Here is a 143,763-nt window from a genome sequence, read left to right on the forward strand (position 1 = left end):
AAGCCATGTCAATTATGCCATTATAATTCTCTCCATAATCTCGAAAATAGATTTCAAATAAAAGAATAAACTTAATTTTGCAAGATGATCTTGTTAAGAGTCATGAAGAAATCTAAAATAGTGACACCAAAATGAAACGCAAAATTATGTCATTAATGGCAAAATATCTCTGAAAGATAAAATACAATGCAGATTGCAAAAACATTTAATTTCAACATGATTGAAATTAAACAAAACAAAACATGATTTTTTAAAAAAATATTTTCTGATGTATAAACTTTATTACATTAATATATACAGTAAGTACAAGCAGTGATTAAGGCAGGAGATAATCTACTGATTCTTGGATTTATGGAAAAATAAAAAGCCTCATGGAACATCCGTGGGTATCCGCAGTAATTCTTCAACTTCTTCTCGTAAAGCCTCGGTCTTCTCAGCCAGGAGCATCTGCATTCAAAGACCAAAAAAGTCAAACAACTCTGTATTTACTGTATAACTGAGACTCCATAGCTCCCAAGCTTATACAGCATTCATTGGTCTGTGGAGATTCTTAAGTCATCCAGGTCATGGTTGTCCCAAAGGTGCTTTTTTCAAGAGGCAACTGGACTTTCTGGTTTTTTCTTTGAAGACGTTTTGCTTCTCATCCGAGAAGTTTCTTCAGCTCTGACTGGATGGTGGGGGAATGGAAGGATTTATACTCATTGCAGACAGATGGTCATTTGCATTCTTTGTGTAAATCCTTCCATTCCCCACCATCCAGTCAGAGCTGAAGAGATATCCAGCTCATCACAGATATCAATATCTCTCTCTCAAAAACAGCACTGGACTTCATCCCATCTGCCCCCATCTGTTAAGACTTAGATTAGCTATTTAAACAGCGACAGGATGGCTATTTGCCAAAGATGGAGATTATTTCCATTCTCATTTCTACCGAGGACTATATAAACACCTCTTCCCACTTAAAATAGAAATTGGTCCAGAGCGTCTCACTACTGCTTTACTTACCTTTGCAGATGAAACTATTTTCCTGGCCTGAGTTCTGGACATATGTACAACACTCTTGACTAGAAGTTCTGGATCTGCATTGGCCAAGTGAGCTAAAGTTTTATAGCCTAAGTTGTACAGTTGCTTGGCTCGAGCCTGTGAAGCAGTGGAGAAGCTAATTAAAGGAGAGAGCTAAACAATTGTTCAAGATATTACACATCAGGGAGGGGTGTCCAGGCTTGGAAGCTTTAAGACCTGTGGACTCCAATTCCCAGAATTCCCCAACCACAACAGACCCACAATGATGTGATGAAATCCTGCCGGTTCTGTCCGGCTCGCGCGTGCTGGTAGTGGTGGCGGCGCATAGTTCAGCGAACAGGTAGCGGCGGTAGCGTGAGGCTCCGCCCACCCGCCTGGACGTCGTTACTTCCTCGTTTTTAATCCTCTGCGCATGTGCAAAGCCTTCTGCGCATGCGCAGAGGGTCAAAAATCGGATGTGATGATGGCACTTCCGAACCAGTAGGGAAGGTAAGTGGATTTCACACCTGCCAAAATGTCTCTCTGCTGAAAGATAAATAGCTGCTAGTATTTATCTTCACCCGGTTCTGCAAAGCGGAACTTGGATCTCCAATAGCTAAGGAGGCAAAAGTTGAAGGAAAAGCACCCAATCAAGGTACTTCTGAATTCAGGTGCCAGCTTTACATTGAAGCAGTGCTTCTCAATTATTTTCTGTCATGCCCCCCTAGGAAGAAGAAAACATTTTTCGCGCCCCCCCCCCCCGCGTGACTTTCTTTCAGGCGTTTTTCTCCTTGAAAGGGAGGAGCATGCGCAGTCACGTGTACTGGCAGTCCCACACTAAAGATGGCTCTGATAGGCTCGTGTCACAAGGGTTTTGGACAGCCAATCAGATGCTCCCGTTGTTCTCTGATTGGATACAGAGACATAAACACGGGGCTTAGCTTGTTTGCCGAGGTCAAACGCGCCCCCCTTTACGGAGCCTCGCGCCCCCCCTGGGGGGCGCGCCCCACTATTTGAGAAACGCTGCATTGAAGACACCTGTCAATGTACCATTCCTCTCTGCAACTAGAAAGTTTCAGGCAGTACAGGTGGTCCTCAATTTATGCCCACCATTGAGCCCAAAATTTCTGTCGCAAAGTGAGAGCGGTCATTAACTGAGCTTTGCTTCGTTTTACAACCTTTCTTGCCACAGCTGTTAACCGAATCACTGCAGTTGTGAAATGAATCTGGCTCTCCCGTTGACTTTGCTTGTCAGGAGGTTGCAATGAATCCCGGGATATTGCAACCATCATCAATACGAGCCAGTTGCCAAGCGTCTGAATTATGATCATGTGACCATGGGAATCCTGTAATGGTCCTAAGTGTGAAAAACGATCTTAAGTCACTTTTTTCAGGGCTGTTCAGTCACTAGATCAGTGATGGCTAACCTTTTTGCCATCATGTGCCAAAAGTGGGGATTGCGTGGGGGTGGTGGGGTCGTGCCCCTGTGTGCCCACGCCCATAATTCAATGCTCCACCACACCCACCCTCCCGCGCATGAGCCCCCTGCACTCCGCCTGCTTTTGGCACGTGATGGCCCGGTAGGCCCATTTTTTGACCTCCCCAGGGTCCAGAGGCTTTCTAGGAGTCTGGGGAGGGCAAAAACGGCCTTCCCCATCCCCCTGGAGGCCCTCCGGAGGCCGGAAGCAGCCCGTTTCCTGACTTCTGGTGGGCCCGGAAGGCCCAAAATTCAGCTGGAGCTGAGGTAGGGCAATACTTTCGTGCCCACAGATATGGCTCCGCGTGCCACCTGTGGCACATGTGCAAAGGTTCACCATCACGGCACCAGATGAACTGTTGAAAGTTGAGGACTACCTATAGTGACCAACCAGAAAATCTGTTTATTTATTTATTTATTTATTTAATCACATTTTTATACCGCCCTATCTCCCGAGGGACTCAGGGCGGTTTACAGCCTAATAAAAACACAAATATAAATACAAGATAAAACACCAATTAAAAAACTTATTGAATAAGGCCGGATTTAAAATCATGATTAAAATAATAAAACCCCGTTAAAAACTAAATTTAAAATTAAAATTCTAGTCCAGTCCTGCGCAGATAAATAGATGTGTCTTAAGCTCGCGGCGAAAGGTTCGAAGGTCAGGAAGTTGACGGAGTCCTGGGGGAAGTTCGTTCCAGAGGGTGGGAGCCCCCACAGAGAAGGCCCTTCCCCTGGGTGTCGCCAGTCGGCACTGCCTGGCGGACGGCACCCTAAGGAGTCCCTCCCTGTGAGAGCGCACGGGTCGGTGGGAGGCAATCGGTGGCAGCAGACAGTCCCGTAAGTAACCCGGCCCTAAGCCATGGAGCGCTTTGAAGATAGTTACCAAAACCTTGAAGCGCACCCGAAAGGCCACAGGTAGCCAGTGCAGTCTGCGCAGGAGTGGTGTCACATGGGAGCCACGAGGGGCTCCCTCTATCACCCGCGCAGCCGCATTCTGGACTAAATGGAGCCTCCAGTTAGGCTCCAGTTAGTCCAGAAGTTTAGAAGTTATCCTTACATTCTGCTTGGATTTTTGAAAACCTTCACAGTTAACCTATTTGTAAAAATAATTCATAAATAAACTGTCAAACTAGAGTTTACTAACCTCCAAAACTCCTGCCACCTCCATCAGAGGAATAAGTTCTGCTTTAACACAATAGCTTAGTCTCTTGATAAGTTCTGGCAGGAGAGCTTTATAAACCCAAAACTCATCCAGCTCCTGTAAGAAAACACATCAGCAACATTTATGTTGGTCACTTTTATTTAGAAAGTTATCAATCAAACTCTGATCAATTTCTTCTCTTACTGGGATCCATTAGTCAAATCTAAAGGTTTCCAATGGATAAAAGGATTAAATCGGGACCTACATATTTGGGGCATATTACAATGTTTAATATTACATATTACTATGTGATAACATATGTTTCATGTTGTGATAACGAAAGAAAAACCAGTTGTTGGAGAATGTCAATACATTAGTGCAGGAGTCTGCAAACTTGGCTCTTTTAAGACTTGTGGACTTCAACTCCCAGACTTCAACTCAGGGAGTTGAAGTCCACAAGTCTTAAAAGACCCAAGTTTGCAGACCCTTGCACTAGTGTATTTGCAAAGGGGCAATTTTAGTTTTGCAAGCCACCCAGTCACTGAGAGTGAGTGGGTGACTGCATAAATTTCAATCAATCTATCTATCAATCAAGAGAATGATTTCAAAATGAGATACACAAAATTACAAGAGGTCTGAGTCTTATTTTCAATTTGAAAACTGTTTAGCAGGGGAACAAAGTAAGGCACTGATAACTGGTTCTAAATTTAAGAAGGGAAATTGTATAAGATAATTACCAAAGAAATAACTTTTTCCCCCAAAGAAAAGGAATTATATATTTGCTTTGGAATGAATTATTTAGCTGTTGTACGTTACCTCACAAAAATGCAAAACGGAGGACGAGAATGAAGCTGCTGAATTGAGAAGAGATTGAACAAATCCTCGCGGTATATTAAATTTTTCTGACACGTCCCATATGTTGGTCTCTCTTAACAAGGTATGAAGGATGAGGGACAGGTAAAGTCTATTAACAGTATTACTATCCAGTTCCTAAGAAGATACCAAGTTCATAAAGAAACTGAAAACAACATAAAGAAACTTTTGCAAGCTTCTATTTCTTTAAGTTCCTTAAATAATGACAATATATTTCATAATGTAGAAACAATGAAGTGTATATCTAAGGGACATAGATATAAACTCATTTCCAAAATAGAATTTGCACTATAAATAAGGGAAATGTAACTAGAACTTTTCTGCTGATTCTGAGATTACAGTTAAAAACATTTTCCTGCTAATTCATTCAACATAAACAGTTAATTTAATTCTTTTGTATTTGTACTATTCTTAGATCGTGACTCCAAATTTTGATCATTAGATCATGCATACATAAGATTGAATTTCACCTTTACTTCAATAGCAATAGCACTTAGACTTATATACCGCTTCACAGTCCTTTACAGCCCTCCCTAAGTGCTTTACAGAATCAGCATATTGCCCTCCAACAATCTGGGTCCTCATTTTACCGACCTCGGAAGGATGGAAGGCTGAGTCAACCTGGAGCCGGTCAGGATCAAACTGCCAGCAACCTGCAATCAGCAGAATTAGCTGCAGTACTGCATTCTAACCACTGCGCCACAATGGCAAAGAAATAAAGGCAACATATCTGCTTTTTCTCTCTCCCACAGACTCTGCCAACTGTAGCTAGAGCAATAACGACAATCCCCAATGAATGACACTCAAATGTCTTTTATGATACATCAGCGTGGAGATTTCAACCTGGGATTGTCCAGTATTTCAGTAATCCTTGCAATATTTTCAAAATCCTCTTATTCAGCTGTTGCTAAATTTAACAAGGAGCTTATAAATGGAAAGACAAAGTGGAGAGGAGGAGAAGAAAGAGACACTTAAAATCACTGAAATAAATAATCACAAGTGTATTTTTCTGGCCGGTCATTCAGACGACAATGTTTAATAAACGAATCTTTCTCTTACGTTCTTGATGGCTTGTCCAGATGCCTTTTTGGTAATAAAGCTCTCTGGCACTCCAACAGTGCTGGTTACTTGTTGTTCTATTGGACTTAGTTGATTGAACTAAAACAAACGAATTACAATCAGCTCAGCTTTAATGTTAAGCAAATAGCAATGATAGGACACAATCTATCCCCATGATGGCGAACCTATGGCACGCATGCCGGAAGTGGCAGGCAGAGCCATCTCTCTGGGCACGCGAGCCGTCGCCTAGAGTCGCTCTTCCGGGTTCCAATGTGCTGGCCAGCTGGTCTTCATGCACACCAGATTGCTGGAAATCGGAAGAGCAGCCACCCGGTGTGCATGTGCGTGCCAGGAAGATACACACTGGCCAGCTGGCTTTCGCACGCGTATGTTGTGACCCAGGCCCAAGTAATAAACTTAGTCCGTGGAAAAAACAACCTTTATTCGAACAGCTGGGAATTACTTCATTCCCAGCGTCGTTCAAATCAAAGTAAAACAAATGCCTCCCAATACAAATTCCTCAGTTATCTCACAAACCTTGGTCCAATTAGGCAAACTGCCAAAGGCCCTTCCTGGCAAACGTCCAGAAGCCACAAAAACAAAGACATACACAAAGCAGAAGCTGAAGCAGAAGATGCAGCTACAATGTTCTTTTCCGGCAAAGCTGAAATGCCGGTCTATTTTAATCATCTCTTTTAATTTTATCTATTTTAATCATCTCTTGGCCCGACTCACGAGTTGTCCTCTCTGCTTGAGCTGCTCTTGCCCTCTGGCAGCTCTTCTCATACGTGCATTAGGAACAGGCTCCTCCTGTTCCTCTGCCTCACTATTAACAGTCTCTGGAGGCTCTGAAGTCCGTACCTCACTTCCCGATGGCCCTGGCCTCACCTCAGCCTCATCGCTGTCCGACTCCGTTGCCAGCTCTGTAGGCTGCTGACAAACCACAACAGTGTATGTATGCCAGAAACTGGAAGACCAGGTGGCCGGTGCTGGAAACTGGAAGATTATCTTCCCTGTGTGCACATGCGCACCGGCCGGCTGCTCTTCCAGTTTCCGGCGGCATTCAGTGCCGAAAAGGTTCAGATAACCTTTTCACAGACACACAATTTTTGTATAGACCGAGAAGCTATAAAAAAATAAAACAAGCAAAAATCTCTTCCCAGTGAAATTTAGTACCACAGGAGGCAGGGTTTTAATTATCCTGGTGTTGTTAGGAATACCCCTTTCTATTATTCTAGGCTTAGGGAGAAAATACCCAATGTTGCTTTTTTTGGGGAGCATCTTACCTGTTTAAAATAGACCATCCAATTTGGGCTACACTGGGGAATCATATCATAGGGGGTTATCAGGTAGATCAAATGAAGGTAGCTTTCGAGAATTAATCCCTCAAGTCCTTTCTTCAAGTCTGCGTAGAGGGTGTCGCAGTGTGCCAATTCAACTGAACCTAAGAGAAGATTACAATTCAGGATTACATGCAATCTGCATCCTGAGGCGAGTAGAGGCATCCACAGGATCTGACCCTAAAACAACGAAAGCAGCGTCATGCTGTAAGCTCCACCCTTTCTGTGATGTCCTGGGACAAGGGACGAAGGCCACCCAGCCAGCTAAGAGTTCAAACTCCCCTTTAATGCTCCAACTTTCCCCCAAACCAGGGGTGAAATGCTCCCAGTTCAGACCGGATTGCCCGATCAGGTAGTGATGGCGGCGGGCGATTCAGAGAACCGAAAGCAAAAATCCCTGCCTCCCCCGCCCATCCCCAGCTGAGCCGTGCGATCATCAGAGGTTTTTTTTTTTTTACTTTTAAAAGCATTTTTTCTTCGGCCGAAAAAATGCTTTTAAAAGTAAAAAAAAAAAGCTTCTGATGATCGCGCGGCTTAGTTGGGATTGCCAGAACCCTTTAAAAGCATTTTTTTACAAACTCTTCAGCCGAAGAGGTTGTAGAAAAAATGCTTTTAAAAGGCTCCTCTGGCGATCCCAGCTGAGCTGCCTGATCATCAGAGGCTTTTAAAAGCATTTTTTTACCACCTCTTCGGCTGAAGAGGTTGTAGAAAAAATGCTTTTAAAAGTAAAAAAAAAAAAAGTTGGCCACGCCCACCCAATCACATTACCCCCACCACCACCAAGCCACGCCCACAGTAACAAATTTTACATTTCACCCGTGCCCCAAATGCTCCCGCGTTATGCAAGTCCAGGAGCAAAGCGCACACACAGACAAGGGAGCAGCCCCCAGCTGCGAGTTGTCCAGCAAAATGCTGTTAGCTCAACGGCTTCAAAGCAAGAAGTCCAGCGAGACAAAGGAACAAGGAAATGAATCCACGAAGCAAGGAAGAAGGCAAATACTCCTGCAAATGCTAGATGTCGGCAACGGCACACAAAACTCCACAAACTCAGCATTTGTTCCTGACAAACGCTGCTCCCCATAGCATCTCCTTAAGTCTCAGTCCCCAGGTGTGCTTCGTCCTGCATTCCACCGAAGCAAACGAGGCCGCCCCCTCCATCTCCGTGGGCCCCAGCTCCGGCTCATCCTCCTCCGTGGATTCAGTCTCCAACGGGGGCATGCACAAAAGGGGTGGAGCTTGCACTGCCCTGTCACCTTCATCGTTTCCTCCCTCTACCCCATGACCTTCCCGTGGATACTTCTAGAAGTGACCACTTCATTCTGCTTATTAGTAAGGCCGATTCTGCTTAGCTTCATTTTAACCAGTAACGCAAACACCTTTTACCTTTGTAGGTAGCTCGGCCCAACTGAGTGATACATAGATTATTCTGACCGTTCTTTTCGCCGTCAGAATGTTCTTTCTCTTTTAGCAGCCCGTTTTGTTTCAGCCATTGTAGCGCTTTCATTGTTACGTCCCGCAGGCTCTTGTTGGGCAGCAGCTGCGGCTGTATACTAAGTAAGGTGGCACACATGAATTGGTAAATTTCCTCAGGATTGTTTGCTACCTGTAACAGAATACCAAAGGTCAAATATTAAACTAACTAAAGGCTTAGTTTGAGAGAAAAACGATATACAGCCATGCCAGAAGATAATTTTATGATCAGTTGCTCCACTTAAGAGAATAAAAGGAGCCTTGATGGCACAGTGGTTAGAATGCGGTGTTCCAAGGCAAACTCTGCCCACAGCCTGGAGTTCGATCTTGACAGGGCTCAAGATGGACTCAGCCTTCCATCCTTCCGAGGTCGATAAAATGAGGAACCAGATTGTTGGGGGCAATAGGCCGACTCTGTAAACTGTTTAGAGAGGGCTGTAAAGTGGTGTGTTATTGCTGTTATTTCTAAGTTCTTCCTTATGAGCTGCTCGCTTTGATTTATCATTAAAGCATTGTAGCTGAAAATTTGAGAATTACCAACCTTTAAACCAACCACCGATAAGAGTAAACTTCGGATGCCCTTGTTGGATTCAAGCAGAAGAGTGCTGTAACAGCTTTCTAGGGGACTGGTTATTAAATTTTGAACCTTAAAAACAAATTTATAGCATATATTAATGAAGCATAGTAACTGTGAATGATTCTGACATGTTTATAACATTATGAAATGCCTGCTCCATTATATCCTGAGCATTATTTTAATTATCGCTTGCAATTAAAGCCTTGCTCTGTACTGTCTTACCAATCCAAGTCATTTATCATTAGGAACATTATCTTCTCAAAGGTAGCCCTATGTTTTTGCAGTATCTTTTCTCAAGATATATTACTATGCATTAACACTTGCTTTATAGTGACTGCATTGTAATACCAACCTATTCAAGAAGATTCAGGAGAATAGAAAAAAGACCTGCTTTTAAGTTTTTGTGATGCGGGACCAGGGGTGAAATTCAAATTTTTCCCTTACCAGTTCTGTGGGTATGGCTTGGTGGGTATGGCAGGGGAAGGTAACTGCAAAATCCCCATTTCCTCCCAATCAGCTGGGAGTTGGGAGGCAAGAATAGATGTGGGCGGGGCCAGCCAGAGGTGGTATTTGCCGGTTCTCCAAACTACTCAAAATTTCTGCTACTGGTTCTCCAGAACCTGTTAGAACCTGCTGAATAGCACTCCTGCTCTGGATTACTTAAAATGTTTTAATTAATGAATAAATACAATCAGTGGTGGGATTCAGCCAGTTCACACCACTTCAGGAGAACCGGTTGTTCACTTTCTGAGCAGTTTGACAAACTGGTTGTTGGAAGAAATCATTAGGGGAAAGAACCGGTTGTTAAATTACTTGAATCCCACCAATGAGTATAATTGTCCTTGAATGCCATGATCCTGCCCTAAATTGATGAAAAGAGGGCACGCTTTCTACTAAAGCAAAGAAGCAAACATTTGTAAACTTAGATTATGATATTACTTGGCAGTGACATAATAAGGAATTTACCATGTTTCCCAGAAAATAAGACCCTATCTTATATTTTTTTTGAACCCCGAAATAAGCACTTGGCCTTATTTTTAAGGAGGTCCTATTATTTTGGAGTGCGTGGAGGAAGATGGGACTCCTCTTACCATCTTACCTGATTTCCAGCTCTGCCTCCCTAACCCTAACCAGAGGAAATGGCGGGGACCTGCTGTGCATACAGTTAAATATTTTCAGGGAGGGCTTATTTTCGGGGAGGGCTTATTTTCAGGGAGGGCTTATTTTCAGGGAAACAGGGTACTTGTCCTTCTAAAGCAGGGGTGTCAAAGTGGCGGCCCACAGACTGGATGTGTCATGCACAGGCCACGCCCACCCTGGTTCCACAAAGGCAAAAATGTCGCAATACGTCACGTGACGCGGTTGAGTTTGACACCCGTGTTCTAAAGCAGGGGTCTCCAACCTTGGCAACTTTTAAGACTTGTGGGCTGCAACTCCCAGAGTTCCTCAGCCAGCAAAGCTGTTCTAAACCCCTGTTCTAAAGTGAACTTATCTTTAAATATACTTAGTAAAAGAAGAAATAAATTATTTCAGACTAAGGCCTTATATATTTGAACTCCTCCCACTACTTTTTAATCAATTAATCCTGATGACTTGGAATAATCTCAAATTGGCCATTCTTTTCACTTAAGTTACCAGTTCTTTGTCTTTCTCTTGTACAATCAGAATACTTTCACCAGCCTTGTCAATGCCAGCCCGACCAGCTCGGCCAATCATCTGTTTATACTGGTTCTTCTTCAAGAAATCTGTAGCAATATACGGTGCTCTTAAAATAACCCTGTGGAATCCATGAACACATATTTTCATTACTTCTCACTTATATCCATTTTTTTTCTTTCTTTCCTCATTAAGCAAAAGTGCTTGAAAATACTTTTAACGCAAAAAGATGATTTTACTGAACGTTCTTCAACAACAGACGAATCATACAATATTTGAAATTCTAAACGCTAAAAACTAAAAAAATAACCTCGGTTAGAAAGCAGAACCTTTGTTTCGAATGTTTAAAGTGCACAAAATGAAATAATGGTGACAATGGAATTATTGCTAATAATGGAATACAATGGGATATCTAAGCCACAAGAATATTTAAATCAAACCAGGACTTTACTTCAATATATATCTGTTCTGGAACAAAAGCTGACACAGTTAAGGTATGGAAGTCACTGTTTCAAAATGCCAGCACACGGGTCATCATTTCACTGGCCCAGTTGATTACACGTACAGTAGTGGCCAAAATTGTGGAAACCTTTTGGGAAAAGTGTATTTTTAAGGTTTGATGGCTAATAGCATCACTTTTTTTTTGGCGTTTCAAGATAATCATATTCCACTGCTGGAATGGCCTGGGAATAGCCCAGACCTTAAACCAATTGGAAATCTATGGAGTCGACTAAAGAAACTTGTTAATCAGAAGCCACCCAGCAATAAAACCCAGTTAATAGAAGCCATCATTCAATCTTGGTTTCATGTTATAACAGCTGCAGAACAAAAAGACTTGGTTCACTCCATGGGAAGACGTTGTAAGGCCGTAATTCATGCTAAAGGTTACCCAACTATTAACTTGAGTGGCGCAGGCTGCTAAACAGCCTGTTATTAACAACAGCTGCCTGCAATTATTGCAGGTTCAAGTCCCACCAGGCCCAAGGTTGACTCAGCCTTCCATCCTTTATAAGGTAGGTAAAATGAGGACCCAGATTGTTGGGGGCAATAAGTTGACTTTGTATATAATATACAAATAGGATGAAGACTATTGCTTAACATAGTGTAAGCCGCCCTGAGTCTTCGGAGAAGGGCGGGGTATAAATGTAAATAAAAAAAAAAAATTAACTGACATGGTGATAATTTTTGTATATCTTGTTTTTCCTACGTGTTTCACTATTCTTTTTTATAATGTAACTGCTATTCTAATAGCAAAAAATAGCATAAAAGTTATTGCATTACATTCTTGATTAAATTATCTTTCCATTGATATATAATTTTAGGGCACTCCTCCTCCCCAAAAAAGTGTTCTTATTAGCTTGTTTTAGAAAATACACTTTTCCCAAAAGGTTTCCACAATTTTGGCCACTACTGTATATATGGAAGAAAAGGTACCCAGAGGCGTTGGGCGTTACTGCTTGCATATTACCTCCAATAAAGGGTCTTGAGTGCTTCCTGAACTTGGTTATATATATATATATATATATATATATATATATATATATATATATATATATATATATATATATATATATATTCATTACCCAAACTAAGTAACATCATCACTGCTAGTATATATATATTTGCAGACGTTTCATTACCCAAACTAAGTAACATCATCACTGCTAGTAAGGAATGGTTATTGGCACCTCTACAGTACAGAATACTACTTACTAGAGAAGACAGCAAAAGAGGGATATTGACTTATGCTTTCAACATTATCAGAATACTGAATTAAACATTTTTTAAAAAGCAAGCTATGCTCAAAAAGTGCTTATCACTGTTTAGGTTGCTAACACTCTTCCTAGATCATATTCTTTCAGACTTTGGGTGGGATTTACATGACTGAATGTCTGTTTCTAAATAATTCTTTGGAAAGAGAGAAATAGCATTTAGGGAAAGATTTGGTTCTAAACCAGGGGTCTCCAAGCTTGGCAACTTTAAGCCTGGAGGACTTCAACTCCCAGAATTCCCCAGCCAGAGAAGGTGGCTGGGGAATTCTAGGAGTTGAAGTCCTCTAGGCTTAAAGTTGCTAAGGTTGGAGACCCCTGTTCTAAAAAAGAAGAAATACTGAATCATTAGAATTTCCAGAGCTTCTGTTTGAAACAGCCAATTTGGTTACTTAAGGAGCATCGCTTTGCTCTTGGGTCGTGCCGCAAGATCACTTTTTGTGGATTCAGTGAAAGAAATGTTAGAATTTTCACCACATTTCACGCAACGAACGTTCAAAAGAAAAGCCAGTACGACAACCTTCGGGCAGGCAGGTTCACTCCCGCAGCAAGCGTAGATGTGCAGGTTAGCAGACAGAGGAGGCCTGAGGAATAAGCCGCTTCTATGCATTTCCGCTCATCGCTGGTGAGACCGCTGTGGTGGTAAGCAATTCCAAACGGAATCGTCCGTTTCAAAACCGGGCAAAGTTTTCCACTGCAGATGTTCCTTAACTCTTTTAGAAGACTGCATTTTTCTTTCTCCTTGACCTTTTTAAGGTCTCTATGGAAAGAAAACGTGGTATTAGACAGAAGGGACAGGGGTGCTATTCAGCAGGTTCCGGAGAACCGGTAGCGGAAATTTGGAGTTGTTATTATTATTATTATTATTATTATTATTATTATTATTATTATTATTATTATTATTATTATTATTATTATTATTATTATTAGATTTTTATACCGCTCTTCTCCCGAAGGACTCAGGGCGGTTCACAGCCATAATAAAACAATGACAATATACAGATAAAAACAAAGATTAAAAAAACTTATTATATAATTGGCTAAAATTTAAAACAGTATACCGTTAAAAAACCCCTAAAAATTTATATCAAAATATGAATATTAAAATGACATCCACTAATTCAGAGAATCGGCAAATATCACCCCTGGCTGGCCCCAGGAGTGGGGAGGGAATGGGGATTTTGCAATATCCTTCCCCCAGGAGTGGGGAGGGAATGGGGATTTTGCAATATCCTTCCCTCAGGAGGGGGGTGGGAATGGGGATTTTGCAGTATCCTTCCCCCAGGAATGGGGAGGGAATGGGGATTTTGCAATATCCTTCCCTCAGGAGTGGGGAGGGAATGGGGATTTTGCAGTATCCTTCCCCCAGGAATGGGGAGGGAATGGGGATTTTGCAGTATCCTTCTCCCAGGAGTGGGGAGGGAATGGGGATTTTGCAGTATCCTTCCCCTGGAACGGGGTGGGAATGGAGATTTTGCAGTATACTTCCCCCAGGAGTGGTGAGGGAATGGGAATTTTGCAGTATCCTTCCCCTGCCACGCCCACCAAGCCACGCCCACAGAACCGGTAGTAAAAACATTTCTCCTGAAAATCTAAGTGCATTTTATAGTCCAGTGTGCCTTATAGTCTGAAAAATACGGTAATTCTCCCGCTGTCTCCTTTACAGCCAGATAAATTAAAGAGGGTCTCTTCTGAGCCTCTTGTCCTACCCGTTATCCAGTTGCAGGCTAAGCTGTCTCTTCTCTGACCGTTCCCTAGGCAGCATCTCTTGGTCCAGTCTCTCAAGATCTTTTCCACATTACATTATATCTATACTATTGGGTTCTTTGGATCACTGCAGATTGGTACAAGTCCTCCAGAGTATTAGAATATTTTCCAACCCTATACACCAGAGATCTCCAAACCTGGCAAATTTAAGACTTGGGGGGATTGCAACTCCCAGAATTCTTCAGCCAGCCACTCAATTGTGGTCCCCAATTCCCAGAATTCCTCAGCCAGCCATGCTGGCTGGAGAATTCTTAGGAGTTGGAAGTCCACAAATCTTAAAGCTGCCAAGTTTGGGGACACCTGCTGTATGCCATTGCTGCAGTTCTCGACACACTAAGATAAACATACCCTGCAATGCTTTCATTTGCTTAGGGTGCAAATGCAACATTTCTGCATCAAATTAACACTGACACCAGGAGAGCCATGAACATTGTTCAGTTAGCATAATGTTTTCTCAACCTTGGCTGCTTTAAGCTCTGTGGACTTCAACTCCCAGAATTCTTCAGCTAGCATGGCTGACGGAGGAATTCTGGGATTTGAAGTCCACATAACCTAAACTGGCTAGGGTTGAGAAACACTTGATTTAGTAACTAAAGTGCACGTTAAGAGACATACCTGTTTATGTGTTTGCAGATCATGCCTGCTACATTTTCACAGTTCTTTTTAGTAGGGCAGAAGACAAGGCAGGAGTACTTGGGAATAACCTCTGTGACCAATGCAATAAGATGATCAGGATCTACCTTCTGCAGTTCACTAGAATACTAAAATATTAAGCAGAGTTATTTCTAAATGGAAGCAAATTGCTGTAATCTCAACCTGTCGAAGTATTCATTCTATTCTTTTCCATATCTCTAATTGGATATAAAGAAAGCAAATTACAAAACTATCCCTGCTTCATAACTTGAGTTTTTAATACTTGCTTTTGATGGGCTTAATCTACTAAATAATTTCTAAAAAGAAATACAAGATAAGCATTTAATTTTTTAAAAAAATTTGAATTTATATCCCGCCCTCCTCCGAAGACTCAGGGCGGCTTACACTATGTTAGCAATTCTTCAGTGGGTTACATCTCCCACTTAAGGCAGTAGAATCAAGTTCAGCAAAGCACCCCAATTAAATTACCGTATTTTTTGGAGTATAAGACACACCTTTTTCCCCCCAAAAAGAGGGTGAAAATCTGGGTGCGTCTTATACTTCGAATGTAGCCCCGCCCAGCTTCTCAAATGGAAGTTTCACAAAGCTTCACAAAAAAAGCCTCCAGTGTGTCAGAAAAAAAGCCTTCAAACAAGAGCTTCAGGAAAAAAAGCCTCCAAACAGAGCCTCAGAAAAAAAGCCTCAGAAAGAGAGCTTCCAAAAAAAAAGCCTCAGAAAGGAAGTTTCAGAGGCTTTTTTTCTGAAGCTCTGTTTCGGAGCCTTTCAGAGGCAGAAAAAAAAGTTTTTTCTGAAAAAGAGATTCAGAATTTTCAGAGGCAGAAAAAAGCCAAAAAAAGCAAGACACAGAGCTCACAACTAATGAACCTGTTGCTAAAATTCACCTCTGGGAAGAGCTGATTGGGGGTGATCCGGGAGGCTGACCCACCTGCCAATCAACTTTTTTCTTATTTTCCTCCCCAAAAACTAAGGTGCGTCTTAGACTCCGAAAAATATGCACAAAAAGTGAACAAATAATTTGAAAATTAAGTACAGGTAGTCCTCAATTTATGACCACAATTGAGCCCAAAGTTTATGTTGCTAAGTGAGAAATTTGTTAAATGAGTTTTGCCCCATTTTACGACTTTCCCTGCCACATTTATTAAGTGAATCACTGCAATTCTTAAATTAGTAACACAAATCTGGTTTCCCCATTGACTTTGCTTGTCAGAAGGTCACAAAAGGGGATCACGTGACCCCCGGGACATTGCAACCCTCATAAATGTGAGTCAATTGTCAAGCATCCAAATGTAAATCACGTGACCCATGGGGTTGCTGCAACAGTCATAAGTGTGAAAAATTGGTCTTGGGTCAGTTTTTTCAGTGCTGTTGTAACTTCAAACAGTCACTAAATAAGCTGTTGTAAGTCAAAGTGTCAACGTTCCAGAAAACCCCTTCTGCAGAAAAGACTCCGAAGCCAACATCTTTCAAAGTTCTTTTACACACTGCCACAAGGACTACCTGTATATGTTGTTTATTTATGATATTTTAGAGTAGGGGTTCCTAAACCTTTTGCCATCATACTTTTCTTTGGTGCAGCATTTCCCAATCTTAGCCATTTGAAGATCTGTGGACTTCAATTTCCACAATACCCCAGCCAGCAATGAGTTGAAATCCATACATCTTAAAATTGCTAGGGTTGGAAAATACTGCTTTAGTGTCATCTTAATACACACGCTTCTCCTAAAAACACAAATGTACAATAAAAACAATAAAGTAGAGCTTTATTTTAATAAAGGGGATATATGTATGTATGTATGTATGTATGTATGTATGTATGTATGTATGCAGGTTTTGGTATGTTCGGGTCTTTTCCTGTGTAAGATTGGAAGTATTTAGGCAACGTTTTGATGAGATCTTATGTGAGCACAAAGCCAAAGTCTGAAGATGATGAGTGAGATCTCATCAAAACATTGCCTAAATACTTCCAATCTTACACGGGAAAAGACCCGAACATACCAAAACCTGCATACATATACCCGTGAAAACCTACGAAAATAAATAAATATACACATACATATATACATACATACACGTGTGTGTGTGTGTGTGTGTGTGTGTGTGTGTGTGTGTGTAAGTTTGTGCCTCTTCCAGCACCATGTTACTCATATGAAATATTTGGAGAAAAGTAAATAGATATAGATTAGAATTCTTTATTCTAATCGAATCTATCTATTTACTTTAATCTATCTATTTTCGGAGGCCGAAAACAGACCGTTTGACAACTTCTGCTCCCACTGGAAGTTGACAAACAGGCCGTTTCTGGCATTTGGAGGACCTCCGGGGGGGGGGGGGGGAGGCCATTTTTGCCCTCCCCAGACTCCTAGAGAGGCTCTGGAGGCTGGGAACAGCAAAAAACGGGCCTTCTTGTCCCATTGGAAATGGTCAAATAGACCATTTTTGGCCTCTGGAGAACCTCGGGGGCGGGAGGGGGAGGCCATTTTCGCCCTCCCCAGACTCCTAGAGAGGCCCTGGAGGCAGGTGAGAAAGAAAAATGGGCCTAACAGAAGAGGGTTCGCGCATGCATGCACAGGGGTGGGGTGCATAGAATTATAGGTGTGGGCATGCGAGTGCGTAAGCCTCGCCTCTCTCCTGGCACGCGACGGCAAAAAGGTTAGCCATCACTGCCCTATAGCCATTTACTGTTTACAATAAATTTATTATTTACAATAAATACAATTTATTGTAACAATGTACCGTTAAAAGATGCTTCACGTATCTCCTGGACACTGCCCGCACCTCCTCGAGGAAGGTGTGCTGCACACTTTGGGAAGCCCCGTTTTAGAGACTGTTGTGGTGCTTAGTAATAACAAATGACATGAAAAATGGTTTTGAAAAAGCTACGGTTAAAAGTGAAGCTGCCAAAGGAGAAGGAAAGGTCTGCACATTTAGCCCCATTTACCTTGAAAGCAAGGAGCCGTGAAAACTTAAGTCCGTTTTCCGCTTTGCTATCGGTTTCGTAGATGCTGTCCTGTATTTTCACATATTCTTTCAATTCAACCTGCATTATGGAAAGGTACATAGAATATTCGGATCAGACCATGAATGTACAGGTAAGTCCTCGACTTACAACCACAATTGAGCCCCAAATTTCCATTGTTAAATGAGGCATTTGTGAAGTGAGTTTTGCCCCGTTTTATGATATTTCTTGCCTCCGTTGTTAAACGAATCGCTGCAGTTGGTAAGTTAGTAACCCCGCTGTAAAGTGAATCTGGATTCCCCGTTGATTTTGCTTGTTGGAAGGTCGCAAAAGGGGATCATGTGACCTCGGGACCCTGCAACCTTCGTAAATAGAAGCCAGTGGCCAAGCATTTGAATTCTGATCGTGTGACCACGGGGAGGCTGCAACGGTCATTAAATGCGAAAAATGGTCCTAAGTGTCACTTTTTTCCCCCCAGTGGCGTTGTAACTTTGAATCTGGGTGAAATGCTCCCGGTTCGGACCGGATCGCCTGATCCGGTAGCGATGGCAACGGGTAGTTCGGAGAACCGGTAGCAAAAATCCCTGCACCCCACCATGCCCAGTTGAGCCCCGTGATTATCAGGTTTGGTTTTTTTTACTTTTAAAAGCATTTTTTTTTGCCTTTAAAAGAAAGAAAAGCCTCTAATGATCAGGCAACTTAGCTGGGATTGTCAGAGGAGCCTTTTAAAAGCATTTTTTTATAACCTCTTCGGTTGAAGAGGTTGTAGAAAAAATGCTTTTAAAAGTAAAGAAAAAAGTTGGTCACACACACCCAGTCACATTACTCTCCCCCCACCAAGCCACGCCCACAGAACACATCTATGTGATGTTCTGTTATTTTTATTCTTGTGAGGTGTTTAATATTCAGTGACTGGTTCAAATCACCAATGACCTCCAGGACCGAGGACTTGAATTTAAATCTCCTTTGATTTCAGTCCAACAACTGAACTACTGTACAGATTGTCCTCAATTTATGACCAGATGCTTATTGACTGTTAGAAGTTACAATGGACCCCCCCCTCCCACAAAAAAAAAGTACTTACAACTTGATTTCAAAGTTACAATGGCTGAACTCCTCTCTGCATTTGGGCACTCAGCATGTGACCAAACTTATTTTTTTTGCCTGTTTCTGGCATTTATTTCTGATCTTCTGGCAAAAAACTCCCATTGTTTTTTTTGGATTTGCTTAACGACTGTGGCACTCATTAACAACCGTAGCATTTGCTTAACAACCATTGCAAAAAAATGTAAAATAAGGTCCAGTCATATAGTGACCCATTTAATGACTGCAATGATTTACAACTTTAATTCTGGCGCAATTATGGTCATAAATTGAGGACTACCTATAGTTCCTAGATTTTTCTCCCGAGTAAGCACATCCTTAGTTCTTGTTGGCTTTTTTAAACATAGCAAACTAGATATTTCCTAGTAAAATACAAATTTAATTAAAACGAGCATTTCTCCTACTGTTTTAAGAAAAAAAAACCTTTATTTTTCTTCTTTTACAAACAGTTGTGACAAGAAAGTAAATATATTTTCAGGTCTTTCATAAAATAAATGCAAACATCGAAGTGACTTAACAACAGATCCAACCTACATTTTCAAATCAATTTCTCTATTTTTTGTAAGGTGAACACACACCAAATTTTTTGTAATGTGAACACACCAAAGATGATTAGGGGACTGGAGGCTAATACATATGAAGAACAGTTACAGGAAATTGATATGTCTAGTTTAATGAAAAGAAGGACTAGGGGAGACATGATAGTAGTGTTCCAATATCTCAAGGGCTGCCACAAAGAAGAGAGAGTCTAACTATTCTCAAAAGCACCTGAAGGCAGGACAAGATGCAATGGGTGGAAACTAATCAAGGAGAGAAGCAACTTAAAACTAAGGAGAAATTTCCTGACAGTTAGAACAATTAATAAGTGGAACAACTTGCCTCCAGAAGTTGTGAATGCTCCAACACTGGAATTTTTAAAGAAAATGATGGATAACCATTTGTCTGGTGTAGGGTTTCCTGCCTGGGCAGAGGGTTGGACTAGAAGACCTCCAAGGTCCCTTCCAACTCTGTTATTATTATTAAATTCTCTATAGAATTTATGAATCTCTGTTATTATGTAACAATTACTTTTTAGAAAGTTCAATACATTTTTAAAAATTCAATAACATACAGGTCTGAAATTACTTGTGTAGAATTCTGCTTTCAAGAACTGCTGTAAGTCTTCAACATTTCTTAATGTTGCGCTCATTCCAATGATCTGAGTTGTTCCTATGCAAAAATGAAACAGAATCAGGCTTCAATCCTAAACAAGCCTGCTTAAGAATTTAAATAGGCAAGAATCTATTATTACAAACAAAACTTTTACATAAAAATATAATGCTTTCATCGCAAGATCAGTACATTTTTTTCAACTGTACTGAATACTGTGCCAATACAAAACAGCATGAAATATATTTCTGAAAGCCTCAAAGAGGATATTAAAAATTTGTTATTCTTAAAAGCACATACAGCAATGAAATCTTCAAATAGTAATCAACAATAATTAAGTTTTACTGAAATCAAAGTGATTTAACTTCTGAGTGTAAACTCACAGGAGTATCCATACATTTTTTGCAACTTCTCTCTGCATCTATAGGAAGTGGCAAACAATGGCAAGATGCATAAATATATAGAAGAGGCTGTTTTTTTTAAGAATTGTATTTCCCTGTTCTTGAAAAAAAGGGTAAGCCATGCATAGTTTGCAAGCCAGAATCTGACCAATGCTGTTTATAATGCTTTATAGATAATCCTCAACTTATCACCACATTTGGCACCGCTATTTCAACAAATTTAAGATAACCTTTTCAAGTTATTTGGGGAAGAATCTTTTTTTCAGTGTGTAGCTCTTTTTGCAAGATTTTGAAACTGCCACTCTTCCTTACAATAATTTCAGGAAATTTAACATACCATATTTTTAGGAGTATAAGATGCAGCTTTGTTTTTGGGGAAGAAAATAGGGGGGGGGGAAATACCTGCCAACCAGGTATTCATCTGGCTAGTGTCCTTAGTCTGGTCAGTTTAGCACATTAGTTTGCTGGTTTTTATCCCTTGCTTGGGGATAAAAAACAGCGTCTAAAACACAACTGATCTTTGGAGAGAGAAGCAATGAGAAAAGCAGACAAAGCACAGAGATCACTTCACTCGCTAGCACCTCTTTAGGGCTGAAAAAAAGCTTCATAGGTGAGAGTCGGGCTGAAAAAAAGCTTCACAGCTGAGAGTCGGAGGGAACAGGCAAAGCACAGAAGATGCTTCACTGAAAAAAAGCTTAGCACAGAGATCGCTTCACTCACTAGCGCCTCATATGGGCTGGAAAAAAGCTTCAAAAAAAACACCTATATTTGGAGTATAAGACACACCCAAATTTTCAGACTCTTTTAGGAAGGGAAAAAAGTACGTCTTATACTCTGAAAAATACGGTAATCATTTCATGTTATCTGTTTCCCCCCAAAAAATAAGCCCTAGCATGCTTTTTTACACATGCACCTAATATAAGCCCTACCTCCCCAAATAAGCCCTACTTAAATGCCTGCGCAGCCGCCCGCCCGCTCTGTCTGGTTGCTCGCGGTGCCGACATGAGGTAAGGAGGGATGGAGCTGCCCCATGCGCCCTACACTGGCTTACATCAGGGGCCCCGCAGCCTGGCCACATACGCCCTAACACCTGCCTCATGGCGGCGGCTCTGGCATCCTTACCCAGCGTGGCTGCCAGCTCACTTCTACTGCTCGTGGCTGCAACAGAGCAGGAGGCCAAGCGACACGCCAGTGCCATGGCCACAAGGCAGTTGTCGGAGCGTGGATGGCGTGATTGTGGGGGCCCTGAAGTAACCCAGTGCTGGGCGTAAAAACCATGCTAGGTATTATTTTTTGGGATAGGTCTTATTTTGGGGGAAAGAGATAACATGACAGGATTATCTAAAATTTCCTGAAATTATTGTAAGGGAGAGTGGCCCCTTGCCTCACGGCAGCATCACTGACACACCACGCGGCCTCCTGCCCTGCCATGAGCAAGCAGAAGAAGTGGGCCTCCCGTACATGGAAATAATAAAGACATCCTCCGCAAATAAGCTCTAGTACTTATTTCGGAGGCCAAAATAAAACAAGACTGAGTCTTATTTTTGGGGAACCATGGGTATTTGGGGAAGAGTTTTCTTTTTCAGGTAAATATAGTGCGTGCCTCTTTTATTTTTGAAAGTCATTAACTAACCTATGAGTATACGAATAGGACAGGGATCTCCAACCTTGGCAACTTTTAGACTTGTGGACTTCAACTCCCAGAGTTCCTCAGCCAGCAAAGCTGGCTGAGGAATTCTGGGAGTTGAAGTCCACAAGTCTTAAAGTTGCCAAGGTTGGAGACCCTGGTAAAGGAAGTTCAGAAGATGTCTTTCCGGATATTATACAGAGTTAACTTACTGCTTGCATATAAAATCTTAGAAAGGGTCATTTCTAGTATCCCACCACGGCCACCTTCTCCAAGCATGTGCAACTTTAAATGAGAAAAAAGATATAAAGAAAGAATCACAAGGCTGCAAAACAATTGACGGAGTACAAACGAATTGGAATCACAACGTTTTCATCGTTGTTTAGTAACAAACCTCGTCAACTACTACTAGACCCAGGGAGTCAATTCTTCCTGCTTCTATCAAGGCATTCACCAGGCTGTGTCCCTTCTCAATAGTAGCAATGTACACGGATTTCTTTTGCCTTCTCTTGATTGGAGGAATCCTTCCTTTACTTCCTGCATATTCTTCCACCAAGAAACCGAGTTCCATTCCAAAACCACACAAACTCCCAACCTAGAATAGGAAGACAAAAATAGCAATAGAACTTAAGACTTATATACTGCTGTTCTGACCTAGGCTTCCCCAGCAGCACAAAGCCGAGTCCTCGTTCCGATAAACCCCTTTTATTTAATTTACAGTGAATTCCTCTCCAGCTAAGTCTTTCCTCTCCCACAGTCTTTCAAGATACTTCACACTTACCAGATGCTGCAATACTTAGCAAGAATGCAGGAATGAACTAATTGTCTCCTGCAAATACCTCCTCCCCTTTCACTCCTCTTTTATTCTCTATGGGAGGGGCCACTCATTGTCCACCTGTGGCCTTACTCCCAAGTCGACCCTTGTTCCTTAGCTGTTCCCTTCATCTGGCAAGTCTGCGCATGTGCACACTGGGAACAGGCTCCAGCTGTTCGTCTTACTCATTGATGTCAGCTGAAAGGCAGCTGATACCTCTCATATGGCCCTGGCCCCATCTCTGTCTCCGATGCAGAGCACTCGTCGGAGACTTCCCCAGACTCCAGGACTGGTCCAGGTTCCTCCCCAACTTCCTCACTGTCCGAATCTGCTGCCAGCTCTGTTGGCTGCTGGTGGACCACAACAACTGCTTCAGTGCTTTACAGCCCTATCTAAGCTGTTTACAGAGTCAGCCTGTTGCCCCCAACAATTTGGGTCCTCATTTTACCCACCTCGAAAGGATGGAAAGCTGAGTCAACCTTGAGCCTGGTGGGATTTGAACTGCCAAATTGCAGGCAGCTGGCGATCAGCAGAAGTAGCCTGCAGTACTGCACTCTCACCGATGCGCCACCAAGGTTAATTTTACAATGGTACAATTTCGCAACAGCAAATAAAATATAGGCATTTCCTTGGTCGTCCGCCGCCCGACCTCCAATACAGGTAGTCCTCGACTTACGACCAGAATTCGGCCCCCAAATTTCCATTGCTAAGTGAGACCGTCGCTAAGTGAGTTTTGTCACATTTTACGACCTTTCTTGCCATAGCTGTTAGTGTGAAATCACAGCCGCTGTTGTTAAGTGAATCTGGCTTCCCCAATGACTTTGCTTGTCAGAAGGTTCACAAAAAGGGGATCACGTGACCCCCCCCAGGACACTGCAACCGTCACAAATATGAGCCAGTCACAAATATGAGCCAGTTGCCAAGCATCCGAAGTTTGATCATGTGATCATGGGGATGCTGCAACAGCGTGAAAAATGGCCGTAAGTCAATTTATACAGTGCCACTGTAACTTCTAATGGTCACTAAATGAACAGCTGTAAGTCGAGGACTACCCGTACCGCAGAACTGAAATTTCAGCTGTTCAAACCCAGCGTATTATCCTACCACAACTGGAGCCCTCCTGTGGATGGGAGTTACTCAAATATCATGAGGTGGATGATTATCAAGCTGGCTTTCGCACCTTCTCCTGGACTAAAGCCACGTAAGGCAGGATCATTAAAACATCCATTTGTTTGCAGAGTAGCTCTCGAAGAATTAGAATCTCAGCGACAAGTGTTTTTCCACCACTGGTTGGCAAGGAATAGATTAAGTTCTTTCGCTTTTGCAGGGATTCAAACGTTAAGCAATCATGTTGCCAGTCTGTAAAATGAAAAGGCATTTTTTTTATAGTCTCCCTTTCCAGGGTGAGCATTCACAGCGTTTCATGATGAAAATTAACCTGTTTGGGGATTCTAAGAAAACTTGGCAAACTTACAGGATCTTTAACAAAAACTCAACTTATACAGTAAATGGTACTATTTTATAAGTACCTGGGAAACATTTAAAAAGAACTTGCTACTAAAGCATTACCATAGAGGATACATGGTATCTACTAGAAGAAGTAGAAATTAACATCAGTATTATGAAATTAACGTGGGAGTGGGGCGGTGGTCTAGAGGTGGAGCTCTTGCCTCACAATCAGGAGGTCTGTGAGTTCGATCCTAGGTAGAGGCAGGATATTTCTCTCTCTGGCCACAATGAGAATTTATCTGCTAAACAAAACTCCGCATTGGCAACAGGAAGGGCATCTGGCCATTAAACATTCTGCTAGCTCCATTCAGTTGCCCATGACTCCACGTTAAAAGATGATGATGATGAAATTAATGTCAGTACTATGTTTAAATATAACAACAACAACAACAGAGCTGGACGGGACCTTGATGAACATATCTTTTCTTTTATGTACACTGAGAGCATATGCACCAAGACAAATTCCTTGTGTGTCCAATCACACTTGGCCAATAAAATTCTATTCTATTCTATTCTATTCTTCTGGACGGGACCTTGGAGGTCTTCTAGTCCAACCCCCTGCCCAGGCAGGAAACTTTACACCACTTCAGATAAATGGTTAACCAAACTCTTCTTAAAAATTTCCAGTGTTGGAGCATTCACAACTTCTGCAAGCAAGTTGTTCCACTGATTAATTGTTCTGACTATCAGGAAATTTCTCCTTAGTTCTAAGTTGCTTCTTTCCTTGATCAGTTTCCACCCATTGCTTCTTGTTCTGCCCTCAGGTGCTTTGGAGAATAGCTTGACTCCCTCTTCTTTGTGGCAACCCCTGAGATATTGGAAGACTGCTATCATGTCTCCCCTAGTCCTCCTATTCATTGAACTGGACATACCCAGTTCCTGCAAACCGTTCTTCCTATGTTTTAGCCTCCAGTCCCCTAATCATCTTTGTTGCTCTTCTCTGCCTTCTTTCTAGAGTCTCAACTGACATATGACTGACATTACACTGACAAACCTGTGTAACTGTAATCACAGTTGTGGTTGTAGGTCAAGGACCACGTGTAAAATAATTTGGTTTCAGAAACAGAACAAGCAAAGATTGCATCAAATTTATCATAGCAGCAAAAGTCACAGCAAGCAGAGATTGGTGTTTATTACCATAAAGCTGCTCAATTCCTCTGAGCTGTAGCAATAGCTCCTTGACTTTGGTGGGTAAGCCGTAGAAAGGACCAATGTCTACGAAAGCCAAGCTGTCAGCTGTCTCTGCAATGGCCATTTCTTCGGTTACAATAGCTTCTTTCAGCTGCTTGCTCTTAGAAACCAGCGAAGCAGAGGATCTGGCGTTCCCAGCCATGGCATTTTTGAGATGGTCTTTGAGACTCTTCCGCCTATCTGGTTCAAACAAAGCAGTTCTCACTGACTCACAGTCTTGTCTATCAGTCTCCGTGTCACTGCGAAACGGCAGATCTGAGGAGTCGAGCTGACAAGGTATTTCTTTTATGACCGTTGGTTCCTGAGAACATTCACCTGAATGTTGACGAAACAAAAGCTGGGAGGACGGAAGGCTTTGTAAATCATTATCCTGAGGCTCTGAGCTATGATCCTGTTCCTTCATCCTTTTCCAAGAATCATATTCTCCTAGGTCTCTGGCGCTAATCGCAGTGTTTATCTCCGAAAATACCTGTGCCAGGTTCCTGGCATTTGACATCTGAGTAACACCACCTACAGGCCGCACAGCAATGTCGCGATCTAAATTGTCAGAATCCAGACTATTTTTACTAAAGTGCAGGTGCTTTTGCTCTAAATCATCCATTTCAGTTAAGAAAGAGTCATTGGCAGAAAAGCTGTCATGCTCTGCAAACATATCATCGCTGTCAAAATACTGAAAGGAAAAAGAAAAATCAATGAGACTTCATAATACTAAGCATTTATATCTTGGATGATAAAATGTTCATTCTTTTGGCAAAACATACAACTATGAGGATGAAATAGATTTGTCATTTTAAAATCCACTTATGGAGTCCTTTCCAAGGATCTGGAATAGACAGGTGATGTTTTATGGTGTTAAGAGATGTAAGCTGGTCTGAGCAAAGCAGCCATCTGTAATTGACTGATGGTGAATTTGTCAATGACTATGGCAATGATGGCTAACTTTTTCCGGACCGAGTGACCAAAGCAAATGTGCAAATGCGCATGCCTGAACCCCAAAATGCAATGTGTGGCCCCCAGCATGTGCCCCGCCCCCCCGCCCGTGCATGCACAGCTTCCCACATGCGCCCTGCCCCCCAGGCATGTATGACAGAGACCGGATAACTAGCTGGTCGGCGTGAGGCGCGCATGCATGCGCGGTGAAGCTGAAATGGGGCGACGGCTTGCATGCCCACAGAGAGGATGCTGCATGCCACCTGTGGCACGTGTGCCATAGGCCTATGGTATTCAATCGGTGCTCCAGTTATCCATTATTACTATCATTAATGTTATTATGCAACTAAGCAAATCGTGCAAACTTGAGCCAGGGAAGAGCCTGTGTGCTAGTTGGATTTGCCACACCTGAAGGCCAATTGATGCTCAGTGATGGTAGTGTAAAGTTTTTGAATGCAGCTCAGAGTCTGATAAATCCAATGAAACTCTGAACACGAGGCTACTGATAATCAGTTTTTATTTCTAGGTAGAAAGCAAAACTGGACAACCCTTTTAGTCTCCCACCTTAAACAGCAGGCAGAGAGAAAAGCAGGTGTGCGCAAAACAAAACCCTTTTTCTCAAACTTCTAATAGTTTACACAGCTTGCACTGATCGTCATAGTGTTAGAAATATTATTTCATACCATGCAAACCTCATGATTTTCTCAGCGCTCTGAAAACAATGGACCTTAGAAGGGGAAAGAAAGAAATTTTCTGGCCTGTAACTCAAAGCTTTGTTAGGGAATGCTATCTAACATTAGGTTGCCGAGAATACACATTTTAAGTTACAGCACAGGGGCAGAATCCACATTTTGCATTTCACAAGAAGTTTCTTTAGCTAGGCTAAATCTCTAGGCTTTATCTCTGCAGTTGGCACATTAGGTTACAATGGAGCTCCTCTCAGCAGCAATGAACAAAAGCTGAATTAGGTTATACTCTGTGTATGCTCTAATCCTTTCAGTAGCTTAAGGGGAGATGGGGGGGGGGGGAGAAAAGGCTATTGGAAGGAGCGACTTACTTCAATAAAGTTCCAAATTGGACGGGAGCAAAATTCTGATCTTTCCTATAATTGGGATCATTGGGATTGAAGAGACAGAATACACCCATTAAATTTCCCCTGTCCTCTGTAAAGATAAATTCCTTGAACTCCAAGCATATGGCAACAATAATATTCAGAGTGCCAATCATTCCAAATCTAGGCTAAACTTCTGGCTGAATGTGCAACAGACAATGATGATGATAATAAATAAAATAAAATAAACAAAATAATAATAATAATAATAATAATAATAATAATAATAATAATAATAATAATAATAATAATAATAATACATCACGCAGTCCTAAACGCTTGGGAAGTGTTCGACTAGTGATCTGTGATACGAAATCCAGCATAGTTATCTCGTTTGCTGTGTATACTGTCATAATAATAATAATAAATAAATAAATAAATAAATAAATAAATAATGAGATTGGACAAACATTTGTCTGAAATGGAGTATGGTTTCCTGCTTGAGCAGGGGGTTGGACTAGAGGACCTCTAAGGTCCCAACTCTGTTATAATAGAGCCACCCAGCCTCAGATCTGCTCTGTATGTACCTCCAACTTCGGCTCCTCCAGCTCTTCCTCGCCTTCGTCCGAGGTCAGTTTCTTGCGGGCCGGCGGGGAAGTCGACCGGGACCGGGCTCGGCAGTTTATACCGGGCGAATCCACCCCTTGCCCCGGTCGCTGTCTCCGCCGCCTCCTTCGCTCCTGCGTCCTTCTCCTGACAGCCCCACCGCCCTCCATGGAAAAGCGGTATAGCCCCTGCCGGGCTTAAAGCCCCCCCCCTCCCCCGGTCAGCCGGTGCTGCACCAGACTGGCAGGTGCAAAATTGGGTCGCTTCTTACGAGAGGCAGCGACTCCATTTTCTCCGATTTCCCCCCCTTTTTCGGGAAAGGAACCGTCCGCCTCTGAGTGTGGACTGTACCATCTACTAGAAAAAGGGTGCAGGGTTTCATTAACGCGGGACCCCGAAAAGGCACCTCGCGCCGTATTGAAGGTGAGCTTCCGATGAGCGAACTACAACTCCCGGCAACCTTCGCATTGGGCGGCCATGACGGCCAAGGCTGATGGGATTTGGGTTCGAACAAAAATCACGCGCTTCTATGACGAAAGGCCTCCGGATTGGTTGAGCGGAAGGGAACTTCCTTGAACGGATTGGCTAGTCGCTAGCGAACTCTATTGGCCGTTGGAGCAGCCAACGGCCAATAGAGGCGCGAAAGCTTTTCTTTCCTCAAAGCCGGACGTGTTGTGAGGGGGACTTGATTGCACGTTACTCTCCTATCCGGGCTGTACCGGAAGCTTGCAAAGGGGAAAAAAAAGATGGCTGCTGTGGTAAATTTGGTTTCTTCTCCCAAGATTTCGGGGAGATTTTATTATCTCTTCGCCGCTGTAAGAAACGAAAGCTGTGCGCCTGGCCCGGGTAAGCGAAGACCAACCCTACGGAACCTGCGAGGAAGGTCATGATAATCTTTTTCCATGTGGTTGAGGCTTGAGCCATTAATTTAGGACAGAACAGACAAAACATTTGCCAGACTCCGCCGAGACCTGTGTTTAACACACAAAATCATCTATTGCAATGTCCTTTCTGATAAAGACTACTTCAGCTTCAATCGCAACAATACAAGAGCAAACAATAGATTCAAACTTAATGTCAACCGCTTCAAACTTGATTGCAGAAAATATGACTTTTGTAACAGAGTTGTTAATGCTTGGAACTCATTACCTGACTCCATAGTCTCTACTCAAAACCCCAAAATCTTCAACCAAAAACTGTCTACTATTGACCTTACCCCATTCCTAAGAGGACTATAAGGGGCGTGCATAAGAGCACAAAAGTGCCTACCGTTCCTGTCCTATTGTTCTCTTCATTATAGTAGTATATGCATACTTTTACTTATACATTTACTTATATATACTTTTTCTCTCATGATGGGTTATTTTTATGTTGATGATTGTATATACTGTTGTGGCAAAATAAAAAAAAAAGGATAGGATAGAAGGGGTCTTCAATCTTGGCAACTTGGACTTCAATTCCCAGAATTCCTCAGTCAGCTTTGCTGGCTGAGGAATTCTGGGAATTGAAGTCCACAAGTCCACAAGTCTTAAAGTGGCCAAGATTGGAGACCCCTGGGAGAGAAGAACGAAAGAATTCAGGCATTTGAGGGGAGACGTGGGTTTTTTCACTCGCTCATCCCTTTCTGATGTGGTTTAATGGGCAACCACATCAAAACGTGGCTATGCCCATTAAAACCAGAGAACAACGGAATTATTTCTCCAGAGAAGCATAACTAGCCCTCACATTAGCATGATTTCGGCACCATTTTTCTATTTTTTTCAGGCTTTTTAATTGGCCTTATTATTTTGAATGACCACCTTGCCAAGCTGCCGTTTTCATTTTGAATTGCATTTAATTTTAATGTATATATAGTTAAAGTGTGTCTTTTTATTGCAGACTGCCCAGAGACCTTAGGCTATTGGGCAATTTAAAATTTTTAAAAAATGAAATAGTAATTACAGATACTGTTGAGTAAAAAAGGGACAAATATGAATTTTGGGAATTAATGCATCAAAATGACTCCTGTTACAATTATCTAGTTTGGATGTTATGAGCCTTTGAGGGAGGCATATCTTGCAATAGAATAATGAAACAGCCTTTGTTGTTAATAGGCTTTGTAAATATGGACTACTATGCAGTTTACATTATACTCTTTTGTCTGCCCCTCCCCAGCTTTTTTTTTTTTACATGATTTACCTTGGATTGATCCAGAAGTTTTTATGTTCTTTCACATACTATTATTTTTCAACTATATTGTTTGACTTATCCATTTTTAAATGGCTACTACAACAGTCATTAATTTGTCCATAAAAGCTATTTTGGAAAAACTTTTTTGGAAGCCTAATATGAAGTAAACTGTTTCTGCTGCTATTGCTGGAGAAACAGACACACTTCCCTATGCTTAGTATTGAAATGTAAGCTTTGCAAAATCTTAGGCTAGTTTTTAAAAATTGCCTTCTGACTATCAACTTTACTGAAGAGAATTAGATCACACTCTTATGAGCTTGGTATCTGTAGTGAGGACAGCTATCAAGTCTTCCTCCATCAGTCTGTATCTTTTTAATAATGCTTCTGGAGGGAATTTCTCCCAATATGGCTGGGAGCAAGCAAGCGAGAGTAGCCTACTTCTCTGGTAGGCTTCTTACTTATTTGCAGACTACTCTTCCACTAGCTTGCATGGGGTTGCTTTTTGTTTATGGTAGCTATTCATATGATTAAATGCAAGCCTGAGCTGTCAGCATTTTTGCTAATTTCAAATACATCATTCATGCGTCCATCTCAGGTTTTTTATATTGATGACAAGAAGGTCAAAAAGGAAAAAGATCTTCAGGAAGGCAGCTATTTCTGTTCAGTTCTTTATTTGGCTGGTTAGTATCTTTTAACAAGTTTGTACCTTGTATTACTTTTCAGGTAGATCATGGAAACGAGAAAGTAGTTCATATGAACAGGAATCCAATCAAGATGATATGGTAAGATCCTACTATAACATACTTAAACTCCATGGATTGTTAAATAATTGACACAGAATGTCAGAATATACTGTATTTTCAGAGTATAAGACACACCATTTTTCCCTAAAAAGAGGGTGAAAATCTGAGTGCGTCTTATACTCCAAATGTAGCCCCGCCCAGCTTCTCAAACAGATGTTTCAAAAGCTGTAAAACACCAGAAAAGAAGCTTCAGAAAAGAAGCCCCCAAACAGAACTTCAGAAAAGAAGCCCCCAAACCAGAGCTTCAGAGGCTTTTTTTCTGAAGCTGTTTCGGAGGCTTTCAGAGGCAGAAAAAAGTTTTTTCTGAAACCGAGTTTCAGAGGCAGAAAAAAAAAAGCAAAAAAAAAAGCAAGGCACAGAGCTCACAACCAAGGGACCTGTTACTAAAATTCACCTCTGAAACAGCTGATTAGGGGTATTCTGGGAGGCCAATCCACCAATCAGCTTTTTTATTTTCCTCCCCAAAAACTAAGGTGCATCTTATACTTGGAAAAACACAGTAGTGAATACAGTAAAGTACTTGTAATATAAATTTTTAAAAAAAGAAATCTGGTTGCACTTTCCATAATTCATAGGGACCAATATAAAATAACTACAAATAGAATGGGGATGTTTCTAATTTCTTCCAATAAAATTGTGAAAAGTTGATCCTAAATTTAAAGTGATATTGCAGATAAGGGCATTAAAAAAGAACATATAGGACATTATAGTTACACCAGTTTGCAACCTCATATTGGGTCATTATAGCCAGTCTAAATAAAAGTAGTTTTAGCCCTCTTGTGGAGTTGATTTCCTGTTTTGGACCATCTAGTGTGGTTGACAGTTTGTGCAAAAAGATGCCTTCCTTGCTGAAGGATTTCAGAATAGGAAAAGCTGGAAAAATAATACTAAAATTCCTGTCATTTCAGCCTGTTTCAATGGAAAACCCTTATAAGGAGCCTCCTAAAAAGTGTGTCTTATGCGGTGTAACCGTTGACTACAAGAATATACAGGTAAATTAATAACTTCGAGTTTGATATTGTGTTATAAGAAACAGCAAGAAATTGTTTCAAGCTTCTGTTGGCCTAGATACCAGGAGACTGGGAGTTCTAGACCTCCAGTAGGAATGAAAGCTGGCTGGATGACTTTGGGTCAGTCACTTTCTCTCTTCCGGAACCCACCAACTGAAATGACCTGGCCGACGGGGTCCCTAGTATGCCCCTTCTGCTGGTGTGGGTGGGATGGGCTAATCACATCTGGATGAGTTGGTTTCTCAGGTAACCTGGATCCATACCACGAAGAGCTTTAAAGGTGACAACCAGCACCTTGAATTGAACCCAGAAGCAGATTGGCAACCTGTGCAGCTCGCAAAACAATGGTATAACATGAGCCATTGTAGCCCCCTCCCACCCCTAAAACTGCCCATGCAGCTATGTTCTGCATCAGCTGAAACTTTCTGGATACATTTCATGTTTTATTTTATTCATTTTTTACTCAGGGGGTGCCTTGTTTTCTTTTGTCAGTAATATATTTTGTAAGCAGCCCAGGGTGTGTTGCGGTGGGTATAAGTTACTTATAACCTGTTTTTTGATGTTCTAACAGCTGCACACACTCATGTGTACAAACACCCGAGGCACAATTGCAATTTTCTCAGTTTTTGCCAGTTTCCAGCATTTACTTCCAGTTTCTGGCAAAAATTTCCCACTGGTGAAAAAGAGATTGCTTAAAAACCACAGCATTCACCTAATGACTGCTGCAAAAAAAAAAGGACATAATATTGAGTGCAGTCATATGGTGACCCACTTAATAACTGCCATAGCTCAATTATTGTACGTTTCTTGCTGGCTCGATGTAGCGACTCTTAAGGCTTATAATAACGTGAACCCACTTTCTTACTATTAAGAAATAGCTTGATAATTTTTGCTTAATCACAGAACTATGGTTAAAAAGATGGAATACGTGACCCTGCTCCCAACTCGTGTATCTAGTTTGATAGGGTGCATTTTACCCACAATAAACCTCGACACTACAATCAACCCCAGTGTTCCAAATCAAACTGCCTATTTTAATTACACAGGTAAATAGTTATTGTGTATACCCTGGCAATCCAGAGTAACTAACAGAGATGTTAAATAGTGGTATAAAATCAGATACATCACTAGAAGCTAAAATCATAAGACTACGTCTGATTTACTTTGGCCATGTCATGTATGGAAATTCATTGGAGAAGGGAATGATGCTAGGTATAGTTAGGGCAGGGGTGTCAAACTTAAGGGTCCTTCGGACCTTCCGCCGCGAGCTTAAAACATACCTATTTAACTGCGCAGGACTGAGTTAGTTTTTAGTTTGTGGGTTTTAACTTGGGTTTTAATTTTTTTATATTTTTAATTATTAGGCTTTTGAATAAGTTTTTTAATTGTTTTTAGAATTGTATTTATTGCTTTTAAATGCCTGTAAACCGCCCTGAGTCCTTTGGGAGATAGGGCGGTATATAAATATAAACAATAAACAATAATAATAAGGGTGCTTAGACCTGGCCTGCAGGGCCGCCCTGGAAATAGTGAAGGATTGGCCCACGGTGCCTCTGCCAGCCAAAATGGAGCTCACGAGGGTTCCAGGAGGCCATCCCAGCCGAAAACGTAGCTTGGGAGCCTGTTTTCACTGGCAGAGCGCTCTGGTCACCACAGGCGCCCCTGACACAAGTGATATCATACTGGCCACACTCTGTTGTGACCCAGGTTCCCGGACTCGGACTCCTGGAGGAGGATGATTCAGAGTGAGGAGGAGGAGCTGGCAAGGCCTGCTTTCCCTGGGCCTTCTCCCTCCCTGGCACCCACCCAGGAGGAGGAGGAGGGGCTGGCAAGGCCTGATTCCCTTGGGCCTTCTTCTGATTTGGCAACGCCCTAAGCACAATCTTGGCTTGATGCGAGACTGCGCAGATGTGACCGGCGCGCACAGCAGGAGGCTTTGGGACAAGGTCAGAGAATGATGAGTCACGGAGCGACACCTTCAGGGGCTATAAAGCAGGAGGCGGAGCTTCCTGGCTTTTTGTCTTGGACAAAGCAGTGAATTTGCGCCGGCAAACTGTTTCAATGGAGGGAAGAATACGTTCGTGAGGGACTCTTGCCTTATCTATAATTTCCTAGTTATCTCCAGAGACTTGGCAGGCGCGTGGGTAGACGTGGCCAGAACATCTCTGTGCCAGAAGGAATCCAGCCAAATGTAAATAAACTTGAAAAGAAGGCCTTTGACTGACTTTTTGTTGGGAGTATTGGGAGGGGGAAACAGAACACACCCCCATGCCCCTCACCCATCCCCCGAGGTCAAACACAGCCCTGATGCGGCCCTCAATGAAATCGAGTTTGACACCCCTGAGTTAGGGGAACAAGAAGGGGCAAGCAAAGAACACACTGGCTTAGTAACATCAAAACTGATTCAAAGAGAAGCATCGAACAACTAAAAGAATTTTGTGCTAGACGGGGTAGCATGGAGAGCACTTGCTTATAAAGCTGCCAAGAGTCAGACACAACTAAATGGTTAAAACAACAAAATGTTACGTTTTCAGATTTTTCAAATAAAATATGATTTTACACCAAAGCACTCAATTTTGTTTAAACAGCTATGAAATATTATCCAATTGCAAATATTTGCTACCAAAAGTATTTTAATTTTTTTTTTAAACCTGCTTTGAAGACTGAACCAACTTATTTCTCCAACAGCTTTTATCACAGTTTATTTCTCCATACACCGGTCACATATTTGGTCAACATATAACAGGTATGTACAAAAAACAGTTTTAGCAGAATTCTATCTACTCATATCCAAACCAAATTGTGAAATACCGTTCAGTACTTTTAACGTAAGAATTTTAAATCATTGATACTCATTCTGAGTTATTCCGGCCCAACTACATGCTTTCTAAAATAAGAAAGTAAAAAAAAGTTACCGTATATACTCGAATATAAGCCGATCCGAGTATAAGCCGAGGTCCCCAATTTTACCCCAAAAACTGGGGTAAACTGGGGACTCGAGTATAAGCCGAGGGTGGGAAATGAGGCACCTACCGGTTGGGGAAACCCTCCCTCCCTCAGCTGAGAAGGCTGGCGGCTCCCCCGCCCCGCCCTCTCACTGCACCGGCAGGGCTTCCGTCCGGTAAAATGTGAAAAAAAGAAGAAGAAAAAAACTCGAGTATAAGCCGTATATACTCGAGTATAAGCCGAGGGGCTTAAAAAAAAAAAAAAACTCGAGTATAAGCCGTATAGACCCGAGTATAAGCCGAGGGGACGTTTTTCAGCACAAAAAATGTGCTGAAAAACTCGGCTTATACTCGAGTATATACGGTACTTAAAATAATTTTAATTTTTTTAAAAAAAACAAAGGCTCAAACTAAATGGAGCTATTAGTATTTTTGAAATGTATTTTGAAATGACGATTTGTTTGCTTCTTAGGCTTATGTTCAAAGAAACAAAGAGAAATGGCAAGAGCCATTAGAACAGCCCATTGCACGGGTAAGTATTATAAAATAGTCATACCTTTGGATCATTTATGGAAACATTTTGTTTTTAAAACCTAATTCTTCTTTTACAGGATTTATGTCGGTTATGCATAAGGACCCAGTGTTTCGCAGCGATCCCAAAATATGTAATATTAAATATCCGGAATAAATTGTATCAATTATGCCTAGCCTATTTTTGTAATTAGACTATGTTTATTATTAGAATGTTAATAAATGGGCTACCAGTATGTCCATGATGAGAGTATTATTTCATTCATTCTGATGACAAATTGATCATCAACCGTAACATTGACAGGAGAAAATGTGTCTCTCTGTAGTGAATATCTGATTGCTTCAACCTGTATGCGGTCTTTTGAACTTATCAGAATGCAGTTGCTTAAGATACAGCATAGAAAACAATCAGGAGTGAAATATAAAATTTGTTACTACCAGTTCTGTGGGCATGGCTTGGTGGTGGTGGGGTAATGTACTGGGTGGGCGTGGCCAACTTTTTTTTTTAACTTTTAAAAGCATTTTTTCTACAACCTCTTTGGCTGAAGAAGTTGTAAAAAAATGCTTTTAAAAGCCTCTGATGATTAGGCAACTCAGCTGGGATTGCCAGAGGAGCCTTTTAAAAGCATTTTTTGAACAGCCTCTTCAGCCGATGAGGTTGTAAAAAAATGCTTTTAAAAGCCTCTGACAATCCCAGCTGAGCCACGTGATCATCAGGGGTGGTTTTTTTTTAACTTTTAAAAGCATTTTTTTGGCTGAAGACAAAGTGTTTTTAAAAGTAAAAAAAAAACCCTCTGATGATTGCGCGGCTCAGCTGGGCATGTGGGGGAGGGGCGCGGCAGGGATTTTTTCCTACCGGTTCTCCGAACCACCTGCCACCATCGCTACCGGATTGAGCAATCCGGTCCAAACTGGGAGCATTTCACCCCTGAAATAAATCCTTTTACCTACTGATACTGTACCCCTACTTTAAATTAGCATCTCTTGGGCTCATTCCCCGCCCCCCCCAAAAAATTCAGTTTTGCTTACACATTTTAGCTCAAATACGTAATAAGGTTGTAGAAATTTGAAGTATTAAAACACAATGTAAAGCCATAACTGTGAATGGAATTCATAGACTGGTCTTTTTCACGAAAGTGTTTGATTCTGGGATCAACACTTCATTTCGAAACCAGCTTTGCTATTTAAAGGAAGTACCATTGTATTCTTAATAAAGTTCTTATTAAAAACAGGTAGGTTCTTGGTCTTTGCTGTTTTCTGTTGTACCCTGTAAGCAATTTTAAGATTTAGTGAAGAAAAGCAACCTGAACCTTTGCCCACGTTGTAAGAATGATGCCGATTTAAAAGGGTGAGGTTTTATTTCCAAAACGTTGGCTCAAATATTCCATGTATTAATGAAGTATGCTACTAACACCAGCAGCACCAGTGAGGTGAGAATAACAACTAAAACCCTTTGCCACTGGAAGGAATTAAAGAGTTGAAGACAGCGTGTGCCTATGAAGGTGTCACATCTTCAGCTGCGTTGGTGTTACTTGTAACATTTAATTCTTGGTCGTTGTTTTCCTGGTCTTCTTGAAATAGTTTTTGATTAAGGTGGAAAGAGCGCAGTCTTTTGCATGCCTTCGGGCCACTTGCGTTCATAACGGCTTTTCGCTTTGATCCCTGCCTGGTTTCAGTTTCAGGGAAAAAATGACTTTCTTTGATCATTAAAGTTAATTGGTCCATGATCTGGATGTTGTGATCAGCAGTGCAACCCTGCTTAGAAATCTGCCTTCCTTTTAACGTAACCGTGCTTGTCTGCAGCCCAGAATTTGGGAAAAAGTGCTGCAAAGCTTGACAGAGAAAAATATTCTCTTTTGGCTCATCTGAGTAATTTCTATCCTTTCCTAAGAGGAAAAGAGAAAGGGGGGGGGGAGTCAGATTAGAAGATATTTTCATTAGATGGATAGACCACAGCAGTAAGCTGAATATATCATTTGAAAAGCAACAATTTTTTTCCCCTTATAGAGAAACAATTTATATTAGAAGCCCAATTGAGAATATAGGGCCGTGATGGCGAACTTATGGCACGTGTGCCATTGATGGGACACGTGAGCTCAGATCCAGCCAGCTGATTTTCGGGCCTTCTGGGCACACTGGAAGTCGGAAAACGGGAAAAGGCCCATTTTCACTTTCCCCACGCTCCAGAGCCTTACTAGGAGCCTGGGGAGGGCGAAAATGGTCTTCCTTACCTCTCCAGAGGCCAGAAATGGCCCATTTCCTGACTTCCGGTCCCACTGGAAGTTGGCAAATGGGCTGTTTCCAGCCTGGGGAGGAAAGGCCGTTTTCACTCTCCTCAGGTTCCTAGAAAGGCTCTGGCACCTGGGGAGTGAAAAACGGGCCTACTGGGCCCACCATGCCATTGCGTGCCAAAAGTGGGGGGAGCGTGGGTGTGTGTGTGTCATGCGGGCATTCCCGGGGGGGGCAGGGCCCATAGAATTATGGGTGTGGGCACATGCGCGCGCAATCCACACCATTCCCCCTGCTTTTGGCACGCGATGGCAAAAAGGTTAGCCATCACTGATACAGGGTGTTGAGCAGTGATGGCGAACCTATGGCGCGCATGCAGGAAGTGGCACGCAGAGCCATCTCTCCGGGCACACCAGCCATCTCCCGTTGCTTTTCCAGGTTCCAGTGTGTACATGCATGCCAGTCAGCTGGTCTTTGCACCTAGGTGTGCGGAAAGCGGAAAGGCCCATTTTCACTTTCCCCACGCTCCAGAGCCTTACTAGGAGCCTGGGGAGGGCGAAAATGGTCTTCCTTACCTCTCCAGAGGCCAGAAATGGCCCATTTCCTGACTTCCGGTCCCACTGGAAGTTGGCAAATGGGCTGTTTCCAGCCTGGGGAGGAAAGGCCGTTTTCACTCTCCTCAGGTTCCTAGAAAGGCTCTGGCACCTGGGGAGTGAAAAACGGGCCTACTGGGCCCACCATGCCATTGCGTGCCAAAAGTGGGGGGAGCGTGGGTGTGTGTGTGTCATGCGGGCATTCCCGGGGGGGGCAGGGCCCATAGAATTATGGGTGTGGGCACATGCGCGCGCAATCCACACCATTCCCCCTGCTTTTGGCACGCAATGGCAAAAAGGTTAGCCATCACTGATACAGGGTGTTGAGCAGTGATGGCGAACCTATGGCGCGCATGCAGGAAGTGGCACGCAGAGCCATCTCTCCGGGCACACCAGCCATCTCCCGTTGCTTTTCCAGGTTCCAGTGTGTACATGCATGCCAGTCAGCTGGTCTTTGCACCTAGGTGTGCCGGAAACCGGAAGAGCAGCTCCCTGGCGTGCATGCACGTGCTGGGAAGCTGAGCTGCTAGTTTCTGGCACTCCCGCACTGGGGAACTGCTCTTCCAGTTTCCAGTGGCTCTTCTGTGCGTGCTCCTTTTTCAGTGCCAAAAAGGATTGCCAACACTGGTATGTAGTATCAAGGAATAGGATTGCAGATAAAGCTAATTTTTATTTAGTGAGGATGTAGCTCTCCTGAAACTTTTTCCAACTGACTTTGAATATAGTAGTTTCCTCCTTAGTTGGCAAGACAGGAATTGTGATTAAATTTTTCAACAACCGACTACAATTTTAAAATGCTGCAGAAATTGCCAAACCGATTTCAACATTTTAAAGTGTTTTTCTACTTTCCTTAACAAACTAGGTTTTATTTTAAATCACTTTTTCTGATTACATGTAGTTAAGTAGCTAAAGAATGAAATCTTGCTTTCTTTTTCTGCCTAGCTATACATTACAGCACCTACAATATACCTGGTCAATATATATATGTAGGTCTTTGGTTATTCGGGTTTTCTCCCGCGTAAAATTGGAAGTGTCTTGGTGACGTGATAAAATCCTTTATTATTGGACAAAAAGGGAAAATTATTGTTTTCGGCTTTTTGTAACCGTTAAACCCCTTGTAACCTAAATGGATGTTTGTGACAGTCCCCTGACACACCTATTAAATGCCAAGTTTAAACCATGGATGGAGAAGTATAAATTAAATGGAAATTATTGCATGCACCATGATCCTCTCTATAAGCCACCTTTTGCTAGTTATAGGTAGTCCTCAACGTATAACCAATCACTTAGTGACAGTTCAAACTTATCAAGTTCCTCCTCCTGTGGTCACATCACTGTATTTCTGTTGCTTGGCAACTAGCCTGAATTTATGGCCATTTGAAGCGTATTTACATGGCCACGATTTAAGACATTTTTGCTCAAAGCCAGCTTTTACTTTCAAATTTTGGCAAAAATACTCCATAGTGAACAAAAGGTTTGCTTAAATACCACGATGTGGCATTTGCTTAATAAGCACTGCAAAAAAGGATACGGTCATGTGATGACTCGTTTTATAACTATCATGGCTTATTTCTGTTAACAAGCAGGCTTCATTACAGTTGTTAGCTGAGGATTACCTGTACTGTCTTGGATGTGTTTGGCAAAATGGCTGGGGCATAATTAGAGAGCAGGTAAAGGAATATGAGAAAGGGTAGGTTATTGTCTGATCCCAATTCTTATGCAAGGAATCAACAATAAAACGTTGCACCAAGCAAGTTCAGAAACATGAAGCATTTGTGGCTGACTATTTTAAAGGTTTATCTGTGCCTTAGCCATTTATTCTCTATGTTCTATAGAACTCTATAGAACTTTCACGTATTTAAGTTATTTTGTCAGACAACCTACAGCAATGAATTTTTATAAACATTGGTATATGTAGCATATGCATAAAAACAAAACCCACTGGAGATCTCAACTTATGAACCAGCTTACTAAAATGGTTATTTTCACAAAGTCTTTGGAAGTGCTTTATTTAATATCAAATAACAATTTTTAAAATTACAGCTTGTCCACGTTTTGTTGAGAAAAAAAAAATAAGGGAGATAACTATGCAGGTCTTTTATAGCAAAACCGATAATGTAATAACGATGAATTAAGAAAATTCTCTATACAGTAAACTTATAGTATGTTTTAAAGGCCTGAAGGACTTTAGCTTTTTTAGGCACAACAAGCTACCTTACCTGTAGTTTTCTTTTGTTCTTTTTTGCTTCTTACTTCTTGTCTCAGCTGATCTATTTGTGATAATAGATTCTCTACTGATTTTTCACTATCCACTACTTTACTGCACAAATTCTAGAACAAGAGAAAAAGAACACCTCTATGGAATGCAAGGTTTTTTTATCAGCAATCAAAACATGTTTAAGGGGAGGTTTCTAGTTCTACATTACCCTAATTCCGTGATGGAAAACCTGTGGCACACGTAGCCGTATCAGTGGGCACACGAGCTCAGCTCCATTTTCGGGCATTCTGGGCCCACTAGAAGTATGGAAACAGGCTGTTTCCTGCCTCCGGAAGGCATGGGGTGGTGGTGGGGAAGGCCCATTTTTCTCTCACACCAGAGCTTCTCTATGAGTTTGGGAGGGCAAAAACCCGCATTCCCCCCCCCCCCAGAAGCTCTCCGGAGGCCAGAAACTGCTCATTTGCCAACTTCTGGTTGCACAGGAAGTGATGTTTTTTGCTGTCCCCAGCTTTCAAAGCCTCTCTAGGAGTCTTTGGAGCCTGGGGACAGCAAAAAAGGTCACTTCCTGTCCAGCCAGAAGTTGGCAAATGGGCAGTTTCTGGCCTCCGGAGGGCTTCTGTGGTGGGGAGGGGAATGCCATTTTTGCCCTCTCCAGACTCATAGACAGACTCTGGAGCCAGGTGAGAGAGAAAAACCCCTACCGGGCCATTGCACGCCAGGAGTGTGGGGGGCGGGGAAGGGGGCACATGTGCATGGTGCATAGAATTATGGGTGTGGCCACACACGCGCACGACCCCCCCACACCCCCGCCTCCTGGCACGCGATGGCAAAAAGGTTAGCCATTACTGCCCTAATTCCTATATTCTTCATAGGAATGCGCAATCATTTTAGCCTCGGAGGCTGCCCAACTACCACAATTTGTGTAAATTATGGTGGTGTTTTTGCACGATGACTGTATTTTCAAAAATAATGTCATACAGATAGTTTTTGACTTATAATTGTAATGGAACTTGCCAGTTATGGTCCTAAGTCATGATGGTTGTAAAACAGTCATCACATGACCGGCTTGTTTTTAATGATCTTTTTTTTGTGGTGGTCATTAAGCAAGCCCATTGTTTTGCTATGGGTGGTTTTGCTGGAGACCAGAAATAAATATCGATTTTCAGCAAAAAAAATATATCATAATTTAAGGTCATGTGACTACAGGATCCTGCAAATGGAAGTAAGTGTGGGCTGATTGCCAAGTGCCCAAATTATAGTCAGGTGACTGTGGGGAGGGAGTGGCCACGAGCTGAGTCATGAGTACGTGTTGAGGGGGATCCTTTGTAACCTTGAATGATTGCTAAGCAACTGGTTGTAAGTCGAGGATGACCTGAACTTGGCAAAAGTTCTAATAGATGTATTTGGATCTTTCCTAGACTACGATATCCTAATAAATAACATTTTCCTGAATATTTATTTGAGATGCATTAACAATTGTGTTTCAAATTTTCCACAGCTACTTAAAAGTCACAAAATAGGTATTCATAACTTACCTTTAGTTCTGTCTGCAAAGTAGAATACATTTCATTAATCTTATGAACCTCTTTTAGAGATCCATCTTCATTAAAGAATTCTGACCTTTGATACAAAAAACAAAACAAAACCCTAGCATGTACTATTTTTATCTTATTTTCAGAAAATATAGTACTGAAATGTAGATATTTCAAAATCTAATCCTACAGATGAACAAACCTTTATTTGAAACAAGAAAATGTCATCAGGTGCTTTCGAAATAGACAAGTTTATTTTGTAAAGATATTGCTAATTGACATTCAGGTTAAAAACAAAAACAGTTAAAGGCTATCACATCAACATAACAAAAGTTAAGACAAATAGTAATCATTTCAAACATCCAACAGTATCAGCCATATAGGCAAAATTCCAGCAGTCTTTAAATAACTTTTATCAGTGTTTTAAAATCATGCATTCAATATAATAGAAATGACTTTACAACAAAACTGCTGAGAAAAAGACAAGAAGTTGGACGCTGAAATAGAATATAAGAACAATTGGGATGCTTTCACGCTCTAGCACCAAAAGCCACTGAATTGAGAAAGAAAACAAGAAAATCAAGGTAGGATTGTGAATAGGCTTTGTTACAGTTTAGAGCCATGATGGCGAACCTGTGGCACACATAGCCATATCAGTAGGCACGCCAGCTCAGCTCTGGCACGCACACGCACGCCAGCCAGCTGATTTTAGGGCCTTCTGGGCCCACCGGAAGTAGGGAAACAGGCTGTTTCCTGCCTCTGGAGGGCCGGGGGTGGGGAGGTGGGGAAGGCCCATTTTTCTTTCTCACCTGGCTCCAGATCCTCTCTATGCATCTAGGGAGGGTGAAAACAGCCTTTCCCAGGCCCTCTGGAGGCCCAAAATTGCCCATTTCCCAACTTCCGGTTGGACAGGAAGTGACTTTTTTGCTGTACCCTAGAGAGACTCTGGAGGCTGGGGACAGCAAAAAACACTGCTTCCTGTCGCTAACGGAAGTTGTTAAATGGGCCATTTCGGGCCTCCGGAAGGCCTCCGAGGGGGTGGGGAAGGCTGTTTTCGCCTTCCCCAGATGCACAGAGAGGATCTGGAGCCAGGTGAGAAAGAAAAACGAGCCTACTGAGCAATCGCGTGGCAAAAGTGGGGAGGGGGGGTTGCGCACGCATGTGTGGGGCACACAGAATTATGGGCATGCGTGTGTGCGAACCTTCCACTCCCCCCATCCTGGCACGCGATGGCAAAAAGGTTAGCCATCACTGCTTTAGAGTATTCTGAAGGAAAGCATAGCTAAAAGTCTGACAGATCCATACTTCTTGTTACATAGTATGGATCTTCTAAAATATTGTGACCAAATCCTATTGATGATATGGAATGGCACCATGGGATATACATTTTCTTCAAACTACCCAAGTCTGAAAATCTATCTAAAGGATAGATGGCTGAAGAATCTGGGAGTTCTCAGAGTTGTCTGGCTGAGGAACTCTGGGAGTTGAAGTCCTAAAAGTTGTCTTGGATGGAGACCCCTGATCTGAAGTATAACTGAGAATACCATGCAAAATAGGAGAAGGCTGTTTTCTTACCTGTGTTCTGCCATCACTTTATCAAGGCCCGAAGAGATACAGGAACCACATACAGTTCGATAACCTTGTTGTTCTGCCATTCCTAGATTGGCTACAACTAGTGGCACTTTCTGAAAAAGCCTACAGAAAACCCAAGTACATAATTAAGAGATACTGGAGATTTCATTCAGTATTTTCTGCTGCATAGGACAAAATGTGCAATTTGTTAATTATCTCCAAGAACCATGGGAGTTTTGTGGACTCTTTTTCACCTTTGGAGAACAAAACTTTTTTTTTTTTGCATTGCAACAGAAGTACTGGCTGCTCTTATGATGATGGCAAGAGGGCCTAGGAGGCCTCTGGGAAACTTTTGATATTGAGAAGGCTGGGAAATTCTGGGAGTTGAAGTCCACAAGTCTTAAAACGTTGCCAAGTTTGGAAACCCCTGTTATAGACGGATAAAATAACTTACAGGCTTTATTTACAATTTTAAATTTTGTAAGAATCTGTTGATTAATGTTGCCAGAGATGATAAAAGTAAAAGATGAAAGTTTAACTGAAATGAATAATTTTTGCTATAATAAACTGTTTCAAATTTCAAGCGGAAGGCACAAAACAGGGGTGTCAAACTGGATTTTTTTTGAGGGCTGGATCAGCATTGTAGTTCTTCCCTGTGGGCCAGCAGGGGGAGGGAGCGGGAGGGACACGGGATGGAGGTCTCCTGTATCACCCTGCCGCTCAAAACAGGGTGTAAGGCTGCTGCACGTGGCTCCCTCTGCCCGGTTTTTGGCCCGAATGGCCTCCTGCAGCATTTTACCGGCCAAAACAGGGTGCGGGGAGCTGCATGCAGCCCCCCCGTGCCTCGTTTTCGCCCTCCATGGCCTCCTGCATCACTCTGCCGGCTGAAAACAGGCCGCATAGAGGCCCCTGCACAGCCTGTTATTGGCCGGCAGAATGCTGCAGGAGGCCAGGGAGGCTGAAAATGGGCTGTAGGGGGCCACAGGTGGCTTGTTTTGGCCGGCAGAGGCGCTGTGAGCCGGTTTTTTTGATATGTCCAGGCCGGGCCCATGGGCCAGATTTAAGCCCCGCGGTCTGGATCTGGCCTGCGGGCCTTGAGTTTTGTCGTGTCCCTCTCCCCCTCCGACGCCCAAGTCTAGGAAGTCCGTATCAAGCGTGGCAACAAAGCCTCTGCAGCTTGCCAAATTCCTCCAAGGTTTATCAGGGCAGGCAGGAGTCCAAGTTGCGACTTCAGCGATAGAGTCCGATAGCAGCAAACTAGATGAGACTTTGTTTGACTCAAGGTTGGAATGCCAAAAGCAGGTCCTTTTTATAGGCTGTGGGGTGTGGCTCCATGACTCAACATTTATCCAGGCCTGCCCCTCCCTCCCTTCTGCTGGCGTCGCCTCTCGGATCTCCGGAAGCAAGGATCCTCCCACTTTGAATTCTCTTCAGCTGGATCTGCTGTCAGTAATTCCAGCATGTGGCTGGCTTCCTGCTCACATGCTGTAGGAGTGACGTTTCTTGGGCTTGTCTGTTCACTCCTGACATCCTCTCCAGACATGTGGCCAGGGCTGGGGGCTGGAGACATGACAGGCCATTCATCTTCATTATCAGACTCGGAGTCTGATAACAGGCCCGGGTGGAGACGGGAGGGGCCCGGCTGAGGAGAGGAGGGAGGATGAGGCACAACAAGTTTGAAACCCCGGCATAGAATCCAAGTTATCTGGTGGAGTCGGTCAAGTTATCTGGTGATTGTCTGGATAACTCTGCAGTTTTCTTGGCAAGTTTTTCAGAAGTGTCCTGCCTTGTCTCCTTCTTAGGGCTCAGGGAGTGTGACTGGCACCAAGGTCACCCACCTGACTTTGTGCCTAAGGCAGGACTAAAACTCACGCTGTCACAGTTTCTAGCCTAGTGCTCTAACCATTGCACTTGTTGTGACCCAGGCCCCAGTAGGTAGTAGGAAACTCAGTCAGTGTAAAAACAAACAAACTTTATTCGAACAGCTGAGAATTACTTCGTTCTCAGTGTAGTTCAACTAAATTAAAGCAAATTCCTCCCAACACAAATTCCTCAGTCCTATCGCCAACCTTGGTCCAATTAGGCAAACTGCCAAAGGCCTTACTTGGCAAAAGTTCAGAAGACACCGATACAAAATAAATGCAAGAAGATGAAGCTATCAACATTGTTTTCTGGCAATGCCCAAATGCTGTTGCTGGTCTTTTAGGCCTTATGGGAGGGGCCAATCATCTCTTGGCTCTACTCCTGAGTCGTCCTCTTTGCTTTAGCTGCTCTTGCCTTCTGGCAGCTCTTCTCATGTGTGCATTAGGAACAGGCTCCTCCTGTTCCTCTGCCTCACTAGTGTCAGGCTCTGGAGGTTCTGGAGTCCGCACCTCACTCCCCGATGCCCCTGGCCTCACCTCTGCCTCCGACGCAGAGCCCTCATCCGGGCCTTCCCCAGCCTCCAGGACTGGCCCACGCTCTTCCTCAGCCTCATCGCTGTCTGACTCTGTTACCAGCTCCGCAGGCAGTTGGGGACCACATCAGCACTGATCTAGTCCTCTTATCTTGAGTTACTCGGTATTAATCCCAGATCATGCTATTGTATTGGAATATGCTCTTTCTGACCGGAATGAATATGGAACTGAATGAGAAGAAATCATGCAAGATTTGTTACTTACCCCTCTTGTGGCTTATGCAAGGCATATTCAAGTTTGTAAGTGGATAAGCTTGAAGAGGTTACGTTGGAAGTGAGTAACAGAAACACAAGATCCTGATTTGATAAGTGTGATTGTAAGTGCTGGTGAAGAAGCTGTTCTCTGAACGTCATTGTCTGGTCAGTATTACGCCTGAGCTTGTACCAACCAATCACATTCTGGAAAAGAAAGGGCATTCTTTAAAAAAAAAAAGGGCTAGGTAGAAATGTGTTATTATTTTGAAAGAGAACATGACGAAAAAGAACTATTAACATTTTAATCCATGAGTCACTACAATAAATAATACAGCTGGGATAAATGAGTACCAGTAATTATATCTAACCCAATCTTTCAAAGAAATTCACAAACATTACTGGCTTTAAAAATGTATTACTTTATCTAGTTTCCTATTTATAATTTTGCAATTGAGTATGTATTAATATATCTATATTTTATTTCAATCTATTTATATAGCTACTCATCTTTCAACAGGGATTCTGCATCTAACATAAAATCTAAACAACTAAAAAACAGAAATAAACAAGAGAGTAAAAGACCCCTAATGGCTAATAAGTTTCAAAACAATTTGTTGCATCCTATAAGGAACTGACTCACATTTAGCTCCAGCTTTTATGCTGCCTTTATTTTAAGCCTGGTTATAATTTCTAATTATGTTTAACAAGACTTATTTCAAGGACACTGTTTTGCTTTTATGCATATACATTTTAACTTAACTTCTAACTTAAGAATGCTAAAAAAGAAAAATTATATATATAGAGAGAGGACAAAAATTCAGCCAAAGGAATATAATGATTATAATGGATAACAAGCTTGTGTCAACTCTCGAAACAACTCTAGCTGAAGCCGTATTTTACTTGGCTTCGTTTCTAAGTTGCCATGTATGGGGAGGAAAGGGGGCGGGAAGGATGTGAAGAATGTAGAATATTTTCCTCTACAATGCCAGACATAACAGCGCTAAGGCTCATGAGAACTAAGGTCAGCTGAACCTGCCCTAGCAACGGCAGGAGGAGTGATGAGAAGTTCATCCGCCTGCTTGGTTGGTTAATGTGACTTGTGACACCAGGCAGGTGTACAATATCTAATCCTCAATTATACCAAAGTGTGGGAATTATTCAGAGTTGGCTTCACATTTGAATGTGCTGATATGAGGTATCCAATAAACAGGATCTTTGAGAAAAGCCACAGCCTCTGAGTCTTGAGACTGGGAGCATTACTCGGACCCATGACAGCTTGTAGAGAAGTATACAATTTAGGGAGTACATCGATTAATTCAGAAGCAGTTAAATACAGGTAGTTCTCGACTTACAACTATTTGTTTAGTGACCATTTGAAGTTACAATGGCCACTGGAAAAAGTGAATGTTTGTTATGACCATTGCAGCACCCCTATGGTCATGTGATTAAAATTTGGACATTTGGCAACTGGTTTATATTTATGATGGTTACAGTATCCTAGGCCAGGGGTCTGCAAACTTGGCTCTTTTAAGACTTGTGGACTTCAACTCCCAGAGCTGGCTGAGGAACTCTGGGAGTTAAAGTCTGGGAGTTAACTCTGGGAGTTAAAGTCCACAAGTCCACAAATCCGCGGCTGACCATCGGTGGCGAGTCATTGGCCCCGATGGAGAGGGTCCGCAACTTAGGCGTCCTCCTGGATGAACGGCTGTCTCTAGAAGATCATTTGACGGCCGTCTCCAGGAGAGCGTTCTACCAGGTTCGCCTGGTACGCCAGTTGCGCCCCTTTCTGGACCGGGATGCCCTATGCATGGTCACTCACGCACTCGTGACGTCTCGCCTGGATTACTGCAATGCTCTCTACATGGGGCTCCCCTTGAAGGGCATCCGGAGGCTACAGTTAGTCCAGAATGCGGCTGCGCGGGTGATAGATGGAGCCCCCCGTGGCTCCCGCATAACACCTATCCTGCGCAGACTGCACTGGCTACCTGTGGCCTTCCGGGTGCGCTTCAAGGTTTTGGTGACCACCTTTAAATCGCTCCATGGCATAGGGCCGGGTTATTTACGGGACCGCCTACTGCTACCGAATACCTCTCTCCGACCCGTGCACTCTCATAGAGAGGGACTCCTCAGGGTGCCGTCAGCGAGGCAATGTCGTCTGGCAACGCCCAGGGGAAGGGCCTTCTCTGTGGGGGCTCCCACCCTCTGGAACGAACTACCCCCCGGACTTCGTCAGCTTTCCGACCTTCGGACCTTCCGCCGCGGGCTTAAAACATACTTATTTAATTGCGCAGGACTGAGTTAGATTTTAAATTTATGGGTTTTAAATTGGGTTTTATGTCTATATTTTTTAATTATCGGGCTTTTAGAATAAGTTTTTTAATTGCTTTTATATTGTATTTATGTGTTTTTAAGTGCCTGTAAACCGCCCTGAGTCCTTCGGGAGATAGGGCGGTATATAAATATGATCAAATAAATAAAATAAATAATAAATAAATAAGTCTTAAAAGATCCAAGTTTGCAGACCCCTGGCCTAGGCTCATATGATCCCCTTTTGCGACCTTCTGACAAGCAAAGTCAATGGGGAAGCCAGACTTATTTAACAACCATGTTACTAACTTAACAACTGCAATGGTTCGCTTATCATGTGGCAAGAAAGGTCATCAAATCGAGCAAAACTCACTTAACAACTCTGTTAAGTAGCAACAAATTTTAGGCTCGATTGTGGTTGCAAGTCGATCCATAATCGACTTGTGGTTCTAAGTATGATCCATAATCAAAGTACAAAAATTCTGGCAGTGCTGTCAAATATAATTCCTTTTGAAGAAATTTGTACAAATAGACCCATTATCTGCAAATTTAGACATATATATCTGGGAACAAGTCCCACCGACCTTGCTGAGACATTACTTGTAAACTCATCATCAAATAACATCTATTGATCAAACTACGGAGAACTGGGGATGCGTTTAAATAAAATTGTTTCTGAATATGCTCATGCAATACTATTAAATTTAAATACAAAATACCTTTTTGCACCCTGACAATATTTTCTTCAACCTTGGTTTATTCAGTTCTCCAGCGGCATTGTAAAAGCTAAAAATGATAAATGGGAAGGAATAGAAATACTGAGTTAAATATATCTGCAGTTAGTATTTTTTTTTTCTAAACAAACGTTTGTTTCTAGTCATTTTTAATTTTGTTTCCTGAGGATTTCATAGGAAATGAAAAAATAATACAGAAATCAAACGTTCTGGCCTTGGGAAGTAGACAAGAAGAATCATAAACGATCCTTTTCCCTGTTGTGGTCCGCCAGCAGCCTGCAGAGCTGGCAGCAGAGTTGGACAGTGAGGAGGATGGGAAGGACAATGGGTCAGTCCTGGAGTGAGGGAAGTCCCGGACGAGGACTCTGGGGCCAGAGCCATCTAGGAGCGATGCGCGGACTCCGGAGCCTCCAGAGGCAGACAGCAGAGAGGCAGAGGAACAGGAGGAGCCTGTTCCTAGTGCGCCCATGCGAAGAGCTGCCAGAAGGCAAGAGCAGCTAAAGCAAAAAGGACGACGCGGGAGTAAGGCCAGGAGATGATTGACCCCTCCCATAAGGCTTAAAAGTGCAGCAACAGCTCTTGGGCTCTTTGTAGGAAAGCAACGTTGCTAGCCGTGGTCTCTTGTTTCTGAACTTCATGGGGTTCTTGCCAAGAAAAGCCTTTGGCAGGGTGCCAAGGAGGACAAAGGTTTGTGATAAGGCCGAAGGACTTTTTCTGAAGGATTTGTTTTGGAATTAATTTGGACTAAGCTGAGAATGAACTAATTCTCAGCTGTTCTAATAAAATACGTTTGTTTAGAACTGATTGTGTCTGGTAATAACTACTTGGGCCTAGGTCACAACATTCCCAACAAAATTATTGAATTACAATTTGGTTTGGCAACAGTAAAATCTGAGCTGTATGTATGTTTTTCTATGGTTGATTTGCAAAGAGATAAGGGCCAATATCATAAAATAACCAGTTGATGTGTTTAACATCATTGAAAAATAATAAATTGACTATTGGCTGCATTGTAAAGAGTTTTATATGGGTATATATTCTTGGAATAGTGTATTAATCACAGCACGGGGAAAGTTCATTTAAAATGTAACATTAAGATGATTTTAAAAATTTAAGTGGAATTCACAACCATATAAAACTAACATTACTCTCAATCAAGTTTATATTGGAATAATCTACAGGACTGCAGTTTTCTTTCTTGATATTTCTGTCTTAGGATCCCATTAAATGGCTATGAAGCTCTCAGTGCAAACAAATGCTGTAATTTACTTCTTCCGTTAACTTCTTGAGACTATCCTGCAGATACGATTTTAATTCACAATCACAGCTAATTCCACCCTCCTGCACTTCTAAAACGTACCACCTTATGTTTTATAAAAAGATACACATTTTTTTTACCTACCTGAACAGTTGATAACATGGAATGTGCTTTTGTATATCTGAAATAAAGTAAGATATATTTTCTTCCAAAAGTGTAATGTAGACATGCATCTTAAGTTAATACGTTCTTAAGTTATTTAAAATAAAACTTATGTATGATTCATACCTTATTCTTCACATGGCTTTGTATTATAATCATGTGAGATTTGTAAATCCTGGAAAAATCACTTAATTTACTATTTCATGCAACACCATTCAGTTTTTCTACTAAAAGTGCAGATGAGCTAAAAGTCATATTGTCAAGAAGCTTTAGAAGAACAGCATGAAGCTTTTGAAACATTAAAATTAATTTTAAAAATTAACAATAATCAACGTTTATGGGATTGGTGGCAAATTTAAAGACTTGGGCAGCTTTTCATAGTGTAGAACAGTGGTAGTCAACCTGGTCCCTACCGCCCACTAGTGGGCGTTCCAGCTTTCATGGTGGGCAATAGGGGTTTTGTCTGATACTGAAGCACCTTCCTTTTTTTTAATTTAATTGACTTTAAAAAAAAATTCATAGCATTATTTAAAAACATTTTCATTAAGTTTTCATAAAATTCCCCGTGACAATTTAAATTTTTGAAAATATACTATTTGTATTGCCCGCGCATAGGTTTAGTTCACGTTACGTAAATGAAACTAAATGGCGCTATAGTGCGACCGTAAACAAAAGAGCCTCATCCCAGAATAGCTCGTGCATCTCCCCCCACACCACCCAGCTGTAACAGACAAGCAGAGCTGGTAGCCGGCGACCCCCCCCCCCAAACCCAATCCACAATGCGCGAGAGGCTGGTGCAGACGAGGATACATGGCACATTACTGTGGAGCCGGTGGGCGGTTAGAAAATTTTACTACTAACAGAGATACAAAAGTGGGTGGTAGGTATAAATAGGCTGACTACCGCTGGTGTAGAACAAACCCATTTGTAACCTTGCTTTTGTAGTTTTTACGAAGCAGGGAAATTAAAGATCTTTTGGAATAATTTCAGAAATGGGAAGAAGATGTAGGAAATTATATGTGATGAAAAATATTATTGTGCTCCATTTTGTTCCTTCTGAAAACTACATTAAAATATCACATATTCCCATTTTACTGTACTACGGTACTACGTACTGATTGTATGGTCTTAGAAATCTCAGAAGGCAGATAGTGGTGGTGATAGTGGTGATACCTTGCAAATACCTATTCAGGTGTGCAAAATCTTTCATTCGCATGTGACAAAACTTATCCATCTGAGCCACCTTCTGCCTAGTGGTGAAATTCAATTTTTTTTACTACTGGTTCTGTGGGTGTTGCTTGGTGGTTATGGTGTGGCTTGGTGGGTGTAGCAGCAAAAATCCCCATTCCCTCCTCACACCTGGGGGAAGGATACTGCAAAATCCCCATTCCCTCCTCACTCCTGGGGGAAGGATATTGCAAAATCCCCATTCCATCCTCACTCCTAGGGGAAGGATATTGCAAAATCCCCATTCCCTCCTCACTCCTGGGAGAAGGATATTGCAAAATCCCCATTCCCTCCTCACTCCTGGGGGAAGGATATTGCAAAAGCTCCATTCCTACCCCACTCTGGGGCCAGCCAGAGGTGGTATTTGCTGGTTCTCTGAACTGCTCAAAATTTCCTCTACCGCTTCTCCAGAATCTGCTGTATTTCACCCCTGCTTCTGCTCTAAGTAAAACGGACTGTTCCAAGCTTGCAACAGTGATGTTTCAAACTAAAGACTACATTAAAATGCTGGAAACAAGTTTTTGCACTTTGAAACCAGGTGTTCCCCAAAGTTTTATGCCTGAAATTATTCAAAAGGGAATTACTGTATTTTGTACCTCATTTTTTTTTTAAATCGGTGAACTTACCAATTGTATACACAACTTCAACATCATCCATCTGAGAGTCAGTAATGCTGTTTTTGGCTTCACCTTTCACATCTCCAAGAAGAAAACCTTCCTGTGACCAAAATAAAAACACGTGTTAAACCAAGACCGTATTAGAAAATCCCAAGATTCAAATTCAAATGTAAGTCTAGATATTTTTTGGGGGGGGGGGGAATGCTGAAAAGACGACTTAAAAGACTGCTCTGTGGTAGAATGCAAGTTGCTAACTTTCAAAAAGATGGCACGTTTTTTTAAGTGTCTCTATTACTTCATTTTTATTCCTCTTGATATGAAATTGGAAGCAAGGATTAAACTATTTTATCCATGTGTAGGCTTGAGAGCCAAGCAATTAAAATGAGGATTTATTAACAGATTTTGGTTAATAATTATATTTTTTTTAGAAAGGAAACATTTGCTGAACATCCGCTGCAAAAAAAGTTGTAAAATCAGGTCCAGTCATGTAAGTGCTTCAACTTATGACTGTCATAATTTAGGATGGAAATTCTGGGTTCCATTCAGTTATAAGTCAAGGACTATTTGTATTAATAATCAGTCAACCAACTTATATTGTTTTCATGAGGTAGTCTACAACGGGTTGTAGTTAATACAAGTTGAGAAACAAAAAAAAAAATCTTAACTTTTGCAAACTAACCAGTGGGTGATATCTGACAGTGTGTTCCTTATGCAGGTAGTCCCCATTTTACAGCAGTTCATTTAGTGTCTGTTCACAGTTACATCATTGAAAAAAAGTGACACCACCGTTTTTCACACTTAGGACCGTTTTAGCATGATCACGTGATCATGCTAAAATCAAGTGATCATTCGGATGCTTGACAACTGACTCACATTTATGACAGTTGCAATGTCCCAGGGTCATGTGGTCCCCTTTTGTGACTTTCTGGCAATCCAAGTCAACGAGGAAACCAGATTCACTTAACAACCATGTTACTAATTTAACAGCTACAGTCATTCACTTAACAAATGTGGCAAGAAAAGTCGTAAAATGGTGCAAAAACTCACTTAATGAATTTCTCACTGAACAACAGAAATTTTGGGGCTCAACTGAGGACGTGAGTTGAGGACTACCTGTAGCCTCACTTGGTCAAAGCATCCTTTTTCTACGATCTTCCCTGCCAGCCTTGCCGGATGGATCAACTATAAATGCCCAACACTTTAATTCATTTTATTTTGTTTTAAAGGTAAAGGTTCCCCTCGCACATATGTGCTAGTCGTTCTTGACTCTAGGGGGCGGTACTCATCTCCGTTTCAAAGCCGAAGAGCCAGCACTGTCCGAAGACATCTCCGTGGTCATGTGGCCGGCATGACTCAACGCCAAAGGCGCACAGGACGCTGTTCCCTTCCCACCAAAGCTGGTTCCTATTTTTCTACTTGCATTTTTGACATGCTTTCAAACTGCTAGGTTGGCAGAAGTAACGGGAGCTCACCCCGTTATGCGGCACTAGGGCGTCTTAGCCACTGCGTCCCCTTGCTTTACATTTTGTTTTACATTCCCCAAACTTGCAGGACAGGAGCATCCAGATTTATTCTTCAGCTCTGTGCAAATCAAGTGTCAGCTTTGGAAGCCATACTAGGCCGAAGGCTTCCATGCTGCTACTTTCTCCTATGTGGGAAAGTAAGGGGGGCGGGGTTGCTACAAGGGACCATTAGATAATAACAACAGAGTTGGAAGGGACCTTGAAGGCCTTCTAGTCCAACCCCCTTCCCAGGCAGGAAACCCTACATCATCTCAGACAGATGGTTATCCAACATTTTCTTAAAAATTTCCAGTGTTGGAGCATTCACAACTTCTGCAGGCAAGTCGTTCCACTTATTTATTGTTCTAACTGTCAGGAAATTTCTCCTTAGTTCTAAGTTGCTTCTTTCCTTGATCAGTTTCCACCCATTGCTTAATAACATAATAAGATATAATAACATTCTTCCTGCCGGTCAAGGTTAGGCCAAGACTGCATCTGGAGGAGGAGTGGTTGGAGTGATGCCTTGAGATGGGAGGGTTGGAGCATGTGATTGGCAGAGGAGTCAAGGGGGGGATGGTCTGGGGGTTTTGTACTACTGAGGGAAAACCCGGATCTCCAGATTCGGACTTTATCCAGCTGTGACAGCTTACCTATGCTAGTAAAAGAACTTTGAAAGATGTTTGCCTCTGAGTCTTTTCTGCAGGAGGGGGGTTTCTGGAAAGATCAAGCTTTTGTGAGGTGGGGGATGAGTGACATGTACAGGGCCCCAGCTAGGAAAGCTGGAGGATTCACAGAAGCCTTGGTATGGCATTGCATTACTTCCTCTCGGAAGTAACAGAGTTGGAAGGGACCTTGGAGGTCATCTAGTCCAAACCCCTGCTCACACAGGAGACGTAAACTGCAAACGAAGCAGTCAAAAACCCAATGAAACAAACTGTTTCTTCAGTGGGAAGACTTTGCGCTGGCGGAGGCTGCATTTGAGGAGATTGTGCAGAAATGGATAGACTCGCATTGAAAATCAAACAGAAAGAAGCCACAGAATATTATCAAACATGGAACTTAATTTTACCACCGGATGGGGAAAAAAGGGTGTGGAGAGTAAGAAGGGAATCTGTATTGTTCAGCAACTTAAAACACCCAGAGAACACGGTGTTTGTTCAGCACCGAGACATGCAATAAATGGAAAATTAATACAATTTATTGAAAAAGTGCACGAAACACCTCCCAGTCTCTTCAGCGGGAAGCGGGAAGCGTTTGTGCCGGCGGAGGCTGTCCATCAGCAGCGTTTGAAAGAGAGGGAAATTCAAAGTAACAACGCACGCAGCAGCCACCGGGAACAAGCAGCAAAACTTAACAGTTTGCTCACAAACGGGAGATCTTAATATTGACAGGGATGCCCCGTGCGGCCACGAATCAATCCTCCACGGGGTCGGAAAAAAAAACCCGCGCAAGATTTCCACCCTCCCCCCCTTTTTTTTAAGGCGGGGCGCACGCCTTCAACTTTTGCAAACAAAATAAACCCTCCGTTTGTCTGTTTTGCAGCAACTCTCGGTTGGAGAGTTCGGCGTTTGCAAAAAAAAAGCACCTTTTGAGAAAACTCTTCCAGGGTTCCCCCAGCCAGGGCGGCCAAGCCTTTAAAACAAGCGCTGTTATTTAGAGTGTGGGAACATCGAGAGGATCTTCTTGGATTAGGGGGAAAAAAAAACCACCAGGCGGATCCCCCCCCCCCGCCCCAGTTCAAATCCACAGGAATGCATTGGTGGTTGGGGAAGGATTGCGCCAAGCGCGCGCGCGCTCCTCCCCACCTACCGCGCGGGGTTGTTGTGGGAAAAGCCATTAGTAAGAATTAGAATTAGCCCCGTTTGGCGCTTCCTGGAGGAGGAAAGAGAGGCGGCTGAAGCCCACCATTTGCCCCACTCGCTCCAGTCCAAAATAGTCGGGGGGGGGGTTGGTTTGGGACAACAACGCTTTGGGGAGAAATGCCGGCGGGATGGTATCCGGCTCCAGGCGAAATGAAACTGAAACTAAGCCTTCCCGGAGGAAAGAAGGCAAGGCGCGCTGCCCCGTTGGAAAGGCTTCTTTGGAAGCGTCTCTCCAGCCGCGGGGCGAGGCGGGTTCAATCAATCCGGGGGCGCAGACAGAGGGACCCCCGATTTGAGGCGTGGGCGCGCGCGCGCCCCCCCCTCAAGGAGACCTCTCCAAAGCGCGGCGCGGGGGCCGCTTTTACCTACCGAATCCGAGTCGGTGCTGAGGTGGTGGAAAGCGAGGGCGCCGAAGAGGAAGCCCGGCAGCAACGCCGTCGTGCTCTCCCCCTCCATCCCCAGCGGGCCGCCTTTCTTTCCTTCCCCCCACCCTCCCCCCCGCCGCCACTCTCGGGTCTCTGGGCGGAGGAGGAGGAGGAGGAGAACGGCTTCGCTGGGAGGGAGGAAGGACGGAGCAACAATGGCCGCGCCCGGCCCGCCAGCGAGGAGGCGAGCGCGCAGAGACCTCTAGCGCCCAAAGGGAGCGCGGCACTCCGCCCCGCCACCGCCGCCGCCTTTGCGCGCCGGTGGGTAGGGGGAAGGCGCCGCTGGCCCTCCCTCCCGCGTCCCGCTTGTGGTGCGCGGCCAACCCCAAATGCGCCCACCCGCGGGTGACCGTCCTCGCTTCGGTTGAGGCAGCCCCACGGTTCACAGGGTAAACTTACTATTCTATTACTATACTATTACCCAAAGTACTAATTACTACCAATCTGCCTTCCATTGAGGACCTGTGTACTGCACGAGTCAAAAAGAGGGCTGGGAAAATATTGGCAGACCCCTCGCATCCTGGACATAAACTGTTTCAACTCCTACCCTCAAAATGACGCTATAGAGCACTGCACACCAGAACAACCAGACACAAGGACAGTTTTTTTCTGAACGTTTAACTCTGCTAAACAAATAATTCCCTCAACACTGTCAAACTATTTACTAAATCTGCACTACTGTTAATCTCATCGTTCCCATCACCAATCTCTTTCCACTTATGGCTATATGACTGTAACTTTGTTGCTTGTATCTTTATGATTTATATTGATATTGATTAGTTCCTGATTGCTTAATTGTAGCCTATGACTATCATTAAGTGTTGCATCATTAAGTGTTAAATTTGTGCCCTATGACTATCATTAAGTGTTGTAAGTGTTTTACTTTGAAGAAGGTATATTTTATGTACACTGAGAGCACATGCACCAAGACAAATTCCTTGTGTGTCCAATCACACTTGGCCAATAAAAAATTCTATTCTATTCTATTCTATTCTATTCTATTCTATTCTATTCTATTCTATTCTCTAGGTTTATCACAGCTAACCGGATGGTAAACCTTGATGGGAAAAGGACCACAGGGGTTTGGTGTGCGTAAGCTGTAAAGGAGGCAAGGATGTGAGCGCGTGAGCACGAGGCAGCGCGAGCAAGAATGACTTTTAAGGTAACGAGGAGCAAAGTATACAGGTAGTCCTCTGTTTACAACATGTCTATGGAGACTTTCGGTCATCCAGGACAGGTCATGGTTGCCTCAAAAAGGCAACTGGACTTTCTGGTTTTTTCTTTGAAGGCGTTTCGCTTCTCATCCAAGAAACTTCAAAAGAAGAAGCCAAAAAACAAAAACAACCCTTGGGGACGTCTGTTTACAACTGTTCTTGTAGTGGCTGTTCAAAGTTACAGTGGTGCTGGGAAAAAAGTGACTTATGGCCATTTTTCACGCTTCTGACCTGGCAGCAAAACTCAAACATTAACAAACTGTTTCATTTAACAAACATAAATTTTGGGCTCAACTGTGGTCATAATCCCTGAAGTTTTCTTGTCAAGATTTTCATTTCATTTTGCCATTGTTAACTGAAGCCAGAGAGAAAGTGACTGGGCCAAAGACACCCAGCTGGTTTTGTGCTTACCTGTTTTCCAGCCTGGTTGCTTAACCATTACATGAACTGAGGTCTTAAAGATACATTACAAATTACTAAGAAAATGAGTTTCATTGAAGAAAACTAACTAAACAACAGTTTATTAAACTAGTTTAACATTAAACGAACCTATACTGTGTAATTACTATATACAGGAAAATGAATCTGTTGAGAACACTCTATCTCCAGTCTACAACAGTCCTTTCAATAAGAGAGTTCCAAGAAGGCTTCACACCCATTTGCACTACTCAGGTGACCTCCAGGTGGCCTCAACAACCCTCTGAAAGGATGCAAATGACCAGCTAGCTGCAAGGAGTATAAATCCTTCCATTCCCCACCATCCAGTCAGCTGAAGAAGCTTTTTTGGGTGAGAAGTGAAAAGTCTTCAAAGAAAACCAAGAAAGTCCAATTGCCTCTTGAAAAAGCACTTTTGGGACCTGGATGACTGAGAATCTCTATAGAATCTGTTTATAACTAGTTTTGCAATAGAACTGCAAAATTCTGTAGAATGGAATGTCTTTAAAATGATGTATCCTGCATCTGTTATAGCATCTTTAGATAATACGTAATTTGTAATGTGGTTTAAATTTTAAATAATGTGCAGGTAGTCCTCTATGACAATTAGTTTAGTGTTGAAAAAGGTGACTTATGACTGGTTGTCACACTTAGTACTGTTGCAATATCCCTGTGGTCACATGATCAAAATTCAGATGTTTGGCAACCATCATGTATTTACCATAGTTATCATAGCATCCTGGGGTAATGTGATCACCATTTTTTTTAAAATTTGAATTTATATCCCGCCCTTCTCCGAAGACTCAGGGCGGCTTACATTGTGTAAGGCAATAGTCTCATCCTATTTGTATATTTATATACAAAGTCAACTTATTGCCCCCCCAATAATCTGGATCCTCATTTTACCTACCTTATAAAGGATGGAAGGCTGAGTCAACCTTGGGCCTGGTGGGACTCGAGCCTGCAGTAATTGTAACTGCAGGCAGCTGTGTGTTAATAATAGGCTACATTAGCTTGGTGAGCCACTTCCCAGCCCTTTTGTGATCCTCCCAGCCAACTTCTGACTGGGAAGTCAATGGGGGAAGCTAGATTCACTTAGCAACTGCAGGATTTGCTTAATGACCACAGTAAAAAAGTAAAATTGTGTGTTACTCATTTAATGACTGCATTGCTTAGTGAAGAAATTCTAGTCCCAATTATGGTCTTAAGCCAAGGATTACCCATATTTATTTGAAAAAAACAATGTATATCCTACTTTCTGTTTTTCATATAAGAAATAGACTCCTCTGGAGTTATATACGCAGATTTAGGAAAAATGGACATTATATTTACTATAGCCATGTGTATAGGAATTGTTTTGATATGTGCTTATTTATTTGAAATGAAATCCTGTGATATTTAGTGAAGAAAGGATCATAGAATTTCAATCTTTCCCTGATAGAAGGTCATTGGGAGGCTAAATTCTGGAGCACAATAAGAAAATCTGTGCCACTGGGAGAAAAAAAAAAGGCCAAAGTACAGAAATAACTGCTTGTTTAATCAGCATTTTTTATGCTGGTTTAACAACCAGTTATATTTTGATGAGGAAGCAGGTAAATGTACAAGAAATGAACTTTAGCATCTTCTATGGTAGGATTTTGCCAATAACTGCATTATTACAGACTATTCAGATTAGGAGCATTTTTTTGCTGTGTACAAGACATTTTACAGCCTTAAGTTAAAATTCTTAACAGACCTCAACCTTGTACCTTTTACTGCTCTGCATGTAGAAATCATTCCTTTGAAGCCACTCTCTTCATTTTTTTGTATTTGTATGTGCATGTATTGTATCCATCAAATAGCTTTCAAATTTCTCTGCACAGTTCTGAAAGTAAACTTCTGAGTTGCTGATTCCTAAAAGGGCTTAAGTCACCCAGAACAAGACTGCTGGACATCTATTTGCAGATGCAACAAAGGAAGGAAAATATGGCTGCTTTATCACCCTATCACAATATAGATCTTAATAGTGGCTCTAACCCATTAACACTGTGGCATTCCTCCAGTAGCTCCAGGCATCTCTTTATCTGCTTCTCTTTCAGAGCTTTTCTATAACCTATAGAGTTATAGAATATAACCTATAGGACTACCAGTCCTCAACTTGTGACCACAATTGAGCCAGTGGTGAAATCTGAACCGGTTTACTACAGTGCGCAGTGCACACCATGCACCAAATGCGAGATGTGTGCGTGTGCAGTGCACACCAAAAGGATGCACGGGGTAAGTAGAACAGCAGGAGGGGGGCGTGATCAGCTGTGGTGCGCAATTTTTTTTTTTTACTTTTAAAAGTACTTTTTTTGCAACCTATTCGGCCAGAGGTTGTAAAAAAAAAAACTTTTAAAAGTAAAAAAAAGAGTCTCTGACTATCAGGCAGCTCAGCTGGGATCATCAGAGCCTTTTTTTTTTACCTTTTAAAAGCATTTTTTTACAACCTGTTCAGCTGAAAAGATTGTAAAAAAAATACTTTTAAAAGTTTAAAAAAAAAAAAAGGCTCTGACGATCACGTGGCTCAGCTGGGCACTGATGGGGGTGGGGGGATAGGGATTTTTGCTACCGGTTCTCCAAACCACCCACCGTCATCACTACTGGATCGGCTGAGCATTTCATCCCTGAATTTTGAGCCCAGAATTTCAGAGCTGATTTTTAACTGAAGAAGCTTCTTGGATGAGAAGCGAAACGTTTTCAAAGAAAAACCAGAAAGTCCAGTTGCTTCTTGAAAAAGCATCTTTGGGACATGTTTCTCAAAGCTTCATTTCCATCTGCTTCTTTAGACCTGAAGTTTGCCAGCCCCTCCTGTCTTTGACAAGGGCAGATGCTTAGGTGAGTGAAATCTGACCTACCCTGGAAAAATATTTGCCAAGGATAAGTAGCTTTTCTCTCCCTAGCTTTTCTGAAACAAAGGTGCAAGAAAGATGCACATGGATATGACTGGATCAAAGATACAGGTAAATAGAGATTCGATCCCCATGGCTTTTCAGTGAGGGTAGATTTTCATGTGCTTTTCAAATTAAGGATGAAGGTGCCTCATTTTCTCATTCTACCCTGAACAGGAGGTAGGAATAATTTGCAGGGATCTCTTTAGAGAGAGGATTACAGAGATTTAAAGGCCTAGATGGTGCCTCTTGGCAGAGATTTTTCACCGTTTCTCCTAAACGTAGGAATAATCAGATTTCTTGAAAGGAAGTTCAAGAGATAAAATTGACTGATAAGGATCAAACAACACCGAAGACTGGATTGTGTAGAAAACTCATGTGGGTTCATGTAATGTACTAAGCTGTGCATAAGGTTTACCTAATCCAAAACCAAACCGTGTAATGGTTTATGGGTAGTCCTTGGTGTATGACCAGAATTAGGACTGGAATTTCCATTGCTAAGCATGGTTAAGTGACTCACACCTGATTTTTACCACCCTTTTGCCATGGTTATTGAGCAAATTGTTGCAGTTGTTAAATGAATCGCATGTTTGTTATGCAAATCTAACTTCTCCCATTAACTTTGCTTGTCTGAAGCAAGCTGAGAAGGAGGCAAATGGTCACAGGTCCCTGGGATACTGCAACCATTACATGCCAGTTGCCAAGCATACAAATTTTGATCCCATCACTGGAGATGTTGTGATGGTTCTATGTGCGAAGACTGGACGCAAGTCACTTTTTTCTATGCTGTTGTAACTTGATAGATAGATAGATAGACAGACAGACAGACAGACAGACAGATAGATAGACTTTATTGTCACTTTGAATGTACACTAAACGTCATACATTAAAATGAAATTTTGTTGCATACAGCTCTCAAAGGGTCACCATTTCCAATATACACTACATCAGATAAACTCCCAGCCTGTGGACCGAATGTGTCACGTGCTGGCCATGCTCACGCCCAGTTTAGCGAAGGGGGTATGTTACATGATGCCACCGTGACGTGGGTTTGACACCCCTGCACTACATAAACATGACCAAATAAATAAATGCAAAATTATGCATATACCCACATATATGACACCAAGAAGCAACATAGTTTAGTTTGGATGTATACATGCAGGGGTGAAATGCTCCCGGTTCGGACCGGATCATCCGATCTGGTAGCAATGGAGGGTGGTTTGGAGAACAGGCAGCAATAATCCCTGCCCCCCCCCCCCATGCCCAGCTGAGCCACAGGATCATCAGAGGATTATTTTTTTTTAATTTTAAAAAGCAGATTTTCTTCGGCAGAAAAAATGCTTAAAAAACCCCAAAACTTCAGATGATTGCGTTGCTCAGCTGGGATCGTCAGAGCCTTTTAAAAGCATTTTTTACAACTTCTTCAGCCAAAGAGGTTGTAGAAAAAATACTCTTAAAAGTTAAAAAAAAAAAAAAGTTGGCCATGCCCACCCAGTCACATTACCGCCCTACCAAGCCACGCCCACAGAACCGGTAGTAACAAATTTTACATTTCACTACTGTATACATATACATGGCGAGAAAAACGAATCTTGCGAGTTTATCAGATGGATGGTATAGGGGATAAAGATGTTACAGGAAATGTGGTAGTCCTGCTAGAAATACTTCGAAGTCTCCTCCCAGAGGGGAGCAACAGAAACAGGCCGTAAAGTGAAGGTATGTGGGGTCTCTAGCAATGCTTTGAGCGCGAAACCCATAGTGCTTATAAGCAGTATCCTGAATAACGGGAAGCAAGCTTCCTATAATCTCGGCTGTCCTTACCACTCTCTGTATGGACTTTCTATCTGATGCACTGCTGCCACCAAACCAAACAGTGACGCAGTTTGTTAAAATGCTCTCAATCGTGCCTCTGTAAAAATTGGCCAGGACAGAAGGAGAAAGATGTGCTCTCCTCATCTGACACAGGAAATGCAGACACTGGTCTGCACGCTTCACTAAGGATGACGCGTGGAGAGACCAGTTCAAATTGTTAGTTATCTGCACCTCCAGATACTTAATAGTATTGACCACCTCTAGCGCTGCATCCTTGATACTGAGTGGAATATGACTATGCTTTCTAAAATCTATAACGATCTCCTTCTTTTGTTAACATTTAGAACCAAGTTCTAAATAGGGATGCAGTGGCTCAGGGGTTAGGACGTTGAGCTTGTCGATCGAAAGGTCGGCAGCTCAGCGGTTCGAATCCCTAGTGCTGCCGTGTAACGGGTTGAGCTCCTGTTACTTGTCCCAGCTTCTGCCAACCTAGCAGTTTCGAAAGCATGTAAAAATGCAAGCAGAAAAAATAGGGACCACCTTTGGTGGGAAGGTAACAGCGTTCCGTGCGCCTTTGGCGTTGAGTCATGCCGGCCACATGATCATGGAGACGTCTTCGGACAGCGCTGGCTCTTTGGCTTTGAAACGGGGATGAGCACCGCCCCCTAGAGTTGGCAACGACTAGTACGTATGTGCGAGGGGAACCTTTATCTTTTAGAACCAAGTTACTTTTATTGCACTAGTCCACCAGAGCCTTCAGATTATGTAGAGGGCTACCTGTAATCCATGTGGCTTCCTAGGTCTGCCTTTTACTTAACAGTTGTGAACCTGGGTCATTCTTAGGAGTTCTATCAGCTTTCAGCATGACATTGTAAAAGGTTTCTGCTCAGCCAGATGTACAGATTTGTGCGCATAGCTGAGTGGCATCCATTTACGGTGCCACTTTATATGATCATTATACTTTGGTATTAGACTTAATATAACTTATTCATATTACTGGGTGCCACAAGCAGATGATCATGGTTTCTTTTCTGAAGACACTTTTAAGGAAAGTAGAGCAAGGGCTAAAATTTCCCACCGCCAACATACACAAAAAGCAATTTGAATTAAGGAGGACTAAATCCATTTAGATTTACTTAAGCCTGTCATCACACAAATTGCAACTTTGCATCAAATGTATGACACACAACCTAATTCTGATGTCTTCGTGGCTTTGGCTGGATGACACTATATTTGCTCATAAAGTATTGCACGTTGCAGCATACCTAAAAGTATTACTTTCAGTACTTATTTAAATGTCTGAGCCTCTTAATTCTCAGTGCATGAAATACTTAGGCTCTGCCTCAGAATCAGGTGATTGGGAACGCTCAGAAATTCTACTACATCTGGGTTTACAGCACATGCTTATCCACAGTTAATGATGGGTAATCCAATTTTTGGGGTTGCCTCTGCCCTAGGCTAGAGAGCTGGCACACCTGGGCTGTAAACACTCCAATAAAGGAGAACATTTGTAGTTCAGGGTTGAAATGAGGGGCTCCCCTCTGAGCTTAATTATTTTCTTGCAGATATTTCAATGACCCAAACTGATGATGTTACCTAGTTTGGGTAATGAAATGCGTGCAAGAAAACAAACTCCGAGACACCACCAGGGAACCCTGTAAACAACTGAATGAGGACTAGATGGGAATCAAGTTTCTTTTATCTCCTTGCTCCCATCTTGCACTGTAGCCATCCGGATTTTACAGCCCAGAACCTGTGCGAATTCCAGGTTCAGTCCTGCAAGCATCGAGCAAATACACAGAGTTCCAGAACAGCTCCACCACCACGGACTCTTCCCTCCCCACGTCCATCTATTCGGGCCGGTCCGTTTCTCCCCGCGTTCGCTCCCGTCAAGCTGAGCGCACAATGCCGCCGTGAGCTAACAATGGAAAAGGCGACGCCGGGGGCGCAACCGCGATGCGCGCTGGAGGCAGCCTTTACGCGCGGCTTCGCCGGCAGATCCAGGCGAGGAGAGACGAGAGGCCGAGTTTCGTTGGGGATCCAGCCGCCTGCCTGCCCGTCCCTGGGGCGTCCTTGAGTCATATCGCGCCAGCTGTGGCTCCCCGCCAGGAGCCACCCTGCGCAGTCACCGGCTGCAGGCAGCGCTCGAGGCGCCCCGGCGTTGCCGAAGGAGTTAAGTGGGTGGAGCTGCGGGAGGCCAGGAAAAAGGAGGCAGCTCGGAAGAGGCGCTGCCACTGAACCAGCGCGCCCGGAGGGGGGTGTCCCTGTGCAGGCCGGCGAGCGAACGAGAGAGCCGGGGACGCCGGCGCTTGGCTGCTGGTGGCGCTTCGCAGGCCCTCGTCCCCAGCATGGAGGCGGTGATGGGCGCCTTCTTGCAGCTCCTGAGCTTCTGGTTCGCCCTGGCTTTCCTGCTCATCGTGCTGCCGTCCGTCTTCGGCTTGTCGCTGGGCATCTCGGAGTTCTACCTCCAGGTGCTGGTCAAGATCCTCGAGGTGAGTCGGAGGGCTTCCCCGGAGGGGTGTGCGAGGAGGTCGGCGCAAGGCGCAGTTTATCTCTCCCCCCCCCCCCCGCGCCTCGATTTCATGATAAGCCAGGCGACGACAACGCCCAATCGGCAGGGGATGATGGGGAGTGTCGTCAGGAGCGTTGAAGGAAAGCTTGGCCAAAGATACGCTTTAGCAGCACTTGCAAAGCTCGCCAAAAGCGGACCTTTCCCGCATGATTCAGCGATCTCTTAGGCGGTGGAGGGAGGCGAGACCCACGACCCCCCCTACCTTCCCACACACACTTTAAGTGGGTCCTGGGCCTGGCCAGGGGAGGGGATCGCGCCGGGTTGAGAGTCCGAGAATGGAGCCCTCCGCGTAAAGGAGAGGAACTGCGCGAGCGAGGTTGTTTTGGATTTGCAAACCAGCTTTGGACGAACCGCAATCTTTGCGTTACTCCCAGAGGATTTAAAAGGACTGTTAAAAATCCACCCTTCAGTACGAAATCCGCTCTCGAGGGATTATATTTATTAGGCCAAAGTTTTTCCAGGGGAAGCGGTTTGGCCAGGTGGAAGAATGGGCGCCTTTTGGGATTGGGAAGCTTGGGTGGAACAGGCGCTTTTAAAACAAGACGCCTGCCAAAAAGCTTGGGTTGTGCCAGGGCAAGGCTGCCTTGCACATCTCAAAAGCATTTCGTCTGAGCTACCTGGTTTAGTGTATTTTAAGGTACCTAGGCTATTGATTTTTTTTTATTTATGACCTGCTGAAATATTTGCTGCTTTGCTTTGGGCGGTTGTCCAGGAGTTAAAAACCAAGTGCAGAATTGTTGTTTTCCTCTTTGAAAAGTTTAAGAAGAACCCTGCTGGGAAATTCATGGTGAATCCACTGCACCACACAGGTGCAAACAAGAACGGTAGTATCCTACACATGTATGAGTTGGCATTGTAGATCAGTGCTGCATGAATAACCTTGGTGAAGTTGTCTGCCTCCTGTTAAGATTGGCAACCTATCTGTTCAGTGGCAGAGCCCCTCTTGGGATCAAAAATAAAATTTCTATTTAAAGGACAAATATCCAATTGTAAATGTGTATTGGTTAGAATGATGCAGGTGACCTTCAGTATAGTATAGTTTAATAAATTTAATAAATAAATTTACATCATTGCCTATCTAGCTGATGGGACTATGGGTGGCATACAATAAAGCAAACAAAACAAATCTTAAATAACCATTAAAAATAACATAAAATATAAATCTCATCATGAGGGAATGCACCAAAATCTCCCAATGCAACCATTTTGTCGGCTCCTTATTACAGTGGGATTCTCACCTGCTGAATACACGCGTGCGCACACACACACAATCTAATTTGCCAGTTTATTTTCCATTCTCCTTAATGTTTGTGGTATATATTTGTTTTTACTATCCTGAATATTTGAAGCCATCTGAAAACTTGATCACAAGCCGAGAAAACAGTTGCAGTCCTTTTTAGATCAGAAAATATTTTTGAAATTGACTCAAAGTTAAGCAGCTCCTTGAAATTAGACTACTGCAATTTGCACTAATTGGGACTGTCTTTGAAACCCCAGGTGGGTTTGGGGGGCATTGGTGTTCTACAGGGCAAGTCTAGTGCAGAAAAAGTCAATTTTCTGCGTCCCTTCAGATAGATGTCTTTAGCAGATTGGACCCGTAACATGTTCTTCCTTGCTAGACCTGATGGATAGGTAGATGTAACCAAGGAGAGAGATGGTCCCTCAAATAACCTGACCCCATGCCATTTGGGACTCTGAAGATGAAAACCAGCATCTTGAACTGAACCTAGAAGCAAACTGAGAACCAATGCAGCTTGCAGAACAGAAGTGTCATGTAGTGTTTTGTTGCTAGGAACACACACAACTCCCGTTTCATTTTGCACGAGTTGAAGCTTCCAGACACTTTACAAGGACAGCCCCAACTAGGTATGTTTCGGTACCTTCATTCCGGAGATGACCAGGGCATGAGGGCAACTTTGAGATTAATGCAGAAAAACAAATATAATTTTCCCCTGCTGCAGTTAACGGAGCAATTCGTAGTTTACCAGAGTTCATCAAAATGCAATAAAGAATCTACAAGAATGACAGAAATTTTGTTTGAAAAGCAGTGCAATGTAGAAAAAATATACATCATACCAGGGTTATCTTGGCCACTATACAATATATTGTGGAGGCTACCCTGATGTCAACTGGGGCACACCTACAAAAGCCAGCAACATGATCTGACCCTTCGGCCATTCTCTCCTCCACCCACTCCCACCCCCCATGGTGGAAGGTTTATGTGGGACATACCAGTTGATTTCATGATTTGACATTTTGGCATCAGCTCTTAGTTTTGAATCCATATACTTTATAATAACTAGGTTGATTATATTTACTTCTAAATTTATTTGTAACGAAGCTCAGATGTCTTCTCACAGTCAGGAAGCCTGCACTGATGGTGTCAATATGTATTTTAAATTGATATTTTAAATCTGTATATTTTATTGTTTTTATCTTTGGCTGTACACCTGAGTCCTTCGGGAGAAGGGCGGTATAAAAATTTAAATAAATAAAATAAATAAATAAATCTACTTCTGAATTTATTTGTAATGAGATTTCTTCTCATCCTAAGAAAATTGTTGGTGATGGTATCAACTATGTTTTATTCAAGAGAGACCATGCCATCTGTATCGATGGGTACACTTCCTTTTCAATGGGTGTCTTATAGCCATTATAGTTTTTTCTTGGTAGCTTTTTTGAACATTTTTAGAGTGCTTGAAGATAGGGCTTCTGTTTCAAAATCCAGGTATGATAAAGACCTTGCTCCTAGTTAAAAAAAACCAAAAACCCAGGAATTTGGTAGTACCATTTCTGACTAATGAATGCTGTGACTTTGGGATCCTCTATAAGGTCCAGGTACTATACAGGTCTGAAAGGAAAGGGGATTAAATTCAGCCAACATATTTTGACCTTTGTTTCTTTCTTGTCTTGCAAAATTTATTATCTTTGACTTTTTCATACTGATACTTGGGTTGCTGTTATGTAATATATTCAGATACTGATGCAAGAATCTATTTCATCTGGGAATAACAATATACTTGCGACTGGCGACACCCAGAGGAAGGGCTTTCTCTGTGGGGGCTCCCACCCTCTGGAACGAGCTTCCCCCAGGGCTTCGTCAACTTCCTGACCTCCAAACCTTCCGCCGCGAGCTTAAGACACATCTATTTATTTGCGCAGGGCTAGCCTAGGGTTTTAGTTTTTAAATTTAGTTTTTAATGGGGTTTTATATTATTTTATTTTAGTGATATTTTTAATTCGGCCTAATTAATAAGTTTTTTAATTGTTGTTTTTACCTGTATTATTTGCATGTTTTTATCTGGCTGTGAACCGCCCTGAGTCCTTCGGGAGATAGGGCGGTATAAAAATTCGAATAAATAAATAAATAAATAAATAAAATACTTAGTCCTTTTCCTGAAGTCTTACAAATGAAAAAAACCTCTGATTAAAATTGGAAAGATAACACACATTTGCTTTCCTATTAAATCTGATATCGTTTTTGATTCACAGCCTTCTCTTTGAAATTCAAGGCTGGCTACAGCCTGAACCTTTATAAAATACAGAGTACTCTCAAAATAAATAAAATCTGTTGGGAAACGGAATTGTTCCATTGTTTAATTTCCAGATGAGATAGAATAATTCCCAAGGTGACCTATTCTCTAAATAGAAAGGTAGAATATCTGGAGAAAATTGAATTTCCTTTACAGGGAATACCTCTTTGTGTTTATATATTTAATGAAAACAGCTACTTCTCTTGCCGCAGTGTTCCTTAAACTTTTTTTTGCCTCTGGGGAACCCTTTCCAATTTTGAAGATTATGGAGGATTCCCAAAGAGCTTTTATTTGAGAGTTACAGTGATCGATATTGACTGCATTAAAAATTAAATTGGTTCAGTTCTAGAATACAGGTACTCCTCGATTTATTACCACGATGGAGCCCAGAATTTCTGTTGCTAAGCAGAAGTGAGTTGTGCCCCATTTTTGCCACAATTGTTAAGTGAATCACTGTAGTTCTTAAGTGAATTTTGCAGTTGTTAAGTGAATCTGGCTTCCCCATTGATTTAGCTTGTTGGAAGACAGCTAGGAAGGTTACAAACACTGATCACGTGACCTCGGGATACTGCAACCGTCATAAATACATGTCGGTTGCCTAGCGCCCGTATTTTGGTCACATGACCACATGGATGCCGCAACAGTCATGCGTATGAAAGCCAGTCATAAGATACATGTTTTTCAGTCACTCAGTGAATGGTTGTAAATTGAGGACTACCGGTATCTTATTTTTAAAAAATTCTATTATGGTGGTACAATATAGGCATGTGTGAAATGAACACAACTGCACATCCTTCATCAAGGGGAAATGACTTGAGATGGTCGTTGGACCATGTGGCTGGTCAGGTGTCAGCCACGGGGCGCATGTCAGTCGTCCCTCCTGCTGCCCCTATCCATCCAAGCCTTCTGGTCAGTTAGGACTTCTTCTTCAGTATTGTGGCCCCATCCATCCAATGCAGATGGCAGGTGTGGCCAATTGCCATTGTCAGGGGTATCTACATATATTGCACAGCAGGTGTCCAAATGAATTCAGAGAGGCTGACACAAACTCGTAGTTTTTATATAAATGAATGTATTTGACATCTACGTTTGCACTAAACGAGATAGGCACGTCACCACATCATGAGGTAAATCATCAAGTGAAACAGCATACAGGGCACACAGTGGAAAAAGGCGGGGAAAAAGGGAGCCTCCCGCTCCACACCTCCAGCAACCAATCACAGTGCAGATAGCAGGAGCCGGCACTCTCCAACCAATCAACTACAATTGTGTGTTCTGGCTTATGGTATGACCTCCACGGTTCCAGTTATTAAATTTAAATATCTTTTAACAGCCATCCTATTCTGTTTACTGGGCCATGAAATGGGATTATTTCTCAAATTATTCAATGGAATTTTAATATCTATTTTTTTTAAACATATGTTGGCTTTTCTGGATCCCTGAGCTTGGGGAATTTTAAGAAACTCTGCCCTATATGTTCCTTTTTGTCCCCTGCCACTAATTCAACTTCCAGTGAAATGGGTCAAGGAACTGTGTACACTATTACTTTTAGTCTCGTTTCGTAAGACTAGAAAATTGTCCTGCTTTCTCATGCTCCACTAGCTAAAGAATGCTTGTGGTGTAAGCTTTCCAATTAGCCTTCTCTCCTTCCTGTGGTTGACACCCAAAATTTTGCATCCTTTATAGAATGAGTCAAACAGAATTCATGCCTAGAAACTGGTATAGGCTGATGTCTGTGTAGTAGCAACTTCTTTGTTTTTGGAATATCTTTTGTTGGAGAGCTTAATAATATAAAAAGATAATGCAAACTGAAATCAGAGAAAAGAAAGTAGAAAGGAAAAAAAAAAGAGCGCTAAAAATTAGAAAAAATGTTTAAAGAAGAGACTCACAATTGCCTTTGCAACAAGTGCAGGCAAATTTAATACCCACACACCCTATAAAATTACTGTATATACATAATTTACTTCCTCTCATAAATATAGCAGCCATTTCACAAATTATTGTTTCTGTGCAAGTATCAACAAAAAGTTTGTAGAAGGTTTCCAGAATTTTATAGAAGTATTTCTTATATTAAACTTACTTTAAAATCAATTTTATATTCCTCTTTTTCCTTCTGATAGTCTTGCTCGTTAAATCATCCAAGTGCTGTTGTAGAATTGAATCTCCGTTTAGATTTACAAGGTCCTCGATTTACAACCATTCCGTTAGTGTCCGCTTGAAGTTACAGCGGCATGGAAAAAAGTGATTTAGGACTGTTTTTCATTTATTTATTTATTTATCATATTTATATACCGCCCTATCTCCCTACGGACTCAGGGCGGTTTACAGGCAGTTAAAAAACATATAAATACAGATTAAAACGACAATTAAAAAACTTATTCTAAAGCCCAAATCATTAAAACAGTATAAATAATAAAAAACCCCTTAAAACCAATTACTTTAAAAACCTAATCCAGTCCCGCGCAGATGAATAAGTATGTTTTAAGCTCGCAACGAAAGGTTCGGAGATCCGGAAGTTGACGTAGTCCTGGAGGGAGTTCGTTCCAGAGGGTGGGAGCCCCCACAGAGAAGGCCCTTCCCCTGGGTGTCGCCAGACGGCACTGCCTAGCTGACGGCACCCTGAGGAGTCCCTCTCTGTGAGAGCGCACGGGTCGGTGAGAGGTATTTGGTAGCAGTAGGCGGTCCCGTAAATATTCATATTTACAATCATTGCAAGCATCCCCAATGCCCGCATGATCAAAATTTGGAAGCTTGGCAACTGGTTCATATTTATGACCATTTCACGTCCTGGGGTCATGGATCACTTTTTGCGATCTTCGGACAAGCAAAGTCAATGGGGAAACCAGATTTGCTTAACAGTTGTGTTACTAACGTAACAACTGCAGTGTTTCACTTAACAGCTGTCGCAAAAAAGATAGTAAAATGGGGCAAAATTCACTTAACAACTGTCTTGCTTAACAACAGAAATTTTGGGGTCAAATGTGGTTGTAGGTCGAGAACAACCTGTAGTTTATATCACATGTCAAATATTTCTTTAAGGCTTTAGAAATCTCCTTTTCTAAATCCAGTGATAAGTCAGTTTTGTCCAGGCCATTTTCCATCCCTTAGATTATTATCATTTGCATTTTTACTTTGATTGTCATTTCCACAATTCCTTTATTTTCCAATGTTTTTACATCAGTTGTTTTATTACCGTTCCTTCTTTAGATTCTTCTTCAAAAAGCGCATCCCACATTTTTCTGGTGTTTTGGGAGGGCTAATTTTTTTAAAAAAAACCCGCCCCGATTTTTAAAGTTTTCCATAATTTTATTTATTTATTTATTTATTTATTTATTTATTCATATTTGTATACCGCCCTATCTCCCGAAGGACTCAGGGCGGTTCACAGGCAAATAAAAGACATTTATGTACAAATTAAGATAACCATTAAAAAACTTATTCTAAAAGCCAAATTATTAAAATAATATAAATATTAAAACCAGTTTAAAACCCCTATAAATTTAAAATCTAGTCCAGTCCATAATGAAAGTTAGGTGTTAACTTTCTAATGTATGTTGTTCTTGTGGTTCATTAAACATGTTTTCCTGCTTAGGCGTAAAGTAATTTTCAAAATGTAAATACAGCTCACCTGGGTTGTTCTCTGTTTGGTATAAAATAACAGACTGCCCCAGCTTAGCAAACACTTATGCAAATGAATGGAATGATGAATCACAGTCATTTCCTATTTTGAAATGCCTCCAATAGTAGCTTTTCAGTAGCAATTTAATTGACAGTTTTAGAAAGAAAAAAAACTTACTACAGGTAGTCCTCGACTTATAAGCACAATTTGGACCAGAATTGCCATTGCTAAGTGAATGGCTGTAATCAAGGTAAGTGCAGAGAGAGACCTCCATATTTTTAAAAAAAAAATAATTACTAGATTTAAATGAACAACAAAATTGCAGCAACCCCCCCCCCCTGATTTTAAATTAGAGAAATGTACAGTATGACCAGTTAGTGTGACCAGCTAAAAATAAACCTCATTTGATTCAGTTTTTATTATTATGGTGCAAACAGTTGCTAAAGGTGGTAGTTGCTAAACAAGTCTCCATGATATGAGAATGACAGGTAGTCCTTGACTTACAACGGTTCACTTAATGTCCATTCAAAGTTACAGTGGCACTGAAACAAGTGACTTATCATTTTTCACACTTATTACCATTGCAGCATCCCCATGGTCACGTGAACAAAATTCAGATGCTTACCAACTGATTCATATTTATGACGGTTACAGTGTCCTGGGGTCATATGATCACAATTGTTACCTTCTCACAATAAAGTCAATGAGAAGCCGGATTCACTTAACAACCATGTTATTAAATAACTGTAGTAATTCACTTAACAACTGTGCCAAGAAACAGTGTACAGTGGGGCAAACTTCACTTAACTGTTTCACTTAGCAACAGAAATGTTCAGCTCAATTGTGGTTGTAAGTTGAAAACTACCTGTAATCTTCTTGTTTCCCATTCTTGCCTCTTTTCATTTGACTTACCGTATACATGTTAAAAAACTGGAGATGGCATGCATATTATTTTGTAATTTTATATGGGCCTAACAAAGGTACCGTTTTCATGTTGAGTTTGGATTCTTTAATTTGTTGAACAATCCTGATTTTCTATGTAATACATGTTCCTGTGCCTTGCTTTGTTCTTAAGTTGATGCTTTAATTTTATAATTACAAAAAGGAGATTTTTTAAATCCCATTTCTGCTTTATTTGGGGAGCTGTTTCAGAAGGCTGTTGGTTGGAATAACATTCTAGGACAACATTTCTCAAACTTGCTGCAGTTGGTTCAGAATGCAGCTGCGCGGGTGATAGAGGGAGCCCGTCGTGGCTCCCATGTTACACCAATCCTGCGCAGACTGCACTGGCTACCTGTGGCCTTTCGGGTACGCTTCAAGGTTTTGGTTACTATCTTTAAAGCGCTTCATGGCATAGGGCCGGGTTACTTACGGGACCGCCTACTACCACCGATTGCCTCCCACCGACCCGTACGCTCTCACAGAGAGGGACTCCTTAGGGTGCCATCCGCCAGGCAGTGCCGACTGGCGACACCCAGAGGAAGGGCTTTCTCTGTGGGGGCTCCCACCCTCTGGAACGAGCTTCCCCCAGGGCTGCGCCAACTTCCCGACCTCCAAATCTTCTGCTGCGAGCTTAAGACACATCTATTTATTTGCGCAGGGCTAGCCTAGGGTTTTTAGTTTTAAATTTAGTTTTAATGGGGTTTTATACTATTTTAGTGATATTTTAATTTCGGCCTAATTAATACATCTTTTAATTGTTGTTTTTATTTGTATTATTCTTATGTTTTTATTTGGCTGTACACCGCCCTGAGTCCTTCGGGAGATAGGGCGGTATAAAAATTCGAATAAATAAATAAATAAAATAAATAAATAAACTTTAGAAATTACAGACATTACGTCCCAGAATTTCAGATCCAGGTTGAGAAATATGAATCTAGCAGAAAGTCTGGAATAAGACATTCCTTTAAGCCAAAAAAAGAGGAGTTGCTTGATTGTGGCTTTCTGTGTAATGTGAACCACCATAGCATGGAGCCTTTTCCTATGCTACTTGGTCATGTTGAGGTTCAACTTTTACCACTACTTTGCTGTGTGGAAATTTTTGGATTTATAGTTTTCAGTACAGTACATGACACTTAAGTCATATTAGCTGTAATGTGGCATTTGGTTTAACTATGGTTAAAGCTATATCGTTGGTGAGGTATGCAAATCCAGCCATGTTTTCTGGCATAATTGCAGTACATGAACAGATACCTAGTAGCCAAGCGTAACCAAGATATGTATGGGCTTGAATTCATGGTGGAATCTTGGTTACTCTCATTATGTTGATGTTCTGTATAAAGCTTTTGAAGATATGATTGGTTTTCCAAGCCTTAGGTAAGACAGATATAGCTCCTTGGGTGTATTCGTTTTTCTATCTATTCAGGTAATCTTTGACATTCATTTAGTGACCATTTGAAATTATGAGAGCCCTGAAAAAGTGATTTATTATGACCATTTTTCATTATTTTTTAAAGAAAGAGCTTTAAAATGAGAAAGTGGTGGGATTATCATTCAATGAATGGACCCTTCTGATACGAGACAGCAAATGGTATATGGGTAATTCACCAGTTGATTCACTGACAACTAATCAGTGCAGATATTGTTGTGCGGCTTGACCTGAGCTGGAAAGAATAAGAGAATGGACCTGATTGTTCTGTCCTCACTACACATTACCTGGTGTGTAGCTCAACATGCAGCTATACCCTCCTATCCTTTAATAAGACAGACCGTAAATCTTGATACTTCATTAAAGAACAGGATGAGGTGAAACAGCGATGCCATGTATGGGATATAGATTTTGTCTTCAGAAGAACATGTGTCACAGACTAAGCTGGATTCTTCTAGACCAGGGGGATCAAACTCGATTTCCTTGAGGGCCGCATCAGGGAGCTGGAGTAGGCTATTGGGCATGGCCAGGGTGAGCATGGCCAGCTCGATGTCACTCGTGTTGGGGGTGCCTGTGGTAGCCCGAGCGCTCTGCCAGCGAAAACGGGCTCCAAAGCTCCGTTTTTGGCTGCGACGACCTCCTGCAATCCTCTGCCAGTGAAAAGGGAGCTCTGGAGGGCCGTCCACAGCCTTCCCAAGCTCCGTTTTTGCTGGCAGCGGCACTGCGGGCCGGTCCTTCTTTGTTTCCAGGGTGGCCCCAAAGGCCAGATCTAAGCACCCAGCAGGCTGGATCCAGCCCCCGGGCCTTGACTTTGATTGACGCCCTTGTTCTAGATGTTTCTGTTAGCTCAGAATGTTACAAAATTGAGTCTGGCTTAAAAAATGCTACCAAAGCCAATGTCCTAAATTAGGGGTCTCCAACCTTGGCAACTTGTGGACTTGTGGACAAGTCTTAAAGTTTCCATGGTTGGAGATCCCTATTCTAAACAAAGAAAGATTGTCCCTGGCCACTATATGGGGCTCAACTTAACACATGCCAGAGAACAACAGTATATAGCTACACAAACTCTATGCTGGAGACATGACACTGATAATAACTCAGAAGAAGAATATAGGGCCGGAGTAGGTAACTGATAAATTTACAACCTGTGGACTTCAACTCCCAGAATTCCTGAGCCACCCATAGTTGCCCACCCCTGATACAAGGAGTTGTATTAATTCCACAGTGCCTCTCCTGTCAAGTGTTTAATAATCTGGTTCAATATATTGCTTAGTCATAATTCACTCAATAAGTTGTTGTGAACTGGGCCGTGTGTTTAGTTAAACTCAATGGAGCTTAGAGTTGCAGTTCTTGGTACAGGTAGTCCTCAGTTTATGATCGCAGTTGACCCCAAAATTAATGTTCCTAAGCGAAACAATTGTTAAGTGAGTTTTGCTCCATTTTATGACCTTTCTTGCCACAATTGTTATGTGAATCACTGCAGTTGTTAAGTTAATAACACAGGTTGTTAAATGAATGTGGCTTCCACATTGACTTTATTTATCAGACGTTGGCTGAACAGGTCGCAAAACATGACCCCGGGACACTGCAATGGTTATGAATACATGCCAATTGCCTAACATCTAAATTTTGATCACATGATTAGGAAGATGTTGTAACTATAAAAAACGGTCATAAGTCACTTGGTCAATGCCACTGTTAACTTCGAATGGTCTCTGAGCAAATAAATGATTGCAATTCGAAACTACCTATACTGTTAACAATGACAGGCTGATATTTATTTATTAAATTTATATGAGAGTCTAGTGCAGTGATAGTTAACCTTTTCGCCATTGCATGCCAGGAGGGGGAGGGCTTCGGGGGGTCACACGCACGCATGCCCACACTCATAATTCTATGCGACCGGAAGTTGGCAAACGGGCCGTTCCTGGCCTCTGGAGGGCTTTTGGGGGGTGAGGGGTGGCAAAGGCCATTTTCGCCCACCCCAGACTCCTAGAAAGGCTCTGGAGTTTGGGGACAACAAAAAATGAGCTTTCCCCACCACCCCTGAGGCCTTCCAGAAGCAGGAAACAGCCTGTTTCCCTATTTCTGGTGGGCCCAGAAGGCCTGAAAATTAGCTGGCTCACGTGCCCACTGATATGGCTACGCGTGCCACCTGTGGCACACGTGCCATAGGTTCGCCATTACAGGTCTAGTGGCATCAGAGACTAAATTCCTTACATTGTGCTTTTTTATAGCAAGAAGACGTAATTCTTGGCAATGCTGTCATGCTACCTGTGCTGAGGTGGTCTGGGTGGTACTAAGGTTGCCTAGTTGATACTATAGACACTTTCCTAGGCAATATTTGCCTTACCTGATCTTTTTCCATGAACATGTTTTTATTTAAAAAGTAGGGAGATGACATGCTGCAAAAAAGCCTCTAGCATCCAGGAATGCTTCTGAAGTCCATCAGCTTCATGTGTGGCTGTTGCCCAATGCTTTGTTGGACTGTCTGGCCAGAAACAAGAATAGCACAGGTGGCTGATAGCATTCAGGTACAATTGTAACAAGTTAAATGTCCCTACAGCAGCTGCTTTCTGAATGAGTGAAGACTGTAGTATCTGGTTTGCCAGAGCTCCCAGAACAGGTTGTCACATTCCAGATGTGCCCCAAGCAAAAAGTTTGGGATTCCCTGATATGAAACAGACTCCTGTTTTTTCTAGCCTTAACCCTGTTACTAACTTAACAACTGTAGTGATTCACTTAACAACTGTGGCAAGAACGGTTGTAAAATGGGGCAGAATTCACTTAACAACTGTCTTGCTTAGCAGTGGAAATTTTGAGCTCAGTTGTGGTTGTAATTGGAGGGCTACCCATATTTTAAAATAGAAGTATTTTTAAAAATGAAAATGGATACAATCTTCAGGGCAAATAATTGGCTCCAAAAACTGTCTAAGCCAGTTAAAAAAAATAATAGATGTGTTCAGAGGGTAAATGGAAAAAAAAATAATGCAGGGGTGCATGTAGACTTCTTTAAAAGCTGGTCTCTGATTTCTCCCTTTTTCCAAATAGTGGGCCACACTGCGAATTCAGAAAGGAATCCGAAGAGAAAAGAAACTAATATCCTATAGTTCAAGTGGTAAGTTGCTTATTACAGCTTTAAATTCTAGATAACGGTATAATAATAATCTGAAGGAATTATCCTGAATGTCGGTTAACGTAGTGTTTTTTTTGTAGCTCAGAGACATAAAGATCTGAGAAATGCTTTAGAGCAGGGGTCTCCAACCTTGGTAACTTCAAGCTTTGCTGGCTGAGGAATTTTGGGAATTGAAGTCCACCAGGCTTAAAGTTGCCAAGGTTGGAGACCCCTGCTTTAGAGTGGTGTTTTTCAACTTGGCTACTGGAAGATGTGTGGACTTCAACTCCCAGAATTCCGCAGCCACCACACATTACGCAGATGTGTGGAAGAAGTTCACAAATCTTCCAACGGCCAAAGTCATTTTTTTCCGCCTCAAGAAGCAATTTCCAAGTAGGAACCAAGTCAGTTGTAATCTTTTCTTTAATTAAAGCACTTCATTTAGCCATCTCCACTCATTCCATCAGCTTTTGCAGCCAATTATGTATTGTGGAATTTAAAGCATCTTTTCATTTTTAATTAGCTTTTAAAATAAAAAATAAAAATTTTAATTAAAGCATCTTTTTTGTGCATAAAAGCCTTCTTGCTGATGTCAGCCTATTTAAGTTCAAAGTTCCACATTTTTTCAAGTTTTTTTATCCATTAGGGCTAAAAGAAAAGCTTCTCGTTTTATCTTTATATTTAAGAATCTTCTGCATTAATATGTGAATCCTACTCCAGTATTTTTTTGTTAATATATAGTATATTTACTATTTATCACTTTGTCCCTATCTATAATTGCCTAAAATAGCTTCTTTTTATCTAGATGTTGAAATAAGGCACAGCATTTTAGATATGTCATGTGACTAAGAAGTAGGCCATAGTTGAAATTGGGAAAGTAATTATGCTCTTACAGGAACTGTTAAGGAATTGGAAATGTTGCTTGAAATTCATGCAAATCGAGAAACATCATTTCCAGCTTGGCTAGCTTAATACAGGAAGCAAAAAATTAGCATACCCCTGGTAATGAAAAAGTAGTACAGGTACCCCAGTTCCTTTACCGCCCATTTGAAATTACAACAGCTTTCATGCTTACAACCATTGCAACATCCCCATAGTCATGTGATCAAAATACGGACACTTGGCAACGGACTCATATTTATGACGGTCACAGTTTCCTATAGTCATGTGATCCCCTTTGCAACCTTCTGACAAGCAAAGACAATAGGGAAGCCAGAATCACTTAACAGCTGTGTTACTAACTTAACAACTGCAGTGATTCACTTAAAAAGTGTGGGGAGAAAGATTGTAAAATGGGGCAAAATTAACGACTGTTTCGCTTGGCAATGGAAATTTTGAGCTCAGTTGTGGTCGTAAGTCGGATGCTACCTGTAAACCACAAATTGCTAAGAATCTGGGAGCTTTTCAGGACAGCCAAATCTAGATGCTGAGAAGGTTGTCCATAGTATCAGCTATTAGTTTACATTTCGTTTTGGTGGTATTTTTTCTTTCTTATCTCCCTCTCACAGGCCTAAACAGTAAAGTAATTGATACTTTCCTGGTATCTTTGTCTACAACCTGCCCCACTTCTCATTGTGAATTGTGTGACCTCTGGGGTAATGACTCATCCTCCAGCAATGTCACTCGTCTTCTTTAGCATATTATCTCAAGAACCTGGTTTACATAATTTATCAATGTTGAGTCAACTCAAACCAGATGTCAGAGGCTTCCCATATCAATAGCAACTGTTCTTTGAGGCCACCACAACAGCCTCTTCTCTGTATTCACTGGGATTTGTCTTCTGTTAGAGTACAGGTAATCCTCGATTTACAACACCATTTAGTGACCATTCAAAGTCACAACATCACTGAAAAAAGTGACATACGACCATTTTTCACACTTATGACCATGGCCAGTATCCCTGTAGTCACATGATCAAAATTCTGGCAACTGGCTCGCATTTATGATGATTGCTGTGTCCTGGGATCATGTGATCCCCTTTTGCGACCTGACAAGCAAAGCCAATGGGGACAAAGCAGATTCACTTAACCGTGTGACAAAAATTGCAATGATTTACTTAGCAACTGTGTCAGGAAAAGTTGTAAAAGGGGGCAAAACTTGCTTAACAAATGTCTCCACATAAATTTGGGACTCAATTGTGGTCCTAAATCGAGGACTATCTGCATCAATGAAAGTGACACCAGTTGTTCCCTGGATATGTATTATGCATTGTTTTTGCCTTTGTCTAATTTTACTTCCTCATTCAGCTGTGTTCTCCTTCTCTTTTCCCTTATTCTGAAGTTATCATTCAGAGAGAGCCAACCACCATGGAGAAGGAGATGGCTGGCAATGGCTGCAGAGACTTTGAGCTCTCTGACGTCTTTTATTTTTCTAAGAAGGGCTTCGAAGCCATTGTGGAAGATGAAGTCACCCAAAGATTCACATCAGAGGAGCTGGTTTCCTGGAACCTCCTCACCAGGACCAATGTCAACTTCCATTATATCAGTTTACGACTGACGATTGTGTGGGTTATCGGAGTCTTTATGCGTTACTGTTTCTTGCTTCCTCTTCGGTAAGTCGAGCTGGTACCATTATAGGGAATAGTTTTAGACAAATTGACTGTTGGTCCTTCAGCATCTGCAGGGGAAGGGCAAGCATTCATGCCTCATTGTGCTGTCATGCAAATGACATGAATCGAGATACAATGGATGCAAAGTGCAGCATTGCAGGTAGTCCTCGGTTTAAGACCGTTCATTTAACAATAGTTCAAATTAACAGCCCATGAAAAAGTATTACGACCCAAATTCGAACTTACGACCGTAACACTATATTAATTGTCACTTGATCGCAATTTGGGTGCATGGCAATTGGCTTGTATCTACAACCTGTTGCATCATCCCACAGTGATCACATTTTGTGACATTTTTTTGCCAGTTTCCAGCAAAAAAACCCAACAACCCCAAAACCCAACACCATTGGTTAAGCTGGGTTTGCATTTATAACAACTGCATGACTTGACTTCGGACTGTTGTCAAATTGGATCTGGTCATGTGATGACTCAACGTACAACCACTATGACTTACAGTGAAAATTCTGTTTTCATTTGTGGTTACAGGTCAAGAACTTACCTGTATACTCATTTGTGTGATGATGTTATGATATATGTGACATCTTTGTGACTTTTTATGGATGATCTCCTTTTAAATGCTGGTCTCTTTTACAGTGACATTCTCCACCTGGTCTGAAGGTAGATAACGATCGTTTCATAGAGAATACACCAGAGATCTTTTGCACACAAAACATATGTTCAGTTTCAAGACTTGCCAAAATATACCACCCCAGAAACCAAATGTTGCAGGGTTTGTGATGCTCCGGATGTAACTCACAAGCTATTTCCTCATTTGGCACCTTTAATATAGGATGGGTGAAATCTAAAAATTTTCACCTACCAGTTTTGTGGGCATGGCTTAATTGGTGGGTGTGGCTTGATGGTCAGGTGGGCGTGGCCAATAACAATAAATAATAAAAATAAAGTACACAAAACAATAAGAGGTACCAAAAACCAACTTTCACACTTTACACATACACACACACAACACAACTGACTCACACACAATGTAAAAGCAGCTGCACTTCACCCAAAAATGGTCTCTGCAACAAGCAGGAACCTTACATAGCCACAAAAAGCTCAAAAACCAACTTTCACACTTTACACACACACAACACAACACAACGCCACTGTGGAAACAGCGAAGGACCGGCTCGCAGTGCCTCTGCCAGCAAAAACGGGTTCCCAATCTCAGTTTTTGCTGGCAGAGGGTTGCTGAAGGCTGTCACAGCCAAAAATGGAGCTCAGGAGCCCGTTTTCGCTGGCAGAATACTCAGGCCACCGCAGGCGCCTCCCAACACAAGTGACATCAAGCTGGCCATGTGCACCCTGGCCACACCCACCCCAGCCCCCTGAGGTCAAATACAACCCCGATGCGGCCCTCAATGAAATCGAGTTTTACACCCCTCAATAGTTGCATTTTATACAGGGGCGGTCAACCTTTTTATACCTACCGCCTACTTTTGTATCTCTGTTAGTAGTAAAATTTTCTAACCGCCCACTGGTTCCACAGTAATGCGTCATGTATCGTCGTCAGCGCATGCCTCTCACGCATCGTGGATTGGGTTTGGGAGGGGCGCCGGCTACCAGCTCTGCTTGTCTGTTACTGCTAGGTGGTGTGGGGGGAGATGCGCGAGCTATTCTGGGACGAGGCTCTATTGTTTGTAGTCGCACTCTAGCGCCATTTAGTTTCACTTACATAATGTGAACTAAATTTATGCGCGGGCGATACAAATAGTATATTTTCAGAAATTTAAATTGTCACGGGGAATTTTATGAAAACCTAATGAAAATGTTTTTAAATAATGCTATGAAATTTTTTTAAAAAGTCAATTAAATTAAAAAAAGTGCTTCAGTATCAGAGAAAACCCCTGCCGCCCACCATGAAAACTGGAACACCCACTAATGGGCAGTAGGGACCAGGTTGACTACCACTGGATTTTATACATGTAGTCCTTGATTTACAATGGTTCACATACTGACCGTTCAAAATTACAATGGCATTGAAAAAAGTGATTTACGACCATTTTCACCCTTAATGACCACTGCAGCCATTCCCATGGTCAAGTGATCAAAATTCAGACACTTGGCAATGGATTCATATTTATGACCGTTGCAGTGTCCCGGGGATCATGTAGTAAACCACCTTTTGTGACCTTCTGACAAGAAAAGTCAATGGGGAGTCAGATTCACTTAACAACTGTATTACTAATGTAACAGCTGCAGTGATTCACTTAACAACTGTGGCAAGAAAAGTCGTAAACTGTTGCTTAGTAACGAAAACGTTGGGCTCAATTGTGATTTTAAGTCGAGGACTACCTGTACAGGGGTCTCCATGCTTAAGGGCAACTTAAGCATGGTTGGCTGAGGAATTCTGGGACTTGAAGTCCACAAATCTTAAAGTTGCCAAGCTTGGAGACTCCTAGTTTAACTACAACCTGAGCCTTGACACTCTGTTTTTCTTATCATAGATCCATAGTTTTATGTGTGCCAGGTGGATGTGATTTGCTTTTTTTCCTCTAAGCTTGTTTGACTTGAAATGGGTGAAGGAATGCTGATATTAGCCAACATGTATATATATCAGAAGTGAACCATCTTTGGGGTGTGTGTGTGTGTTGTAACTCACACTTTCACGTTTCTAATATTTGAAGTTCTGTGAACTGATCAAATACAATTTTTAAATCCAACAAAGGCAGTTTCTATATCATCTCTTGTTGAAGTGAACCATCAGAAAGACTATTGTTTAAATTGGTAGACTGCCAAGTCTGAAAGCCTCATGGTAGCTTACGGCAATATAAAACCACAGTTAAAATGTCCATGTCAAATATTTCACTGCTTGGGTTTGCTGAATATTTACACCATATATAATAGCATGCTGTTACCTAGTACTGAATACCGGTAGTCCTTATGACCACAATTGAGCCCAAAGTTTATGTCGCTAAGTGAGACATTTGTTAAGTGAAGTTTGTCCCATTTTGCAACCTTTCTTGCCACAGTTGTTAAGTGAATCACTGCAGTTGTTAAGTTAGTAACACGGTTGTTAAGTGAATCTGGCCTCCCCATTGACTTTGCTTGCCGGAAGGTTGCAAAAGGGGAATCACATGATCCTGGGACATTGCAACCGTCATAAATGTGAGTCACTTGCCAAGCGTCTAAATTTTGATCATGTGTCCATGGGGATGCTGCAATGTTCATAATTTTTTTATTTTTTTTTATTGGCCAAGTGTGATTGGACACACAAGGAATTTGTCTTGGTGCATATGCTCTCAGTGTACATAAAAGAAAAGATACGTTCATCAAGGTACAACATTTACAACACAATTGATGATCAATATATCAATATAAAATCATAAGGATTGCCAGCAACAAGTTATAGGCATACAGTCATAAGTGGAAAGAGATTGGTGATGGGAACTATGAAACGATTAATAGTAGTGCAGATTCAGTAAATAGTCTGACAGTGTTGAGGGGATTATTTGTTTAGCAGAGTGATGGCCTTCGGGAAAAAACTGTTCTTGTGTCTAGTTGTTCTGGTGTGCAGTGCTCTATAGCGTCGTTTTGAGGGTAGGAGTTGAAACAGTTTATGTCCAGGATGCGAGGGATCTGCAAATATTTTCACGGCCCTCTTCTTGATTCGTGCAGTATACAGGTCCTCAATGGAAGGCAAGTTGGTAGCAATTATTTTTTCTGTGAAAGTGTGAAAGAAAGGTCATAAGTCACTTTTTTTAGTGGTGTTGTACAGTAACCTTGAACGATCACTAAATGAACTGTTTTAAGTCAAGGACTACCTGTGTTTTCTAGCATTTCATGCTCATTTCATTCTTCTTCCTTTATAGATCATCTTTTGCTAATTTAGCCCACTTCCATGTCTATTGAACACATTATTTTATTAATATTATGTATTAAATTCCTATGCCGCCCATCTCCTCTACAAGCTGACGCATTCGAAGAACACACCTTTAGAATGCCTTTAGAGAAATAGTTAAAACTTCTGCTGGTGTGTTTATGTCACAGCTAACAGTTTTACAGATATGCCACGCCTGATTGCGTTGTATACATCAGCACAGTTGTGAGTATTTGAATCGGCATCTTGCCATTTGCACAGCCTGGCTCTCCCTATATTTACAAAATGCAAACATTGTGGTCATAACATAAAAGTTCAGATTGCATAATTCTCATGAGAAAGCCTTTGTGTTAACGATTTCTAATTTTTTATAATGGCTTGTCAGGTATTGAAAAGGCTGCTTATATAATAAGCTGGCTTTTTCCAGCTTATTATATTTCTGGGGCAGAATAAGCTTAAAGCTAAAACAGTCATGGATTTAGATTACTGAATGTCAAAGATTTTGACTGCAGGATCCTTTACATCGGGGTGAGTGTGTGTGTGTGTGTCCAACCTTGGCTACTTTTAAGACCTATGGACTTTAACTCCTAGAATTCCCCAGCCGATTCTGGGAGTTCACAAGACTTTAAGTTGCCAAGGCTATACATTCTTAAGAATGACTGAGTGCCCCAAACGGCTTTGTTTTATCCATTGATACTTTCTGTATTAGAAATTAAAACTGAGAAATTTTAAAGTATTTTGTTTGACTTCGCAGTTGCTTGAACGGCTCCTGGGGGAGCCCAGGATGGCAGCCTTTAAGATCCAAAGAAAAAGATGGTTTCTAGGGCTCCCTAGAAACCCCCCCCTTGAAACTCTGTGATTTAGATGATTATTCTTAATTTTAGGGTTTTCTGAATTGGAAAAAAAAAAGCACCCTTTTGAGTGTATCCCTTTGACTGGCTAAGCAGCAAGCAGATCAAAGCAGGCAAAATTGTATCCAGAATAACAAGTCATTAAAAATAGGATGCTAATGAGCCTAATTAAAATTAAAGAATGTAAAGAATGTTTTGTAGGTGTTGTCTAATTAGGCATTCCCCTAATTTCCATAGGATGCTGCTAATTGCTTGCTGAGCTTTTGGAATAAAGGCTCTGAATAATTGCACTGAAACCTGGCATTCATAGAAAGACAAGAAATAGTTTGATGTAGTGGTTAAGGCATCAGGCTAGAAACAGGGAAACTGTGGGTTCTAGTTCTGCCTTCTGGTCAAAGCCAGCTGGTTGACCTTGAGCCAATCATTCTCCCTCAGCCTTGGGAAGAACACAACAGCAAATCCTTTTGGAATAACATTGTCAAGACTGACTCAAAGGTACCAAAAGAAAAGAAAAAAGAAATGAAAGACAAACCTTCAGTGTCCACAAAGCTTCTTTTTAAATGCTCTTTACCAGCCTCCTTGATGGAATTGTTCACCTATCCCTGGATAGGGGATCTCCAAAAACCCTGATGTAGTAAACATATTAATGTAATAGGAGAGCACAAAGCTGTAAACACCAGCCTGAAGATGACGGATGAGACTTCGTCGAAACGTCGCCAAGACACTTCCAATTTTACGTGGGAGAAAACCCAAATAACCAAAGACCTACATACAAACACCCGCAGAACCTCAGAAAACATATATATGTTTATATATTATTAGGCTGAATATAATAAACGAGATCACGAGATTGCTTAAAAAAAAGTTACTAAAGAGGGTACGCCAGAACAGAAAATGCACCAATCTCATTTGGATTTTTCATTTTCTTCTGGTTTTTTTTCCCCCCAGAATTACCTTGGCAGCCATTGGGATCGTGTCCATGATTGTTGGGACTACCTTGGTAGGACAGCTGCCAAATGGACAGTAAGTAGGTCTGCTTTTCGTTCATGTATTTATATACAAGTAGTCCTCGATTTACGACCAGAATGTTCTGATGCTAAGCAAAGTGGTTGTTAAGTGAAATGCACCTGATTTTATAGCCTTTTTTTTTTTGCCATGTTTGTTAAGCAATTTACCTGCAATTATTAGGTGATTCTCGTGGTCGTTAAGCAAATTTTTACCTCCGTCGTTGACTTTCCTTGTTGGAAGGACACTTGGAAGGTTGCAAATGAAAATCACTTGACCTCAGGCCACTGCAACCATCGTAAATACATGCCGATTGCCAAACACCCAAATTCTGATCACATGACCATAGGAATTCTGCAACAGTCATGTGCAGTTGTGTGGTTGTAAGTCATCTTTTTAGAGTCCTTGTAACTTTGAATGGTCACTGAACGAATGGTTGTATGAGCCACAGTGGTGCAGTGGTTAGAGTGCAGTACTGCAGGCTACTTCTGCTGACTGCCGTCTGACTGCAATTTGGCAGTTTGAATCTCACCAGGCTCAAAGTTGACTCAGCCTTGCATCCTTCTGAGGTCGATAAAATGAGGACCCAGATTCTTGGCAGCAATAGGCTGACTCTGTAAACCTCTTAGAGAGTGCTGTAAAGCACTATGAGGCAAGTATATAAAGTGCTATTGCTATTGAAAGTTAAGATTATCTGTAATGGCAACCTTATGACCATATTGCTTAGCGATGGAATTTCTGATCCAAATTTCTCTTGTTAAGGAGGACTTACCTGTATTGTTTGATTTCTTTCTTTCATTGTTGACTGGCTGGAGAATCCAATTCCACAGGTCTTAAAGCTGCCACGTTGGACACCCCTCCCTGCTTTTTTAGGATTCTTTCAGGCCTGGGCTGTCCTTCTGATCTAATAGTGGATAGATCGGGGTTCCTCCCTTGTTATTTAGGAGGTAAACTTAATTTGTGTTTTGGAGAATCCGCTGATGGAAGAGATTTCCAAACCTGTTCCTCTCGATGTTCTGTTTTGCAGAACCAAAGACTGGCTGAGTGATCTTGTCCATCTCACCTGCTGCCGAATCCTTGTCAGGGCACTCTCAGGAAGCATTCGTTATCACAACAGGTGAGTGGAAGTGTGTGGGCGCTGTAACTAAACTCTCTTGCTCTGTTGTTGAATTAAACCCAGCCAACAGATTATGCAAATTGGATTGAATTAGTATAGCCGAGGGATCCTAGTTAAGGTGCTGGCCTAGAAATCACGAGACTGGGAGTTTTAGTCTTGCCTTAGGCATGAGAGCTGACTGGGTGACTGTGGGCAATCACCAGAAGACCGAGAGTTCTAGTCCTGCCTTAGGCATGAGAGCTGACTGGGTGACTGGGCAATCACCAGGAGACTGGGAGTTCTAGTCCCACATATAAGGCATGAAAGTGCAACTTTGGACTTTGGACCAATTGGAAGGAGATGGTGAGTTCTAGGCGTGAAAGCCATCTGGGTGACTGTGGGCCTGTCACTCTCTTAGTCCAGTTGACCTCACAGGGTAACTGTTGTGGGGAAAAGGGGAAGAGGAAGGAATACTAGATATGGTCACTGCCTTGAATTACTTATAAAGTAATAAACGTGGGATAAAATAAATCTAATAATTAAATCCTTTTTCCTTCCTCAATGACCGTGATGGTGAACCTATGGCACGCATGCCACAGGCAGGAGGCAGAGCCCTCTCTGCAGGGAGGCCAGCCGTTGCCCCCGTCCATCTCCGTGCGTGCACGCGCGCCTGGGCGCATGTGTAGGGGCGGTTGCATTGCATTTTGGGGGTTTGTGTGCACGGCCCCGTTGTTTTGGGCCTGGAAGGCCGCCTGCACCAACCTGGAAGCCAAAACGGGGCATGGGGGGGTGGGGCGCGCATGCGTGGGGTGCGGGGTGCATGTGCGGGGGGGACGACGCTTGCATTGCATTTTGGGGGGGACTCATGCTTTTTTCTTTTAAATGAGCAATAGCAGTGGAATCCTCAAATATAGAGGAATTATGGGATGGCTGTTTTACGACAATGTTATGAGTCACACGTCCTGTCATTGCAGGGAGAACCGACCCCAGAAAGGTGGAATTTGTGTAGCCAATCACACATCTCCGATAGATGTTATAATCTTGACAAATGATGGCTGTTACGCAATGGTATGTCACACTAACTTGAGAATTTTTTAAAAAACAAGTTTTTATTGATTTTTTTATCCCCCCCACCCATACACACACATACTTTATGAACACAGTATTGGTCATATCGTATTTTATACAACTTAACATATCCAAATATATTTTACTTAGTTACAATTAGCTATTTCAATTTTTATCCTGATATATTCAAACATGTTCGGGGTTGTCTTTCTTCCATTTCATCTTTTCCATTTTACAGCAATCTTTCTTCTCCTTCTCCTTCCTCTCTCTCCCTTCTTTTCTCCTTCCTACTTTCTTCTCTTCTCTCCTACACCTTTTCTACTTCCCCTTCCTTTCTCCCCCTCCTCCATTCTTCCTCCCTATCTAACCTTCTCTCCTACTCTTATTTCCTCTCCCTTTCTTCCTCTCCTCTTCCCTTTCTTCTTTCTCTCCCCCTCCTTTTCCCTTTCCATCTCTCTCCTTATCGCTCTCTGTTGCTGTATTCATTTTCATTTCAATATTTTTCACTATGGTGTCCAGACAACCCCGATTTTCCCATTTATTGAGTATATTTCTCAGAATTCCCATATATATTTTTTAATTATTGACATTGTCTTCATCTTATTCGATTTTTACCTTACAACCTTTTAATTAATACAACCTTCCACCTCTTGTTTTCTTTAAATTCTTATTCACAGTTCAATAATTATTTTTCTCTTCCAGTAGGATACATCCTTTACTAACATTTCAATTTTATTCCATTTTACATCTCATTTTCAATTGTTTACATTTATAAACCATACTGTCTTTCACATTTCATCTGCTGGACTATTTTTTTTAAACAATATACTTCTTCCTCTTTTTACTTCTTTTCAGTTTTATATCTTAATTTCAATTAATTTCTTTATTTTCTATATTTAAAATATATTTCTTTACCATCCACTATTATTCTCTTTAATTCCATGCATTCTCAGACAGTAAAACATATATCCCATTATATCTTTCACATTTCATCTACTTCTCCATTTTGCATTAAACAGCATATTTCTTCTTTTTTGCTTCTTACATACACTTCATTTCATCCTTTCTAACTTCCCTTTTACAATAATCTGTATATTTCTTCTAATTTACATTTTACCTAAAATTTCTACAACTATTTTAATTTCTTTTCTGCTATTCATTTTTCTACTCCTTTTAACCATTTTCTTTTGGTCTCTCCAAAATTCCATTTCTTAATATTTTTCTCCCTTTCTCCCATTCTCTTATCTTCTTCTTTTTCTCTTACTTGTATCTTCCTTTCCACCTCCTTTCTCTAATTTTTACTCTCTTGATTTTACCCCTCAATCTTTCCCCATTTCCACCTCTTCTCTTTAGTTTGCCACTGTCACTCCTAGTGTAATCTATTTTTTTTACTCTTTTAATTTTCCCCCTCAATCTTTTCCCATTTCCTTCTTTTCTTTTTTCTTTTTTGAAATATCCTTCCCCCTCTCCATTTTATTCTATCACTGTCAATCCTAATGTAATCATCTAAGTTTTATCTTCAATTATTTCCTTTTCAGCTTGTATTCTTGTTCCTCTTGCTTCTCCCTCATAATTTCTTCATCCTTTTTTTTTACTTTTTAGCCACTTCTCTGCTTCTTTATTTGCCTTAAATGATTCTCGCACCATTTGAAGAATTCCCTTAATTCCTCATACTCATCCTCCCAACTCTCCATATTTTCAATTTAAGGAGAGAAAGGATTTTTAAGTTGATTATTTTAACTTATATATAGTTCAAATTCAAGTCCAAATATTCTCTCTTTTTTTTTCTTTTCTATTTCCAAATAATGTCCAGTTCAGATGTTTCTGTCGAACCCAGCTCTGGCTTGTCACATGATGCTACAGGGGTCTGGATCATGGGAGCAGCCCCTAATCAAAGGTCCAAAAGGATGAATTATTGAGGACTTGTTTGAGGGGTGCAGGGATCTGCGTTTGGAAAGCATCGGGAGGGGACCATCACACTGGCGGCTGGGATAGAGGAAGATGAGGGCTGGGTGTCACGAAGAGCTACTTTAGTTCTGGGATTTGGCAGATGATGTGGCAGCTGAGGCTGTCAGACGAGGAGGGAGAGAGCGGTTGGGCGTCCAATCAACTGAGCAGTTCAGCTACAAGGCGGGGCATGAGCAGCGTGGGATGTTTAAAAGGGGCTGAGAGGCAGAAGCTCTCAGCACTGACTTTGTACAGAAAGACCTCGACTATTCCTGAGACCCGGTTTGTAGCAGACCCAATAAACGAAGCCACTGTTGGAAAAGAAAACCAAGTTGGCTTGTTTCTTCTCTCGGCGTCTGACACAACTGTGGCTGAGCTAGCTGAGTTTCTTTAAGCCATTCCAATTTAAATCTTTGATCTTCCCACTCCTTTTTCGAAGTTGTACTGCAGCTGTTTAAACACTCCTCCAGATGTTTCCCACAGTAGCCTAAGCAATGCGATCCTATTCTTTCCTGTAGCCGATGTCTCTCTCCAATTCACAAATCCCCGGCAACAAAACGTCACTTATTAATCCACAAAGATAATTACTTCGTCTTCCTCAATTAAGTCCTTTTGTTCATAAAAGATGCTTTTCCTCAATTTTCTTCTCCTTTGATTATTTTTAATTTCTTCCAAATCCGATTTTAAATCCAGATGGAAAGTTATTTCTTTTAGGGCTTTAGTCTCAGAATTCCTCTTCGCTTTTTATTTTCCTTCACTTTAAATTTCCGTGTGCCAATTAGCTGCTAATTTTAAGTTGAAACTTCTTTTCAGCTTTAAAAGATTTTCTTCTTACCTATGAATTGGCCAATCATTCACCCGGTAACAATACTCCGTTCAATCACCGCTCCTGCTCAAGTCTTTTGTGTGGCCGCACCAACTTTTGACAGCTCCTAATGGCTGTCTTCCCTCGCCGCTGGGTTGGAGGCTAATGCCGGCGCTCCAGGGAATTTGCAGTTTCCCTGTTCACACCGGCCAGTGCCTCCCTTCTTCGCTGTCTCTACAGGACAGCTATGGTCCATTGAGGACCCCCAAATCGACTGGGATATCGGCGTTTTCGCCGGAGCACCGGGATCCATGCCTTCCTGCTGCAACGCTGGCCACGCCTCTCCTTTTTTGTCCCTGCAAACTTAATCGAAAATGGACATCTCTTAATCATTTTCTGGTTTCCAAAAATTGTGCAGAATTTCTTACCCTGAATTGAGATGAAAATTTGGGGAAAAGAGAAATTATGTAAAGGAAGTGTAACAATGATATAAATTATACCACTTTGTGTACACATGTTGCACATTGACAATAAAGGTTTGAATTGAATTGAATTGGGACCATAATCTCCATTGCTATGTAAGGCAATTGTTGAATTGTGCCTGAAGTTATGACTTGTTTTGCTACGGTTGTTCAATGAATCCCTGCAGTTGCACAGCGAATCCAGCTTTTCCCATTTTTTCAGTGCCATTGTAACTTGAAACGGTCATTAAATGAACAAACACACACACACTTCAACTCAAGGTGACGAAACACCTAATCTTCCTGCCTCCTATTTTTTCCACAACAACGATCCTGTGTGTAGTCTCCAGAGCTTCCCAGATGAGGCAGCTCCAAATATTTTGACTTACTCCAAATTGGCTGCCTTCAAGTATATACAGGCAGTTCTCAACTTACGACCACAAACAATTGAGCTCAAAATTTCTGTTGCTAAGCAAGATAGTTATTAAGTGAGTTTTGCTTCATTTTATGACCTTTGTAACCAGGGGGTTCCTAAGTGAATCACTGCAGTTGTTAAATTAGTAATACAATTGTTAAGTGAATCTGGTTTCCCTATTGAATTTGCTTTTGAGATGGTCACAAAAAGTGATCTCATGATTCCGGGACATTGCAACTGTCATGAATACATGCCAGTTGCCAAGCATCCAAATTTGATCACGTGACCATGGCGAGGCTGCGATGGTTTTAAGTATGAAAAATGATCAAAAGTCACTTTTTTCAGTGTTCTAACTTTGTACGGTGACTAAATGAATGCTTGCAAATTGAAGACTACCTGTAATGCAGTGGTTGAAGAAACTTGTGCTATTTAATTGCCTTTTTTATTTATTTGTTCCTTTTTTTTTCGTTTGGTATGGATGAATTTCCAGGTTGGACAGGCTCATGGAGGTTTGATGGGTATCATTCAAAGAGCCACAGTTAAGGCCTCTCCTCACGTCTGGTTTGAGCGTTCGGAAATGAAAGATCGCCATCTGGTTACAAAAAGGTAAGAGTCCTCTCCCCACCCACCCCTCCAAGTAAAGGTAAAGATTCCCCCGCACATGCGTGCTAGTCCTCCCTGACTCTAGGGGGCGGCGCTCATCTCCGTTTCAAAGCTGAAGAGCCAGCACTGTCCGAAGACGTCTCCATGGCCATGTGGCCGGCATGACTAAATGTCAAAGTCTCACGGAACGCCAAAGGTGGTCCCTATTTTTCTACTTGCATTTTTTATGAGCTTTCGAACTGCTAGGTTGGCAGAAGCTGGGACAAGTAACGGGAGCTTTCCCCGTTACGCGGCACTAGGGATTTGAACCGCTGAACTGCCGACCTTCTGATTGACAAGCTCAGTGTTTTAGCCACTGAGCCACCGCGTTCCTGAATTAGTCAATCTCAAAAAACGTTCTATGGAAGCCCAGTGAAAGGTTATGAAGGACATGTGAGATTGCCCATTTTGAAAGGCTAACAAAATGAATGGAATAGAGAAATAACATCATAACTATGTAGTATGATGGATTGCAAGGCTGGCACAATGTGTAACATGTTCACACTGGTGCAATAAGAATAAGACTGTTTTGTTAATATGATTTATTGCAGGGGTCTCCAACCTTGACAACTTTAAGACTTGTGGAGTTCAACTCCCAGAGGTCCTCAGCCAGCTGGCTGAGGAACTCTGGGAGTTGAAGTCCACAAGTCTTAAAGTTGTCAAGGTTGGAGACCCCTGATTTATTGGGTTAGGGATTTTCTGTCTTTACTGTGAGTTATATTGTGTTGGAGGTGGGGGGTGCCCTGAGAGAGCTCAACCAATCTCATTGCACATATGTTGCTGTTGTTGTTTTTTTTTACATTTATACCCCGCCGTTCTCCGAAGACTCAGGGCTGCTTACACTATGTTAAGCAATAGTCTTCATCCTATTTGTATATTTGTATACAAAGTCAACTTATTGCCCCCAACAATCTGGGTCCTCATTTTACCTACCTTATAAAGGATGGAAGGCTGAGTCAACCTTGGGCCTGGTGGGACTTGAACCTGCAATAATTGCAGGCAGCTGTTGTTAATAACAGGCTGTTTAGCAGCCTGCGCCACTCAAGGACCCTGAGTGCACTGTGCACTGAGTGCATTGTGCACTGTGCAATTTGAATGGAGGCTAAAACATATGACTAATGATTGGGTATAAGTCTTTGTTTATTTGGGTTTAGGAATTGGGTCTAGTTTAATGAAAACAAGGTCTAGGGGTACCATGATAGTCTCCCAATATCTAAAGGGTTGCCACAGAGAAGAGCAAGTGAACCTATTCTCCAAAGCACCTGAAGGCAGAACAACAAGATGGAAACTAATCAAAGAGAGTTCCAACCTTGAAATAAAGAGAAATTTCCTGACAGTGAGAAAAATTAATCAGTGTAGTGACTTGCCTCCAGAAGTTGTGGATGCTCCATCACTGGAGGTTTTCAAGAAAATCAATTTGTCTGAGATGGGTTTCCTGCTTGAGCAGGGGGTTAGACTAGAAGACCTCCAAGGTCCCTTTCAACTCTGTTGTTCTGATTTCTCATCCTGTTTCTTGGCTAAACAGCAGCCTCATCTCTTTGCCTCTAATATTGTAATTGCTACCCTTGTTCTCATCCTGGTTATACTTCAGGAACTATATTAATCTCCCAAATGAAGGGTTATATGTTGTATAACATTTTGTAGCTTGCATTCTCTCCGCCTTGTATGGAAATGGAAAGGCAGGAAGAAGAAATTGGAGCGGGCTGGGGTCTCTGATTGGATACAAGGCACTGGAAAACGTTTCTTGTGTCATTCATTCAGAAAAAATTGAAAGTTAGGGAAAGGGGTTTGACTGTTTTAAACCACATCCAAACACTCTGCGGAAAAAATCTCAGTTGCAGTTTCTTTATGTACAATGGCTATTACAAAAGCCTTTTTTCTATAATGTATTATCCTTTGAAAGATGGCAGGAAGACAAGAAATAAACAGGACTATAGAATTAGATTACCGAATATATACCTTCCTTTTGCTTCACGGGGACATAAGCAAGTTTTAACTTAGGGTTTAGAACTTGTAAGTGGGTTCAGGAGGTTTTAGACTACAATTCCCATCAGCACAGCCAGCTTGATGGGATATATGATTTAAAACCAGACAAGTACTAGGTTGAAGACCCTGGCATGTTCACAGCATTCTGACTTTGACTGTGTCCTAAAAAATGATTTAAAATATGATTTAAAACCAGACAAGTACTAGGTTGAAGACCCTGGCATGTTCACAGCATTCTGACTTTGACTGTGTCCTAAAAAATGAGCCTTTGGTGGCTTCATCTTGGCTGGGCATCTCCTCCTATCACTAAAACTTTTATTGTTGCCTACTTTAAAACCTGAATGAATCCTCTCATATTGTAAATTGAATCAATTATGAAAATCTCTTCTGTATTCTCAGGGAATGCCTAATATATTTCTCGCTTTTTTTTTTTTTTTTTAGACTAAAGGAACACATTTCTAACAAGGACAAATTGCCTATCCTTATTTTTCCAGAAGGTAAAATACAAAGACCAGAATGTACATTTCTCCTCCACTTGTGGTTGGTTGTTTATAATCAAGTCCGGGTGAATGATTTTTCTCCTTCATACACACGCCGAAATGTTATGCGATCACTCGTGCTTTTGGGAAACAAAAGATTGGGAGAGGGGAACATTTGCAGCTTTTTAGAGGAAAGGATATCAAATGAATTAAAATTAAAACATTTGTTAATCTGTCCGTTTTTCACAAAATAGAATAGAATAGAATTCTTCATTGGCCAAGTGTGATTGGACACACAAGGAATTTGTCTTTGGTGCATACGTTCTCAGTGTACATAAATAAAAAATATATTTGTCAAGAATCATATGATACAACACTTAGTGATCGTCATAGATACTAATAAGCAATCAAATCATACTAGGAAACAATAAAAACGATGAGTTGAAAAGATACAAGCAAAAAAAAAAGGAGGACAAAAATTGATACCAACTACGAGGACTTAATTCAGCATCTTAGTCGTAGCATATTTGGTCTTGTGATTGCTGTCTCTTGACTGGATGTTGGCAGGTCAGCGTGAGTTCAGTTTAGAAGTTCATGTAAAGGTATGGAGAATTTCAAACTAAGGGATTCAAATGCATGCAACTTCCTTCCTTCCTTCCTTCCTTCCTTCCTTCCTTCCTTCCTTCCTTCCTTCCTTCCTTCCTTCCTTCCTTCCTCCCTCCCTCCCTCCCTCCCTCCCTCCCTCCCTCCCTCTCTCCCTTCCTCCCTCTCTCCCTCCCTCCCTCCCTCCCTCCCTCCCTCCCACCCACATAGTAATGGTCTAGAGCAGTGATGCCTAACCTTCACATGCCAGGAAGGGGGGTCCGGGATATCGGGCGCGCACATGCCTACACCCATGATTCTATGCGCCCTGTCCCCTGCATGCACACATGATCTCCCCCCTCTCCTGGCATGTGATGGCCCGGTAGGCCCGTTTTTCTCTCTCACCTGGCTCCAGAGCCTGTCTAGGAGTCTAGGGAGGGCGAAAACAGCCTTCCCCACCCCCCCCAGAAGCCCTCCAGAGGCCAGAAACGGCCTGTTTGCCAACTTCCAGCCGTTTTTCCCCTCCCCAGACTCCTAGAAAGGTTATGGAGCCAGGTGAGAGAGAAAAACAGGCCTTCCCCACCCCCACCCCAAGGCCTTCCAGAGGGAGGAAACAGTCTGTTTCTCTACTTCTGGTGGGTCCAGAAGGCCCGAAAATCAGCTGACTGGCACGTGCCTGAGTGCCGGAGCTGAGCTCGCACGCCCATCATGAGAGAAACGGTCTCAGATCATACTATTAATTATTTACATATATTCTGAAAGGAAGCACCTGTTTCTCTGTCTCTCTCTCTCTCTTTTGTCCAGGCACCTGCATAAACAACACTTCAGTTATGATGTTCAAAAAGGGGAGCTTTGAAATAGGTGCCACCATCTATCCTGTAGCAATCAAGGTATGTGAAGAGAATTAGGAAAAGGTACCTTGATGAAAAGGTACCAGGCTGAGGGATAAAACATTTTTAAAGTCCAGAACGTTCAGATAAAGTTTGGGTGTGGCTTAGACCAGGGGTCTCCAACCTTGGCAACTTTGAGACTTGTGGACTTCAACTCCCAGAATCCCTTTGGCTTTGCTGGCTGAGGAATTCTGGGAGTTGAAGTCCACAAGTCTCAAAGTTGCCAAGGTTGGAGACCCCTGGTTTAGATGCTATCTCCTTAATTCATTGAAATGTAGGGAGGAGGAAGAGGTACTGCACAATCAGACTGTTATTCCGTTATTCTATTATTCTGTTATTGTAGCCAATCACAGTAGACTTAGTTTTTCTTTGGAGTTCATTTCTTCCTCTGGTCTACCTGCCTACATGGTGTTTTTTTTTTTAAACTGCCTCTCTCCTGTTACATCTACCTATCGCACCAGGAATGCATGGCTTCTTATGGGCCAAATCGATCTCATTTATATTCTATGGCCGTGATGGTGAACCTGTGGCACGTGTGCCAGAGGGCATGAGCTCTGTTGCCAGGTGCTCTTCTGGTTTCTGGTGCGTATGGCCAAAAAACAAGGATGCACACTGGCCAGCTGGTCCTTGCGAGCTCTGGAGCGCCAGAAAACAGCCTGAAAACGGCCTGAAAAATGGCCAAAAACAGGCCGTTTTCCAAGCTGTTTTTCGGGCTTTCTGCCATTTTTGGGCCATTTTTCGGGCTGAAAAACGGCCTGAAAATGCCCCCAAAACGGCCTGAAAACGGGCAAAAAACAGGCATGAGCACCAGCCAGCTGATCTTCATGGGCATTGGAGCGCCTGAAAAGAGCCATTTTCCGGAGTGTTTTCAGGTGTGTTTTCAGGCCGTTTTCAGGTGTGTTTTCAGGCCGTTTTCTGGAGCATTTTCATGGCGTTTTTCATGGCATTTTTTGGCCTGAAATGACCCCAAAAACGGCCTGAAACCAGTCTAAAATGCCCTCAAAACAGGCATGTGCACTGGCCAGCTGGTCTTTGTGTTTCCGATGCTCCAGCGTGCACGCGCATGTATGCACATTCCAGTTTGGGCACTTGGTTCTTAAAAGGTCACTATTCTAAGGCTTACCTTGTCAGTGTTGGTGGGAATGGTCTTGGAGGTTCAAGGAACAGGGCAAAACCACTGGAATAGAAAATAAGAGCAAACCTCTTTCTTTTGCTAGCACTGATGATGTTACTAGTTCGGGTAATGAAGCGTCTGCAAGAAAACAACCAAGCTCACAGAGCACCAAAGACCCCTCAATTATTTATTTCTCAAGCACACAGTTCGGACGCTTCTGTGGTAGTTGTCATGTGTTGGTGGACATGTTCTGAAGCAGCTCCTTGTATGATAGCATTGAGTATACGGATGACCCTTCCAGCTCTCCTTTCTGTTGCAGTATGACCCACGGTTTGGTGATGCCTTCTGGAACAGCAGCAAGTATAACATCGTGAGTTACCTCCTGCGAATCATGACTAGCTGGGCCATTGTGTGCCAGGTGTGGTACCTGCCACCCGTGACAAGAAAGGTATGTCCCATTTCTGTTGTTTGACTCTCTTTGAGGGTCACCACAACTTCTGAGGCTGACCCATCTTCTCTGCTTTCGGAGCTCTACTTCCTCTTTTTTTTAATTTGCATTTATATCCCACCCTTCTCCGAAGACTCAGGGCGGCTTACACTATGTTAGCAATAGTCTTCATCCATCTGTATATTATATACAAAGTCAACTTATTGCCCCCAACAATCTGGGTCCTCATTTTACCTACCTTATAAAGGATGGAAGGCTGAGTCAACCTTGGCCCTGGTGGGACTTGAACCTGCAGTATTTGCAAGCAGCTGTGTTTATAACAGACTGTCTTACCAGCCTGAGCCACCAGAGGCCTCTTGGCTACGGAATTACCTTCTGGCTATCGTATCAATGATTGGATTCATATCTTCTTTTGTTCATTTATATACAGGAAGGAGAAGATGCTGTTGAATTTGCCAACCGGGTAAAATCTGCAATTGCTCTCCAAGGAGGCCTTACCGAATTACCCTGGTAAGGAAAAAGATTTTGCTGTTTTAATGGAAAGCAAAGAAGTTTTAGAGAAGAAGCGATTCCCTTATTCTGGGTTGAACAGCTTTTTGTAGATCAAGTTTACTGTTTAAAAAAAACATTTTTGATCTTGGGACAGTAATGATAATTACACCAGTAGAAGGATGGGGTCAAACTTTTCATGCAAATCTCCCTCTGCCCTCCAATCATTTGTGGGTTTGGCTACAATTCTCAGTGTTAGAAATTTAGAAACACAGATACATAATATATACAGTACATACCCAACTTTACTTTAACCCAGCAAACAATATTTCTGTATCATAAATTGACCATTTTTGAGTTCAGTAGAATAATCTAGAGATGCTTTGGAGGATGTAAAATGAGAGATCTTAATTCAAGATTGCTTACAGATGGAAGGATATTAATCTAGAGATCTGAACGAGACTTAAAAACAGTTAAGAAACTTTGTATTTTCCGTGTCATTCTCTTTATAAGAAACCTTGATTTAACATTCACATTTAGTGAATTTTAGGTATAAAGCACAGCATTTTTATTCAGAATAACAGACTTGCAGTCTGAATAAGGCATTTAAGATTTTTAAGTGAAATTTGCCATATTAGGCAATTTCAAGTTGCATTATTATACAAATGATTGCAATAGCATTTAGATGGCGCAATAGCACTACGTGGTTTGCAGAGTCAGCACAGTGCCTCCAACAATCTGGGTCCTCATTTTACCAACCTCTGAAGGATACAAGGCTGAGTCAGCCTTGAGCCAGTCAGGATTGAACTGTTGGCAATGGGCAGAGTCAGCCTGCAATAATGCATTCTAACCTCTGCTCCATCATGGCTCCTAAAGTTTCAATAATGATATCATATTGATGTAAACAAAGTAATTCCATGTTTACTGGACTTTGTGGAAAACCAGACAGCTCCTCTGACTGTATGGTCTGGTAAAGCAGGACTTTACTGTACAGGTAGTCCTCAACTTAAAACCATTTGTTTGGTTACTATTCAGAGTTACAACAGCACTGAATAAACTGACATGACCATTTTTCACACTTATGACCGCTGTAACTTCTCTATGGCCATGTCAAAATTCGGACCCTTGACAACTGGTATATATTCATGACAGTTGCATGTGTCCTGAGATCATATGATCACATTTTACGACTTTGCGATAAAGTCATTGGGGAAGCCAGATTCACTTAACAACCATGTTACTAACTTAACAACTGTATCAAGAAAGGTCATAAAATGGGACAAATCCATGTCTGTCTGCCTCTCCCACCCATCCACCGTCAATCTGTCCGTCCATCCATCTATTCATCTGGCTATCATCCATGTATCTATTCATCTGCCTATCATCCATGTATCTATTCATCTGCCTATCGTCCATCTATTTATCATCCAACTATCTTTCATCCATCTATTTATTGCCTAATTTATATGCCACTAATCTCAGTAGCCTAAGCATACTAGAAAGCCATTTTGCAATAATTGCAGTTACTGAACACTCCTCAGGCATAAAAAAATAATAATAATAATAGCAGCAGACTCGTACAGAGGTGACTAACCTGGAGATGGATGATCACCATCTTAGCTAGACTTCCCTTCTTCATAGAGTTGTGACACCAATCGAACGTCCTTAATAGCGTATTGTAACTGTATTTCATTGCTTTTCCCTTTTGTTCTTTTAAGGGACGGAGGATTGAAAAGAGCCAAAGTGAAGGAAATTTTTAAGGAAGAGGAACAGAAAAACTACAGCAAGGTGATAATAGGAAACGGAACACCGTCAAATGGCACAAACAACTCGGGCTGAACTCTCTCAGCAGATGTTCACTGTCAGAAAGGGTGGATTTTTTTACCCCCATGTAGTAAATAAATAAGAAAACTTCAAGTGTGGGCAGTTCAAAAAAAGAAGAAAAAAAACAAACAAGGGTTGTTCTTTCTTTTCTGATGGTCACCAGTGAATTGCACTCTTGGTGCCTGGAAAACCAGCTTGAAGCAGAATCAAAAAATCCCAGTGGCTAAAATGGGTGCAGTTCTTGCCCAAAGGGAATGTATGTAACGATTTTAAAAATCACGTTATTTAATTGTACAAATAATGGCTCTATCTTTTAAGTGATTAGAGAATGTTTGAACAAATAGTCCTCCCTAGCTACACTGGGCTGTTGTGTTTTTTGTTTGAATAGATGGTCCTACATTTCCAAAGTCATTTTGCTGAGTTGTGTTTTTGTTGCTGGCATTGTTAATGAAATGTTTGTGGGAAGGAATAAATCGTAGGAATAATTAAGGGGGCCCTTGGGAGTTGCAGTGAGAAACTTAGAATTCCCTCTCCGTAGCTGTTTTTCAAAAGATGCTTCTAAAACTGAACAATTCTTTGTTTTTCATCTTGCCTAAAGAGAAAACGGGGAGGGGGGGTAACAAGCTCCAGGCTGCATGCAGATCTGTCTGCTCCCTTGATAGTAAAATATTAAAAGATGGATAAAATATACCTACACACATGCAATATCAGTCAAAAGAAATATTGAATACAATGCTTTTCTTTCCTGGATTGTGTTGGCAGCCTTGATGTATATTTGTCACTTACTGTATGGGAAATATGACTTGTTGCCTTACTGTACATTGAAATAAATTCTATATTTCTAACTAGCAGTAACTTTTTCTTTCCCTAGGATTGAGCTTATGTGTTTGTACAAAAAGTTAGTGTGTACGGGGTGGGTGGGTGGGGGGAATGGGACTGATGACTTACAACCAGTGGTATCCGTAGGGGTCAAAAACAATGAAATGGCACTATCTGTAAACAGGTTAAATCTCGAATAATCAAAAGCTACTCCCTTTGTATGGTCCATGTTGTTGTTTCTAATGGCTCTGAAAAATTCTGTGCTCTTTGGTCTATAGATAACGATACTGTAGATTGTTGTGATTGTCTTCTTTTTTTATCTCTTGTCTGTATTTATGTCTCTCTTCCCTGCCTTTTCTGCCCCACTGTTTTGATTTTTGATAAATAAACCACTTTTTGGGTAGTTGAGTGGCATGTGTGCTTCTGCTTATCTGGATATCTGGAGACTGCTGGATACAAACTGAACTGGAAATTCAATGATATTCCAGTTCCTAGCCACCTAACGGATCCGCAATTCCAAAACATTTATGCTTGCTATGGAATGAGGGCTCATCTAATGTTTGAAGATGGCCATCAACGTAAGACTGGCTCTTTTCCAGGTTAAATATAGCCAACTCCTTTGGCCTTCAGCAGTGTCAGCATCTGGAACAGCTGGCTGGGATGAGCGCTGCGTGATGTCAACCTTCTGCTATGGTTATTGTGAAGGTGGGGAAGGCAGCTCTATTGCTTCAGACATCTTTCCAACTTTTAACCAATTTATGGATGCTACCATCAGTTAAAATTGTCCCACTGTTCCTCTTCAGCATCAATGGGGAATTTTTCCCCACTGACTTGCCTGGGAGAAATGAAAATTACACGGTTGAAACGTAATTATTGGACCCTGTAGATGAATCTTTCCATTTTGTTCCTTCTTGTTGGAAAAGACCAAGCTTCATCAAATTTTTGAGTTCTTTCAAAATTGCTACACATTTGGCGCACAATTCTTTTAATACGATGTGTTTAACATTTGGCAAATGTATGCAGTGTTTGCAAAGATAGGAATTAATGCCTACATGGTTTTGTACAGATAGTCCTCAACAACCTTTCATTTGAAGTTTGAAGTTACAATGGCACTGAACAAATGACTTACGACCATTTTTCACACTTATGACCGCTGCAGCATCCCCATGGTCACATGATCCAATACATGTTTCAATTGTGTGCTCTTAATTTGGCACTGAAATTGTGTTATGCACAAAAGAACTATGACCATTTAAGATGCCAGTTGCTTCGTAAAGCATGTGACCAAATGTATTAAGTAGACATCGCACAGAATGACATGAAAATGAATAAATCCACTAGATGGTGGTGTTGCAACCTGATTTTATTCATGGCCCAGTCCAGAGATGAGCATGCACATACTTAAGGGGATTGTCAAATTGAATGAAGATGAGCAGCATAATGACAAAATAATGGCATTTTATGGACAACAACTTTCTCCGATTTGCTTCTTCAGATACTAAGGATATTTGAGTCACAATCCCAGCTTCCATTCAAACAGTTTGAAAGCTATGATTTCAGTAATAGAGATTCGCAAGTCCTTGACATGTGACCTTTGAGGTTAGGACGAACCACCCCAGGAGGTACTTTCTGCCCAGTTCTAATGGCTGACCCGCCTATGGTCATGAAACCACATTTTCAGCACTTGGCAACTGGCCACGCAGTTAGCAAGAGTCAACAGTGACTCAAAAACACACACACACACACAAACCTGCATAGTGCATAGTAAGTGTATATCACTGATTGGATGTACTGCTGTTGTCGCCTGTTGGTTGCTGGGCCCTCCAACAGCTGGAGGAGGAGGGAGGAGGCATGGAGTCGGCCAGCAGGAGGAGGAGGTGGCATGGAGTTGGCCAGCATCAGGGCAACCTGAGAGCTCCGAGGGGGAAGAGGGAATGGAGCTGGCAGAGAGAGGTAGAAGCGGAGCCTGGGCCACCCGTCAGCCCTCAGATGGGGAATCAACAGCTCCCCTGTCTGGAGGTGGCTGATGAGGAAGAGGAGAAACAGCTGAGTCCAGCTGACGCGTGATTGCACAGAAGGGAGAGGAGAGGAGAGCAGTGGAAATCCGTGGGCTGATCCTTGGGAAGGAAGAGCCACCTCTGCTAGCGAGGCCCCACCCTAGTTCTGGGGATAAAAGGCAGGGGGTGGAGATGAATAGATGTGGCAGACAACTATTCATCTTCCAGCCGGCAGGATTGTTAGCTTGCCAGAGAAAATTTTTGCTGGGGCTGCCGGCATTCCTGATAAAGGAATATTTTGAGTCCACGTCAAGACGTTTGGGGGAGTTGGGTCAAAACAACTTCCTACTTGGAGGACATAGACAGTAATGTGTTGATTTGCAAGGTGGTATCTAATTAAATATCCTGGGTAATATACAATTAATCCTCAACTTACATCGATTTGTTTAGTGACCATTCAAAGTTAAAATGACCCGGAAAAAAGGGACTAACGACCAGTTTCCACGCTTTAGGACCATTGCGGCTAGCCATGAACAGAGGATGAAAATTAGGAAGCTTGGCAACTGGGCGTGTATTTATGACAGTTGCACTGCCCCGGCTCATGGGATCAATGGGGGGAAAGCCAGATTTGTTTAATGACTGCATGATTCCCTGAACAACTGCATTGATTCCCTTAACTGTGGCAAGAAAGGTCGAAAAATGGAGCAAAACACAATTGTCTGGATTAGCAATGGAAAATTTGGGGTCAATTACAGTCGTAAATCGAGGACTACCCAGAGCAGTGATGGCTACCCTTTTTGCCATCGTGTGCCAAAAATGGGGGGAGCGCCGGGGGTTGCACAGGAATGTTCCCACATCCATAATTCTATGCACCCACCCGCCACACGTGCACGCATGACCCCCTGCGCTCCTCCTGCTTTTGGCACGCAATGGCCCGGTGGGCCCAGTAGGCCTGTTTTTTGCTCTTCCCAGGCTCCAGAGTGCCTCTAGGAGCCTGGGGAAAGTGAAAACAGCCTTCCCCACCCCCCTGTAGGCCCTCTGGAGGTCAGAAATGGGCCATTTACCGACTTCTGGTCCCACTGGAAGTGGGGAAACAGGCCGTTTCTGGCCTCCAGAGTGCCTCCGGGCGGTGTGGAAGGCCGCTTCTGTCCTCCCCAGGCTCCTAGAAAGGCTCTGGAGCCTGGGGAGAGCAAAAAATGGGCCTGCCCCCTCAGGCCCTCCGGAGGCAGGAAACAGCCTGTTTCCCTACTTCTGAGTGGCCCAGAAGGCCGGAAAATTAGGTGGCTGGCACGCGCATGCGCCCCACAACTAAGCTCACATGCCCACCGATATGGCTCCCCGTGCCATATAGCAGAAATGTGCTTCTGATACACTTGTGTGTGGCAGTGGAAGGATACTGGCATATCAGTGGAAACACAATCCCAACTGGAGTCAAAAGGTAGCTGATTACAAACTTTGCTTGTCAATCAACTCTTTCCGGGGAAAACCTGATTGTCATTTCTTCGGAATCCAGCAGGGGGGGAAACTTGCCAGCATGCAATATTAGCCATCACAGCTAGAGGGCAGCCTTGCCACATCTCATTTCCTTTTCTACTTGCTGCTGAAACACAACAGTGGGGTCCTCTGGTGCTAGGATGGAAGGGGTGAAAGGGAAGGTTGAGGGAAGCATTAGATTTGTATTGCACGGCATTTGCATACTCTAATGAGATGGGCCATAATTGGCCTGCATTGATTTTGTTTTCATTGAGCTAAAAAATAGAGTCGGTGCGTTTTCAGCTAGGAGAGCCCATTGATTTGTGGTAAGATCCAGGGCTGTTCGGTTGGAGGGAGGAAAAAAATTAATTATGCTTGTATTCAGCAATCAGGAGCGACCAAGCTGATGTCATCACCCCACCGTCCCATGGGTTGAGCTTTAGAGTGTACATCTGCTGGCTTTAAGAGAAGGTTGATGGAATAGCAAGCGGAACCTTTCTCTATTTAAAATCTTGATGTATTTTTACCATAATATACTGCTTATGTTTGAACTATCCACTTCCTTTCGATTTCCCTAACTTTTTGATCCAGGGGAGGTTCTCGGACAATTTGTACACTATTTGTAAGAATATGGTTTATAGATCATCTGTGTGCTACTGTTTGGGGATAGTATGCTAAGATAATACAACACAGAATGATTGGAAAATAAAAGTAAAGATGTCGATTGATTTATTAAATGTGTACGCCACCCAGAATCGCTCGATAGTGAAATGGGAGGCATAGAAATTTAATAAGGGAATAAAAGCCTTTATTTATTGATATTTTCCAATTAGTATGTGATGTACTATCCTAAGCAGTAGCATAGTTTGCAATTTCTCCCTGGCCCCTTAGGACTGCAGGTAGTCCTCCATTTACGACCACAATGAAGCCCCAAATCTCTGTTGCTAAGTGAAACATTTGTTAAGTGAATTTTGTGCCATGTGACGACCTTTCTTGCCACAGTTGTTAAGTGAATCGCTGCAGTTGTTCAGTTAGTAACATGGTTGTTAATCTGGGTTCCCCATTGACTGCTCGTTAGAAGGTCGCAAAATGGGATCACATGACCCCTGGGACACTGCAACGATCATCAATAGGAGTCAGTTGCCAAGTATCTGAATTTTGATCACGTGACCATGGGAACGCTGCTATGGTCGTAAAAGTAAAAAACGATCATAAGTCAGTTTTTTCAATAACGTTGTAACTTTGAACGGTCACTAAACGAAATGTGGTGAGTCGGGGACTATCTGTAATTTCATTGTATCCCATGCCGGACTCTCATCGAAACCAATAATTAAACCGATAATTAAAAGTACAGGCCTTTCTGCTAAAAAGTTTCTTCCCAAGACCAGACAAATGCCAAATAGCTATCATTTGAGCATTTTTAGGATGATACTTCCATAATGACAGAGCCAAAACCATGAACATCTCAAAGAAAATAACAGCTTCAGAGAATTTGAAGGATCTCTTCTATTCTGCCCAAGGACGACAAGGAGAAATTTAGGACAAACTGAGTCGCACTGTTGTGTCTTGTCCGCTCTCACCGCAGCCGGGGTCTGCTTATCTGCTCCCGAACACGGAGGAATGTATGCCTCCCGGCCCCAGTCCTGGCTCCATGCCCAGACAAGCTGCAGAGGAGGGGGCACCTCCCGGTCCCAGCCCTGGCTCCATGCCCAAGCAGGCTGCAGAGGAGGGAGCATCCCCCGGCCCCAGCCCTGGCTCCATGCCCAGGCAAACGGAGCAGCTAGACCCCTCCCCCTCCTCCACAGCATGTGAGCCTGAGGAAAGTTTACTTCCAACAACAGCTGATTGGAGTGACCCTCGCATCAGAAGATTGGATAGGCGGAGGCAACAGAAGGAAGGGAGGGGCAGGCCTGGATAAGTGCTGAGTCATGGAGCCACACCCCATGGCCTATATAAAGGATCTGCTTTCTGGCAGTCTCTGAGTCAGGCAAAGTCGAACTTATCTTGCTGAAGTCACTTTCTGGTCTCCTGCCTGCTCTGAGGACTTTGCTAGGACTTTGGGCAGAGCTGCAGAGGCAAGCCTGATTCGGATTTCCCTGACCCGGCCGTCAGCGGAGGAGTGGGGCACGACACGCACATTGTCACCGATGAGATTGCCCCCAGTATAAAGTCGGGGGCGGGGGGGAATTACTGAAGTAACCAGAAAAGCAGAATTAAAGTCAACAAAGGGGTAAGGCGGGGGTGTCAAACTCGCAGCCAGCGGTTTAGCGAAGGAGAAGAAAGTCGTGATATGTCATGTGACACCGCAACACCGCGCGTTTCACACCCCTGGGGTAAAATAAAGAAGATAAACCCTGACTGTTCTTTGGAAGGACAGATCCTGACCAATTCTCGAATACAGTTCGTCTGGAACCCGCACTGCATATTGGACATTAATACAATTGAACGTGTCCAGAGATATTTCACAAGAAGAGTCCTCCACTCCTCCATTCGCATCAAAATACCTTATGCCACAAGACTTGAAACTTTGGGCTTAGAAAATTTAGAACTATGCCGCCTTCGGTATGACCTAAGCATAGCTCATAAAATCATCTGCTACAATATCCTACCTGTCAATGACTACTTCAGCTTCAACCCCAACAATACACAAGCAAATAATAGATACAACTCAAGGTAAACCACTCCACACTCGATTGCAGAAAATATGACTTCAGCAACAGAGTGGTCTGTGGTTTCATCCCCCAAACCCCCAAAACTTTAACCTTAGTCTACTGTTGACCTCACCCCATTCCTAAGAGGTCTGTAAGGGGCATGCATAAGAGCACCAGCATGCCTACCATCCCCGTCCTAATGTTCCCTTTAATTATATTCACTTTATGTATTCAATTCATGCTTATACAAATCCCTTGGCCATCAAATGAGAAAAGAGGACTCATTGGACAAGACCCTGATGTTGCGAAAGATGGAAGGCAAAAGGAGAAGGAGATGACAGAGGATGAGATGGTTAGATAGGGTCATCAACGCAATGTACATGAATTTGGGTAAATTCCTGGAGACAGTGGAAGACAGTGGAGGCTGGCGTGCTATGTTCCATGAGGTCACAGAGAGTCGGACATGACTTAGCAACTGAACAAAAGAGGAAGAACTTGGAGACATGAGATAATGAGAAGAGAGGTCAAATTTATTCCCCACATTTCTCTAACCAGGTCATAAAGTTGCCCAGTTAACCTTGTTTATATCACATCCTGATGAGGTTATCCTGATGAAGCTTCAGTAAGATCACATTAGAATACTGCATCCAGTTTTGATCACCAGATTATAAAAAAAAGATGTGGAGACTCTGGAAAGAGTGCAGAAAAGAGCAACAAAGATGACTAGGAGGCTAAAACATAGGAAGAACAGTTGCAGGAATTGGGTATGTCTAGTTTAGTGAAAAGAAGGACAAGGGGAGGCATGATAGCCGTGTTCCAATATTTGAGAGGCTGCCAAAGGGATGAATCTATTTTCCAAAGCAAGACAAGAAGCAATGGAAACTAATCAAGGAGAGAAGCAACCTGGAATTAAGGAGAAACTTCCTAACAGCAAGAACAATTAACCAGTGGAACAACTTGCCACCAGAAGTTGTGTGTGCTTCATCGCTGGAGGTTTTTAAGAAGAGACTGGATAGTCACTTGTCTGAAATGGTATAGGAACTCCTGCTTGAGCAGGGGGCTGGACTAGAAGTCCTCCAAGGATCCCTTCCATCTCTGTTATTCTGTTAAGATGTTTTAATCTCATAGGAAATGAAGAAACATCCATTGACTTTCACTATCCTACTTTAAAAAATGCAGCTTTTCAGGATCAAAGTCCTAAGAGATCAGGCGATCAAACCTTCCATTTCATCGAATGAGAAATTAATAAGCGAGTATTACAACCCTTCTTTTTTCAATAGTTGCATTCTCTCCCCCACTTTCCTCAGTTCTCCACAGCTATGATGGCTTCCTCAGATAGAGGAAAGTTTTGGTTTTTTTCCCCCCACAGTGCTAACGTGAAAAATCCATTGGATAGATCATCTTCGCCGCTTCTGCTTCAATTAACTTGTCCTTAAAAATATATCTTGTCTCATAAAATGATGAACACTTTCCAATATGCCGAAACTCTTGTTCACTCGAGAGATTGATTCATCATTACTATTATCAGCCTGAACCAATAACAGAAAAGGACGGTGAGGAATGGTAGTTTGGGTGAAAATACAATCATTTGCAGATTCTATCTCGAGCTGATTTTATTAAAATTTGCAGTAAACTTTATAAAGCCCCATGTCTGGTTCATTACGGGAACATTACCTTACAATTATGATTAATTAGATTAAACTTATGAAAGTGTGTTATTTGTTGAAATCAAAAGGGTGAGAGAGGAATGATGGATGATGAAAGAGTGTGATAAATGAAGAAAGCAGCTGAACTAAATTGAATGTGTATTCATCCGTTTTCACTTCATAACTAATGATAAATTGAGCATGTCACATTTAACAATACATGTCCCGGTCTAAACACAGTCTGAAGTTTTTTCCCCCCCTCTAATGTCTTCTGTCTGTTTACTCAAAATCTTATCAAAATTCATTAGCATGCTGCCTCTGTAATCCAAATAAACCAACAACAAAGGACAAATAAGGAATGTCTTAATAGGAACAGATGTGCAGGGGAAGTTAACATTAAAAGACTGTAATAAAAGTTTCCATCTATTTTGAAAACTAGATAACGGAGTGAAAAAAAAAAACTTTGGGAGAAATTCTACTGCTTATAAGTGGGTATTATGTTTACTCAGCTTTCATATTAAACAGAATAACAGAGTCCACCCCACCCCTGCTCAGGTAGGAAACCCAATATCATTTCAGACAATTGGTTGTCCAATCTCTTCTTAAAAACTTACAGTGTTGGACAGTGGTAGGTTTCAATTTTTTTTACTACTGGTTCTGTGGGTGTGGCCTGGTGGGCGTGGCATGGCCTGGTGGGCGTGACAGGGGAAGGATATTGTAAAATCTCCATTCCCTCCCCACTCTAGGGGAAGGTTACTGCAAAATCCCCGTTTCCTCCTGATCAGCTGTGACTCGGCAGGCAGAGAATAGATGGGGGCAGGGTCAGTCAGAGGTGGTATTTACCGGTTCTCTGAAGTACTCAAAATTTCCGCTACCGGTTGTCCAGAACTGGTCTGAACCTGCTGAAACCCATCTCTGGTATTGGAACACTCACAACTTCTGGAAGCAGTTGTTCCACTGATTAATGGTTCTGACTGTCAGGAAACTTCTCCTTAGTTCTAAGTTGCTTCTCTCCTTGATTAGTTTCCACCCGTTGCTTTTTGTCCTGCCTTCAGGTGCTTTGGAGAATAGCTTGACTCCCTCTTCTTTGTGGCAGCCCCTGAGATATTGGAACACTGCTATCATGTTACTCCTAGTTCTTCTTTCCATTAAACTAGACATATCCAATTCCTCAACTGTTCTTCATATGTTTTAGCCTCCAGTCCCCTAATCATCTTTGTTGCTCTTCTCTGCACTCTTTCTAGAGTCTCAACATCTTTCTTACATCGTGGTGACCAAAACTGGATGCAGTATTCCAAGTGGGTAGATTTAATGGGTAGAATGTAAGGGTGGAAACGAGATACCTAGTTGCTGTTGCTGATTGTGCCTACGAAATCCATCTTCAGATGCACGCCAAATAGGAGGCAATCCTAAGTATGTACTGTTGATGTGAATGGTCTTACAGCAGAACTGAAGAAAGGTGAATACATATACAACTCAATGTTTCAATGTACGTAATGTTTATTGTGTATCTGTTGATACACACACAAGCCCAATTGGGTAGACCTTTATGGAAGGAAGTCCCAAATTTTGATTTGTGGAAAGCCCCCCCTCTCCCTCCTAGAAAATGAAATAATTTGGGGAATATTAAGAAAGACTGGGCCAATCTATTCATAAATAAAATGCCTTCAGCCACAGCTCCCACAGAAGGCTGAAGCTGATAGGATTAAGAATTTACATTCCCCCACTCAAATTCCAAGGACAGGACATGACCTTTAGGACATAATAGGATTTAGCCACCACCATTAGAATAGCAAAAGACACAAGGCTCACTACATTACACAACTCTCCTGGAGCATCTCAATCACCAAACCCCAGAACCCTATAAAGATCCATCCATTCACTCAGCCATTTGGTCAGCCACCCCAGAAATACGCTGCTGTCATTGAAGTTTCTGGAAAACTAAATAAACGGAGACCTTCTTTCCTTGTAGCCAGCCTCCATTTTATTTCCAGCATTTTTCTCCCAGCTTGGAACCAGACTGGATTTTTCTTTCAATGGATTCAAAGATCTCCTTCTTCATCTTTACTTTCCTTGTTTGAAAGATGGTACTTCAAGGTATGACCATTTGGTGATAAGAAGAAAAAGGATGGGTAGCAGGCAAATACTCTAATCACTAAAACTATCCTTTGAGACATGGCATATGCACATAAAAGATCTTTTCTTTTAGTCTATTTTTATTTTATTCAAAAGAAGTTAAAATACAAAACTTCAAATTCTTTTTTAAGGAAACAAAGAAGAAAAAGCAAAGGAGACCTTATGAAGAAGGATATTTAACTATTTCCTAAAGATAAGTAAATAGTCTTCAACTTAGATCATGACTGGGAATGTCTGTGGAGATTCTCAGTCATCTCTTGTCCCAAAGGTGTTTTTTTGGAGAGACAATTGGACTTTGTTTATCTTTGAAGACGTTTTGCTTCTCATCCAAGAGGTTTCTTCAGTTCTGACTGAATGATGGGGAATGGAAGGATTTAAATTCCTTTTAGACAGCTGGTCATTTTCATGGTCTTCTTTTAGAGAGTCGTTGCGGCCACTTGGAGGTTTCTCTGTGTTTATCATATTGTCCCCCAACAATCTGGGTCTTACCCGCCTCAGAAGGATGGAAGGTTGAGTTAACCTTGAGCTGGTCAGGATCGAACTCTTGGCAGTGGGCAGTGAGTTAGCCTGCAGTACTGCATTCTAACCACTGTGCCACCAATGGATCTAATATCAGAAGAGCCTGAATTTAACATAAAGACATTCTTCAACCAAAAAAGCTACTTGCACATTTTTTTAAATTAGAGTCTACTAGCTTAGAATTTTCCATGTCAGAAGTAATAATCAGAAATCTGGTGGTATCTTTCCAGATGAATGAATGTTATTGAAAGGCATTAGCCTTGCTGAGCTACATGTCAACCCTGAAGTGAGCCTGACCGATGCTGTCTTGGAGGCTTCAGGGTTGTCACACAGCAGTGGGAAGAGGAAAAATGTTAGATGGGTTTGTAGCCTTCTAGTTTGTAGAGTTGTTTCAACTTCTACTCTCAAAACGACACTATAGAGCACTGCACACCAGAACAACTAGACACAAGAACATTTTCCCCCGAACACCATCGCTACTATTAATCTTCTCATTGTTCCTATCACCCATCTCCTTCCACTTATGACTGTATGACTGTAACTTTGTTGCTTGTATCCTTACGATTTATATTGACTGTTTTCTAGTACCGTGTTCCCCCAAAAATAAGACCCTGTCTTATATTGTTTTGAACCCTGAAATAAGCGCTTGGCCTTATTGCCATGTGCTCAAAAACACGATTGGACTTATTATCAGGGGATGTCTTATTTTGGGGAAAACAGGGTATGATTTGATTGCTTATTTGTACCTTATGACTATCATTAAGTGTTCACCCTTATGATTCTTGACGAATGTATCTTTTCTTTTTATGTACACTGAGAGTGCATGCACCAAAGACAAATTCCTTGTGTGTCCAATCATACTTGGCCAATAAAGAATTCTATTCTATTGTTGTGCCTCGTCCTCCCTCCTCTCCTCAGCCAGGCCCCTCCCGTCTCCACCCGGGCCTGTTCTCAGACTCCGAGTCTGATAATGAAGATGAACGGCCTGTCATGCCTCCAGCCCCCAGCCCTAGCCCCATGCCCGGAGAGGATGTCAGGAGCAAACAGACAAGCCCAATAAACTTCACTCCTACAGCGTGTGAGCAGGAAGCCAGCCACGTGCTGGAATTACTGACAGCAGATCCAGCTGAAGAGAATTCAAAGTGGGAGGATCCTCGCTTCCAGAGATCTGAGAGGCAACACGGGCAGAAGGAAGGGAGGGGCAGGCCTGGATAAATGCTGAGTCATGGAGCCATACCCCACAGCCTATATAAAGGACCTGCTTTTGGCATTCCAACCTTGAGTCAAGCAAAGTCTCATCTAGTTTGCTGATATCGGACTCTATCGCTGAAGTCACAACTTGGACTCCTGCCTGCCCTGATAAACCTCGAAGGAATTTGGCAAGCTGCAGAGGCTTCGTTGCCACGTTTGATACAGACTTCCTTGACCCGGTCATCAGAGGGGGAGTGGGACATGACATCTATTCTGTTCTGTCCTGTCCTGTCCTGTCCTGTCCTGTCCTGTCCTGTCCTGTCCTATCCTATCCTATCCTATCCTATCCTATCCTATCCTATCCTATCCTATCCTATCCTATCCTACCCTACCCTACCCTACCCTACCCTACCCTACCCTATCCAAAACAATAACATTTTCCTACGGGAACCAAGGACATTATCACAGGTGGCTGGCCAGGGGAGGAGCCGGTAACCCAGCAACCAGCCAGCACCTAGATTGGACAGCATGACTAGTGATTCGGTGCAGGGGGGAGGGGAAAACTTTTACTTTTAATTAGGTGAAAGCCATGGGAAACTTCAGAGTCGGCTTCCACCAGTTTATCCCAAAATGATGTATCCAATAAACTGTTCTTTGAGGAACTCGAGTGCCTCGGAGTTTATTTTCTATGGGTGCATTACGTGGAACGCTGGCACTAGAGTTCACTTAATCAGAAGCTGCGGAGTGGTTAAACTGATGTAAGCTTTGAATTGAGATGAGAATGGATGAAAAGAACAGAAGATGATGGTTATGGACACATACGTGCTACATGTAGAACAGATTGCCCCATAAATTGACAACTGCAAGGTCTTAGACTAAAAGGCAGTCCAGACGCTCTTTGAGTTTTGATTACAACCACGTTGGATGCTATAAAACAATGTTCGGCTAAAACTAAGCAGAAAAGATCTCCGTCCCTTGAGAAAATCACCTCCAGTTTTTTGATCTTAAGGATCACAAGCAGAGGTGGTGTTCAGCCGGTTTGGACAGGTTTGGCTGAACCGGTAGCAGAAATCGCAGGTGGGCCTACCCACCCGCCCTGCCTCTATGTCAGTGGTTCTCAACCTTTATAGTGCTGCGACCCCTTTAATACAATTCCCCATGATGTGGCGACCCCAACTGTAAAATTATTTTTTTTTAGGCAGCAATCTCAGCGCACCTCAGCAGCTGCAGAAGGGGAAAAAAAGCGGCAAACTGTTTTTTTGAATTTATCACACCTGAAGCCATATTGGCTAGCGATCTGAACTGCTTGCGATTGCCTTGAGGACGGAGGCATTAAAGCGGAGACTCCTCCCCTATTAAGTTTATCTCGCCTGAAGCCAGATTAGGCTAGCGATTGGGAGTGATTGCAGCTGGCTTGAGAGGGAGACATCAGAGCAAAGATTTCTCTCTTTTTTAATTCATCGTGCCTGAAGCCGAATTCGGCTAGCGATTTGAAGAGCCTGCAGCTGGCTTGTGGAGTCAACCATTGGAGTGCGATTCTTCGACTCGCAAGTATACTTCCCATATTTCCGATGGTCTTAGGCGACCCACAGGTTGAGAACCGCTGCTCTATGCCATCCTATTTAGGCACGTTTTTGAGACCAGGTGCATGCGCGGAAGGTGCATGCGTGAGCAAACTAGTAGTAACATAAGGTGAAACCCACAGCTGATCACAAGAATCCTTGAATAGGAACCCTCAAAGGGAGGCCTGTTGATTTCAGCTGAGGAAGCTGAAAGCATCACTTTGTCCTATTGACTCCTCCGGGGTTTATTAATTGCACGGTTGTGAATTAACTTGAAATGTTCATTCATACAGTTGGATCCTCATTAAGATTGTTGCAGGAAGCTCTAGTGGTTACACTGCCGCTAATAACAATTATTTTACATGCCTGTCTTTAATGAATATGAATCGCTTGCATTTCTTTTTAACAATCCCATACTATAGCATCCCCCTCCCCTTGCTACCTCTTTGTTCTCACTCTGGAAATATTTGTTTTGGAAAAAGAAAATATGATACCCGCAACTCTCTCTGTCTCTTGGGGCTAACTACTCATTTTAGAACATGCTTAGGAAACCCAAAAGAGAAGAGGAGAGGAGAGGAGAGGAGAGGAAGGGGAAGGGAAGGGAAAAGAAAAGAAAAGAATAGAGTAGAGTAGAGTAGAGTAGAGTAGAGTAGAGTAGAGTAGAGTAGAGTAGAGTAGAGTAGAGTAGAATAGAATAGAATAGAATAGAATAGAATAGAATAGAGGGTAGGGTAGGGTAGGGTAGGGTAGGGTAGGGTAGAGGAATGGAATGGAGTAGAGTAGAGTAGGGTAGGGTAGGGTTGGGTAGGGTAGGAGAATGGAATGGAATGGAATGGAGTGGAGTAGAGTAGAGTAGAGTAGGGTAGGGTAGGGTAGGATAGGGTTGGGTTTGGTAGGTTAGGAGAATGGAATGGAGTGGAGTAGAGTAAGGTAAGGTAGGATAGGGTAGGATAGGGTAGGGTAGGATAGGAGAATGGAATAGCATAGCATAGCATAGCATAGAAAAAAAAGAACAGAACAGAACAGAACAGAACAGAATAGAATAGAATAGAATTCTTTATTGGCGAAGTGTGATTGGACACACAAGGAATTTGTCTTTGTTGCATAAGCTCTCAGTATACATAAAAAAATACATTCATCAAGAATCATAAGATACAACATTTAGTGATAAGTGTCATAGGATACTAAATAAGCCAGTGGTCACCAACCAGTGGTCTGTGGTGGTCCGTGAGAAAATTTTGGTGGTCCACAGAAAAATTATTTGCGTTTTTATATTGCACTAAATACTATTTATCTTTTTTTAAAAAAAATCATATTAGTGGTCCTCGGGATTTAAAATTATGAGTTTAGTGGTCCCTGCGGTCTGAAAGGGGTTGATGACCCCTGAAATAAGCAATCTAATCATACTAGGAATTGGACTTGAAGACCTCCAAGGTCCCTTCCAACTCTGTTATTCTAGTGCAGGTTATTAAACAGAGGGTAAAAAGAAAAGTGATTAACATTTATTAGGATGTTCAGTCTGTTGTGGACCTATACAAATGATTCATTTTCTTTTCTTTAGGATTAAAGGTAAGGAGATGCTGCACTCAGAAGCTCTTAATAGTTCTTCAGCCGATGGTTTGGAGAAAGGTTGGCATTATTCTATACCAAGAGATTTCACTTTGAACTGACTTTCCAGACAGAAGATCTGCCTATACCAGAGTTCCCAAAACTTTCCAGCTCTGCAGTTTGTCGGAGGGGCCGACGGGATGATTTTGCGTGAGCAATAGGCATGTGCATCCAGTGCTCAGTGAAATGGGAAATGCGTGCACCCACTCACCCTCTGCTCATGCAAGTGAGGATGTGTGTTATGCCTCGCCCACCCCCCTCTCCTCAGCCGGGCCCCTCCCATCTCCTGCTATCTGAGCCAGAGACTGATAGTGAAGAAGAATGGCCTGGCATGCCTCCATCCCCCCGCCCTGGCACCATGCCCAGACAGAATGAGCAAACAAACTTCCCTCCTACAGCGTGTAAGCAAGAAGCCAGCCACGAGCTAGAATTGCCGGCAGCTGAGCAGGAGGACAAAACGTGGACAGATCCCCGCTTCTGGAGAATGGAGAGGTGACGTCAGCAAAAGGAAGGGAGGGGCAGGCCTGGATAAATGCTGAGTCATGGAGCCACACCCCATTCCTTGAGTCAGGCAAAGTCTAATCTGGTTGCTGAAGTCACACCTTGGATTCCTGCCTGCCCTGAGAACTCTGACAGGAATTTGGCAAAGCTGCAGAGGCTTTGTGGCCACGCTGGATACAGACTTCCCAGACCCGGCTGTCAGAGGAGGAGTGGGACACGACAATGTGGCATGCTTGCCCGCCATTTCCATGGTCCCGTTGCGAACCATTCATAGCCCGATATTTTTCTTTGAAGATGTTTCGCTTCTCATCCAAGAAGAATAAGTTTCTTGGATGAGAAGCGAAACATCTTCAAATTAAAAACAAGGAAGTCCAGTTCCCTCCTGAAAAAGCACCTTTGGGGACAACCATGACCTGGATGACTGAGAATCTCTGCAGACTTTTAGCTGTACAATTTGGGATTAACATCCTTTGAATGGTGTGGGAGTAGGGATGGTTTTCCAGAGAAAAAAAAATTGCAGACTACAGGAATCATTTGCACTGCTCAGGTGACCCTGAGGACACAGATAAACCTCCAAGTGCTTCAATGACCCTCTAAAATGATACAAATGACCAGCTGTCTGCAAGGAATGTAAATCCTTCCATTCCCCACCATCCTGTCAGAGCTGAAGAAGCTTCTTGGATGAGAAGTGAAACGTCTTCAAAGAAAAAAGAAAGAAAGTCCAGTTGCCTCCTGAAAAAAACACCTGTTGTGACCCAGGTTCCTGGACCCGGACTCCTGGACTCGGATGATTCAGAAAGTGAGGGAGAAGACCTGGCAAGCCCTGCTTCTCTTGAGCCCTTTCCCTCCCTGGCACCCACTCAAAGGGAGGAGGAGGGGCCGGCAAGACCTGATTCTCTGGAGCCTTCTTCTGATTTGGCAACGCCCCAAGAACAGTTTTGGAGTGATGCAAGACTGCGCAGGCGTGGCCGGCGCGCGCAGCAGAAGCAGCGTTGTGATAAAGCCAAGTCATAATTGTCATGCAGTGACATCTGCAGAGACTATAAATAGGAGGCGGGACTTCCTGGTTTTTTGTCTTGGACAAAGCAATGAATTTGCGCGGGCAAACTGTATCAATGGAGGGAAGAATATATTCGTGAGTAATTCTGGCCTTATCTATAATTTCCTCGTTATCTCCAGAAACTTGGCAGGCCCGTGGGTAGACGTGGCCAGGACATCTATTTATGTAAATAAAAGGAGAAAAGAAGGCCTCTGACTGACTCTTTGCTGGGAGTACTGGGGGGAGGGAAACAGAACAACACCTTTAGGACAACCATGACCTGGAGGACTGAGAATCTCTACAGACTTTTAGTCAAAGGACAGTGTTGCAGGATCCAATCTGGGACGGTCCCCAGGACCAGAGGTTTCATCTTCTGAGCTTTCGGACTCGTGCTGGAGCCTATCCTCAAGCAACTTCTCCCTAGCAGAGCGTGTCTTTCGAGCAGAAGTTGACATTTTTTTATGCAAAAAATGTTGCACAAAAGAGGTAGCACAGCATGTCAGGATCTGGCTGGAATGCAGTTGGGATGAATGTCTCGTAAGTAAGCAGTTTGATAAACGGTATTAGCATAGCAGGAAGGAAGAATGACTTACATAGATATGTCAATGAAGTCCCTAGGAATTACACTCAATTCAAAGGAGATTTTACTTGCATCAAAGGGTGGAGGATTCATTCTCTCTCTCTTTTTGTCTCTCTCTCTCTCTGTCTGTCTGTCTCTTTTTGTCTCTCTCTCTCTGTCTCTCTTTCTCTACATCCCTCCCTCCCTCCCTCTGTCTCTCTGTCTCTGTCTCTGTCTGTCCCGCCCTTCCTCTCCCTCCCTCCCTCCCTCCCTCCCTCTGCCTCTCCCTCTCTTCCTCCCTCCCTCCCTCTGTCTCTCTCTCTCTCTCTCTCTGTCTCTCCCTCCCTCCCTCCCTCCCTACCTGTCTCTCTCTCTCTGTCTGTCTCTCTCCCTCCCTCCCTCTGTCTCTCTCTGTCTCTTTCTCTCCCTCCCTCCCTCCCTCTGTCTCTCTCCCTCTCTCCCTCCCTCTGTCTCTCTCTCTCTCTCTGTCTCTCTCCCTCTCTCCCTCCCTCTGTCTCTCTCTCTCTCTGAGTCTCTCTCTCTCTGTCTCTCCCTCCCTCTCTGTCTCTCTGTCTCTCTCTCTCCCTCTCTCCCTCTCTCCCTCCCTCTCTCTCTCTGAGTCTCTCTCTCCCTCCCTCTCCCTCCCTCTCTCTGTCTCTCTCTCCCTCCCTCTCTCCCTCTCTCTCTCTCTCTCTCTGAGTGATTAATACATGAACTGGGTTGGCTGCTCTTCCCTTCTCCTTCTTTCCTTTTTAATTCAAGAACATCATCATCCAAAGATGTTAAGGCACAGCTAAATGCTCGGGGGTGGTGGTGAATATTTTTTTTAAAGTGTAATTTTAAGCATGGCTAGTTTTTGCCTGCTATTTATTAATAGTAAAAGGTCACATTGGTTTTTACTCCAGGAAGCGTTAAAGAGGGAGTCTTGAACAGACAAGCTCTTTAAATAAAAATGGAGATGGCCATCAAAGAGGCCCTGCACTTGGCGTTGTGATTTTTTCCCACAGTGAAGTTTCATTGCAGGGTACAAGAATATGAAAGTTATTTGTTCGTTCATTCGTGAAATTTGTCGACAGCCTAAAGCAAAAGAGCTTTTAGGAGAGGAAGACTGGAGAACTATAGGTAGTCGTTGCTTAAAGGCCTAAATTGGGACAGGAATTTCTGTTGCTAAGTAACGGGGTTCCAAAGGTGCTTTTTCAAGATGCAACTGGACTTTGTTTTTCCTTGACGATGTTTCGCTTCTCACCCAAGAAGCTTCTTCAGTTCTGAGTCAGAGCTGAATTAGAACTGAAGAGGCTTCTTGGATGAGAAGCGAAATGCCTTCAAGGAAAAACAAAGTCAAGTTGCCTTTTGAAAAAAAAAAAAAACCACAACGCTTTGGGACAACCATGACCTGGATGATTGATAATCTCCAAAGATATTAAGTGATGGGGTCATTAGGCAAAGTATCATGTGACCACATAGCTTAGCAATGGCAGGTGCAGTTATCCCTGTTGTGATCATTAGGCCAGGACTTCACACTTCTCCTGCCGAGCTCTGCTGGCCTCCACTTCAACGCATCCAAACCTACCTCTTCAATGATTGTTTCCTAGGCAGCATCTCTTCCCTTCTTCCTCAAGGTCATTGCCCCATTCCATTACAGGTGGTCTCACTATTGAGCTGCCTTTATGGTTTTTGACCGTGAGGGATGCAATATCCAATTCGGTTCCCGTGTGTCTCACAGAGCCCACAAAACCACCTCCAGGAATGCAGTTGCCCTGAAATATATGAAGCCATCTGAATAGAATCAGGACAGAAGGGAACGGAACAGAACAGAACAGAACATAATATATTATAGAGTAGGGTAGGGTAGGAGAATGGAATAGAATAGAATAGAATAGAATAGAATAGAATAGAATAGAATAGAATAGAATAGAATAGAATAGGTGGTTAGGTTAGGTTAGGTTAGGGTAAGGTAGGGTAGCAGAATGGAATGGAATAGGAAGAATAGAACAGAACAGAACAGAACAGAACAGAACAGAACAGAATAGAATAAAATAGAATAGGGTAGGGTAGGGTAGGAGAATGGAATGGAATAGGAAGAACAGAACAGAATAGAATAGAATAGAATAAAATAGAATAGGGTAGGGTAGGGTAGGAGAATGGAATGGAATAGGAAGAACAGAACAGAATAGAATAGAATAGAATAAAATAGAATAGGGTAGGGTAGGGTAGGGTAGGATAGGATAGGAGAATGGAATGGAATAGGAAGAATAGAATAGAATAGAATAGAATAGAATAGAATAGAATAGAATAGAATAGAACAGAACAGAATTGGGTAGGGTAGGGTAGGGTAGGGTAGGTTAGAATAGGAGAATGGAATGGAATAGGAAGAATAGAATAGAATAGAACAGAACAGAATAGGGTAGGGTAGGGTAGGAGAATGGAATAGAATAAGAAGAATAGAATAGAATAGTGTAGTGTAGTGTAGTGTAATACAGGGTAGGGTAGGAGAATGGAATGGAATAGGGAAAATGGAATGAAATAGGAAGAATAGAATAGAATAGAATAGAATAGAATAGAATAGAATAGAATAGAATAGAATAGGGTAGGGTAGGGTAGGGTAGGCAATGGAATGAAATTGAATGGAATGATAGGGCTGGAAGGGGCCTCAGAAATCTTCTAGCCCAGGCAGGAGACCTTGTATCATCCAGGACACTGCCATGGGACACTAGAAAAAAGGCTGAGCTCCCTCTCTCCCCTCTAAATCAAAGAAACTCTTCTAAATTTCAGCAGGTCAACTCTTCTTTTGTTTCCTCCCCATTTCATTTCCTACCCGGATGTAGGGCAGAGCAGGAAGGCCGCCGCCCTTTCCTTATTAATGAGGCCGCACTGGGGTTTACTATCATTAGGGCACTGAGAAGGGTGTCATTGAGGGCAATTCCGGCACTTAATAGAAAAAGGTCAAGGTGGGTCATATTCAATTTCCACACGGCAGAGGGAGGAAAACTGGAAGCCATTCATTTGCACAAATTTGAATAATTCTTTCTCTTCCTGGGCTCACGGTGGTGCAGATCATTTATTATTATTATTATTTTTACCTAAGCTGGTCTCTGCAAGGCTTTTGCAATTTTGAGAGTGGCTCCTTTGGAAAGCTCTGTCGAAGGCCGAGAGGGTCTAAAGTTTCCAGGTGTGGCCAGGTGTTGTCTGTCCGCTCCCCACCTCCGCCTCCACCTCCACCACCTTAGCTCTGCTCCTTCCTTTCTCCACCTTCTCCCTTTGCCCAGGGAACAGCCACCGCCTCTAGCGAGCTCTTAAACTTATCATAAATGTATCAAGATTGCTGTGGGCCATGAAACAGCTGTAGACAATTAATCTTTCCACAATTCTCCGGCAACAGAATTGCTCTCCTCGCAAAGTAACATCTGCCGTGCCGAAGCGATTATTCACGGGCAACGGGTGACACCATAGTTTTATGCATAGAGGCATCAGCGGCAACGAAGCAAAATTTATAGTTTTCCCTGGTTCAGTAAGAATAACATTTCGGCTATATTAAAACAGCATCCATCAGTATTGTCCCAAAGCATAGGGTCTCGTCTTCATCTGGAGAAATTAAAAAAGTATTTCTGGTAATGCTAAATTGTGAAAGCCTGTGGTGACATTGCTTTTTGAATGTTTGTGTGTGTGCGAAGAGAAGATGTCTGTGCACATGCATTCCTCTGTGTGTGTGTGTGTGTGTGTGTGTGTGTGTGTGTGTGTGTGTGTTTGTGTGTGTGTGTGTGTGTGTGTGTGTGTGTGTGTTCAAAAGGATGAAACAAAGGTTATGCGGTGCAGTCAAGCTGAGAATTAAATGTTCTACCCAATAGTAATGATATCGGTCGGCGTCTTATTTATTCATAACCCTTGAATGCTTAATCAAAACTCTTTGAATCAAATATGGCAGCTAAAGAGGAAAAGTTATTTTACCGAGACAAAGCAATTCTTCGGATTGAAAGAACCCGAGGAAAGGAGGGGAGTGGGGGAAAAAAAAAATCACACGAGAGAAATCGTGAATCCCTTTAGACTCCCGAAATGCAGTAAGGAAACACAAGGTCTCTCAAGATAAAAACTGGCTTTCCAAGGGAGCAGTCCAAATTTCTGTTGAAATATTTATTATTCAGGTAAAAAGAAGTTTTAGTAAAAAGAAAAGAACCAGCCAACCCTTTTTAAAAAATAAAATCAGTGTTGTTGTTTTTTTCATCAAAAGAAAAAGTGGCTCACCATATTTTTAAGGTATTAAGGGCTGGGGCAAGTTTTTTAATAATAAAATTATTATACTGATAAGTGATTCCCCTCCCCCCACTATACTGTTACATGGCGGGTGGGTGTATATGTACAAGGGTGTGCACATTCAAGCAACCACATATAGATTTCTGTGCATGGTCAGATTGATATGTTTTATCTGTATTGACTGAAAAAACTAATTATGAATCATCAGATCTGATTATCTAACATAATTGCTGTAATTTTAAACTGGGAAGCTAAATGGAGCTATATTTTTCTGAAATTGTAAGGTAAAGGTAAAGGTTCCCCTCGCACATACAGTACGTGCTAGTCATTCCCGACTCTAGAGGGCGGTGCTTGTCTCCGTTTCAAAGCCGAAGAGCCAGCACTGTCCCAAGACGTCTCCTTGGTCATGTGGCCGGCATGACTAAACACCAAAGGCGCACGGAATGCTGTTCCCTTCCCACCAAAGGTGGTCCCTATTTTCCTACTTGCATTTTTTTACATGCTTTCAAACTGCTAGGTTGGCAGAAGCTGGGACAAGTAACGGGAGCTCATCCCGTTACACGGCAGCACCAGGGATTCGAACCGCTGAACTGCCGACCTTTTGATCGACAAGCTCAGCGTCTTAGCCACTAAGCCACTGCGTCCCTCTAAGCGTAAATTACTAAGACTTTAACTCTTCCAGTGTTTTTTCCCCCTAGGATTTGTGAATTCAAGAGTTAAGGTGCTAAAGTTTAATCAATTCTATAAAATGTTACTTAGAAAGTACCACGTCTGAAGTACCCACATTAAAAGAACACTTTTCTTTCAGCTTGGCCAATATTATTGAAAGAGAAGCTGGAGGAGTTACTAATAGATAGTGTGTAGGATGAGGATGAGAGAGAAAAAGTAGTGTGAAGAAATAGCATAGAGAGGGAGAAATACAGTTTGGCTGTCACAGTGTTTCTCAACCTTGGCCACTTGAAGATGCATGGACTTCAACTCCCAGAATTCCCCCCCCCCAGCAGATTTATGATTATTAGCACAATATTGCTCATCTTGAATAAGTTCTGAGAAAAGAAGAATTAAGGGTGACATGATAGCAGTATTCCAGTATTTGAGGGGCTGCCACAAAGACGAGAGGGTCCAATTTTTCTCCAAAGCACCAGAGGGCAGGACAAGAAACAATGGTTGGAAACTAATCAAAGAGAGAAGCAACCTGGAATTAAGGAGAAACTTCCTAACGGTGAGGATAATTAACCAGTGGAACTGCTTGTCTCCAGAAATTGTGGGCGCTCCATCACTGGAGGTTTTAAGAAGATACTGGACAGCCACTTGTCTGAGATGGCATAGGTTCTCCTGCTTGAGCAGGGGGCTGGACTAGAAGACCTCCAAGGTCCCTTCCAGCTCTGTTCTGTTCTGTTCTGTTCTGTCCTATTCCATTCCATTCGCCATGGTGGCACAGTGGTTAGAGTGCAGTACTGCAGGCTCCTTCTGCTGCTGCCAGCTGCCTGCAATTTGGAAGTTCAAATCTAACCAGGTTCAAATCTTCCCTCCTTCCGAGGTGGGTAAAATGAGGACCGAGATTGTTGGGGGCAATAAGCTGACTCTGTAAACTGCTTAGAGAGGGCTGTAAAGCAGTGTAAAGCAGTATATAAGTCTAAGTGCTATTTCTATTTCTATTCTATTCTATTCTATTCTATTCTATTCTATTCTATTCTATTCTATTCTATTCTCATAGCATGACATCAATGCAGACTGATGGTTTCAGCTATAGCTGTTACAGATATAAATTGATAAAAAATGCCTAAGCATACAAATTATTGAAAGAAAGGGCAGAAGGAGAAGAGCACATACGAGAGAGAGAGAGAGAGAGAGAGGGAGGGAGAGAGGGAGGGAGAGATGGAAAATCTTCAGAGAAGGACAGGCGAGCTTTAGTGAAGGTGATCCCATTTGAAAGGGCAATTTATAGTCTATTGACTTGTGGCAGTGTCTTTCCAGATGCAAGGAAATTGTCATACACTGCAAATGAGAAGCTGTTCTGACACCATAATCACACCCAAGTGGCAGGAAGAAATGATAGTGGGGCCTGCTCTGTTAAGGTTAAATGAAGTTGTGTTGTTACTGGAGATACAGCCTTCATTTTCTTGTTCCTCTCCCAGTCTCTCTCTCTTTCTCTCTCTCTCTCTGCCTGTCGCTGTGTTACAATTGCTATGATTATGATAGGTAACAGTGAAATGGCTGACATCGCCAAACTGGTGGGACTCCCTTCCCCCCTCAGATGGCAGTACTCATTACTTCGGCACGATAATAGTTTGATGAAGCAAGCCTGCCAGTCAAGTGTATGAATGACAAGCAGGACTTAGCCTGTTGACATGAGCTGTTGGATTAAAACTGTCCTAGCCGCTGCAGCTTATCAGTCCCAAAAACTCTATTTTCAAGCAGAGTTGCATTTCCGTGACATTTATTGTCAGGGAATGTTTTGAATAAGAGGCAAGGGGAAGGGAGAAGAGGAGAGGAGAAGAGAGAAGAGAAGGGAACTACCTGACTCTGTGGTCTCTTCCCAAAATCCCCAAAGCTTTAGCCAAAAACTATCTACTATTGACCTCACCCCATTCCTAAGAGGTCTGTAAGGGGCGTGCATAAGAGCACCAACGTGCCTACCGTTCCTGTCCTAATGCTCCCTTTGATTGTATTCAATTTCGTATAGTTATTACATACTTATGCTTATATATATGCTTATACATCGTACAGTTATTTCATGCTTATGCTTATATATACTGTTGTGACAAATAAAATAAATAAAAAAAATAAAAAAATAAATAAAGAGAAGAGACAAGGCGAGGCAAGAGGAGAGGGAGGGAGGGAGAGGGAGGGAGAGAAGAAAGAGAAGAGAAAGAGGAGAGGAGGGAGAGGGAGGGAGAGAAGAAGAGAAAAGAGAAGAGGAGAGAGGGGAGGGGAGGGGAGAGGAAAGGAGAGGGGGGAGAGGAGGGGAGGGGAGAGGAGAGAAGAGAAGAGAGAAAAGAGAGGAGAGGAGAGAGGGGAGGAGAGAGGAGAGGAGAGGAGAGGAGAGGAGAAGGGAAGGGAGAATACAGGTAGTCCTCATGTTATAACCGTAATGGACCCCCTGGTAAAACAGATTGGTCATGTGACTGACCCAATTTTAGAAGTTTTTTAAGCGAACATGGTAGTGATAAAACGAACACCATGATCATCAAGTTAACCAATAGTTTGCTATGGGCATGATTTTGCCCAAACCCAGAAGCAACTCCTGGTTTCTCCCCCCGGACAAAATTGTTATAAAAGGTGACCAAAGGATGCTGCAAATGGCGGTAAATCTGGCTGTGTTGCTGAGTGCCTGAAGTAGGTTCAGGTGAGCTGACCATCGGAACTTTATTATCTAGGTTGCATTAAGTCCCCTTTTTCACTAAGCGACTGGTCGTAAGTTGTAAGTCGAGTACTGCCCATTGTTCTGGTTAGTTGCCAGGAGGCTTCTATTTACAGAATTCTGGATTGGATTGGATTTGCTTTTTGTTGTTTTTTTTTTTTAAAAAAATGTAGATGCCAATGGTAAGTATTAGGATCTTTGCAGTTGCTTACTTATCTATCCCAACTGCTGGCTTTTTCTGCCAGTGCCAATCACAATCTGTAACCAGCCTTTTGTCCACCTACCTCAGGGGTGTCAAACTCAAGGCCTGCGGATTGGATCTGGCCTTTGGGGTATTTAGATCTGGCCCACAAGGCTGCCATGGAAACGGCGAAGGACCGAGCTCCGTTTTCTCTGGCAGAGTGTTCGGGCTGCCGTAGGCGCCCCTGACATGAGTGATGTCAAGCTGGCCACGCCCACCCTGGCCATGCCCACCCAGCCCACCGAGGTCAAACACAACCCTGATGCAGCCCTCAATTAAATGGCGTTCGACACCCCTGGCTCAGCTGATCATTATAGAGACTAGCAGCTGCTCTCTAGCATTACATGTCGACGCCTGTCCCTTCAGCATGAAACCACGTTCTCTACATAACCTGTTAGGGTTGCTTTAGCCCTTAGCAAGCAAAAACAGCAGGATGTCCATCGACCGGAAGGTCAGAAAGGCACCCTTGCAATCCGTGCCATCTTCTAACTCGTAGAGAATTTTTAAGAAGTGGACTTCAAGTTCCTGCCAAAGGCAGTAAGGTGTCTATATTTTACTGAAAAATCAATAATTTTATAAGCACATGAAGAAATTCGGCAGAAAAATATGCTAATAACTGGATCATTTAGCTGGAAAACACATTTATCATCGCTTCTAGGAGCGTCATCGTATCTTAATGCCTCATCCTCATAACAGCTTCTGGATTGCCTTGAACCATTCTTCTCAAGACCCCATAAAAACACTACTCTAAGTCTATTAGAAGCCTATCTGGTCACTTACCCTTTCCAAAATACTTTTCCTTTCTGAGTTTAGGATTTGTTTATTTTTTTCTTGTAATTTAGAATGGACCAGTAAATGGCAACGGAAGCACTAAAACCAGCGGTGAAATCCCTCCTGATTCTATCTGGCTTGCCGAACCGGTAACATCCGGTAGCACCCGGTAGCACCCGGTAGCACCCGGTAGCACCTGGTAGCACCGGCAACGGGAGGCTCTGCCCTCCCATTTGCGCATGTGCAGAAGAGGCACGCGTGCACGTAGCGCTCTCTCGGTCCCTCCCATTCCCATTTTCCAAACCGGTAGCGAAGGTAAGTGGATTTCACCGCTGACGAAAACAAACATTTAGCAGTGAAAAAAATAGCCATACTAAAATGCAATCAAAGATTCTGTTTCTTAAGAGTTTTGTTGAAGGTCTGTGTTCAAGATGAAGTAGCCATTCTTCAAGATACATGCTAGGGGCTGGGATAGCTCAGGCAATAGAGAAGCCTGTTATTAAAAACACAGAGCCTGCAATTACTGAAGGTTCGAGCCCAGCCCAAGGTTGACTCAGCCTTCCACCCTTTATAAGGTAGGTAAAATGAGGACCCAGATTGTTGGGGGGGCAATAAGTTGACTTTGTAAAAAAATATACAAATAGAATGAGACTATTGCCTTATACATTGTAAGCCGCCCTGAGTCTTCGGAGAAGGGCGGGGTATAAATGTAAACAAAAAAAAAAAAGATACATGCTAGGTTGTATATTATAATGAGTTATGTTATTGTTCTCATCCAGCTCCCCAAACACGACAAACCCCCTGAAATTAACTCAAAAATTCCTTTATCAGGTGTGCTGGCAGCTCCAGGAAAAAGTTTCTATCTCAACACAGGCTAACAAGTCCAGCCGGCTGGAAGTTGAATAGTTGTCTGCCACATCTATTCATCTCTGCCCCCTGCCTTTTATCCCCAGAGCTATGGTAGAGCTTCAATTGCAGTGGTGGCTCTTCCATCCCAAGGATCGGCCCATAGATTTCCACTGCTCTCCTCTCCTCTGCCTTTTGTATATCCACATGTCAGGCACTGGACCCAGATGTTCCTCCTCTTCCTCATCAGCCACCTCCAGACCTCAGAGCTGTTGACTCTCCATCTGAGGGGTGATGGATGGCCCAGGCTCCGCCCCCCCCCTCTGATAGCTCCACTTCCTCTTCCCCCTTGGAGCTCTCAGGTTGCTTTGATGTTTACCCTGAGTCCCATGCCTCCTCCTCCTCCTCTGATTCAGCTGCTGGAGTGGCCAATGGCCAACAGGCCACAACATTTATGTTATGTTGTTATGTTATGTTATGTTATGTTATGTTATGTTATGTTATGTTATGTTGCGTTGCGTTGCGTTGCGTTGCGTTGCGTTGCGTTGCGTTGCGTTGCATTGTGTTATTTTTCATCACACAGTCAGCCAGATGTTCAGACTGGGTTTGGCAGTTCTTGCCAAGGACCTGGGATAAGCAGATGTGGTTGTCTGATGGTCTTACAAAATATCATCGCAGGATGTAAGCTGTTTGAAGCAAAGCTGCCTTTTGCAATTGACTGCTGATGAATTTGTCAATGCCGATGGTATTCAAGTGGTGTTCCACTTGTTTTCGGGATTACACCCAGGGCACCCAAGTTGTCTATTACTATTAATACTTCTTTTGCTTTCTTTTGCCACAGTCATTCTATAAAAAGTCAGGTACCTTCCCGTTATATTTCAGAATATAGTGCTTCTGTTTAAATATACATATGACCTATAATTACATTAACAGCTATTCTTTTAAATGGACATCAGGAACATTTGAAAATGTTAACTTAGCAATAAGATAACTGCGGGCTGGAATGTATCCATAGGAGATTCTACTTTCTGCCTTGGATACAGACCTGTCTCCAGATACCAACATTTCTATGAGGTCTATTGTAGCTGAATATTCTTCAGAGATTTCATTTTGCAAAGCCTTGCCTGCAATTCAATCAAGTATCTCCTGTTTTTGAGACAATTAAACAATTGAACAGCCTTGCTCCAATCTTTTGGATAGTAAGAACCTAACAACCCATACAGAGATTGGAATTGACTGTCCTGTACAGTAATGAAATTAATTTTTTTTTACTACCGGTTCTGTGAGCATGGTTTGGTGGGCGTGGCAGGGGAAGGATACTGCAAAATCTCCATTTCCACCCCACTCCACGGGAAGGATGCTGCAAAATCCCCATTCCCTCCCTATTCCAGGGGAAGGATACTGCAAAATCCCCATTCCCTCCCCACTCCAGGGGAAGGATACTGCAAGATCTCCATTTCCATCCCACTCCAGGGGGAGGATACTGCAAAATCCCCATTCCCTCCCCACTCCAGGGGAAGGATAGTGCAAGATCTCCATTTCCATCCCACTCCAGGGGGAGGATACTGCAAAATCCCCATTCCCTCCCCATTCCAGGGGAAGGATACTGCAAGATCTCCATTTCCATCCCACTCCAGGGGGAGGATACTGCAAAATCCCCATTCCCTCCCCACTCCAGGGGAAGGATAGTGCAAGATCTCCATTTCCATCCCACTCCAGGGGGAGGATACTCCAAAATCCCCATTCCCTCTACTACTGCGGGAAAGATATTGCAGAATCTTTATTCCCACCCCACTCTGGGGCCAGCCAGAGGTGGTATTTGCCGGTTCTCCGAACTGCTCAACATTTCTGCTCAACAGGTTCTCCAGAACCTGTCAGAACCTGCTGGATTTCACCCCTGCCCCACACTATTTACAATTTATAACGAGAAACTTTTCTGCAAATGCCTGCACCTGTGCAGCTGTGAAAAAGATTGAAATATGAAAAGCCTTGCCAATATAAAAATGACATCATATTTATAAATCGAGTATCTCAGAGAAGATTAGCTCAGAATCCTTCTCTCTGGTTCTGGTTTCCTTCGTGCAGAACAGTAATCTAGCTTTAAATGTGGAAATTTTCTCCGTGATAAGTGAATGCTTCAGGGATGGACTCACACATAATCACCCCTGAGACTTCTGAGTCCAGTTGCAAGAGAACATTTTATCTATGCAAATTTTCTGTTTGGGGGAAGCTTTAAATGCACTCACTGCTATTCCTATTACTTATTCCATAGGTAGAGGGCTATTCCTAATGAGCAGCATTAGCATGATGGCATTGCAAGAACCACGCCCGAGTCTTCAGATAAGGTAGTCCTCATCTTTTTTTTTTTTAATTTACATTTATATCCCGCCCTTCTCTGAAGACTCAGGGCGGCTTACACTATGTTAAGCAATAGTCTTCATCCATTTGTATATTATATACAAAGTCAACTTTTATTGCCCCCAGCAATTTGGGTCCTCATTTTACCTACCTTGTAAAGGATGGAAGGCTGAGTCAACCTTGGGCCTGGTGGGACTTGAACCTGCAGTAATTGCAAGCAGCTGTGTTAATAACAGACTGTCTTAGCAGTCTGAGCCACCAGAGGCCCAGTTTTCTTACAATCACATCTGAGACAAAATAGTGCCAAAATGGACGTGGGCTTAGGCAGGGGTGGCTGGGAAGGGCCTAAGAGCAAGACAGTTGTTAAGTCAATTTTGTCCCATTTTATGCCATAGGTAAAGGTAAAGGTTCCCCTCGCACATACGTGCTAGTCGTTCCCAACTCTAGGGGGCTGTGCTCATCTCCGTTTCAAAGCCGAAGAGCCAGCGCTGTCCGAAGACGTCTCCGTGGTCACGTGGCCGGCATGACTCAACGCCAAAGGCGCACAGAACGCTGTTACCTTCCCACCAAAGGCGGTCCTTATTTTTCTACTTGCATTTTTTACGTGCTTTCGAACTGCTAGGTTGGCAGAAGCTGGAATAAAGTAACGCGAGCTCACCCCGTTACGCGGCACTCGGGATTCGAACCGTTGAACTGCCGACCTTTCGATTGACAAACACGTCTTAGTCACTGAGCCACCGCATCCCTTTTATGGCATAGAAGCCTAGAAATAAGGAGAAATTTTCTGACAGTGAGAGCAATTAAGCGATGGAACAGAAGCTGCCTTCAGTGGTTATGGGAGCTTCATGACTGGAGGGTTTCAAGAAGAGACTGGATTGACATCTGTCAGAAATGGTATAGGATCTCCTGCTTCAGTGGGGTGGGAGGGTGGGGTTGGACTAGATGACCTCCAAGGTCTCTTCCAACTCTGTTATTCTGTTCTGTTCTGTTAAGCCCCATTTTATGGCATTTCTTGCATTGTTGCTAAGTGAATCACTACGGTTGTTAAGTTAGTAGCACAGTTGTCGAGTGAATCCCGCTTCCCCATTGACTTTGCTTGCTAGAAGGCTGCAAAAGGTGATTTCACGCCGTCATAAATATATGCCTGCTGTCAAATGTCTGAATTTTGATTGTGGGGGATGCTGCGACGGTTGTAAGTGTGAAAGTCACTTTTCCACCCCCACCCCCAGTGCTGTTGTAACGCCGAACGGTCCTTAAGTGAATTGTTGTAAGTCAAGGACTACCTGGACTTGCAATGAACAAGTTCATGGGCTAAGAACGTTGGGACACGGCAGGCAGACGGAATATAGGACATGCTATTGGCTGTACTTTTCGCTCCCTACCCTGCACAAACCAAACCAGCAAATAGAAATTGAGCATCCTGGGTGATTATTCTACATCAGGGGTGTCAAACTCAATTTCTTTCAGGGCCGCATCAGGGTTGTGTTTGACCTCGTGGGGGACGGACGGACAGGAGGGGGCGTGCCCAGGATAGGCATGGCCAGCTCGATGTCACTCATCTTGCGGGTGCCTGCGGTAGCCCGAGCGCTCTGCCAGCGAAAACGGGCTCCAGAGCTTTGTTTCCAGCTGCAATGGCCTACTGCAACCCTCTGCCAGTGAAAACGGAACTCCGTTGTCGCTTGCAGAAGCACCGTGGAGCGGTCCCTCCCTGTTTCCAGGGTGTCCCCACGGGCCAGATCTAAGTTCCCCGTGGGCCAAATTCAGCCCACAGGCCTTGAGTTTGACACCCCTGTTCTACAGTAAAACAAAGAATGATGGAGGTAGCACCTGGCCAGATGTTGTGTCTCGCCCAATCTCACCACAGCCGGGGTCTTCTTATCTGCTTCCGAACACGGAGGAATGTTCTAGTATGCCTCCCGGCCCCAGCCCTGGCTCCATGCCCAGACAGGCTGAAGAGGAGTAAGTATCTCCAGCCCCCAGCTCTGGCTCCATGCCCAGGCAAACGGAGCAACTAGACCCCTCCCCCTCCTCCACAGCATGTGAGTCTGAGGGAGGTCAATTGCCAACAGCTGCCGACTGGAGTGACCCTCGCATCAAAAGACTTGATAGACGAGGCAACAGAAGGAAGGGAGGGGCAGGCCTGGATAAGTGCTGAGTCATGGGGTCACACCCCATGGCCTATATAAAGGATCTGCTTTCTGGCATTCTCTGAGTCAGGCAAAGTCTAAACATATCTTGCTGAAGTCACTTTCTGATCTCCTGCCTGCCCTGAGGACTTTGCTAGGACTTTGGCAGAGCTGCAGAGGCACGCCTGATTCGGATTTCCTTGACCCGGCCATCAGCGGAGGAGTGGGACACGACACCAGAGGTGGTATTCAGATGGTTCAGACTAGTTCGGTTAAAATGGTAGCAGCGACTGCAGGTGGGCGGGCCCACCTGCCCATCTGCCCAGACGTAATGGTGTCCTATTTAGCCACGTTTTTGAGGCCGGGCGCATGCGCAGAAGGCCAGGTGCGTGTGCGGAAGGCATGCATGTGCGCACGCGACAAACTGGTGGTAAGAATATGTGAGACCCACCCCTGCACTTGACCTAAATAATGGTCAACGTACCAGGAGAGGGAGGGAGGGAGGGGCGCAGGGGTGTTGGGGGCGAGAGAAAGAAACTGGGTTTGATGCCAAAAGAGGAGGGCGATTTTTTGGCAGTCATTTGCTCTGACGGACGGCCCTTGTCTGAACTTACTAGTCATTTGCCATTTCATTAGCTGCCAGGTTTTCAATTTCTGCCTCTTGGAAGTTATACCCCTTTGAACAAGTCCCCACAGTAATTGAATTTGCCACCGAAATAGAACAGTGGGAAATTTCATTTTCTTGCCGGCACGAAGGGCTGGTTCTGCACGGCAAAGAGGGAGATCTATTCTTTCAGGCCTGCCCAGTTCCTCCCCTCCCCTTCCCCACCCTCCCTATCCTCCTCTATAATTTCTAATGACCATTCCACCCCACGCCCGTATAAAAATCACAGAAATGAAAAGGAGGGTGAGCGGGTGGCTGGGAAGCGCCTAAAAAAAAAGAAGAAGAGGGAGCTTCTTTTCAAATGAGCGCCCGAGCTGGATCGGTCTCGGGCCTGGCGCGTGGTAATTTCCTCCCTAAACGCCTTCCACAAATAATGGTTTTCAAAATGAGCATTAACCCGCCTTGATTACATGGAATGGTCCTTTTAATTTACACCAGTATTCTATTGATCACACAAGTGCAGATTAAAGTGTTCAATGGAGCCCATGATGAGGTATTAAGCAGCTAAGGGTCCTCCAGGGACGGCCAGGAATATGCTAGAAGTGTACAGTTATTCCCCCATAATGAAGTGGCCCTATGCGAAGGCATGAATCGCTGGCAGGAAGAATAGATTGACAAAGATGAGCCCTCGAAAGTCATTTCTCGCTCACTCATTCAGCCTCATGCCCGGCTCCTCTTGCGATTCTTCTGCATTACTTGTCATGAAATGCCAGGATTTACTTAGCCAGCTGATGCAATTTTTATGACCTTATTGCTTTTTTCACCATGGTAATAGTTTTGAATCAATTTATCAATCCAGCAATGCCATCAGACATATTGCCCTGAAGATCAAGTCCGGGCCATTCCATCAATTCGGTGTGGTTTTACGAAGATGGAGAGAGGGAGCGATAGAAAGCCGAGCCTCTGGGGCTATCAACTTTAGTAAACATGTCTCTTTTTTTCCCCCTTTAACTGCTTCACTTCTGATTTCAGGCAGCTTTTAGTCCCCGAGAGCAGCCGCTGATGTCTTATGGGGTAAAGGTCTGGTGGAAGAACTCGGAGAATGAAGAAACTTACCATAATTTTTGGAGTATAAGATGCACCTTTTCCCCTCAAAAAGAGGGTGAAAATCTGGGTGCGTCTTATACGTCAAATGTAGCCACGTCCAGCTTCTCAAACAAAGATTTCAGAGGCTGAAAAAAGCATCAGAAACGAAGCTTCAGGAAAAAAGCCCCCAAACAGAGCTTCAGAAAAAAAGCCCCCAAACAGAGCTTCAGAGGCTTTTTTCCCTGAAGCTGTTTCGGAGGCTTTCAGAGGCAGAAAAAAGTTTTTTCTGAAATGGAGTTTCAGAAGTTTCAGAGGCAGAAAAAAAAAAAAGCCAAAAGAAGCAAGGCACAAAGCCCAAGGAAGCTATTGCTAAAATTCACCTCTGGGAACAGCTGATTGGGGGTATTCCGGGAGGCGGATCCACCTGCCCATCAGCTTTTTTCTTATTTTCCTCCCCAAAAACTAAGGTGCGTTTTATACTCCGGTGCGTCTTATAGTCTGAAAAATACAGTAATGAAGATCTGAATGGCATTCTCTCCAATACAGGTAGTTCTCGACGTACGGCAATTCATTTAGTGACTGTTCAAAGTTACAATAGCACCGAAAAAAAAGGGATTTATGTCCATGTTTTCACACTTACAACCATCTCGGCATCCCCGTAGTCGCGTGAATTTACATTTCTAACGTTTGACAAACGACTCGCATTTATGATGATTGCAGCGTCCCCGGGGTCATGCGATCACCTTTTGTGATTTTCTAACGAGCGAAGTCACCGGGGAAGCCAGATTCATTTAACAATCATGTTACTAACTTAACAACTGCACCACTTAACAATGGTGGCAAGAAAGGTCATAAACCGCCTACTGCTACCAAATACCTCTCACCGACCCGTGCGCTCTCACAGGGAGGGACTCCTCAGGGTGCCGTCAGCTAGGCAGTGCCGTCTGGCGACACCCAGGGGAAGGGCCTTCTCTGTGGGGGCTCCCACCCTCTGGAACGAACTCCCTCCAGGTCTTCGTCAACTTCCGGACCTCCGAACCTTTCGTCGCGAGCTTAAAACACACCTATTCATCCGCGCGGGACTGGATTAGATTTTAAAGAAATTGGTTTTAAGGGGTTTTTATTATTTATATTGTTTTAAAAATTTGGCTATAGAATAAGTTTTTTAATTGTTGTTTTTAATCTGTATTTATATGTGTTTTAACTGCCTGTGAACCGCCCTGAGTCCTTAGGGAGATAGGGCGGTATATAAATATAAATAAATAAATAAATAAATAAATAAATAAATAAAATGCGGCTTAATAGAACAGAACAGAATAACAGAGTTGGAAGGGACCTTGTAGGTCATCTAGTCCAACCCCCCACCCAAGCAGGGGACCCTACTCCATTTCTGACAGATGGCAGTCCAGTCTTTTCTTGAAACTTCCAATGATGAAGCTCCCACAACTTCTGAAGGCAACTTCTGTTCCATTGGTTGATTGTTCTCACTGTCAGAAAATTCCTCCTTATTACCAGGTTGAATCTCTCCTTGATCAGTTTCCATCCATTATTATCTTCAGGGTCTTTGGAGAATAGCTTGCCCCATTCATCTCTGTGGCAGCCCCTCAAATATTGGAAGACTGCTATCCTGTCTCCCCTGGTCCTTCTCTTCACTAGACTAGCCATGCTTAGCTCCTGCAACTGTTCTTCATATGTTTTAGCCTCCAGTCCCCTCATCCTCTTGGTTGCTCTTCTCTGCACTCTTTCTAGAGTCTCAACATCTTTTTCTTATAGTGTGGTGACCAAATCTGGATGCAGAATTCTGTGGTTCTTACTGGGACCATGGGATGCAGGTATGGTCTTACTAAGGCTTTATAGAGCGGTATTAGTACCTCACTTGATCTTGATTGTATCCCTCTCTGTTAATGCAAACAGGCAAAGCTCTCTTAAGAAATGTCTCACTTAGCAACAGAAGTTTTGAGCTCAATTGTGGCTGTAAGCCAAGGACTACCCGTAGAACCTAGAAAATGTTAATAGGCATTTATGATTTATATTGATATATTGATCATCAGTTGTGTTGTAAATGTTGTACCTTGATGAACGTATCTTTTCTTTTATGTACACTGAGAGCATATGCACCAAGACAAATTCCTTGTGTGTCCAATCACACTTGGCCAATAAAATTCTATTCTATTCTATATAAGGCCAGGAGACCAAGCCTTCTGATTCAGTCCTACAGAGGAATGATTGAGACTGTCATCTGCACCTCCGTAACTGTCTGATTTGGCTCTACGACCAAACTAAACAAATACAGACTTCAAAGGATAATTAGAACTGCGGAAAAAACAATGGCTACCAAACTGCCTTCCATTGAGGACTTGTATACTGCATGAGTCAAAAAGAGGGCTGTGAAAATATTTACAGACCCCTCACATCCTGGACATAAACTGTTTCAACACCTGCTCTCAAAAAGACGCTATAGGGCACTGCACACCAAAACAACTAGACACAAGAACAGTTTTTTCCTGAATGCCATCACTCTGCTAAACAAATAATTCCCTCAATACTGTCAAATAATTTATTAAGACTGTATTACTATTATTATTCTCTTCCTTACTAATATAGAAGAGCAACAAAGATGATTAGGGGACTGGAGGCTAGAACATATGAAGAACGGTTGCAGGAACTGGGTATGTCTAATTTGATGAAAAGAAGGACTAGGGGTGACATGATAACAGTGTTCCAATATCTCAGAGGCTGCCACAAAGAAGAGGGAGTCAATCTATTCTCCGAAGCACCTGAGGGCAGGACAAGAAGCAATGGGTGGAAACTAATCAAGGAAAGAAGCAACTTAGAACTAAGGAGAAATTTCCTGACAGTTAGAACAATTAATAAGTGGAACGACTTGCCTGCAGAAATTGTGAATGCTCCAACACTGGAATTTTTTAAAAAAAAATCTATCTCTTCCCACTTATTACTATAACCATGTGCTTGTCTCTTTCAATTTATACTGTTTTTTATTTGTTTCCTAGTACGATTTGATAGCTTATTAGTAACCTTGACTATCACTAAGTGTTGTATCTTTTTATTCTTGATGAATGTATACACTGAGAGCGTATGCACTGAAGAAAAATTCCTTGTGTGTCCAATCATACTTGGCCAATGAGGAATTCTATTCTACTCTATTCTGTTCTGTTCCGTTCCGTTCCGTTCCGTTCCGTTCCACTCCACTCCACTCCACTCCACTCCACTCCACTCCACTCCACTCCATATTTTCTATTCTATTCTATTCTATTCTATTCTATTCTATTCTATTCTATTCTAGTCCCTGCTGTAACATATAGCCAGGACTACCTAATAGTGATTTGCATGTGGTTTTAAAAGCCAAGCAATCCATATTGATGAGTGTTAGAAAGTGCAATTTCCTCCAATGCTGATGCCAAAGTCTTTTGGATTGCCCTCAAATCATTGACCCAGCGATGGACTGGCAAGGACTCATTTTTCCCCCATAAGCATACAAAGCTAGAAATGACACTAAAATGGATAGCTCATCATTCCTAAGGCTATCCAAATGCCTAATGAAAAGTCACTTCAGACCCCCAGGAAAAAAAAAAGTAAACACATTGTCATTGATCATGCATTAAGGTATTAGGCTAATTTAATAAACTCCCCTTCAAGATATACTTAATTCACCAATATTGTCATTTCTCTGCAATGGAAAAGGTTAAATGGACCTTCTCGAAGCTGAGCCAAAGTACCGTGTAATTACGGCCGTTCAATACAAGTAGTTCTCAACTTATGACTGCAATTGAGCCCAGGATTTATGTCGTTAAGTGAATTTCGCCCCACTGTGATTTTTCTCCTCTGATTTCTTAAGTGAATCGACTAATTCTTCAATTAGTCACACGGTTGTTAAGTGAATCGGGTTGCCTCATTGGCTTCTGCTTTTCAGAAGGTCGTAAAAGAGGATCACGTGACCCCAGGACACTGCAACCGTCATAAACGTGAGTCCATTGTCAAGCATTCGAATGTAAATCACGTGACCATGGGGGGGAGGGATGCTGCAATGGTCGTAAATGTGAAAAACAGTTATAAGTCCTTCTTTTCAGTGCCATTGTAACTTTGAATGATCACTAAAGAAACTGTTGTAAGTCAAGAGCCACCTGTGTTTTAGCCTACACTAGGGATGGGCAACTATAGCAACCTTTACGGACTTCAACTCCCAGAATTCTTAAGCCATGCTGGCTCAGGAATTCTGGGATTTTATGTCCACAGGTCATAAAGTTGACATAGTTGCCACCACTGGCCTAGAAATTGCATTGCTTTCCTTATATCAAGTTCACATGAATACCACTTTATAAGGCCTTGAAAAGGCCACCCTTGGAATACTGCATCCATTTTGGTCACCGCGATGTAAAAAAAGATGTTGAGACTCTAGAAAGAGTGCAGAGAAGAGCAACAAAGATGATTGGGGGACTGGAGGCTAAAACATATGAAGAACGGTTGCAGGAACTGGGTATGTCTAATTTGATGAAAAGAAGGACTAGGGGAGACATGATAGCTTTGTTCCAATATCTCAGGGGCTGCCACAAAGAAGAGGGAGTCAAGCTATTCTCCGAAGCACCTGAGGGCAAGACAAGAAGCAATGGGTGGAAACTAATCAAGGAGAGAAGCAACTTAGAACTAAGGAGAAATTTCCTGACAGTCAGAACAATTAATCAGTGGAACGACTTGCCTCAAGAAGTTGTGAATGCTCCAATATTGGAAGTTTTTAAGAAGAGATTGGACAACCATTTGTCTGAAGTGGTGTAAGGTTTCCTGCCTAAGCAGGGGGTTGGACTGGAAGACTTCAAGGTCCCTTCCAACTCTGTTATTCTATTTCTATATTTTATTGTTTCCATACCCTATATGTTGGATTCCTAATCCTGGTCAAACAGGAACTCATCTATCCTGGTAGGATCCATGTTTCTCTGAATTATTCTTTCCTTTATCAGCAGGTGGCAGCAGGTAGCTGATTTTGACTAAGGTTCAGAAGCTAAGCAGGCTTGGGCTAGGACCACAGGAGGCCATACGGAGAAGTCGAAATCATATTGGAAGAGGTCCATGCTAAACCACTTCTATGCTGCTGTGAGCATGCGTCTACATGTAGTCCTTGACTTTTGCCCATAAAGGAGCCTGTCCATTATTGCCGTAAATCACGACAGTCATAAAATAGGTCATCACAGGATCAGACTCAATTTTATGGCTTTTTTTGTGATAGTCATTAAGCGAATGCCATGGTTGTTAAGTAAACCCATTCTTCACCATGGGGTTGTTTTTTGTTGAAAACCAGAAGGAAACGGTGGCTTTTGACAAAAACATAACCATGGTCATGTGACTGAGGGATGTTGCAAATGGCCGTATATGCGGGCTGGTTGCCAAGCAACCAAAATGTGGCCGTGAGACCATGGAGGAGGGGATGGCCATTGGAATTTTGGAACCAGGTCGTAAGTAACTTTTGGGTGGCCTATCGTAACTCTGAATTGTCATTGTCATGCCCCAACATATAATCTTTATATATTGTTGTTGCTCTCTAGCCCCATCTAGTGGCCGGAGGGACAAACACCAATTATATTGTTTTGAAGCTGACCCAACCCCTTTACCTGGCAGCCCGCATTCTCAAAACAAATGGATGCTGGGAAACCAGGATTTTCCTAGTTAATACTGTTTGTTAAACTGGCCCAGTTTACATGACCATTTCCTGTTGTTTTCTCCCCACTTTCTTCCACTTAATAATAAGATGATATTTACTTACCGAAACAGAATGAGCATGGGCAGGGAAAAAGGAATAATAGTGGAAGCGACTTCTGACTTCCTGCAGGCTTCCCCATTGGTTGTGGGAAGCTGGCAGGAAGCATTGGAGGTCATGGTCATGTGACTATGGAAACACTGCAATGGCCACACACTTGGGAACAATCCTGATATGAAGATTGTGGATATTTGAGTTTTCCTGGAGTAATGAGTCTTGGATTTTTATGCATTCCATTCTTTAAGTTAGTAGACTTGAGGTACCTTGATTCAAAAACTGTTGTGGTATAATCAGTGGTGGGATTCAATTTTTTTTTTACTACCGATTCTGTGGGCATCGCTTGGTGAGCATGGAGTGACTTGGTGGGTGTGGCTTGGTGGATGTGGCATGGCATGGAGTGGCTTGGTGGGCGTGGCTTGGTGGGCGTGGCAGGGGAAGGATACTGTAAAATCTCCATTCCCTCCCCAATCAAGGGGAAGATTACTGCAAAATCCCCATTTCCTCCTGATCAGCTGGGACTCAGGAGGCAGAGAATAGATGGGGGCGGGGCCAGCCAGAGGTGGTATTTACCAGTTCTCCGAACTACTCAAAATTTCCGCTACGGGTTCTCCAGAACTGGTCAGAATCTGCTGAAACCCACCTCTGGGTATAATTGAGGGTACGAACAGAAAACAAATAAACACAGTCAGCATTTTTGTAATGTTCTAGAGATAGAAAAAGAGAGTCTGCTGGTATTGCTACAGATGCTGATCCCACCCCTGAGAAATTGTCTGAGAACATATTTGTTAAGTTCGGGAAGTAACGAGGCTGGAGACCAGGGTAGTGACAACAGCTCTTTAATATAGGGTGAACCCAGCAACTGGCTGGGAGAAAAACCTCTCCTTTTATACAGTTCTACTGGAGGCTTCGTCCAATCAGCAACGTGCTGATTTCCCGCTCAAATATTTAAAGGTACAAACCTGAATACATAACACTCCTCCCCTCCCAGAAAACACTTTGCCTCTATTTACATATTTATTTACATGTTATTTTTCGACGTAGTCACGCAAATAACCTGGGCGTCTCCTAGTTCTTTCTGACCTGCGCGGTTCAGTTCTGGGTGGTGTTTTGAGCTGGTCGGAGGGGCTGTTTTCTCCTCCCAGCTCTCTCTCTGAGCCAACGGGCTCCGGATTATTGGCCGACTCTTTTTCTTGGCCATCCGGCCTTGGATTATTTTGAAATTGTCCCTGCTGTTTCCTCGGGAACCTGATGGCGTCGCTGGAACTCTGGGACCTCAGCTAAGTCTTGCGCCTCCCCGGGGTCATTGTCAGCTGTGAATTCAAATTGGTATTGGTCATGATCTGTTTCATTTGGTTCGGTTTGATCAGTTATTCGTTTCCTTATTTGATCTATGTGGCGCCCACACTCGGTTGTCTGGTAGCTCTACCACGACGATTTTGGGCGGTTATCTTTATTATTTGTCCTGCAAACCAACTAGGGCCGTCCCCATAGTTTCGGGCCCACACCCGGTCGCCTATGCTCATTTCCCTTGTCTTTTCTAGTTCCCCCTTGTAACCCTCTGGTGTGTAATGGGGATTCAAACGGTCAAGTGGGCATCGGAGTTTCCGTCCCATTAGTAATTCGGCTGGGCTTTTCCCGGTGGCCGTGCTTGGGGTTCTGTGCTGGACGGCTAGGAAAAAGTCTATCTTTGTTTGCCAGTCACCTGGCTTGAGCCTGGACAATGCCTCCTTAGCGCTCCGGACGGAACGCTCTGCAAGGCCATTCGACGCAGGGTGGAAAGGCGCAGAGAGGGCATGTCGGATGCCCTCCTCTGCCAGGTATTCTTCAAACTGGGCTGCCGTGAATTGAGGCCCATTGTCGGACACCAGAGTGTCCGGCAACCCGTGAGTTGCGAATAGATGGCGCAGGGCTGCGATTACTGCTTGCCGTAGTGGATTTCATGAGTATGATCTCCAACCATTTAGAGAATGCATCAACAACCACTAGGAACGTTTGGCGTGGAAAGGGCCAGCAAAATCAATGTGGATTCTTGACCAGGACCCTTGGGGCTTTCCCCATTCTCTGACTGGGGCCGTTGAGGGTAGAGGACTGGACTCTTGGCAAGCCTGGCATTTCCATACCCTCTCAGCAATCTCTGCGTCCATGAGTGGCCACCACACATAGCTTCTAGCTAACCCCTTCATCCTTACGATCCCTGGGTGACCTTCGTGGAGGAGGTCCAATACCTTTCCCCTTAATTTATCAGGAATTATTACACGATCACCCCATAACAGGCACCCCCCTTGAGCCGAGAGCTCATCTCGTTTTTTAACAAATTCTTTGAACCGTTCGCCCGGCGCAGCGGGCCACCCTCTCTGTACCCAACCGAGTACAGTCCTTAACACAATGTCCCGGTATGATGCCGAGCCACTTCCTTAGATGTGACTGGGCCAGAGTCAAGAGTCAATAAGTAGGATGGGCGTTCCCGGAGTGGGGTCTTGATCGCCCTGGTAGTGGGCATCGGCTTAACGCGTCCGCATGCCCCACTTCTTTTCCTGGTCGATGCTGCAGCTTGTACGAATAAGCGGCTAGGAATATAGTCCATCGGGTCAGTCGTGGCGAAAGTGCCACAGGCGTTGGGCAGTCGCCAGGCAGTAATCCTAGTAGCGGTCTGTGGTCAGGGACGATTTCAAAATTCCCCAAAGACATATTCGTGGAATTTTTAACCCTGACACAATGGCTAGTGCTTCTTTATCTAATTGGCTGTAGTTTCTCTCTGGGGAGGACATCGTTCTAGAGTAAAAGCTATAGGGGCTTCTGTGCCGTTTGGAAGTCTATGGCTGAGTACAGCCCCACCCCATAAGGGAGGCATCGCAAACCAACACTAGGGGTAATGAGTTGTGGGCTTGGCTGTGCGGGCGTCTACGGGCAGTTGTTGGTAGGCTTGGGCCAAGTCTAACTTTGCAAAGACTTGCCCTTGCCCCAAAGAGTGCAATAAGTGTTGCACCACGGAACCGGTAAGCGCTTTTCTGTAAGGCTTTGTTAAGCGTCGCCTTGTAGTCAGCGCAAATTCTAATTGACCCGTCCGGCTTTATTGGGGTGACGATTGGCGTCTCCCACTTTGCGTGATCGACTGGCACCAAAATCCCCTGATTTATGAGCTTGTCCAGCTCCTTATCGATTTTTGGTTTAAGGGCAAAAGGGACTCTCCTCGCCTTAAGCCTAATGGGGGCTACCTGGGGGTCTAAGTTGAAGGAAATAGGGGTCCCCTTGTACTTGCCCAGGCAGTCCTTGAAGACATCTTCGAACTCGTTAAAGAGAATGTCTTTCAGGTTACAGTCACTCCTGTAGATGCCAGTCACTCCCATGCCCAGGGCACGAAACCAGTCTAGTCCCAACAGACTGGGCAGAGTTCCTTCGACGATCGTGATGGGCAGGGTCTTCTTGTGTGGACCGTACTCGACTCGGACGGAGGAGGGATGCGATTCCCCTGGTAGTCGTGGACTCGTAGCCGTTGTGCTTGCAGGTGGCGCTTCGCGACAGACGGCAGCGACTTCGCCAAAGTGTCCCAGGACATGATGGTGATCGCTGATCCCGTGTCTACTTCAAGCCGGCACCGTACTCCCTCTATTTTTGGCTTGGTGAAGATCTTCTTCTCCACTCGGGTCGAGGCGCGGCCTATGACCACAGTTGTTTGGTTGGAATGCGCCTTTTTGTTTGAGCCAATCGCGGTCGCCTTGCCGATTCCGCGCTCTGATTGGCCGATTTGAATTTTCGGCGGGAAGGTTGGGCCGCTCGACAAACTTGAGCTAGGTGCCCTTTCTTCCCACACCGCCGGCAGGTCGCGTCCTTAAACTTGCAGCGTTGCCGCAGGTGTTGACCACCGCAGCTCCCGCATTCATCTCTGTCCCTTTGTCGCTTTCTCGGTTCGGCAGACCCTTCCTCATCTTCACCGTCGGATTCGGTCTGAACCTCCTCCTGGTGCACGGGGTTGCCTTCGCGCCGCCTTTGGTGGGACAGGCTTCTGCAGTGTCTCCGCCGCTTGGGTGGACATTTCATGTGCTCTGGCTTCGTCCAGAGCGGT

The 143,763-nt window shown here is 42.9% G+C and overlaps 4 protein-coding genes across 10 annotated transcripts; 2 read left to right on the plus strand and 2 right to left on the minus strand.

Moving 5' to 3' along the window:
* Positions 1 to 249: 249 nt before the first annotated feature.
* On the minus strand, positions 250 to 28,635 carry HELQ (helicase, POLQ like). 7 transcript variants are annotated; one of them, XM_058192959.1, is made up of 18 exons: positions 28,111 to 28,635; positions 25,489 to 26,212; positions 24,023 to 24,201; positions 22,423 to 22,623; positions 22,241 to 22,313; positions 19,963 to 20,060; positions 17,730 to 17,828; positions 14,753 to 14,898; positions 12,891 to 13,130; positions 10,581 to 10,722; positions 8,910 to 9,014; positions 8,282 to 8,501; positions 6,845 to 7,002; positions 5,559 to 5,657; positions 4,443 to 4,616; positions 3,630 to 3,743; positions 1,006 to 1,140; positions 251 to 447 (listed from the first exon to the last, which is right to left on the minus strand). In XM_058192959.1, the coding sequence occupies exons 1-18, from the start codon at positions 28,297 to 28,299 to the stop codon at positions 370 to 372; spliced, it is 3,174 nt and encodes a 1,057-aa protein (XP_058048942.1). In that variant the 5' UTR covers positions 28,300 to 28,635; the 3' UTR covers positions 251 to 369. The 7 variants fall into 7 exon arrangements, 6 of the variants coding, with proteins under 6 accessions (XP_058048947.1, XP_058048942.1, XP_058048944.1 ...); XM_058192961.1 differs by lacking the exon at positions 28,111 to 28,635 and adding an exon at positions 27,530 to 27,712; XM_058192960.1 differs by lacking the exon at positions 28,111 to 28,635 and adding an exon at positions 27,156 to 27,177.
* Positions 28,636 to 28,821: 186 nt separating this feature from the next.
* MRPS18C (mitochondrial ribosomal protein S18C) lies at positions 28,822 to 35,830 on the plus strand. The gene is made up of 6 exons (XM_058192967.1): positions 28,822 to 28,975; positions 31,022 to 31,080; positions 32,010 to 32,093; positions 34,800 to 34,857; positions 35,529 to 35,588; positions 35,668 to 35,830. Exons 1-6 carry the CDS (start codon positions 28,876 to 28,878, stop codon positions 35,742 to 35,744), a joined length of 438 nt encoding a protein of 145 aa, XP_058048950.1. The 5' UTR covers positions 28,822 to 28,875; the 3' UTR covers positions 35,745 to 35,830.
* Positions 35,831 to 35,972: 142 nt separating this feature from the next.
* On the minus strand, positions 35,973 to 56,571 carry ABRAXAS1 (abraxas 1, BRCA1 A complex subunit). The gene is made up of 9 exons (XM_058192966.1): positions 56,420 to 56,571; positions 52,696 to 52,786; positions 50,825 to 50,861; positions 49,408 to 49,474; positions 46,392 to 46,585; positions 43,735 to 43,854; positions 42,163 to 42,247; positions 40,629 to 40,740; positions 35,973 to 37,473 (listed from the first exon to the last, which is right to left on the minus strand). The coding sequence occupies exons 1-9, from the start codon at positions 56,504 to 56,506 to the stop codon at positions 37,082 to 37,084; spliced, it is 1,185 nt and encodes a 394-aa protein (XP_058048949.1). The 5' UTR covers positions 56,507 to 56,571; the 3' UTR covers positions 35,973 to 37,081.
* Positions 56,572 to 65,047: 8,476 nt separating this feature from the next.
* GPAT3 (glycerol-3-phosphate acyltransferase 3) lies at positions 65,048 to 101,498 on the plus strand. Its single transcript, XM_058193373.1, has 12 exons — positions 65,048 to 65,340; positions 77,992 to 78,058; positions 80,336 to 80,606; positions 86,286 to 86,360; positions 87,370 to 87,459; positions 88,413 to 88,506; positions 92,625 to 92,740; positions 95,204 to 95,259; positions 96,628 to 96,713; positions 98,147 to 98,275; positions 98,706 to 98,785; positions 100,483 to 101,498. Exons 1-12 carry the CDS (start codon positions 65,197 to 65,199, stop codon positions 100,601 to 100,603), a joined length of 1,329 nt encoding a protein of 442 aa, XP_058049356.1. The 5' UTR covers positions 65,048 to 65,196; the 3' UTR covers positions 100,604 to 101,498.
* The last annotated feature ends 42,265 nt before the right edge of the window (positions 101,499 to 143,763 follow it).

The sequence above is a fragment of the Ahaetulla prasina genome, chromosome 8 (genome assembly GCF_028640845.1).
Source record: "Ahaetulla prasina isolate Xishuangbanna chromosome 8, ASM2864084v1, whole genome shotgun sequence".
Lineage (NCBI taxonomy): Eukaryota > Metazoa > Chordata > Lepidosauria > Squamata > Colubridae > Ahaetulla > Ahaetulla prasina.

Excerpts from the sequence above, each read along its gene's own strand:
- ABRAXAS1 (XM_058192966.1), bottom strand. The coding sequence starts at position 56,506 with ATGGAGGGGGAGAGCACGACGGCGTTGCTGCCGGGCTTCCTCTTCGGC. Across the intron at positions 52,787-56,419 it reads TCAGCACCGACTCGGATTCG|GAAGGTTTTCTTCTTGGAGA; the intron begins GTAGGTAAAAGC and ends TTTTGGTCACAG. Across the intron at positions 37,474-40,628 it reads AGAACAAAAGAAAACTACAG|GAAAGGATAGAAATTACTCA; the intron begins GTAAGGTAGCTT and ends TTTTCCTCTTAG.
- HELQ (XM_058192959.1), bottom strand. The coding sequence starts at position 28,299 with ATGGAGGGCGGTGGGGCTGTCAGGAGAAGGACGCAGGAGCGAAGGAGG. Across the intron at positions 17,829-19,962 it reads ACACAAGTAATTTCAGACCT|GTTGAATTGAAAGAATATGT; the intron begins GTATGTTATTGA and ends TCCATAATGCAG. Across the intron at positions 13,131-14,752 it reads ATCTGCAAACACATAAACAG|AGACCTTAAAAAGGTCAAGG; the intron begins GTATGTCTCTTA and ends TTCTTTCCATAG.
- MRPS18C (XM_058192967.1), top strand. The coding sequence starts at position 28,876 with ATGGCTGCTGTGGTAAATTTGGTTTCTTCTCCCAAGATTTCGGGGAGA. Across the intron at positions 31,081-32,009 it reads AATCCAATCAAGATGATATG|CCTGTTTCAATGGAAAACCC; the intron begins GTAAGATCCTAC and ends CTGTCATTTCAG. Across the intron at positions 35,589-35,667 it reads TAGAACAGCCCATTGCACGG|GATTTATGTCGGTTATGCAT; the intron begins GTAAGTATTATA and ends CTTCTTTTACAG.
- GPAT3 (XM_058193373.1), top strand. The coding sequence starts at position 65,197 with ATGGAGGCGGTGATGGGCGCCTTCTTGCAGCTCCTGAGCTTCTGGTTC. Across the intron at positions 92,741-95,203 it reads CGCCATCTGGTTACAAAAAG|ACTAAAGGAACACATTTCTA; the intron begins GTAAGAGTCCTC and ends TTTTTTTTTTAG. Across the intron at positions 98,276-98,705 it reads TGCCACCCGTGACAAGAAAG|GAAGGAGAAGATGCTGTTGA; the intron begins GTATGTCCCATT and ends ATTTATATACAG.